Source organism: Erinaceus europaeus, chromosome 14, assembly GCF_950295315.1.
Source record: "Erinaceus europaeus chromosome 14, mEriEur2.1, whole genome shotgun sequence".
Taxonomy (NCBI): domain Eukaryota; kingdom Metazoa; phylum Chordata; class Mammalia; order Eulipotyphla; family Erinaceidae; genus Erinaceus; species Erinaceus europaeus.
The window spans coordinates 44,315,780-44,457,001 of record NC_080175.1 but is presented as its reverse complement, the minus strand read 5'-3'; the positions used below and the strand labels follow the sequence as shown (position 1 = coordinate 44,457,001).

At 47.8% G+C, this 141,222-nt stretch overlaps 6 protein-coding genes and 1 pseudogene across 13 annotated transcripts; 3 read left to right on the top strand and 4 right to left on the bottom strand.

Moving 5' to 3' along the window:
• Positions 1-33,744: 33,744 nt before the first annotated feature.
• LOC103114775 (testis-expressed protein 19.2-like) lies at positions 33,745-36,624 on the bottom strand. The gene is made up of 2 exons (XM_007524501.2): positions 36,490-36,624; positions 33,745-34,935 (listed from the first exon to the last, which is right to left on the bottom strand). The coding sequence occupies exon 2, from the start codon at positions 34,603-34,605 to the stop codon at positions 33,745-33,747; it is 861 nt and encodes a 286-aa protein (XP_007524563.2). The 5' UTR covers positions 34,606-34,935; positions 36,490-36,624.
• A 14,316-nt stretch (positions 36,625-50,940) lies between these two features.
• Positions 50,941-52,163, top strand: TEX19 (testis expressed 19). Its single transcript, XM_007524500.2, has one exon. The coding sequence runs from the start codon at positions 51,084-51,086 to the stop codon at positions 51,942-51,944; it is 861 nt and encodes a 286-aa protein (XP_007524562.2). The 5' UTR covers positions 50,941-51,083; the 3' UTR covers positions 51,945-52,163.
• Positions 52,164-56,803: 4,640 nt separating this feature from the next.
• UTS2R (urotensin 2 receptor) lies at positions 56,804-58,030 on the top strand. The gene has a single exon (XM_007524499.3). It carries the CDS (start codon positions 56,842-56,844, stop codon positions 57,955-57,957), a length of 1,116 nt encoding a protein of 371 aa, XP_007524561.1. The 5' UTR covers positions 56,804-56,841; the 3' UTR covers positions 57,958-58,030.
• A 3,483-nt stretch (positions 58,031-61,513) lies between these two features.
• Positions 61,514-90,798, bottom strand: OGFOD3 (2-oxoglutarate and iron dependent oxygenase domain containing 3). 3 transcript variants are annotated; one of them, XR_009544716.1, is made up of 11 exons: positions 90,665-90,798; positions 85,120-85,340; positions 84,690-84,765; positions 82,576-82,618; positions 79,918-79,982; positions 79,212-79,268; positions 71,078-71,231; positions 69,930-70,053; positions 63,982-64,119; positions 61,815-61,877; positions 61,514-61,584 (listed from the first exon to the last, which is right to left on the bottom strand). XR_009544716.1 is itself a non-coding variant. In XM_060171700.1 (10 exons), the coding sequence occupies exons 1-9, from the start codon at positions 90,736-90,738 to the stop codon at positions 64,007-64,009; spliced, it is 927 nt and encodes a 308-aa protein (XP_060027683.1). In that variant the 5' UTR covers positions 90,739-90,798; the 3' UTR covers positions 61,792-61,877; positions 63,982-64,006. The 3 variants fall into 3 exon arrangements, 2 of the variants coding, with proteins under 2 accessions (XP_060027683.1, XP_007524516.2); XM_060171700.1 differs by lacking the exon at positions 61,514-61,584 and having other exon boundaries at positions 61,792-61,877; XM_007524454.3 differs by lacking the exons at positions 61,514-61,584; positions 61,815-61,877; positions 63,982-64,119 and adding an exon at positions 69,414-69,781.
• LOC103114772 (N-alpha-acetyltransferase 10-like) lies at positions 61,814-63,957 on the bottom strand (annotated as a pseudogene).
• A 25-nt stretch (positions 90,799-90,823) lies between the features above and the next one.
• HEXD (hexosaminidase D) lies at positions 90,824-112,067 on the top strand. 5 transcript variants are annotated; one of them, XM_060171697.1, is made up of 14 exons: positions 90,824-91,640; positions 91,760-92,055; positions 93,798-93,937; positions 99,004-99,113; positions 100,518-100,605; positions 107,172-107,336; positions 107,465-107,648; positions 108,323-108,394; positions 108,655-108,850; positions 109,332-109,414; positions 110,446-110,524; positions 110,599-110,700; positions 111,194-111,283; positions 111,687-112,067. In XM_060171697.1, the coding sequence occupies exons 3-14, from the start codon at positions 93,830-93,832 to the stop codon at positions 111,868-111,870; spliced, it is 1,461 nt and encodes a 486-aa protein (XP_060027680.1). In that variant the 5' UTR covers positions 90,824-91,640; positions 91,760-92,055; positions 93,798-93,829; the 3' UTR covers positions 111,871-112,067. The 5 variants fall into 5 exon arrangements, with proteins under 5 accessions (XP_060027680.1, XP_016044241.1, XP_060027681.1 ...); XM_016188755.2 differs by lacking the exon at positions 91,760-92,055; XM_060171698.1 differs by lacking the exons at positions 91,760-92,055; positions 93,798-93,937.
• Positions 112,033-120,987, bottom strand: LOC103114726 (cytochrome b-245 chaperone 1). 2 transcript variants are annotated; one of them, XM_007524453.3, is made up of 7 exons: positions 120,857-120,987; positions 120,021-120,144; positions 118,089-118,130; positions 117,422-117,495; positions 115,042-115,138; positions 113,715-113,859; positions 112,034-113,393 (listed from the first exon to the last, which is right to left on the bottom strand). In XM_007524453.3, the coding sequence occupies exons 2-7, from the start codon at positions 120,103-120,105 to the stop codon at positions 113,273-113,275; spliced, it is 564 nt and encodes a 187-aa protein (XP_007524515.1). In that variant the 5' UTR covers positions 120,106-120,144; positions 120,857-120,987; the 3' UTR covers positions 112,034-113,272. The 2 variants fall into 2 exon arrangements, with proteins under 2 accessions (XP_016044243.1, XP_007524515.1); XM_016188757.2 differs by lacking the exons at positions 117,422-117,495; positions 118,089-118,130; positions 120,021-120,144; positions 120,857-120,987 and adding an exon at positions 115,627-116,156 and having other exon boundaries at positions 112,033-113,393.
• Positions 120,988-141,222: the final 20,235 nt, after the last annotated feature.

The following is a 141,222-nucleotide window of genomic DNA, read 5'->3' as shown; positions in this document are numbered from 1 at the left end:
TCTCACATGTCTGTGGGCACTCTGTGCCCTCAGCCCTCCTGCCTCCTGCTCAGGGTGGCCTCCAGGTGCAAGATGTCGGTAGGTGCACACACCTGAGTGTACTGAAACAGGCCTTCGGTGTCTCAGGTGATGTGGCCAGGTAGACAGTTCTGTAATTCTGGTTTCTTTTCTCCTTTTACCAGTGACCACCTGGACCAAGTCCTCGAGAAGAACGTGACAGTTCTTCGTTTATGGAAAGATTTGAATTTTATTTATCTTATTGACTTGTTTATTTATTTTTGCCACCAGGATTATTGCTGGGACTCTGTACTTGCACCACTACTTCATGCAGAGCCTGCCCCACTCCTATATCTGCCATAAGATAAATGAGAGACAGAGAGGGAAACAGACATCACAGCACTGCTCCACCACTCATGAAGTTTCTACCATACAAATGTTCCTGTGTGATAGCCGGGGTCTTGAATCCAGGTCCTCACACAAGTGTGCAGTCTACAAGGTCAGCCATCTCCAAACCTGAAGATAAGAGTTCAGATGTGTTCAGGTTTTATTATTTTTACAACTTTGCTTAAGGAAGAATCTTGAGAAGGAAGCAAAACTGAACTAAGCAAATGGGCTCAGACTGCAGAGCTGATGTTAACAAAGAAAGTTCAGAAGGCTGCAGGGGGCAGAGGGGTGTGTGATGAGTTTTGGTTGAGGAATACTGTTTTGGTGGGGGTGGCGTGACACATTTTCAGAAGGAGAGAGATTTTACTTCTAAAGCATTCATAGACTTGTAAACCATGGTCAGCTAAAAAACAAAGTGATTTTTTAATTTCTTTATTGAGGGATTGTTTCACAGTCGAGAGTAAATACAATAGTTTGTACAGGTATAGCATTTCTCATTTTTCCACACAATACAACCCTCACTAGCTCCTCTGCCATCCTGTTCCAGGACCTGAACTCCCTCCTCCCACCTACCCACCCCAGAGTCTTTTACTTTGGCACAGTATACCAATTCCAAAGTTCTGCTTAGTGTTTTCTCTTCTGATCTTGTTTTTCAACTTCTGCATCTGAATGAGATCATCCCATACTCATCCTTCTGTTTCTGACTTATTTCACTTAACATGATTTCTTCAAGCTCCATCCAAGATGGGCTGAAAATGGTGAAATAACCATTTTTATTCTGAAAATGTCTAAAAGTTCTAGTCTATCTATCTCTTTATTTAGCTCCCTCATTTCTTTATTGATTTTCTGCATGGGTGATCTGTCAAATTGAGAGTGGGGTGTTTAAGTTTCTCACTACTATTGTGTTGCTGTTAATATACTGCTGTAGCTCTTTCAGTAGTTGTTTGATGTATTTAGATGGTCTCTCATTGGGTGCAGAGATGTTGATAATCATTAAGTCCTCTTGACTGATTGATCCTCTGAGCACTAATATCCATCCCTATCTTTTTAAATTTTATTTATTATGGGGAGTCAGGTGGTAGGTAGCACAACAGGTTAAACACATGTGGCACAAAGCTCAAGGACAGGGGTAAGAATCACAGTTCGAGCCCCCAGCTCCCCACCTGCAAGGGAGTCGCTTCACAGGCAGTGAAGCAGATCTGCAGGTGTCTATATTTCTCTCTCCCTCTCTGTCTTCCCCTCCTGTCTCCATTTCTGTCTTATTCAACAATGATGACATCAATAACAACAACAATAATAACTACAACAATAAAACAAGGGCAACAAAAAGGAATAAATAAATATTTTTTAAAAATCTTTAAAATTTTTATTAATTTTAATATTTATCATGTCAGATGTGAGCATCGCTGTTCCTACCCTTTATTTGTGGTCTATTGGCTTGTATTGTAGTTTCCCATCCTTTCACTTTGAGTCTGTATTTGTCTTTTTGAGTTAGGTGGGATTCCTGCAGACAACATATGGTTGGGTTGTGTTTTCTGATCCATTTCCCTACTCTGTGCCTTTTAGTAGGTGAATTTAGGCCATTGACATTTATTGATATTACAGAATGAATATATTTTAATGCCATTATTGTAGTTTTTAGAGTGTTCTGATATATGGCATGTTTATGGTGATCTGATTGTTTATAGGAGACATCCATTTCAGAACTTCTTTCAGGGCAGGCTTGGTGATAGTTGATTCCTTCAACTGTTACTTGTCTAAGGTTTTTATGCCTCCATCTAGTCTGCGTGACAGTCTAGCAGGATACAGTAGTCTTGGTTGAAAGCCTTTCTCATTGAGCACTCAGTAGATATCTTCCCATTCTCTTCTGGCCTGTAGTGTTCGTGTAGAGAAATCTGCTGCTAATCCTATGGGTTTTCCTCTGTCAGCGACTTTGTTTTTCTCTTGCAGCCTTCAGGATTATTTCTTTCTTTATTATTATTTTTATCTTTATTTATTTTCTGTATAAAGACAGTCAGAAATTGAGAGTGAAGGGGGTGATAGAGAGGGAGACAAAGAGACACCTGCAGCACTGCTTCACCACTTGTGAAGCTTTCCCCCTACAGGTGTGGACTGGGGGCTCGAACCTGGGTCCTTGTGCACTGTAATATGTTTGCTCAACCCGTTTTAATAAATGAAGCAGAAAACAGAATTAGCAAGATTGAGGACGAATTGGAGAAATCTAAGAAAGAAGTAAGAGATCTCAAAAAGAGATTAAGAGATACTGAAAACAACAACAGAGACATATGGGATGACTTCAAAAGAAAAAAAAATGCATTATAAGCCTACCAGAGAAGGAAAGAGAGGGAGGGGAAGAAAGCCACCACCTGGCCCCCAGGATCCTTTCTTTATCCTTATTCCTTTTCATTCTAAATATGATGTGTCTTGGTGCCTTTAAGTCTGGGTTAATTCTTTTTGGGACCCTCTGAGCTTCTTGAACCTTTTTGTCTTTTATCTTGTCTAGAGTAGGGAAGTTCTAATCTATTATGTCCTGTAGAATGATTTCTTCCCTCTCTTTCTTCCTCTGGTAGGCCTATAATATGTATATTATTTCTTTTGAAATCATCCCATATGTCTCTGTCATTGTTCAGCATCTCTTAATCTCTTTTTGAGATCTCCTACTTCTTTCTTGTTTTCTCTAATTCATCCTCAATCTTGCTAATTCTGTTTTCTGCTTCATTTATTTGCTGTAGCTCAGCTATTTTGTACCTTGTTCTGATAACTGTATTAGATTGTTCAGCTCTTTGTGCTCTTAGCTCAGCTATTTCAGCTTTCAGTTCTTTAATTACCTCGAGATAGTGCTTTCTTTCAGAGTCTCATTTGTTGTTTCTGCATTTCTGATGACAATTCTTTCAAACTTTTTCCTCACTCCTGTGACTAATTCCTCAACTAGCGTTTGGATGTTGATCTCATTCTTCTGTGCTTCTACTTTTGGGGGGCTTTTAGATGGACTTTTTACCTGGTTCATTTCTCCAATGTTTCTCCGTGGCTTGACTATTATTATAGTGTGTTAAGAGGTCCTTTTCTCAATATTTTTCCACTGATCACTCTTGCCTGGATTGACTTGTGTCTAAGTAAGATGTGCCCATAATTAGCTTAGGAGCCTGTGTGACCTCTACATTCCTCTACATCTGAGCTCACATTTTGTGGTCATGAGTAGGTACATTCCATGCTGCCCCAGTATCGACCCATCTTCCTCAGGTGTAGCATAGAGTATGCTGTCCATCCTTCGGAGGATGGAACATTCTCTACCATTGTTGATCCAAGTTAAGGGCAAGCTCCTACGGGGGCCCACAAAGGGGTCTCTTTTGTTGTTCCTGATAAAAATCACTAGTAACAATGGAGAGAGGGATTTATTTGAGTTCTTGGCCGATCATGTCTGTTTGGGAATCTCAGAACTCACCGAATAGGGCCCCAGCTGATGATATTCCTTGTTCTTTACAGAAGTTTCTCAGCTGGGTAGAGCTGGAGGTCTGGCCAGAGTTGTGGTCTCTGAATGCTCTGGTGATTAGGTGGGTTCCCAAAGTAGTTCTAATCCTGTCTTGTCATGGTCCCAGGTGGTCTCCTTTGATATTCCTAGTAGACTGAAGAGAAGAGAGAAACACAGCTGCTGGTACTCTGTCGAAAGTGATTATTTTTTAAGAAGAACCATATTTTAGTATAAGCCTTTCCTAACAAGACCAAGATATGCTTCCCTATCTACATTTTCTTTTATTTTCTCCCAACTTACTACAAAATTTCACTTCTATGCTTGTCTCACACTTCTTATGCCATCATTTTCTATATCCTGATTTTATCTACTTATTTTTAATCATTAGTTTTTATTTTATTTGTTCATTTTTTTCCCAGAATATTGCTCAGCTCTGCTTTATGGTGGTGTGGGGGATTGAACCTGGGACTTTGGAGCCTCATGCATGACATCTTTTTGCATAGCCATTATGTTATCTACCTCTGCTCTGATGTTTTTAGAAGGAGGCTGAAAGTGAAAGAGATCATAGAACCAAAATTTCTGTGGATGGGGCATGGCTTGATTTTATTTACATTAAACTTTTATTACTATTGATTTGTAAAGCTATACAATTTTAGGAGTATAGTTTCACACACATACGTGTGTGTGTGTGTGTGTGTGTAAAACTAACCACAAAGTTCTTGTGCCCCCTTCCCTCTGATAACCACTATAGCTCTCATAAAATCCAAGAGGCAGAGGGGGAGCAGGCAGTGGCCCACCTGATAAAGTGCTCACATTACCATTCACAAGGATCTGGTTTTAAGGCCCTGTTTCCCCACCTGCGGGGGGAAAGCTTCACAAGTGGTGAAGCATAGCCGCAGGTGTCTATCTCACTCCCTCTCTATCTCTACCCCTCCCCTCTCAATTTCTCTCTGTCTCTATTGAATAATAACTAAATAAAAATGTTTTTTTAAATACAAGAGACAGTTTAGTTATTCTTTTTTTCTCTTTTAAATTCATTTGGTTTTATAATCTACATTTCACACATGCATGAACCCATCTGGTAGTTTCCTATACTGTTTCTGAAGTGTTTTTGTGGGTTCAGGCTACTGCCCAGAATCCCCATCCCTACCTGCTCCCACTCAAACCATTTTCAGGGAAGAGAGGACAGAAAGAGACCCCACTGTTTGAGGAGACCCCACTGGTAGCCATGAGTTCTGGACCAGCCAGTCCAGAGGGCTACATTCATAGCTGTCTCCAGGTTCAGAGGTCTACTTGCCACACTCAATCTAGGCCTACTTACAGCTGGGCCAGGTGAATTAGGACCAGGTGTCACCAGGCCACTGGGGATAGGACCACCGACAGGTTTTATCTATGCTCTATTCCCTTTGGGGAAGGGCCTGGCCAATGCCTTCAGGAAGGGACAACCTTCCTAAAGTGGCACCAGAAGTAGCTGCAATGGACAATAAGGCGGGTGGTTGCTGGAGGCTGTCTGGAGGCAAGCCTGATATGAGCAAAGGCCTCCTGCCCTCAGAGGGACAGGTTCCACATTAGAACGCTCTCTTCTGTGTTGTGGTCACATGCGTTATTCAGCATTTGCATATGACAGGTCAGCAAAAAACTGAAAACCACCCAAAGGGAACCTTCTAGAATGCATGGAGATGTTAGTTTATAAGAAAAGTGAACAATGGTGGGCAGACAGCCCCCTTCCCTTTGTACCCCAAGTATGCAAGGGGTCATTGCCCTAGACTCCTGACTCAGACTGAGTAAGATGAGCTTGGGGTTCATAACAGACAGACCATTTTCATCCCCCTGTCCACACCCTTACTATTACCCAGACACATAGATTAGGCCCCTGCCTGTCCTGCTCTATCTCTTGAAACTACTGTCCTTGTGCCCTGCAGTCCTACAGCCACAAATAGCTATATCTACACCCTCAACCCCTAAATCCCTCATTCCTGTTCATGTTCCAGTACCAAGCAGTTTTGATGACAATGGCCCTGTAATATAGTTTGAGATCTAGCAGTGTGATGCCTCCGGTTCTGTTCTTTTTTCTCAAGATTGTTTTGGCAATTCTAGGTCTTTTCTGGTTCCAGATAAACATTTGTAGCATTTGTTCTATTCTCCTAAAAAATGTGCTTGGGATCTTGATGGGGATAGCATTAAATTTGTAGATGGCTCTGGGTAATATATTCATTTTGATGATGTTAATTCTTCCAACCCATGAGCATGGAATATCTTTCCACTTCTTTGTGTCTTTTTCAATTTCTTTGAGTAGTGACTCATAATTTTCAGTATACAAGTCTTTCACTTCTTTGGTTAGGTTTATTCCTAGATATTTTATTGTTTTTGTTGCTATAGAAAAAGGAACTGATTTCTGGATTTCAATTTCTTCTAACTTAGTGTTTTAAATCCCTCATTCCTTCGTCTCTGCCCCCATTCCCCTACAGTCTCACACCCCCACACCCCTGCCTGTTGGCCAGGCCAGACTCTCTTTGGTCCCCAAGTGTCCCAGGTGTGCACAAGGTGTGCTGTTCACCTTCAATATGTCTTGAAATTGGTGTTGTCTCCTAGGTTGACAAACAGGTTGCCCCTCACCACCCCACCCCCCAATCTTCTCTGCAGTGACAGTAGTAAAAAAATCAATTTGATAGTATACATATTTGTGTACGTATGTACGTGTGTGTGTATGTGTGTGTATCATGTCATCAAGGCTTCACCACTCTAGGCTGACTTTTCCAGAGAGAGACAGAGATAGAAAAGGAAACATAAGTCTATCTCTCCCTCTCTGTCTTCCCCTCCTTTCTTGATTTCTCTCTGTCCTATCCAGCAAAAATGACAGAAATAACAATAACAATAATATTAACAATGATAAACAACAAGGGCAACAAAAGGGGATAAATGACCTCCAGGAGCAGTGGATTTGTAGTGCAGGCACTGAGCCCCAGCAATAATCCTGGAGACCAAAAAAAAAAAAAAAAAAGAAAAAAGAAAGAGAGAAAAAAAAAGGAAAGATAAAGCAAAAAAGTTTCCTCCAGTGCATAAGGGGCCAGATTCAAAGCTGAGTCATGTTTATAGTAAAGCAGGCACACTATCCAGGTGAGCTACCTTGCCAGTGCTATTTAGTGTTTTTGTTTCTATTTTTATTTTTATTTATTGCCAAAGCACTTCTGTACTCTGGTTTATGGTGCTGGGAATTGAACATGGGACCTTTGAACATGGTGCCCAGTTTGAGCCCTTGGCTCTTCACCTGCAGAGGAGTCACTTCACAGGTGGTGAAGCAGGTCTGCAGGTGTCTGTCTTTCTGTCCCCCTCTCTGTCTTCCCCTCCTCTCTCTGTTTCTCTCTGTCCTATAAAAATAATTAATTAATTAACCACAAACCAGTGTTGCTGAGGACTTATTCTGATGCAGTCTCCGCCCCCAGGTTTTTCTATGCTCCGCTAAATCCTAGAGTGCCCCCTTTCAACCAATACTGGCTCCGCCCCCAGGTTTTTCTATGCCCCGCTAAATCCTAGAGTGCCCCCTTTCAACCAATCCTGGCCCTACACGTCACCCCTGGTTGTCGCCCAATAAAAAGCCCCCTCACCCCTCCCCTCTCTCTCTCTGGGTTCTCGGCTCTCCCTCTCTGAGGTCTCGCTCCCTGCTCTCCCCCCGTGGTCAGCCATTGCTGGCTGGCTCCACGTGGTCTGAACCAAACCTCCCCCCCCATCCTATAATAAAGATCTGTGTACCCCTTTTCTCTGGACGTCCGCTCTCTTCTCCATGGTGCAGCCCGACACCAGATCACCTCAACAACATCTGGCGCCCATCGTGTTCTGTACCCACACCATGCCCGGCCTGAGGTCTCCGAAACCGCCCAGACACAGGTAAGTGGAATCCGCCCGCTTCTGTGGCCCCGCGTTTCCCTCCACCATGGGATTTTTTCCGTTTTATGAGGAGGTGTCCCAGACATTCTATCCTTCTCTCCTGGGACAGGCTTTCGATCTCAGAGACGCTTTAATTTTTGCTACACCATGGGTTCTCATGGCTATATTTACTATTTTCAGGATATGTACAAGGCCTCCTGCCAAAAGGTTAAGTGACCTTGAGGCTGAGATACAGGAGTTAAAGGATATTTGCTTAGGACTTAAACACCCTAAGCAATCTGCAGTCAGCCCCCAAACCACTGCCTCCGGGGACACGTGTTCGGTTTCTCCTGCGGCAGCTTCCGCTTCCACGACCCATCCCTCCACTGCCCCTGAAGACACATGTTTTGCCGCTCCTTTGACCCCTCCCCCAGCTGTCCCCACAGACACGTGTTCGGCTCCTTCTGCAGACAAGTGTTCGGTCCCTTCTGTGGCAGACACGTGTTCAGTTCCTTCTGCTTCTCTGGCCCCGCCCCCTGCTTCCCGTGAGGCTTCCGGTTCTCTAGCCCCTCCCCCTGCGGTTCCGGTTTCAGCTCCGCCCCCGGCCCCTGCCGCCGCGGTTTCAGCTTTGCCTGCAGCTTCCGTTTTCCTGACCCCGCCCCCGGCCCCTGCTGCCGCAGTTTCAGCTCCGCCTGAGGCTTCCTCGTCCCTGACCCCGCCCCCTGCTGATACGTCACCATTAAGGGACCTAGTGACTGAGATACGAGAGCTAAAGGATATTTTTTCAGCACTTAAGGATTTTAAACCATGTGCAGTCCACCCCGGGAGCTCCGTCCCCGTAGATATGCGTTTAGTCTCCCCTGCAGCCACTACAGCAGTTTCTACTGAACTTTCCACTTCTGTAGCTCCCTCTCCCGCGCCATCGGACCAAATCCACACATTCCCGGTAAACTTGGCCCCTTCTAAACAAAACCCTCAGCCGTGGCAGCCATATTCCTCGAAAGAACTTGGAACGCTCAGACAAGCAGTCAGGGAGGACGGTATGCACTCTCCATGGACCAAGTCCGTTTTGAGAAGCTTTTACCAGCATTTAAATATACCACAAGACTGGAAAGAACTGGCTCGTGCTGCACTCCCAGACCCACTCTATCTTCAGTGGCAGGCATGTTTCCGCGATGAGTGCTCTAGGCAATTGCAGGAAAATAGTAACAAACAGGTAGAATGGAATTTTGATGCTTTGTTTGGAGCAGGAGCTTATGAATCTGGAGCTCAGCAGGCAGAAGCCAGGTTTCCAACTGGTTATTTTGAACAGGTACGCATCTGTGCAACACAAGCATGGGAAAGGGTGACCACACCTGATGTAGATCCATCAGCTCCCATTAACTCTTTTCACCAAGGCTCTGATGAGTCATTGGCGAGCTTCATCTCAAGGGTGAAGAGAAGCTTAGAGAGAAAGGTTTATAATCCTGACGTCCGCACACTACTCCTGCGCTCTATTGTCTGGGAAGGCATGACACCACAATTCCGTCAGGTATGCCTTAATCTTAAACACCTACACCCAGATGATTGGATTCTAGCGACACAGGAACTTACATCAGGCAATTATGGGACACCCGCTACGACGCAGGTCTATGCAGTTGCCCCACGTAAGCAAAACGGGGCCTGCTTTCAGTGCGGTCGCCAAGGACATTGGCGTAACCAATGTCCTGATAAGTTGCGACCACGCCTCCAGTCAGGGAAACCACGCCTCCAGCCAGAGCAACCCCGCTTTCAGTCAGGGAGCCAGAGACCATGTACTGTTTGTCCAAAATGTCGTAAGGGGTTTCATTGGAAGAGAGATTGTTGGTCCCAATTTCATAAAGATGGTTCGCCCCTGAATAGTACAAATTCGGGGCCTGAGATTCTGTGGACCACTCCTGTTTTAGAACAAGGTCACCCTTCTATGACAGTAAAGATAGGCAACATTCCTTTTAAATTTTTGATTGACAAGGGGGCAGCAAAGACGATTTTAAGGCAAGAAGAGGTTCCCCAAGATTGGGAACTCATCCCTGGACCCAGTTTACATGGAATAGGAGGGATGACGAGAGCATTTTACACACGAGACTCGCTTATGTGGGAAGACCCAGAAGGTTCTACTGGACACTTCCACCCTTTGGTAGCTAATATTAGCACCAACTTACTGGGCAGGGATCTTCTGGAATGTCTTAATGTTAGGATATCCACAGACGCCTCTGCAGAGCGTAAAACTCATTCCCACGATACCAGGTCTATTCAGCACCCCCAATACTAAATGCCACTGTTCGTAGCCAAACACCCCGCTTAAGCTGGCTTTCTAATGAGCCTGTCTGGGTGGAACAGTGGCCTTTACCTAGGGATAAGCTAAAAATTTTAAAAGAGCTCGTCCGAGAGCAGTTGTCCTTGGGACACATTCGTCATTCTCGAAGCCCATGGAATACTCCTGTCTTTGTGATTAAAAAGCGCTCGGGAAAATGGCGCCTCCTTCAAGATCTCCGTGCAGTAAATAAAACCATGCAGGTCTGGGGCTCCCCCCAAAGGGGTTTGCCTCTTGCTTCTGCAATTCCCACGGGAATTCCAATCATAGCTATTGATATACAAGATTGTTTTTTCTCTATCCCCTTGCATCCGCGAGATTGTAAACGTTTTGCCTTCTCTGTTCCGTCTATTAATAATGCCAGCCCCGCTGATAGATTTGAATGGGTGGTGCTGCCCCAGGGTATGGCCAATAGTCCTACGATTTGTCAGGAGGGTGTTAAATCTGCCCTTGTCCCATATATTCATAAGGGCCTTAATATTTTTCATTATACAGATGATATTTTAATATGGGGAAAATCAGATACAGATCTCTATGCCTTACGTGATTTTCTCATTCCTGCATTAAAGAAAAGCGGCCTTAATGTAGCCCCTGAGAGGATACAGCTAATCCCTCCAATATCCTTCCTAGGTTCAGAGATTTCTCTAACGCAAATTCGTCCCTTAAAACCTAATGTTACCTTCCCTTCTAACCTTACTCTTGCTTCTTTACAAAGTTTTCTAGGAAATTTAAATTGGCTTAGGCAGTATCTCTATCTGCCCACAAGCTGCCTCCAACCACTGTTTGACCTGTTGAAAGGAAACAAACAGCCCTCTTCAAAACGTAAGTTAACTCCTGAGGCCTCCTTGGCACTGGAAAGGGTTAACCAGGCCCTCCAGGACATGCACCTTGTTCGATTCTCCCCCTCCTCACGGGAAACCTTCTAATCTTCAACTCCACCCCCACAGTAGTAGGGGCACTGTGGCAAGACCATGGGGTTCTTGAATGGCTTCACACGCCAGTAGGAGGAGCTCCAAGACTCCTCACTGAGATAGATGCGTTAGCATTCATGGTTCGCCAAGGGAGAAATAGGTCTGTGCAGGTCTTAGGGAAAGAACCGGATTTAATCATTCTGCCCTTTTCTCTCACAGATACAGAGTGGCTTATACGCCATCATTCCCGCTTTGCCATAAGCTTCCTGGGGTTTCCAGGACAAATAGATAACCATTTTCCTTCTAATAAATTGATAGCTTCTTTACCTCTTCTGCCTCTACTAGCACCTAAACTTTTCTCTCGGGATCCCATTCCCTCTGCTCCTACAATCTTTACTGATGGCGGAAAAAGGAGAGCTGCTGCCCTTATATATTACCCAGACAAACAATCTCCTAAACCTCTCTTTACTGAGCTTCCTGATAATTCCCCTCAGTACAAAGAACTTTATGCTGTTTTTCTTGCACTAAAAGCTGTACCAGAATCCTTCAACCTTTTTTCTGACAGTGTGTATACTGTTAACTTACTTCCATGGCTTGCTCGTTCGTATGTGAAAATTGATGACAACCCACTTTCCCCTCTCTTGATTCAAATCGCCTCTATGCTCTGTTCTCGAACCCAACCACTGTATATTCAACACCTTCGCTCCCACAGCCCTCTTCCTGGTTCCCTGTCCGAAGGGAATGCCGCAGTTGACCGCCTTGCCTCCACAGGAACTTTCCCAGTCTCTGTCTCTGATCCTGCTAATTTTCACTCTCTAACCCATGTTAATCTTAAAGGCCTTCAAGCTCGATTCCCTGATGTTCCTGTATCACAGTTAAAACATATCCTCGCTACATGCTCTTCTTGTGCAAGTCTCATAAAGACACCTGCTATCCAGACCCTTGGGGTTAATCCCCGAGGTTTAAAAGCTAATGCTATTTGGCAAATTGATGTCACCCACATACCAAACTTTGGCAAACAAAAATATGTGTTTGTCTCAATTGATACCTTTTCTAAATTTATGTGGGCTACAGCTCAGACAGGAGAAAGTGCTAAAAAGCTTGTAAGCCATATGCTCTCTTGTTTTGCCGTTATGGGGGTCCCATTATTTTTGAAAACAGACAATGCACCTATGTTTACAAGTAAACAATTTAAAGATTTTTGTTCCCTCTGGAATATTACTCATACCATGGGCATTCCCTACAATCCACAGGGACAAGGCATTGTCGAGAGGGCCTATCAAACTCTGAAGGCTCAACTAAATAAAGATAAAGGAGGAACATATCCCCCAAATATCCAGCTAGCAAAAGCCTTAACTACGTTAAATCTCTTTAATATTTACAATAACTCAGCCTTACCCCCTATTATTCTTCACTGGCAAACACCATCTACCCTCCCATCTATTAAGGTCAAATGGAGAGACCCACTCGATAAAGTTTGGAAAGGGCCTGACCCATTATTGACCATGGGAAGGGGTTTCGCATGCATTTTCCCTCAAAATTTCTCTAAACCTGTCTGGGTTCCTGCCCGCCATGTCCGACAATACCTGCAGGATGGCGCTGTTATTCCTGAAGAACAAGAAATAACACAAGAGGACCAGATGCAGGATACATCCCAGGATCCATAATATGGCATGGCAGAACCTACAAAAGTTGGCTCACAGAGCCCTCTCTCCTACCCCTTCCCTGAATGTCTTATGTTATGAATGGCCAGTTGTGTTTTGTGAGTGAGTGTGCTGAATGACCAAAAATTTTTTGTATGACCCATCTGCTCAGAAGTACTCTAAATGTTAAAACCATTGTTACTAACATGCATTAACTCTCTAAGTAACCTGAGTCTGCTTATAGTCCGAAGTCAATTATAGTAAACCTCTAACTTGTTACAAGTTTTATTGTTTTTCACAAGTAAGTGATTACAGCTATCAAGCCTTCATATGAGGAATCATCTGTTCATACGGTAAGGTATTAAACTGTAAGAAGTTCCTCCATATCCAACCTATGTGAATTATCAACATTCACATATTCTTGTAAACTTAACTGGTGTATCTTGTCTTGCCACCATAGGCCTGCCTTTGTCAGCCAACAATTTAAAGATGTTTCTCTTTATAACATCACCCATGCCACGGACATCCTTTACTACCCCCAAAGACAAATGACTGTTCCCCTGGACATCACATTCACTGACTGCTTCCCTTAGACTTGAGATATGCTCCTACCTCTTCATATCAATGGATACATTCCCCCTTCCTTACCTGTATACCCTTAGTTGTGAGACCCTAGCTTGTTTTACTTCTTCTGCTCACAATAGGTCCTATAATTCTTTTTTTTCAATATTTTAAATTTATTTATTAGTGAGAAAGAGAGAAAGAACCAGACTCACTCTGGTACATGTGCTGCCAGGGATCGAACTCAGGACCTCATGCTTAAGAGTCCAAGGCTTTAGTCACTGCATCACCTCCCGGACCACAGTCCTATAATTCTTAACAAGCTCATGGCCTTTTGCAGCAACAGATTGATGCCATAAAGATGCAACCTATACAAAGTCACTATCATAGGCTGGACATGGCAGAATATTGAGTTGCTGTGGAGGATTTGCCCCCCTCCATCAGAACGTCCACCATGTAGAGGGCTGGCTAGCCAATGACGGGTAAGAGGAAACTAGCGCTATCCAGTCAACCTAAGACAGGGCATCTGGTACTACTGGGCAAAAATGACCAAGTGTTCCAATGACGGGTAAGACGGAAGGCTGATCCCCAACCTAAGACAGGCACAGTCCACCCTGCTACAAAACAAAGTCCGCCAAACATCAAAACATTATATAAGACAGGGGGACATGTGGGGAGCCACATGTGCCCTTAAGGTTGCTATTGGCATGGCCATAGAGTTTATGTTAAAAGATAGTTCCTGGGAATCGGGTGGTGGCGCAGCGGGTTTAGCAAGAACTGGCTTGAGGATCCCAGTTTGAGCCCCCGGCTCCTCACCTGCAGGGGAATCACTTCACAGGCGGTGAAGCAGGTCTACAGGTATCTTTATCTCCCTCTGTCTTTCCCTCCTCTCTCCATTTCTCTCTGTTCTATCCAACAACCACAATATCAGCAATAACAACAATATAATTACAACAAGAACAACTAGGGCAACAAAAGACAAGATACAAAAAAAAAAAAAAAAAAAAGGGATAAGATAGTTCCCGCTTCCCTACACCTTAGAGTCTTTGTTAAAAGATAAGGTCTTTTTCCCCATGAATCACCCAGGACCTTCCAGATAAACGGCTGACTACCATGACAAATAATATAAAATGTAATCATAAATGAATAGGAAAGATACATCCCCCAATACTCAGTTGGTCAAGGCACCAAACCTCTTCTTCTATAAAGCATTCAAATCAGATGCCCTGCTAACCACAAGAAGCAGATTCTTTCACAGGAATCCCGGAAAAACCATCTGAACCCCTGCACACCCTGACGTCACTCACTAGATGGCACGACTACCGTGGCACACCCCCCGAAACCCTAGATGTCACTCAACGCGATCTGAAGAATCTGATTCGCAGACTCCAAGGACAGAACCTTTTTACTGCCTGTCTGCCTTTCCTGCTTTTGCTTTGACCTGTCACGTTTTGGCGGTTCCAGCTCACAATCTACAGAAAAGCAGAATTCCAGAGGCTGACCTTCCTCATGCAGCATTTCATCCCCTGCCATTTCTCCCCCAGTCACCTACTTTGGACTGAGACTTCTATCGGACTTGCTGGTATACCCTTCGGACACTTTAGACAATTTTACAGCAGCTTCCTTCCCTTCACGTTGCTGGTTTTTCATAGACTGATCCTGAGTAATTCATAGACTTTACAGACTGTTGCCTTGAGGACTATACAATGCCAAATAGCTCCTCTGTTTGGTGGGTCATGCCTCCCGCCTCCCCCTCATTATGTACCCTTGCCCCTTTCCCCACCCAAACAGGGAATGCTCCTTTACACACCAATCCTTCCCTTCACACCACACTGGCTTTTACTTCTCCCCTTCGTGTCCCTTCCTATTTTGTTATGTCATGTAGGCTTATGCCCAAAAGGTTTCTGCCCCATGATAGTCCTTTATAGACTTTGTACATCTTATGCTATTACTAGGTAGAAAGATAGAAAAGATGTAGAGATATTGTGAAGAGATGGTTGAGCAGGCTGCGCTTAAACCTATGAGATGAGTCTCTCCAGGTAAGTCTCTCTCTCTAAAGAGGGGTTGAGCACAGGAGGACGCATAAATCTCACAAGGTTGGCAGCCATTTAAGCCTTCCCTCCTCCACAGAAAGTCCTACATCTTCCCACCCGAGCATGGCATTCCTCTAAAACATTTAAGCCTGCTCCATTCCATTTTTCTTTACTGTGTCCATTTAGATATAAAGGGATAGGAGGAGATGTTGCTGAGGACTTATTCTGATGCAGTCTCCGCCCCCAGGTTTTTCTATGCTCCGCTAAATCCTAGAGTGCCCCCTTTCAACCAATCCTGGCTCTGCCCCCAGGTTTTTCTATGCTCCGCTAAATCCTAGAGTGCCCCCTTTCAACCAATCCTGGCTCCGCCCCCAGGTTTTTCTATGCCCCGCTAAATCCTAGAGTGCCCCCTTTCAACCAATCCTGGCCCTACACGTCACCCCTGGTTGTCGCCCAATAAAAAGCCCCCTCACCCCTCCCCTCTCTCTCTCTGGGCTCTCGGCTCTTCCTCTCTGAGGTCTCGCTCCCTGCTCTCCCCCTGTGGTCGGCCATTGCTGGCTGGCTCCACGTGGTCTGAACCAAACCTCCCCCCCCATCCTATAATAAAGATCTGTGTACCCCTTTTCTCTGGACGTCCGCTCTCTTCTCCATGGTGCAGCCCGACACCAGATCACCTTAACAACAAACCAGAGCTGAGCAGAGCTCTGGTTAAAAAAAAAATCTGTGGGGGCAAATAACAAAATGGTTATGCAAAGAGATTCTCATGTCTAAGGCTCCAAAGTCCCAGCTTCAATCCTCTGCACCACTATAAGCCAGTGCTTTCATTAAATAAATAAATAAATAAATAAATAAATAAATAAAATTTTAAAAAGAGAAGGGGGAGGGAGGAGGAAAAAATGTGCCCAGGTAAGATGTCCCCTTCACTATCCACAGAGCTACCTCCTCCTGGGGGAGGCAGCTCCACATCTGGACTCTTCCCCCTGCATGCACTCAACACCACACTCCCAACTCCTGTCCACACTCAAAGCCCCACCCCAGTTTGTCTCTACCCACTGCATCCTAGTGCACAGCAAGCCACCACTCCCAGGCCCAGGTTTGTGGGGTAAAGGTCATGGATATCCTGGCAGTAGCTTGAGCTTGAGAACAGGTTTGGGGAAGCTAGAAAGTGGGGAATCACTTGGGCTAGGAAGGGGAGGTGTCATGGGGCTGAGAGGTGTAGGGACCAGATGCTGCTGACTCAACCCTTCTGGACAGGCTCCTGCAGCTTCCGGGAAGCGACAATTCCTGGAAAAGGAGACTGAAATTTAGCACAGCCATTGCCCCAGCCCCAGCACTTAATCTATCATGTAGCCTCAAGTGGCCCAGCAAATGCAGGTAGGAGGGTTGGTCCTGCACGAACAGTCGTGCTGGACAAGGCCGAGGCCCCACAACTAGCTGGGCCTCCAGGACCCACCAAAGTGAGGAGAGAAACAGCAAAATTGCAAACAGATCCCAGTTCCAGTCCAGCTGCTCCTAGCAGCAGAATTCCCACATTCTTAATCTCTGACTCTCTCTTAGGCATAGTCTGGAAACCACTTGGAAAATCCAGGAACAGAAAGGGAACTGAGTCATGGTGCCGGGCTAGCTTTACGGGCAGGAGACAGAGGACCAGGGACTCATGGCTGAGCTGGGAACACAGTTTAATCTTTATTGATGAGTGGCAATGCAGTGCAATCAATCTAATCTCTATTCATTAGAAAATCCTGTCCTAAAGCTGAGATTAAAAATCTTCAGGGTCGCAAGACTTCCCCTGTGTAGAGGCTCTTGGGACCCAAGCTTAAGCTTGCTAATAAAAATCTCTTGCTATTGAAAAAAAAGGGAGTCGGGCGGTGGCGCAGTGGGTTAAGCGCACATGGGGCAAAGTGCAGGGACCGGCGTAAGGATCCCTCTTCGAGCCCCCGGCTCCCCACCTTCAGGGGAGTAGCTTCACGGGCAGTAAAGCAGGTCTGCAGGTGTCTATCTTTCTCTCCCCTTTCTCTCTGTCTTCCCCTCCTCTCTCCATTTCTCTCTGTCCTATCCAACAACAAAGCAACGTCAACAATGGCAATAATAACCGCAACGAGGCTGCAACAACTAGGGCAACAAAAAAAGGGGGAAAAATGGCTTCCAGGAGCGGTGGATTCATGGTGCAGGCACCGAGTCCAGCAATAACCCTGGAGGGAAAAACAAAATCCTGTCCTTTATATCTCCTGAGGCGGAAGTATCAGGAAGAGGAAGTATATAGGATAGGGGGTGGGGAGAAGGAAAAAGCACAAGAACCAGTGGGGATCAAACGGTGGAAAACAGGATGTGACTAGGAGAGGGGCAGAGTGGAAAAAGAGCTAGAACCAGTGGGGATGAAACCAATGCCCTGTAGTGTCTCAGGTAAAGCAGGTAAATAGACCACAGCATTAAGCAATGTAAAAGAAGGGGTCTTAGAAGCAGACTAACATTTCACATCTGGTGCCCAAAGAGGGACCAGCATATGGCGCACCAACGTGGGACCTAACCCACCCATCCCCCAGATAAGTAAACGCCGCTTGGTTACCCATCCACCATGGGTTGCCTTTCTACTTATGAAGAGGTTTCCTAAAGCCTCTACTCTTTCTTCATGAGACAGTTTTTCTGTCTCTGGAACATTTTGCTCCAGGCCACACTTTGGTTCCTTATAACTGTGATCATAGAGCTTGGAAGATACGCAGAGATTTCCCCTGGGACTTTCTGGACTCCCTCTTGCATGTTTCCCGTGGAGAAGGACTACTCTAACTTGAAGAGCATTCATTCTCCAGTACCCTGGAAGCCCCCAAGAATGGAGACATGTGGTTAGTTCTACCCTTTCTGATGCAATTCTTTCTTCGATGAGAAGACATTTTTTTAAAATGGGTGCCTGCAGCAATCCTGCAGGAATAGTCAGAACTACCATAGCTGGAATTTTGAGGACTATTTTGAAGTAGGACGCCCTCCGAAGACTCATGATGCGACATAGTGGGATCTAAATAATCTGGTTCAAGCTGTCAAGTCTTCACATGAAAAAGCATCTGCTCATATGGAATCCCTGGAAATCCATTTGGACCCCTGTCCTCTGACATCATCCGCAAGATGGCATGACTACAATGCACCCCCTGAAACCAATGATGTGACCTGACAAGACAAGATTTTCTAACGAATAGAGATTAGATTGATTGCACTGCATCGCCACTCATCAATAAAAATTGAACTGCATCCCCAGCTCAGCCATAAGCCCCTGGTCCTCTGTCTCCCACCAGTGATGCTAGCCCAGCATCTGGCTCCTGAACAGGGACAGGCATCATGGGCTCTCAGCATAGGAAAGGGGTGGAAAGGAGGAAATTCAAATGAAAATTGTTTTTCTATTTATTGATATATGTTTTTGCCACCAGTGTTCCTGATGGCACTGCATGATGACTCTACCATTCCTGGCAACCATTTTTTCCCATTTTCTTGTTATCCTTTCTTCCATTTTTTTTCTTGTAGCAGTCATAAACAGAGATGGAGAGAGGAAGAGTGAAAGATACCTGCAGCACTGCTCTAACACTTGTGATGTTTCATTCCTAGAGGTGGGCACCAGGAGTTTGAACCCATGTCCTTGAGTATGGAAATATGTGTGAATTATCGAGTATGCCACCACAGCCCCATGTTTAATTACATTTTTTGTTTGTTGTTAATAGTTTGTTACAAGATTGTAAGATTACAATGTATAGTTCCACACCACACCCATCACCAAAGTTCTACCTCCACCCTCCCACCTCCTGAAGGTTATCTTCTCACAAGTCTTATAAACAGTTTTCTTGCCTCTGTTTTGTTTGGATTTTTTGGGGGGAGGGGGCTTGTCCATGTAAATCAGGTCTCTAGATTCCACATATAAGTGAAACCATCTGGTGATTGTCTTTCTTCTCTTTACTTATCTTGCCAAGCATAATCACCTCCAGTTCCATTCAGTTTGTCCCAAAAGAAACATCTTTTTTGACTGAAGAGTAGTATTCCATGGAATATTACTAATACCCCATAACTTGTTTAGCTAGTCATCTGCTGATGGGCATGCAGGCTGATTCCACTCTTTGGCAATTGTGAGTAATGTGTTCAATGTAATGAACATAGGGGTGCATATGTCTCTCCTAATTAGTGTTTAAGTGCCCACTGGATAAATGTCTAAGAGCAGTATTTCTGGGTCATATGGTAATTCCATTTTTATTTTTATGTTTAAGGATTTTCCATACAGTCTTCCAAAGGGGCCGCACCAGTTTGCATTTCCACTAGCAGCGAAGCAGAGTTCCTTTTCTTCATAACGCTCCAGCACCTGTCCTTTCCTGGTTTGTTGATGTAAGCCATTCTCTCAGGGGTGAGATGGTATCTCATTGTAGTTTTAATTTGCATTTCTCTAATGGTAAGTGAAGTGAGGCACTTCATGTGTTTACAGGCCATGTGTATCTCTGCATTAGAAAACTGGTTCTTGGGAGTGGGGCGGTAGCGCGCAGCAGGTTAAGCGCACGTGGTTCAAAGTACAAGGACTGGCGTAGGACCCCAGTTCAAGCCCCCGGTTCCCCACCTGCAGGGGAGTCTCTTACAGGTGGTGAAGCAGGTCTGCAGGTGTCTATCTTTCTCCCCCCCCCTTTCCCCTCCTCTCTCCATTTCTCTCTGTCCTATCCAACAACGATGACATCAATAACGACAACAGTGATAACTACAACAATAAAACAACAAGGGAAACAAAAGGGAATAAATAAAATAATAAAAAAAGAAATAAAATAAAAAAGAAAACTGGTTCTTTGGCCCACTTTTTTATTGGGTTATTTTTGCTTCTTTTGTAGATCTGTACAAATTCTGCCTTTTATTATTTTTCTTTTCTTTTCTTTCTTTTTTTTTTGCCACCATGGTTATTGCTGGGGCTCAGGGCCTGTACCAGGCATGCACTGCACCTGGAGGCTACTTTTTCCCATTTTGTTGCCCTTCTTGCACCCTTGTTGTTGTTGTTATTATTGTTGTCATTACTGTTGTTGCTGGGCAGGACAGAGAGAAATCAAGAGAGGAAGGGAGACAGAGAGGGGGGTGAGAAACACCTGTAAACCTGCTTCACCACCATGAAGCTACTTCCTTGCAGGTAGGGAGCTGGGGGCTTGACCCAGGATCCTTATGCTGGTCTTTGCACTTCATGCCATGTGTGCTTAACCCACTACACTACCGCCAGGTCCCTATTATTATTTTTTAACAGAGCACTGCTCAGCTCTGGCTTATTGTGGTGTGAGGGATTGAGCCTGAGATTTCAAACCCTCAGGTATGAGAGTCTCTTTGCATAACCATATTCTATCTCCCCTGTCCCTATTTTTAACTTCTTAATTTTTTTTTTTAAAGAGAGAGAACACATAACACTGGCACATGAGATGTCAGGGATCAAACTCAGGACCTCATGTCTGAAAGTCCAGTGCTTGGGCTACTGTACCCCTTCCTGAGTCACAAAAGTTGTTTTTCCTTTTAAAGATTTATTTATTATTTAGTTAGTTAATGATAGAGCAGTGTACCACTCTGGTATATGCAGTGCCAAGAGTCAAATCCAGGGCCATACACGTGCAAGTCCTTAGCTCTTCATGCTAGTCTCCTCCTGGCTGCCTGTTTGAGCATTTTATTTCATATAAATAGAGACATAAACCTGGGTTCCACACAAAAATGTGTTTTATTTCTGGTGACTCAACATTGCAGAGACCCCAAATGTTCTACACAGCCCCTTGTTCCAACAGGCCAGGCTCTAGAAGTAATACTTGAAGACGCCAGGTTTGGAATATGCTCAAATGGAATATATTCTTTTTTGCCTCAAGGGTTATTGCTGGAGCTCAGTGCCTGCACTACAAATCCACTGCTCCTTCAGCCAGTTTTTCCCATTGTTATTGTTATTGTTGTTGCTGTTAGTGTTTCTGCTGCTGTCATTGAATAGGACAGACAGAAATTGAGAGAGGAGGGGAAGATAGAGGGAGAGAGAAAGATAAATAGCCTCAGATCTACTTCACTGCTTGCAAAGTGACACCCCTGCAGGTGAGATGCCAGGGGCTCAGACCAGGATCCTTGCACTGGTCCTTGCACTTTGCACTGTGTACACTTAACCCAGTACATTACTACTTAGCCCCCTAATTTTTCGTTTTATAAGTATTACTTTACTTAAAGTTTACACACGTGTGGCCTGGGAGGTGATGAAATAGATGAGGCATTGGGTTCTTTTTTTAAAGATTTTATTTATTTTTAATTATCTTTATTTATTTATTGGATAGAGACAGCCAGAAATTAAGAGGGGGAGGGGGTGACAAAAAGGGAGAGAGATAGAGAGACACCTACAGCACTGCTTCACCACTTGCCAAACTTTCCCTCTGCAGGTGGGGATCAGGAGCTTGAACCTGGGTCCTTGCGCATTGTAACGTGCACTCAACCAGGTGCACCACCACCTGGCCCCGAGTTTATTATTTTGTTAATGAGGAAGATAGGAGAAGAAAGAGAAAACCAGACATCAATCTGGTATATGTACTGCCAGGGATTGAACTCTAGACCTCATTCTTAAAAGTCCAATACTTTATCCATTGCACCACCTTCTCAACCACAGGCATTGTATTCTCAAGAATGGGGTCCTAAGTTTTGTTTCTGGCATTGCATCTGCCAGAGTGATGCTCTGATGTTCTCTCTCTCTCTTTCTCTCTGTCTGTCTCTGTTTCTTTCTCTTTCTCTCCCTCTCTCATTCCTTAATAAATAAATCTCTAAAACTATTTATGAACACCTGATAGACATGTAGAAATGGGATGTGTAAAAGTCAGGAAGGAAAAAAGGTCCATATAAGCACTAGAATGTCTTTTCTGGTGAGAAACAAAGAACAAGCACTTCATTTATAAGCATCTCAAACAGAAACACAAAGGCTAAAAGTACTAGGAGATGCCAGGAGAGCAGACCAGAGGCTAAAGACAGCAGAGTAGGGTTGAAGAGAAAGCTCACAGGGTAGAGAACCTGCCTATTTGAACTCCAGAACCCACGTGAGAGGTGCTATGGCAATGGAGGACACTCTGTGGTGTCTCTACCTGTCTAACTGAATGAAGTCAGTTTGCAGCAGTAAAATCTTACAAGTTTGTGTCCCTAGACAGCAACAGAAATGTGTGTGTGTGTGTGTGTGTGTGTGTGTGTTTGTGTGTGTGTGTGTGTGTGTGTGTGTGTGTGTGTGTGTGTGTGTGTGAGAGAGAGAGAGAGAGAGAGAGAGAGAGAGAGAAATAATGTGCCAGGAGCCAGGCCCGGCTAAAGTAATTCAGAGTCCCTGAAGGAAAGGGGGAGTCGGCGAGATGAATGAAGTGAGAGACACATCAGCTGTTTCAGGTGCAGGAGAGAGGCATCTCTGCCCTCTGTCTGCAGAGGTTTATTATTTAAACACTTTTTGTCCAGATAAAGTTGACTTTATGTAAGATTATTTTCATTAACATCAAGGATACAAATGACAGCATGTATAATTGTTTTCATTAACATCAGGAATAACCTTTAACAACATTATTATTATTATTATTATAGGTATGTTTTCCTTATAAAGTTTCCTAGGTCTGGGGCATCCTGATCTCCCCTTGAAAGTGTCTTGGGTCTGGGGTAGTCTATATCTACCCTTGAAAGTTTCCTTGGTCAGGAGTAGTCTAAATTTCCCCTTGAAAGTTCCCTTGAAGTGACCATCTGTGATTTGACCATCTCCCTGTTCTGACCTTCTGTATGAATAGACATTTTTCTCTGGAGCTAAATCTAATAGCTTTTCTTCTTAATCCATTTTTGGATAGGTCTAACTAGATCATAGTAGGCTGTCTACCTAAAGAAGTCTTCTGCTGTAAAGTAAGCACACACCATGGGGCCTCTCTTCTGGTTAATCTTTGCATATATGAAAGTTCACTAACTTTCAGCTAACTTTCTAAAAATTCACTAACTTTTAGAAAGTTTGCTTACTTTACCCATATATCCTAACATTAACTACACAACCTAATACTCATCACAAATGCATGTAAGTGGAAGCAGGGGGTTTGTGGGTGAGGATAAGCAATAGAACCTCTTTATATATTTATTTAGATGGAAACCATAGTCTGCCACTCATGCTACAAGCCACCCACAGTTCTGGCTTTTGGTCTGAGTCCAGCTGATTGAGAAGCTGTAGTGGTGATAAGTAGCTCCTTTTCTGAAAGCCTTTAAGTGGATACAGCAGCTTCTGCTCCTAGGCCATTTTTAGTCTTGTTACCCTCACTGCCATTAACTGTTGTCAGTATGTACTGGGGATCCCTTTCTATTATCCCCACATAATATTTGTGTATTTGCAATATAGCCAATAAGTCCTCAAATTAGCAATATAGTTAAAAGACAAATAGCTTTGGTTAGTCAAGAACTTCCCGCTTCTGCAGTAGGTTCCAGTCTGTTTGGACTTTGTCTGGCAACAGATGTGACGTCACCTCCACCATTATACAAAAAGGATGAATAGTTTCAGTTTGGTCCTGGCTTGCTCAGACTTTGTCTGACAGTAGCCATGATGTCACCTCCACTAATAGTAGAAGGAAAAGAAATGATAAGAAAGAAGGGGGGAGAATAGGGCTGTGGGATATGGGGGTCTATTCCTTAGATTTGGGGAGACTGAGGGCTAATCTGATCAGACCATTATAGCTGGTTCTGTTCCTAGGTTCTTCATAACATCTTTCTCTACTTTGTCTCAACCCAGCCAGGCTGCAGCACCCCCCACCAACCAACTCCCCAGTTTTTGGGGCCCCTTTGAGACTCCAGTAGACCCCAATCTAGATATCCAAGTGGCAGTTTAAGTGTGGTGGTGCCAAGGTTCCCAGACTTCACAGAGTTAGACTGTAAGGCGGTGAGGATCCATGGTCTTTTGGGGTCCCTTCCACCTACAACCAGCTGGGGGATGGGAATAGTCAGCTCTGAGGTACTCACTCCTCTCCCTTCTCCCTAGTCTCTCTCTCTCTCTCTCTCTCTCTCCCTCTCTCCAGTCTTATAAGGAGTGATGTTAGGATCAAGTCTCCTTGATGACTCCTTTTAAAATATTATATTTATTTATTGGACAGACAGGAAGTGAGAGGGAATTGAGGGACAGAAAGAGAAGAGGAGACACCTGTAGCACTGCTGCAATGCTCATGAAGCTTTGCCCTGTGGATGGGGATTGAGGGCTTGAACCTGCATCCTTATGCATAGTTACATGGTGTGCACTCAACCAGGTATGCCACTACCTAACCCCAATGACTGCTGCTTATTCTTAAAGAATATCATTTTCCTTGGTTATTTAAGTTTATGTTCGTGGTCAAATTTTAGTGAGAGTGAGGAGTAAGGACAAAAAGAAAAAATAGAAAACCCCTCCAAGCCCAGCTCTAACTGAATCTCAGGGAGGACATTTGAGCTGCCCAGCTTCCCTGCAAAGATGGGTGCTCTCTGTGTTGTGAATGAACTTGTGGCTATGCTGCAGCACAGTTTGAAGGGTGCCCTCCCTGAGCCCACTACCTGTGTCTGCCCCTAACACAGGCTCCCCCACTTAGTCCTGTAACCCATGTCTCGGTGGGGTCAGTCACCCCACCCCAGCCAGCTTTGTCTTAGCATCTTAATTGTCTACAAGCCAGCACCCCAGTTTCTCAGGGGCCTTGGTGAGAACCCAGGAGTCCCTGGTACTGTCTCTGCCTGGCTGTCAAGGTCCCTGGCTGTCCAGACCATCTCCCTTGAGAAGGACTTTCTCTAGTTCCATCTCTTGGAGGCACTGTTTCTACAGAACCTCCCCCAACCCCATCCAAGAGCCCCCTGTTCCTCCCAAGGGCTTAGCACATCTGTGGAGCAAAGAGGTCTGTGGCCCAGGCCCTGAAAGCAGGTTGCCAAGAGAGGTCCTTCTGCTGAGGCAAGAAGGGTTCACTTCTACAGAGGGAAGGAAGCAAGGGTTCACTTTTTAGTTGAAGAAAATGCAGTTGGCCATCTTCCCCTCCTTCCAATATAATCTAGGCTTTCTCCTGTGTAATCAAAGTGGCCTTGGTCAGAGGCCTTAGAGTCTGCTCCTTATGCCCCAGAGTCTGCTGTTAACTCAGACAAGGTGTACTCTCTGTACACACAAAAGAAAAAAATAACCTGTTGCTATGAGTGACTATAGGAAGGTTGAGGGTCTAGATGGTAGCGCAGCGGATTAAGCACACATGGCACGAAGCACACAAACTGGCATAAGGAAGGTTGATAACTATATAAAGGGCCAACACCATTGTGCTCTGGGTGTCTCTGCCGCATAATAACCACGGCTATCTGCATTCAAGCCTTGGGGTATCCCACCTCTCTGGTTCTATGTAGAACCAACATTTATATTGTATAGGTACCAGATAGAGAAAAAAAAGTAGAATTCTTTTTTTAAATATTTATTTATTTCCTTTTGTTGTCCTTGTTTTATTGTTGTAGTTATTAATGTCATTGTTGTTGGATAGGACAGAGAGAAATGGAGAGAGGAGGGGAAGACAGAGAGGGGGAGAGAAAGATAAGACACCTGCAGACCTGCTTCACTGCCTGTGAAGTGACTCCCCTGTAGGTGGGAAGCTGGGGGCTTGAACTGGGATCCTTATGCACTTTGTGCCGCATGTGCTTAACCTGCCGTGCTACTGTCTGACTCCCTTATTATTATTATTATTATTTTTAGATAGAAGAAGAAATAGAGAAAGAGAAAGGGGAGAGAGAGAGAGAGAGAGCGCACGCGAGAGAGAGACCACACACAGTACTGAGGGTTTCCTCAGTGCTGTGGGGACTAGGTTCAAGGCAGCACACTATCTAAGTGAGTGATTTCACCGGCCCTCAAATTCATATCTGAAGAAATAGTAGAAGTTGAAGAAGGTGGTAGACTTTCAAATTCAGCTATCTGTAAGAGCTCCAAATAAGGTACAAACCCACATTCACCAAGGCATATAATATTTAAAATAGCAAAGATGAAAGGCAAGGAGAAAAGTACTGAACACAGCAAGAGAAAGACAAGAAGGCAACCTAGTAAGGGCACTCCCATAAGACTGTCAGCTGATTCAAAAGAAACTCCACAGGCCAGAAAGGACTGGCAGGCTTTCCTCAAAGTTTGAATGAAAAGGTGCTCCACCCAAGGATTCAATATGCAGTTGGGTTGTCACTCAGGTTCAAAGGAGTGATAAAGCACTTTCCAGACAAACAACAGTTTACAAGAAACACTACAGGGACTTCAATAAAAGTAAAACATTTAATTCACTCTCATATGAAGTAAATAAAGAATCAAAGCAAGAGAAAACAAGCAAAGTCAAATAATGACAAATCTTTGTCCTCACAATGCAGAACTGAGTTTATGAAGAGGGCAGAGCTAGGGGGAGTGGGTTCCCAGCCTGACGGGGGCTGCAGTGGACCTTGGTAGAGGGTTACTAATCCTTTGATGAGTGGTGAGGTGGGTAGGAATGGCAACATGTTTTTGAAAAGGTGGAAAATCATACTCCTGAAACACTTATGGTCTTACAAATCAAGTTTACTTCAAAAAATCAATTAAAACTAAAAGGGAAAAAAAAGTATACACAAATGATGATGGCATTGCTCAGCCGTACAGGAAACAGCACTCAGCCTTAAGTGAGAATGATGCTCTGACCAAGGGACACAATGTACCAACTATGATGCCAGTGAGGGAAGCCAGTCATGGACATCACAGCACATGTGGCTCCACAGACACAGGGAGTCCAGAACAGGTAAAATCACAGGCAGAAGGTGGGAGTGGTCTCTCGGGGGTGGGGAGGGGTGGAGGACCTTAAGAAGTATAGACAGGGCTTCTACTTATTTTTAGTTTATTTTTCTTTATTTTCTTTATTTTTAATTTTTAATTATATTTATTTGTTGGATAGAGACTGCCAGAAATCGAGGGAGAAGGGGTGATAGAGAGGAAGAGAGGGGGACAGGTGGTGGAGCACCTGGTTGAGTGTGCATGTTACAGTGCACAAGGACTCAGGTTCAAGTCCCCAGTCCCCAACTGCAGGGGGAAAGCTTCACACTCAGTGAAGCAGGGCTGCAGGTGTCTCTCTGTCTCTCTCCCTCTCTATCAATCACCCCCTTCTCTCAATTTCTGGCTGTCACTATCCAATAAATAAATAAAGAGAACAAAAAGAAAGAGAGAAAGAGGAAGAGAGACAGAGAGACACCTGCAGCCCTGCTTCGCCACTTGCAAAGCTTTCTCCCTGTAGGTGGGGAGTGGAGGCTTTACCCAGGTCCTTGTGCACTGTGACATGAGTGATCAACCAGGTGCATCACCACCCAGATCCCTATTTTCTTTCTTTTGTTTGATAAAACAGCGAGAAATTGAGATGGAAGGGGTGGTAGAGAGGGGAGAGAGAGACTTGCAGCACTTCTTCACCACTCATGAAGCTATCCCCCCATATATGGGAACCGAGGACTTGAATCTGAGTCTTTGAGCACAGTAACATGTGCATTCAATCAGATACACTACCTTCCACCCTATGGTACAGGTTTTCTATTTGAGATGATGAGAGGTTCTGGAAGCAGTGAGGTGAGGGTGCTCTCACAATGCCATGGATGTTCTCAGAAGTTTCTGGTTTGTACAAGTGAGAACAGCCTGTTGGAGTAGAGGTTCAGCTGTCCAAGACCTTGAGCATGGCCTGGCTCTAATCCTTGGTATCTAGTTCCAAGTGGAGCTGAGAAATTATGGGTCCACGTCACCCAGGGTCTCCTATACCCTATTGTCTGTGAGTTTCTCATCCAGTCCTGGGACCAGGGTACCAGGTGACTGGGGATTTTTGCCTGTAGTGTGTGATATTCTCCCTACTGCTCTGGGGTGGCAGGAGAGTGGCAGAGGCCTGGACACCAATTCCCAGAAAAGTGCAAAGTTCACACAAACAAAGGGAGCAGCATACTAATCCGTTTCAATGACTGGCTTCTTCCTTCCTCCCGCCTTGCACTCCACCCTGCCCAGTGATCAGGAAGTAAGGTCAGGGCCCTGCGACTGAGGGTCAGTGGAACATTGCTGGTTGTAATTAGTGAGAGACTCCATGTTCTTCCCTTCACATCTATGCCCTCCCTGCCCACCCCGACTCTTGACAACACAACTTTGCAAAGTTAATTTCATGCAACTTAAGTTCATCGCTGATCTACCCCATTTCACAGTGTCTTTTTTAGGTTCTTCCTGTACTAGTCAGAACTGAGCTGACATCTCCCAGAAATATCAATGCTGGGGCTGGGCAGTGGCTCCAACTTGGTTAAGTGCTCACATTACTTTGCACAAGGACCCAGATTCAAGTCCCCACTCCCCACCTGCAAGGGGGAAAGCTTCATGATCTCTCTCCCTCTCTGTCTCCCCCTCTCCTCTCAATTTCTCTCCATCATATTCAATAAAAGAAGAAAGGAAGGAAAGAAGGAAGGTAGAGAGAGAAATATCAGTACTGCCCTCACACCCTGGATAGAAGGGACTTTATCTCCCCTCTCAATTTCTTTGTCTCTACCCAATAATAAATAAATAAATATTTATTTATTCCCTTTTGTTGCCCTTGTTTTATTGTTGTAGTTATTATTGTTGTTGTTACTGATGTTGTCGTTGTTGGATAGGACAGAGAGAAATGGAGATAGGAGGGGAAGACAGAGAGGGGGAGAGAAAGATAGACACCTGCACACCTGCTTCACCACCTGTGAAGTGACTCCCCTGCAGATGGGGAGCAGGGGGCTCAAACCAGGAACCTTATGCCGGTCCTTGCACCTTGTGCCACCTGCGCTTATCCCGCTGTGCTACAGCCCGACTCCCAATAAATATAACTTAAAAAAAGAAGGGGCTTGAACTTGGTAACAGTATCTGTTTCTAGAAAGCAGAGTTGCAATCAACACAGAATTTCAACTAAGATTGTCACATCTTTTCCTCCAATGTCTAGAGAACCACACAGCTCGAACCCACTTCTCAGACAGATTGATCAGGAGTCTGCTGGTCATGGGGCTGCCTCCTCTGAAGGGCAGCCACTCCCCACAATTCTTGGTGTTTACAGAGCATGGAGATTAAGGAGCTGGCATTTGAGTGAGTGAGTGAGTGAGTGAGTAAGTGAGTTTCCAGGCCAGCACCTTTGGGGGCCTCCTCCCATCTCCCAAACTGACAGTGTGACTCCCAGGTACAGGGGCCCAGGATGTATTAGAAGGACTCTGGCACAAGTATTTCTCCAGGTTTTGGGGGCTCATTCCTCATGGGGGCTCTGGGTCAGGCCAGCCTGAATGAGACCCCCAGAAGACACCTCTGTATGTGAGGGGGGATCAGAAAGAGAGGAGACACACCACAGCACCTGGGCTGTGCGCATGATTAGCAGCTACACTCTTCAGGTGAGCTATCTTGCTAGCCTGGTCTCAGGAAGTCTAAAGGACTAAAAGACCACTGTTCTGAGTCTTCTGGACTTGGCCCTGGCTATGCCAAACTCACTGCAGAATGGGAAGCTCCAGGGGCCAAGCAGCCTGCAACGATCACCAGAAGCCTTGCATCTGGTCTCCCCTACAGCTGGTCTCCCCAACAACCACTTCTTCCCAGCCTGACGGAGGTGGGAAGAGAAGAAGGTGTGGTGGGGAGGCTGTCTCAGGTCATGTGGGTAGCTCAGTTTGTCCAGAGCCTCCAGTCCTAAGTTGCCATGCTTTTCTCACCCACAGAGGAGCAGGCCTGAATTTACTTGCCTGGGTTCTCTCTAGTTGTGAGCCTTCTCAAGGGCTGCCCAACTTTTGTCCTGGGGTCTGCAGGGGAAAGATGAAAGGGTGTCCTGAGGCCATGCCACCTTTGTGTGGCATTTGTGTTTCTAGTAGAACAGTGACCCTGGCATATCCAGCAGTGTGGGCCAGTTCAGGGACTGATTTGAGGGCCCTTTCCCCAGGGACCCCTGGACAGGGCACATGTTGGAGAGTGTGGGCTTGGCCTGGGTTAGGTATCCACACCCCTTCTCCGGAGGGCCCAGAGAAGGGGCTTTGTTCACACCAGTTGGGCTCTAGACTGTAGAATTGGCAACCTCTGCTCCTGTGAGCTGTAGGTGGAAGAAACAGATGCTTGGGAATGATGGCTATACCCCCACATCATTGGGTTTGTGCCCACCCACATCCTGGACCCAAGGGACCTGATGAGAGAAGGACCAGGAAGGAGAGTCAGAGTGACTGTGAGCCCAGAGCATGGTATTGTCTCCCTTCCTGGAATCTTCCGGAAACTCAACTCCAGAGGCACCCAGACTGGAAGATGTTTCTGGAAACAATAAGTTCTGGAACCAGATGGAAGGTTGTGGACCCAATAAAGGGGAGAATGGTAGCTTAATACTTTTGGGGGGTGCTCTGACCTGTGGTCAGGTAACAGTCCCCTTTTTCTGCAGGACAGAGAAGCCAGGCTCAGCTTCTTTCACTCCTCACCTTCCCCCAACCCAAGCACACTGTTTTCTCTCAGAAACCTGCAGTGATTCCCCTGCATCTGCCATATAGAATATTCCAGGTACCTGAGTGAAGGAAGGAAGAACACACTGCTCTACATAAACAGGTGTCTAAACCTAGAATCTTTGGCAAAGAAGAGCATGCGGTAAGGATACTTTCCAAAATAATACAACTAATAATGATACATTCAGGAAAATGGACCAATCTGTCTGAGACATAGCTCTCATAAACCCAGGTGGTGGTGCCTGGAGGTGAAATACCAATACTGGATGAGGACCAGGAGGTGAGACACAGTCCTTTTACACAGCCCTGAAAACAAGCTGGTCACTGGTTTCAGATCTGAGCCAGGGCTTTAACCTCCTGGTGCCCTCTTGGGCCTCCCTCACTCCCACCCACCCATCAGGAGACATACATCCCCATCTCCACCCACTGTGTAGCAACTTCACAGAATTCTGCCTCAAATAGTGGGTGCCCTATTTCTGGGGTTCTTGATATCTCCCCCATGTTCTTTTCAGCTCCCCAGCTGACTAGAAACTACTGGAAAATGGAGTCAGTTACCTATATACTCAAGGATGTGTGTGTATGACATCAAGATACCCTCCCATCCTGGCAGGGGCTTTTCTGTGGTCCCAAGACTCCCTCACTATTCAGGGACAAATGTCTGTACCACATATTGGGGTCTGTGGGAAATCTGGACCCATCAGAAGATGCTGAGACCATGAGAGGAGGACTCCGTGAGCCCCAGAAATATTTTTATATTTATTTGATTGTTTTTTTCCCTTTTGTTGCCCTTGTTGTTTTATTGTTGTAGTTATTATTGTTGTTGTTGGATAGGACAGAGAGAAATGGAGAGAGGGAGGGGAAGACAGAGAGGAGGAGAGAAAGATAAACACCTGCAGACCTGCTTCACCGCCTGTGAAGCGACTCCCCTGCAGGTGGGGAGCCGGGGTTTGAACCGGGATACTTATGCCGGTCTTTGTGCTTTGCACCACCTGCGCTTAGCCCGCTGCACTACAGCCCGACTCCCTGATTGTTAACATGAGAAAGAGGAGAGAGTAATAACCAGAGCATCATTCTGGAACATGCGATACCAGGGATAGAACTTGGGACCTCATGCTTGAGAATTAATACTTAATCCACTGCACCACCTCCGAGGCCACAACAGTTTTTGTTTTAAGTCCAAAACTCTAAAGACCCACAGATACAAGTGAAATGAAAAATCTATAGGCTTCTAGTGGACACCCACTTCTACATTCCAGCATCTGAATGGCAAGCTCTGATGGTAGCCAACCTGCTCTCACTTTTATTGTCAGCACCTTGATGTTTCTAACTAATCAGCTTGTGCTGCGCCCAGTTTGAAGCTGATAAAAGCTGTGTGCTGTGAGACAATCAGGTGCAGGTCTGGTAGAAATCAGCCTGTAACCTGTTAACCTAATAAAGTATCTTCCTGCCCTCCACGCAGTCTTGGCCTCAGTCTCATCCTTCGGATCTGCAGCACCCTGGAGTTGTAACACTCAGAGCTGTTCTGCAGATATTCCCATAACACAAGAACAGGACAAGTCCTATAAGATGCAAAGCACCCACTCTCTCTGGGTGTCACCATCCTAGATGGTGATTTTATTCTTCTATGCTCAGCTGTTTCCTGTCAGTCAGTGGATCGGTGCTGCTCCAACATAAACAACACTAGACACTAGCTTTAAAAGGCCCAGGCAGTGTTGAAGTGGCCAGAGTGTTGGACTCAAAAACAAAAGCATCACCTCTAAGTGCACAACTCTGTGAGGAGGGTGGCTGAGGTCCCCTCTCATAGGGCTTGGCCAAGACCTGGCTGTGCCTGTGTATACATTGAACTTCATGGTCCCTGGGGAGGATGGGGGCCACCCACTGGTCAGAAATGAGGTGAGGAGGAGTGGACTGGAAGACAGGGTAGATTGGGCATGGTTCTGTGGGCAAAGTCCCTTTTAAAAAGGCCCCTTCTCTCTGGCATATCTGCCTTCTACATTTACATGCCACTTCCAACGCAGCTATTATCCTCTGCCCACCAACAATGAAAGCACCACCCAAACAACCATGCTAACATCAACATATTATGCCCAATATAAAGTGATCCCCAAAAGTGTAGCACCTACAATAGACTGTCACCATCATGACTCCTTGGCATTCTATATGCATCAAGGTCCACATACCAGTGCAGATCACATGGGACACTGACAAGTGTGGATGTATGTGTGTACAGGGAGGTTCCAGGCTTCATAAACTATGCCTAGAATTTTAATTGGACTCCTCTTCAATTCTAAGTATCCAGGGGTAAGAGGGAAACACAGACACTACCCACATTGCTTCCACATCATCTAGGAACGCATTCCCCACCCTACGCCCATCTGCTGTCCTTCCCAGGAATTAAAATAGAAAAAGCTTGAGGCTTCCAGAAGTGATTGGGAGAGTGATACTACCTGAACTGATCTGTCACAGACTAAGACAGACAAAACAAGGACTTTCTGACAAAGAGCTCCAGACAATAGCTAAGTGCAAAATTCTCATTACTTTACTTGGTGAACTACAATAAAGAAATAAGAATGAAGTGACCAAACTGCAAAACAAACAAATCAACATTAGAATGAGGTCATTATCACTGCAAATCTGAAGCAGGGTGCAGCGAGCCTGGACACTGAGTATCAAATCCTGTAGCCACAGAGTCAGGATTGCTCTGGGAAGGAATGTGTCCTAAGCCAGGTTGGGGTAGGGAGGGGTACAAAGCGCACCCAGCTCCCCATGTCACCACCAGCTGCCTAGCAGCCTTCAGTAGCACTGCCTGCTGAGAAGCATGACACAAAATCCACATTTATGATAGAGAAGATTCCGCTCCAATTATGGACAGGTCCCTTCCTGTCAGTACCCAGAGGATCTAGGGCTAAGTCCACAAAGGCTCCACCTTCTTCCCCATTCTTCACCAGATGCTCCCCTGCAGCCACACAGGGTCACTGCCAGTCCTTGCTGGGGCAGTCACACAACAGTACCCTTTTGAACCCCTGTCCCTCAGTGCTAGGGCCCTCTTCAAGGGGCTGGAAAGCAGGCAGTTCCCCCAGGCCAGGGTGCTCCCAAGCCCACTAGGCGCCCTGCCTCAGGACTCAGGGCTCCTGGGGTCCCATCCCGGGCTGGACGCTGGCCCAGCTGCCAGGTCCCTATCCTGCGCCTCCTCGCAGGCCCAGGGAGAGTAAGAGAGGATGGTGAAGCCCTTCTTGAGCAGGGCCGGGCCAGCAGGCACCAGCTCTGCACTGCGGCCCCCAGGGGGGCTCTCCAGGAGGCTGAGCTGCCAGTGCTGCAGGTCATGCTCCTGGGGGGAGTCCAGGGGCTGTATGATACACATCTCCGCGGGCTCCAGCAGCAGCCTCCAGCCCGGGCCTGGGGTGGCCAGGGCGCAGCAGGGCCTCATCTTGCGCAGGTACATGGCCTCACAGCAGCCCAGCAGGGAGAAGAACTGCAGGCCCAGCAGCCAGGCCTTGGCCTCTGCGGGATCCCCGGCCTGGCTGGCACCCAGCTCCAGCACCATGGGCTCCCCCGGAACCAGGTCTGACCTGATGAAACCCTGCCAGGGCAGAGGGGGGCTGGGCCAGTGCACACAGGAGCCAGACCCCCAGAGTCTCCAGGGCAGGCCCTGCATCCAGTCAGCGTCCTCAGGGCCCCGGCCCAGGGGCACCACCTCCTGTGGCTCCAGCTCAGTGGGCACAGACTCCTGCTCGGGGTCCTGCTGTTCTGCGTCCCCATCCTCAGCCACTCCCAGCTCAGAGGGCCCCGGCTCCGGGTCCCAGTCTTCATCCTCCCAGCCCTCTGACTCCAGCAAGTCCTGCAGGTCCAGGAAGGCGGCCTGGAAGCAGGCAAAGCACAGCCTCAGCTGGTCACCATGCTGCAGCTGGTACATCCAGGCCGCGTGTAGCTGGGACATGCCCTCCTGTGTGTGCCTCGGGCTCACCGGGGGACACATGGCACTGAATGGCTCTGGAGGGTGACAACACTTGGGCTGGAGCTGGAGCTGGAGCTGGAACTGGAGCTGGAGCTGGAGCTGGAGCTGGAGGGGTCTGACCTATGGGAGGGGGTGTCAGGAGCTGAAGTGGGGGGTGGGGATAGGAGAGAGGTGAGGGGGAGATGTTTCTGGTGCTGGGGTAGGAGGGGGCGGTTTGGGGAGGAGGAAGGGGTGGTAGAGAAGGAGGAAGAGGAAGAAGAGCAGGGCGGTTGGGCACAATTCTATGGAGCCCTTGTGAGGTTGGGAAGCTTCTGGAAAGGTCTGCAGCTCCTGCACTCACTCTCTGAGGTGCTGCAAGGGAAAGGAGATGAGGTTAGGCTGCCCCCTAGCAGGCAGGAGGGACCAGCCAGCTGCATGGAGGTGACTCACACCTGCACCCCCTGACCTCTGCCTATGATGGCTGAAGAACCAGGAGACAACACCCTCCCCTCCCCACCCGACCTCGGGGTCCTCCCACCCACCCTCAGGGACCCCAGCACCTAGTCAGTCTTGCTGGACAGAATCTGACAGCATGTGGAGAACCTGACAGAGACTGAGAGAACCCAATGGCCAGACGGAATCCAGTTAAACCTGCTGTTACCTGAGAGAAACTGACCCAACCTGACAGAAACAGTCCAAGTCTGAGAGAACTTGGGGGAGTCTAACAACCTGAGGGAATATTCCTGACAGAATATTTTAGAACCCAAGAAACCTGAGAGGACACAACAGAGCTTGACAGAGCCTGAGAGATTCTGACAAAACAGGACGGAACCTGAGAGAATCTGATGGGACAGGACAGAACCTGACCACATCTAGTAGAACATTAGAGGGTCTGACAAATCTGACAGAACCTAAAGGGATCTGACAGAACCTGACACAGCTTCATGTTACTTGATTACACCTGACGGAGGCAAACAAAACCTGAGGGAATCTGACAGAACCCAACCAAAACTGAGAAAACCTAATAGAACAGGTCCAAACCTGAGAGAAACTGGGAGAATCTGACAGAACATGAGAGAATCTGAAGGAAGCTGAGAGGGCCTGGTGCAACTTGAAAGAATCTGATAAAATACGACACAATCTAATCAAATCTGAGGGGACTTTAAAGAACGTGACAGAGAGAAATTTATAGTACCTGACAAAATAGGATGTGACTTGACAGAACCTGGTGGAGCCAAATAGAACCTGATGTTACCTGACCAAACCTGACAGGATCTGTCCAAACCTGAGAGAACTTGAGGGAGTCTAACAACCTGAGAAAATCTGACAGAATATCATGGGACCTGGCAGAGAACCTACAGGATGTAACAGAACTTGACAGAATCTGAAGAAGGAACCTGAAGGAATCTGACAAGACATGATGGAACCTGCCAGGACCTGACCAGGTCTGACAGAACATTAGAGAACCTGACAAACCTGGGAGAACCTTGGAGAACCTGATGGCACCTGACAGGCCTTCACAGAGCCTGATGTTACTTGATAGAACTTCACAGAACCCGAGAGAATTTAACAGATCCTGATGGAGACTAACAGAACCTCATAGGACCTGGGTAAACCTGCGATAGCCTGATCAAGACTGAGAGGACATGCCAAAATCTGACAGAACCTGTCTGAACCTGACCAAAACTGATAGAACCTGTCCGAGCCTGTCCAAGCCTGACAGAACCTGACCCAAACTGAAAGAACTTGACAGAATCTGTCTAAACCTGACAGAACCTGGGGAAATCTGACAGAACCCAAAAGAATCTGACAGCTTATGGACCCTGAGAAACTTGAGAGAACCCAAGGGAAGCTCAGTGAACAGAACAGAACAGAACAGAACAGAACTTGGCAGAAACTGCCCAGAACTGACAGGACCTGACAGACCTGGCAGACTCTCCTTGACCCAAGCTGAGCCCCAGGCCTGAGGCCATGTAGGGGGGACTCTGGCCCTCAGCTTCTTGATGCTCCTCTCCTCAGACCCAGGTCCCTCACAGGCCTGGCGCCTCCCTCCTGTGGGCACCGGGAAAGGATGGTACAGAGCCCACCTGGGAATATAAAGGGCCATTTCCCATGATGCCCTGTGTTCATCTGCATATTTCCCATGAGCCTCAGTCCACCAGGAAGAGGAAGTGCTGAGTCCTGCCTCCTCTAGGAGAGCTTCCAGCATCCAGGAGGGCAGGCTGGAGACTTGTAAAACTGGTCTGGGATCAGGGGAGGATGAGGGTGTTGGACAGGCCTCATCTGTTCTTTGTGGGTCCTGGGTGACCTACCTGGTGAGGTCCTGTACTGTGGTGTAAAGTGGATTTTTTTCCTGCTGTTTTCTGGTGAGGAATCCTTGAGGATCCAGAAATGCTAGGGGGTCAGGTTTTACCTTTCAACATACTCCCTCCTTTTGTGACTCATCTCTTCACTGTTTGCAGTGTAGATGTGATAAAAAAAAAATTCAGTTTCTCCTCAAGAAAAATTTACTTTTGGGTTTGGAAAAAACTTTAGGGCTGGGATGGTGGTGCATCTGATAGAGCACACAGAATATCATGTGCAATGATCTGGGTTTAAGCTTTTCCCAGTTGCAGGGGTGAAGCTTCACATGTTGTGGAATGGTGCTGCATATGTCTCTCTTTCTTCCCCTCTCTCCTCCTTTCTTTTGCTCTGTAGTTCTGCCAGGGTCCAGCCCCAGCAGGTAGTTAGGGTATCCTGGAGGAGGAGGGGCTTCAGCGAAGAATGAAGAATGAGAGATGCTGAATGAAGAATGAGTTGATGCTGAATCAAGCTCAAGCAGACTTCTCTGTCATACTTAAGCAGAACTTTATTTTTGTTGTCTCATAAGGCTTAGATTATTAAAACAAAAATCACCAAGGCTTTGGTCACTAATACAAAAATCACCCAGGCCTTGATTATTAATATAAAAATCACCAAGTAAGAATAGCACAGTAGGGATCACCTCCGGCTTTGTGGAACATTCACATTCCAGGGACACTTTTCTCCCTAGAGATCACATCATAGTTTCTATGTCTTTTGTTATTCCTGTACCTGTGTGCTAGGCAGATGTCCTATTGATTAAGATTATATTCTACCTGTATGTTTATGCAATTCTCTTGCCCCTATGCATCAGAAGTCAATGATTTATAGAAAGTTCAAGCTTGTTATATTTCTAGGGGCCTTAAACAAATTGAGCAGCCCATTTTTCATAAAATCTGTTCCATTGTTTGATCAAGGATTTAGTTTTGTTGCTTACTGAGAAGGTACCAAGGTGGTACTGACCTGGCTAGCCTCTCTATAAACTTAAGCTCTGTAGCTGGAATCCATCTTCTGTGTATGCTCACTATATGACCTAGGTTCTTGTGTACTATTCATGCATAAGGAAGTGGGAGCACAGTGGCCCATTGTATCTAGGCAGGTACCATAACTTTCCATTTATTAATTATGCTATGTAAGGTGGCCCCTCCACTGCAGGAACCACAAATCTTTCTCTATATTTTAGGGGGAATACTAAAGGAAGTGGTATAGATAAAGGAGGAAGCATTTTTTTCCTAATGGAGCCTCCTGAAAAATTCTGCATTGCTGATATTGCTTGTTCCATTATGATCAATCTTAGAGTGCAGTGCAGGTTTTGTCATTATTTTTGTCATTGGTCAGGCTCTGAACCTGGCCATGGGTAAATATTATTAAGGCCACACAGAGCTTAATCCCAAGCCCTATACATGGCAAAAGGCAAGATGGTTTCAGTTTGGCCTGGAGAGTCCAGCCGTGCTGAACTTCCTGCAAAGCTGGTACCATGTCAAGCAGCTAGCATGGCAGAGCCTGCGGCATAGTTCTTTCTGTCTCTACCAGAAAAGAAGGAAAATATATAGGAAAAACAATGGCCACGTATCATCTTATAGGCACCAAGTACCAGTGACAACATTGGTGGAGGGAAGAAATCACAGTTTTAGTTTCTTGGATTCTCATCTTATTCCTTCGCTCTTTTACTTTTATTTTTTGTTTCTGAATTTTTTTCTTTAAGCAGAAGTTGTTTTGTAAAAAAATATAATATCCCCCAGCTCCCCACCTGCAGGGAAGTTGCTTCACAGGCGGTGAAGCAGGAGATGTCTATCTTTCTCTCCCCCTCTGTCTTCCCCTCCTCTCTCCATTTCTCTCTGCCCAACTGCAACAACATCAATCATAATACAACAATGAAACAACAAGAACAACAAAAGGGAATAAATAATAAATAAATAGTAATATATATATATATAATGTAAGAGTAGGGATGGGGATTCAGGCGGTAGTGCAGTGGGTTATGTGCATGTGGCGCGAAGCGCAAGGACAGGCAGAAGGCTTCCCGTTCAAGCCCCCGGCTCCCCACCTGCAGGGGAGTCACTTCACAAGCAGTGAAGCAGGTCTATCTTTCTCTCCTCCTTCTGTCTTCCCCTCCTCTCTCCATTTCTCTCTGTCCTATCCAACAACGACATCAATAACAACAACAATAACTACGACAATAAAAAACAACAAAGGCAACAAAAGGGGGATAAATAAGTGAGTAAATAAATAAAACACAAAAACTAGAGTAGGGATAAATGGCTTTTAAAACACTGTCAAAATGATGTGGCCATTCTACCTTTTCCTCCAAACTGTTCTTCCCCAGCTTATTGACAAGCACCCCCAAATAGCATATCTGGATGCACATTTCTAGGCATAGTCCATGTGATGTCATCCACAGGGAGACACACATTCCTCTGAAGTCAGGAATAGCAAAAGTCCTGGGCTCAGAACTCCCCCACACCAAAAAATAAGTACTATTTATTAAAACGTTCTGGGAATTTGGAAAGTCCAAATGCCCATTTTACAGCACAGGACAGATGCTTTGCAGGGTCCCCCATGACTCTGGCCTCTTCACAATTCGGAGGACTATGAATTGCTTCTCAGCCTCCCACAGACCATCACATTATTTCACATCACGCCCATTATTACACATGGGACACTGACAAAGAGGTACTCCAAGGTTGGAAGATGGTGTCACTAAGGGTAAATGAGGATATCAGAGAGGCGGCAGATAGAACAGCCTAGATGGGAGCGCAGTGGAATTGACCAATTCTCTAAATGAGCTTGTACTTCTATAACACTGTGGAAGGTCTCAGAGAGCTGAAAGACTGTCGCTATCTCTTTAGAAGACCATGGACATTTGTGGTAGACTCAAATCATAATTCTTGGCAAACAGTGCCTGCATTGGAGAGTCTCTTGTTTGGCCTCTAGAACATTTGTCTAGCTGCTGGGAGTATTCTGCCAGCCTATGGAATTCTGGAACCCCAGGCTGCAGCTCTCAGCCTCAACCCCAAGTAAAAGGTGTTGTTTTCTTTTTCTTTTTTAAATTTTAATTAAATTAATTAATTTTTTACTAGAGCCCTGATCAGTTCTGACTTGTGGTGGTGCAAAAAGGTGTTATTTTCTCTGGATGTTCTGGAATGTTCTTTCAATGACAAATGTGTTATAGATGCCCTGTCTATGTAGACATGCCCACTAGTCTGCACTATCAGCTATCTTGTACATGAACACATCACACATGTGCACAGGTCCATATGACACACACGTACAGAACACAACACACAAGCGCAAGACCCCTTTTCCTCTCCCTGTGCCTCTCTGAGAAGTGTCAGTCTTGCTGTCAGCTGTGACTAGAGGTTAACATTTAGGGAACCTGGGCCCCCAGGCAGTGACAGGTAAGGGCAGGGCAGGTGGGTCCCATGACTAGCAGAGGTCCCATGTCCCCTTCTTCAGACACCCTCCCTAGCCTACTGGTCTTAGGAGCCTCACCTTCCAACCCAACTTCCATTCTCTCTTCACAACTTTGTTGTCTCCTCCCTTCTGGTATATCCTGGCCTGCTTTCTGGATGGATTCTCTCTCATACATGCACATGTTCCCCTACCTGACCCCAGCAGACAAGAGGTGCCCAGCCTGAGGCTGTGCCTACAAGCATCCCTCTGTGTCCCCACAGCCCCACTATAAGCATGTGGTGTTCAGACCTGACCCCTCACCTCATGAGTAGCACATACTGGGATGGAGTCATGGTAACCACCCCCCCAGCCCCAAATCCTCATGGCTCCATCATCCATAGTGACAACCTTGATTATAGTCTTCTAGCAGCAATGACTTCCTGGTCTGCTCCAGATACCAGGTGGTGTCTCTGATGTCTCTGAGAGTGAAGGCATTTAGATACTGGGAGGAGGCAGTCCCTCCAGCTTCTTCTCTTCTCCAGGAAATTCAGGTCTGTGTGGATCCACACTGGGATTGTGGTCCAGATGGCAAAGTTACTGCTTTCTCCTTCATCTCTCATGGATCTGTTCATCAGGAGGAGGCGTCCTCTGAAGTCACATCTCTAAGCAGTGGCAGTTGGAGATGGGGAGGATATTGGAGCAATGATAGAGGTGCCAGAGGCTGGGTATGAGACTTGGAACAGAAGGGAAAACAGCAAAAGCTGAAGGATTTGCTTTTGTAGCTTCAAATAGTGAGAGCAAAACACATGAAAACTGAGATGGAGAGGTTGTTCACCAAGCAGGGTACATGCTTTGCCACACACACAGCCCAGGTTCAACCCCCAGTTCCACACAGGAAACTGACGCTCTAGTGCTGGAGTGTCTCTCCCTCTCTCTGACTCTGTTTCTCTTTCTCTAAATGAAAAAAGCAGCCAGCCCAGGAGCAGTGAAATTGCCCATGCATAAGTCTTCTGGCTCTGAAAACAAACATGAGAAAAAAACACATAAAGACCAATAACCCACATTGGTCCATATAATGTAAAACATGGAAGCCTGGACGCTTGCTTTCACTTCAGCTTTATTGTGTCTTCAAAACACAGTGTTCTTCTGAGGGAGGGGTCAAGGGCCATGGTCACTCGTGCAGAAACTGGAAGCTTTGGGAATAATTTCACTGTAAGCTCACAAGCCTTATTTTCTGTGTATGGTTTCCCTGGGATCATATAAACAGCATATTGTCTGGTAATCATCTGTTCTTGTTTCTGGGCCTTTCTGCTCCTTACAGAAACACAACTTTGACTTCATGTGGGAGATCAGGAGCAAAAGGGAAGCTTGTCACAAGATGCCCCAAAGACTGTGTCTTCTGCAGACACAAGAGGTCATTTCCTGGTGGTCTGCCCAGGTCTGGTCCCTGGAAGAAAGGCCTTGCCATCTGTCAATGGGCAGCATCTCTCTGCAGAGCTCCCAATGGTAAATTTATGCAGGAAACATGCACTTCTACTCATGCCCATCTTTATTGCCTAAAAGGACTGAGAGGTGAAATGGGCTGGAGTGAGGACTAAGCTTCGCTTTGTGAGTTAAGAGCAACAATAAAAATATTTCTTTAAAACCCAGGGACTCAGCCCTCACTAGAATAGGCAGTGACCCTACCCTCATCTCTGTTTAACAGTAGTTTTCAGGAAGCTTCTACGTGATTAATCATACTTTCCCTGCTCCTTAGGGTTTTATTCCAACTGGGTCATGCTTTCATGGGCCCCAGCCTTTGTGGCATGAAGGCCATGGGGCTGTGTGCTATCTCTGGAGCGGCTGAGGTCCACAGATATGCCCACAGCCTGTGGTCAAGAAAGACCTAGTCAGTCTGGCTCTGGGCCCATTGGAATTCAGAGCTAGCACCCAGCAGCACAGTGGGTGGTGACGCCGAGATAGTGCGCCAGAAGGCCAGGTCAGCTGCCAGCGGGGGGGGGGGGGGGGGGGGGGAGGAGGGGGGAAGGAATGTAACTTTGGGAAACCAGCTCAGCCCACAGACATCTCTGGAATGTTCTTAAACTTCAGGAGCTGCTGAGTGACCTCATGGGCAACATAGAGAACCAGGCTGCAAGCTGGAAGGGGCTGTTGTTCTGAGCAGTACCAAGGTATGGCCTTGGGGCATTGGGGTCCTAAAGCATGCCCCAGGCAGTCATGCTGGTTCTCTACTGGCTGGCTGGTGCTTCCAGCTTCACTCTCTGCCATCTCCACTACCTCCACCTTCTCCACTGAGGAGGATGTTCTCTGGGCATGTGTGGAGCCCTACTAGCCTCCAGGTGGTAACATTGCTTACTCAATATCCTCTGCATCTGGGAACATTCTGGATCTTTCCTATAGAAATGCCAGGGCCCCATGAGAACCATATCCAGCTCCCCTGTAGTTGTCCTCTTGTGAGGTCTCTAAGCTATTCACCTAAATTGTCTGCCTCCTGTGCCCAGCTGTCCAGTAGGAGGCCTGCAAGAGCACTGGGGAAGCAAAGAGCAAGGCTCTGGCGGTTGGTACCTTCTGCACCTGACTTCCCTATGATCTCATCAATTCTCCTCAGCAGGGTCATTAGTGCTAAATCATTCTGGGTCCCAAGTGTGCTGACCATAGAGCAGGGCCACTGCAGCTAAGTATCACATAACTGGAAGAAGGGCCTGAAAATAAGTAGACACAGTGATCACTGCTGGGTCTGACATCCCTGGGCCCTGCAGGGAGGCCTAGATATGACTTGGGAGCCTGGAAGCCATGAATCTACTACTCAGCCTGATGGGCCCTGGGAATGAGGAGGTCTTGGTGGACTAGGTCAGGAGGCATTTGGTGGCCTTGACTGGTCAGGTGGTGAGGTCATGGAGCTCTCAATGACCTTCATTAACTCACCGATTGCCCTGCCGCTAAACCCTCCTCCCAGATCTAATGACATTTCCAGGATTGGGGTGTCATGCGCTTCCTTCTGGAAATGCCATCACTTGTCCTTTTCTTTCTTCTCCAGAATAATTCTCTCTAAGCAAGCTAGAAAACAGCCCAACTGTTTGTACCACTACTGCCACTTCCAGCTGGAGGGCTGTCTTCTACTTTTTCATAGATGTGTTTCTAGGCTCATAGTTTGTTTATTTATTTATTGCCACCAGGGTTATCTCTGAGGCTAGGTGCTAGCACTATGAATCTATAGCTCCCAAGACTATTTTTTCTTTTTCTTCTTCTTTCTATTTTTACTTGATAGGACAAAGAAAAATTGAGAGTGGAGAGGGAGATAGAGAGGGAAAGAGAAAGACACCTGCAGACCTACTTCACCACTTGTGAAGCATCCCTTTTGCAGGTGGGAATCAGGGGCTCAAACCTGGGTCCTCACTCATGGTAATATATGCACTCAACCAGGTGCATAAATTTTTTTTAATTAAAATTTATTTTATTTTTGCTACCTGAGTGATCACTGGGGATCAGTGACTGCACAGCGAATCTACTGCTCCCAGCAACATTTTTTAAATTATTATTTTGACAGGAGTAAAATGAATAGAAAGGGGAGAGGGAACTAAAGAGGAAGAGAGGGAAAGAGACACCCACAATACTGTTTGACTGCTCATGAAGCTTCCCCTCTGCAGATAGGAACCAGGGCCTTGAACCTGGATCTTTGAGCATGGGAATGTGTGTGATCTACTGGATGTACCATCACCCAGCTCCATGATTTAATTTTTTTAAATTTTTTTATATTTATTTATTTTCCTTTTTGTTGCCCTTGTTGTTTAACATTGTTGTGGTTATTGATGTTGTTGGTGGATAGGACAGAGAGAAATGGAGAGAGAAGGGGAAGACAGAGAGGGAGAGAGAAAGATAGACACCTGAAGACCTGCTTCACTGCTTGTGAAGCGACTCTCCTGCAGGTGGGGAGCTGGGGGCTCAAACTGGGATCTTTACACCGGTCCACGTGTGCTTAACCCGCTGCGCCACCGCCCGACTCCCCCAAGATTTAATTTTTAAAAGCAGTTTTAGATTCATCAAAATTCTGAGGGGAAGATACAGACCAAATACCTATCCCCCTCCCACACACTATCAACATCCCCCCAGAGAGTGGGCCATCTGCTATAGTGAATGACTCTACTTTGATACATCATTATTGCCCAAAGTCCATGAGGTTCATTCTCAGTGCTATTCATTCTATAGGTCCAGACAAATGTATGACATGCACTCGCCATTACAGGTCACAGAATAGCTTCTGTCTGTCCCTTTCCTTGACACCCCCAGCAGCCCCACATGTCTTTATAGCATTTTCCAGAATATCATGTAGTCAGAACTACATGCCATGCAGCCTCCTCAAATGGACCCCTTTCCTTCTGTTACCAAAGCATCCTCTAGGCCTGTCCATGGCTTCACAGCACATTTCTTTTTGGTGCTGCATGATATTACACTGACTAGATGGATCATGGTTTATATTTCTATCAGCCACTGAAGGTTCTGGCTGCTTCCGGTTTTGCTCATACCCCTGTACTGGGTTTATGTAGACAGAAGTTCTCACCATCTTGGTTTCTGTCACACAGAAGTGCTATTTCTCAGGCATGGTAGTTATCAAAATCTTCTATGGATTTATTTTCATTGCTTGGATGCTGGGAGGAGCTTTCCATCTCTACCCTGAGGGAAATGGTTCCTCACATGGTCTCTACTCATTTCCATATTGCATCCATGTGGTTTCAGTTTGGCCTACCCAACAGGTCATATGATCTCATCTTTTCTTTGTCAAGATCTATTTATTTTATGAGTGAAAGACAGACTGAGAGAAGCCAGAGTACCATCCAGGCATGTGTGGTGCTAGAGATTGAACCTGTGGCCTCACAACCCAAGTCCTATACTCCACTAGCTGAGCCAGCTCCTGGGCTCTTCATTGTTTCCACAGATAGAACAGTCATGTGAACCCTTAGCCACCACCAGCACTATTAATCGTGCTATTATGGAGGCTCTAATTTGTGCTCTCTATATCCCTGAGATGAAACTTTAGGGGCCTCAGGAAGTCTGCACAGTGCAGGATGAGAACCTGAACACTTTAACTCTTCTCTCACTCAAGGTGGTTCTGTTGCATTGACCCAGTACCCCCAGCTCTTCTATTGATCTTTCAACAACTGCTATGTGTCGTATATCTTCAAGTTTGGTCATCAAAGTGATATCGATATACCCTCCTTTATTAAAAGAGACACTGTTAAATTTTTCCTTTTTATTTCTGTTTTTAGCTCCTGAGACCCAGCCCAGGGCCTCATATGTGTGAGAAATGCTCTCTACCTCTGAGCTATATCCTTGGTCCCAAACCATCCCTTTTTCAAGTTTCTTAATTAACATTTTGATAAAATTTCTTCCAACCAAAGCATCTTAAAAATGTTTAATTATAGGGCACAGAAGACACTGCTTTAAGAAAATGTTGATTACTTGGTGTGGGAAAAGAAACAGTGGAACCTCACGTCACCAGGCTAATGGCACTGAAAATATGCTTCCTCCATGCACTGCCTCCCTAAAGACTGACCACAGTCTGTGATTGTGGTTGTGAGACCAAATCACAGTGAAGACACTCAGAAGTATAACTGCAGGGAGCTGGGCAGTAGCGCAGCGTGATAAGTGCACATGGCACAAAGCACAAGGACCAGCATAAGGATCCTGGTTCAACCCCCCCGGCTTCCTACCTTCAGGGGGTCACTTCACAAACAGTGAAGCAGGTCTGCAGGTGTCTTTCTCTCCCCCCTCGGTCTTCCCCTCCTCTCTTGATTTTTCTCTGTCCTATCTGGCAACAACAGCAGAAATAACAATAAAAATTACAGCAACAACAAGGGCAACAAAATGGAAAAATGACCTCCAGGAGCAGTGGATTCATAGTGCAGGCACTGAGCCCCAGCAATAACCTTGGAGGCAAAAAAAGAGTATAATTGCAGAAGTATAGAAGGCTGGGGGTGGGGACCTTGGTGGGGAGTCTTCCACACCTAACTCAAAGGAGGGGTTATCCTAAGAGGAACAGTCCCTTATAGTTAGAGCCTGGAGCCTGTTGGGTGATGAACATTGGCATCCACATTCAGCAAACACCTTCAAATCCCCCCTGCCCCCCCTCCACCCCCAGCTACAAGGACTGCCTGTAAAATTCTCCAAGAAGTCATATTCCTAAGAGGCCACCTGTTTGGAAAAAAGAATGGAGTTATCAGATTAATTGGGCAAGTCACTTCAAATGCCATCTAGGTACATTCTTGTATTAGAGAAGTAATAAAAGCACTTAAATGTAGACATTATTAATAAAACCCTTTAATAGTACTTAGCATAAAAGCAAAGTGAAGTGTTACATGGACTGTGTCTCTCCAGAATTCTTGTGTGGCAGCCCTAACCTGGGATAGAAATGTATCTGGAGATAGGTCTTTAGGGGCTAATTCAGGTCCAATGAGGTCATGACCCTCATTAGATAGACCTTCTAAGGAGAGTGAGGAGAAGAGAGGCCTTCACCTGTTTCTACACTGAGGAGCACCCAACAAGTGGCTTTACACAGTAAAGATGAGAACCCAGAAGTCACCATACTGACCCAGTCTTAAGACTAGATTGTGAGGGAAAATGTTTATGTTTATGAAGCTCCTGGTCTGGTATTTTCTATAGCAGCTAGAATGAACCTATATAGAAAGCTATCACAGATAGTTTAGAGTGAGAAGAATATATAGAAAACTGGCACTGTGGTCTTTGGAGTACCAAGAGATACTTGAAAAAAGTTTTAAGTAATTTATTTTTTGGGGATGGAGAGAGAGAAATTGAGAAGTGTAAGATAGAAATAGAGAGACACTAGCAGCACTTCTTCGCCTCTTGTGAGGCTTCCCTCCTACAGGTGGGGACTGGGGGGCATGAACCCACATCCTTGCACACCTTAAAAATGGTTTAAGATGAACACATTTAAGTTATTTTTTTATATTCATTTATTTACTTATTCCCTTTTGTTGCCATTGTTGTTTTATTATTGTAGTTATTATTGATGTCATTGTTGTTGGATAGAACAGAGAGAAATGGAGAGAGAAGGGGAAGACAGAGAGGGGGAGAGAGATAGATACCTGCAGACCTGCTTCACCGCTTGTGAAGCGACTCCCCTGCAGGTGGGGAGCCGGGGCTTGAACTGGGATCCTTATGCCAGTCCTTGTGCTTTGCGCCACCTGTGCTTAACCAGCTGCCACCCGACTCCCCAAAGTTAATTTTTTATTTGTTTATCAGTGAGAGAGAGCGAGAGCTGGCATATGCAAAGCTGTAGATTAAACTTCAGACCCCATCCTTGCAAGTTGGGTGATTTACCCACTTTCTGGGCTGCCCAGAGAGTGCATGAGGAAAAGATGGTTTCACAGCTACCCAATGCTGGAGTAGTAGACCTCCATGTGCAACATTATGAACCTTTTCACAGATCCCTCACACAGATTAAAAAGAAATGGATTGTAGAACTAAATCTAAAACATAAAACTCCTAGTAGACAAAAGGAAGAAATCTAAACGGCCTTGGATATGACTGATGCTTTAGAGAACATGAAAGGTTTGATTTATCAAAGGAATAAGTGATACTCTGGACTTAATTCAAAATAACAATCTTGAGGAACCAGGAGATAGTGCACAAGTAGAAGAAGCACATTAGCATCCATGACAGCACTGACAGAAGCTCCCTCTCTCTTGCTTCTGTAAATGAAAAAAGCTATGGGGTCAGGCAGTAGCACATAGTTCTATTAGGTCTATGTGGTGAAAGTGCACATAGAACTAAGTGCAAGGACCTGTGCAAGGACCCAGGTTTGAGCCCCCACTCTCCATCTGCAGGTGGATGCTTCACAAGCAGCAAAGTAGGTCTGTAAGTATCTGTCTTATTTTCTTTCTCCCCCTCTATCTCCTCCTCCTCTCTCAATTTCTCTGTCCTATCCAATAAAATGGAAAAAAATGGCTGATAGGTACAACAGATTTGTAGTGCCAGCACTGAATACTAGAAATAACCCTAGAGGCAGAGAAATAAAATAAAATAAAATAAAATAAAATAAAATAAAAGCTAACTCACAGCACAGAAATACACAAGGCCCAGGCAAAACTAAATTAAAAAAAAAAATCAACAATCAGTTTAAGTGCATGTTACAATGCTCAAGGACCATTGTTTAAGCCACTGGTGGCCACCTGCAAGGGAAAAGTAGTGCTGTAGGTGTCTCTCTCATTCTATCTCACCTTCGTTCTAATTACTCTGTCCCTATCCAATCAGTACCAAATAAATAATTTTTTTAAAAAAAAGAATGAACAAGCAAAAGGTGAAAAAAAGAGCCCAAAAGGAACAAGTGTGTTTAAAAGTAAATAGTGACATCCCAGCAGTTTCTGGCTCATGAGGAGACACCTGATCAGGCAGGTCTGTCAGGGCCTCCAGATGACAGATTCGCCCTGCAGATCTACAAAAGAAAGGAAGGAAGGAGGGAAGGATGAGTAGAAGGAAGAAGGAAGAAATGGAACAGCCCCATATACACACATTCCAGGCAAGTCCTGCAGACATCATCATGTGTGTGTGTTCTGGGGCAGGGGGAGGGGCAAAGGGACCAGCCTGCCCTCCTGGATGCTGGAAGCTCTCCTAGAGGAGGCAGGACTCAGCACTTCCTCTTCCTGGTGGACTGAGGCTCATGGGAAATATGCAGATGAACACAGGGCATCATGGGAAATGGCCCTTTATATTCCCAGGTGGGCTCTGTACCATCCTTTCCCGGTGCCCACAGGAGGGAGGCGCCAGGCCTGTGAGGGACCTGGGTCTGAGGAGAGGAGCATCAAGAAGCTGAGGGCCAGAGTCCCCCCTACATGGCCTCAGGCCTGGGGCTCAGCTTGGGTCAAGGAGAGTCTGCCAGGTCTGTCAGGTCCTGTCAGTTCTGGGCAGTTTCTGCCAAGTTCTGTTCTGTTCTGTTCTGTTCTGTTCTGTTCTGTTCTGTTCTGTTCTGTTCACTGAGCTTCCCTTGGGTTCTCTCAAGTTTCTCAGGGTCCATAAGCTGTCAGATTCTTTTGGGTTCTGTCAGATTTCCCCAGGTTCTGTCAGGTTTAGACAGATTCTGTCAAGTTCTTTCAGTTTGGGTCAGGTTCTGTCAGGCTTGGACAGGCTCGGACAGGTTCTATCAGTTTTGGTCAGGTTCAGACAGGTTCTGTCAGATTTTGGCATGTCCTCTCAGTCTTGATCAGGCTATCGCAGGTTTACCCAGGTCCTATGAGGTTCTGTTAGTCTCCATCAGGATCTGTTAAATTCTCTCGGGTTCTGTGAAGTTCTATCAAGTAACATCAGGCTCTGTGAAGGCCTGTCAGGTGCCATCAGGTTCTCCAAGGTTCTCCCAGGTTTGTCAGGTTCTCTAATGTTCTGTCAGACCTGGTCAGGTCCTGGCAGGTTCCATCATGTCTTGTCAGATTCCTTCAGGTTCCTTCTTCAGATTCTGTCAAGTTCTGTTACATCCTGTAGGTTCTCTGCCAGGTCCCATGATATTCTGTCAGATTTTCTCAGGTTGTTAGACTCCCTCAAGTTCTCTCAGGTTTGGACAGATCCTGTCAGGTTTGGTCAGGTAACATCAGGTTCTATTTGGCTCCACCAGGTTCTGTCAAGTCACATCCTATTTTGTCAGGTACTATAAATTTCTCTCTGTCACGTTCTTTAAAGTCCCCTCAGATTTGATTAGATTGTGTCGTATTTTATCAGATTCTTTCAAGTTGCACCAGGCCCTCTCAGCTTCCTTCAGATTCTCTCATGTTCTGTCAGATTCTCCCAGTTTCTCTCAGGTTTGGACCTGTTCTATTAGGTTTTCTCAGTTTTGGTTGGGTTCTGTCAGATTCCCTCAGGTTTTGTTTGCCTCCGTCAGGTGTAATCAAGTAACATGAAGCTGTGTCAGGTTCTGTCAGATCCCTTTAGGTTCTGTCAGATTTGTCAGACCCTCTAATGTTCTACTAGATGTGGTCAGGTTCTGTCCTGTCCCATCAGATTCTCTCAGGTTCCGTCCTGTTTTGTCAGAATCTCTCAGGCTCTGTCAAGCTCTGTTGTGTCCTCTCAGGTTTCTTGGGTTCTAAAATATTCTGTCAGGAATATTCCCTCAGGTTGTTAGACTCCCCCAAGTTCTCTCAGACTTGGACTGTTTCTGTCAGGTTGGGTCAGTTTCTCTCAGGTAACAGCAGGTTTAACTGGATTCCGTCTGGCCATTGGGTTCTCTCAGTCTCTGTCAGGTTCTCCACATGCTGTCAGATTCTGTCCAGCAAGACTGACTAGGTGCTGGGGTCCCTGAGGGTGGGTGGGAGGACCCCGAGGTCGGGTGGGGAGGGGAGGGTGTTGTCTCCTGGTTCTTCAGCCATCATAGGCAGAGGTCAGGGGGTGCAGGTGTGAGTCACCTCCATGCAGCTGGCTGGTCCCTCCTGCCTGCTAGGGGGCAGCCTAACCTCATCTCCTTTCCCTTGCAGCACCTCAGAGAGTGAGTGCAGGAGCTGCAGACCTTTCCAGAAGCTTCCCAACCTCACAAGGGCTCCATAGAATTGTGCCCAACCGCCCTGCTCTTCTTCCTCTTCCTCCTTCTCTACCACCCCAAACCGCCCCCTCCTACCCCAGCACCAGAAACATCTCCCCCTCACCTCTCTCCTATCCCCACCCCCCACTTCAGCTCCTGACACCCCCTCCCATAGGTCAGACCCCTCCAGCTCCAGCTCCAGCTCCAGCTCCAGTTCCAGCTCCAGCTCCAGCTCCAGCCCAAGTGTTGTCACCCTCCAGAGCCATTCAGTGCCATGTGTCCCCCGGTGAGCCCGAGGCACACACAGGAGGGCATGTCCCAGCTACACGCGGCCTGGATGTACCAGCTGCAGCATGGTGACCAGCTGAGGCTGTGCTTTGCCTGCTTCCAGGCCGCCTTCCTGGACCTGCAGGACTTGCTGGAGTCAGAGGGCTGGGAGGATGAAGACTGGGACCCGGAGCCGGGGCCCTCTGAGCTGGGAGTGGCTGAGGATGGGGACGCAGAACAGCAGGACCCCGAGCAGGAGTCTGTGCCCACTGAGCTGGAGCCACAGGAGGTGGTGCCCCTGGGCCGGGGCCCTGAGGACGCTGACTGGATGCAGGGCCTGCCCTGGAGACTCTGGGGGTCTGGCTCCTGTGTGCACTGGCCCAGCCCCCCTCTGCCCTGGCAGGGTTTCATCAGGTCAGACCTGGTTCCGGGGGAGCCCATGGTGCTGGAGCTGGGTGCCAGCCAGGCCAGGGATCCCGCAGAGGCCAAGACCTGGCTGCTGGGCCTGCAGTTCTTCTCCCTGCTGGGCTGCTGTGAGGCCATGTACCTGCGCAAGATGAGGCCCTGCTGCGCCCTGGCCACCCCAGGCCCGGGCTGGAGGCTGCTGCTGGAGCCCGCGGAGATGTGTATCATGCAGCCCCTAGACGCCCCCCAGGAGCATGACCTGCAGCACTGGCAGCTCAGCCTCCTGGAGAGCCCCCCTGGGGGCCGCAGTGCAGAGCTGGTGCCTGCTGGCCCGGCCCTGCTCAAGAAGGGCTTCACCATCCTCTCTTACTCTCCCTGGGCCTGCGAGGAGGCGCAGGATAGGGACCTGGCAGCTGGGCCAGCGTCCAGCCCGGAATGGGACCCCAGGAGCCCTGAGTCCTGAGGCAGGGTGCCTAGTGGGCTTGGGAGCACTCTGGCCTGGGGGAGCTGCCTGCTTTCCAGCCCCTTGAAGAGGGCCCTAGCACTGAGGGACAGGGGTTCAAAAGGGTACTGTTGTGTGACTGCCCCAGCAAGGACTGGCAGTGACCCTGTGTGGCTGCAGGGGAGCATCTGGTGAGCAAGAGGGCCTCTGACCTGTGTGGGAAGAAAGAGGAACCTGTATTGACTGAGAAATGGGACAAGAGTGTTTCAAATATTGTATTTTTTTGTGCAGTTTGGTCATTTCATTCCATTTTCCAATTGTTCTAGTTTTAAATAAAGTATGAATTTTGTATCAAATCTTCCTCCATAATCTGTCATTGGCTTAGCCTTCCCATCTCATCACAGTCTAAGTTACCTTTATGCTGGCGGCAGGGGTGGGACACAAGACAGATAAGAGATCTAGGAAGCTTTGTGCATGGTGGGTGGAGGGGTTGGTCACAGTTGTTCATCCCTTTACTTACAAACAATATGTCTGCCAATGAGGAGCAGTGCTCAGGAGGCCCTGTGCTCCCTAAAACAATGGGTCCTCTGGGAAAGATCTGAGGTGAGAAAGACTTGGAACTTTCATGTGAATCTTGAAACAGAAAGTCAACATATCACAGAACCAAAATGCTGAGCTATCCTCCGCCCTGGGGAGGGTAGGCAAGACCTGGGTGCAGCCCCATGTGGGGGCACCCCTCTGAGAGGAAGGAGGTTCCACCACCATTATGGGGAGTGAAAGGCCTGTGAGGTCCCTGAACATTCATGGTCACAAAGAGGACAGTGGCAGGTGCCAGGTGCTAGAGATGAGTGTCCCATGGAGACCCAGTTTCTTTGGAATAATGAAAAGGTTTTTGGAGTGAATGGGATGGTGTGATGGTTTCAAAACTGTAAGAGTTTAGTGTCCTGGGCAGGCGTTTCCAGAGCTTGGCTGGCAACCTAGCAAGGTGACAGACAGGGCACTGAAGCTGTGTGTCTCAGAGGGGGAGAGGGAGTGTAGTGGGGTAGGGGAGGCAGATCCCTCTAAGAGACCCTTCAGGAAGCACCCCCACCCCGCAGGCAGCCCAGTTCTGAGGTTGAACTAGACCCAGTCCTCACATGGGCCCCCAGCTCAGTGGGCCAGGCCTCTGCACCATCACCACCCCAACTGCCTGAGTTATTAACACCCTGGGCAGGCAGTAAGCAGCAGGAGGCAGCACATTCCCAGCTGGCTGCTTTGCAGGTGGCTGACTACCAGAGCTTGGGTAGGCACCAGGGGTGCCCCAGGAGCCCTCACGCCCCTCCCATGAGCAGGGAGGAGCCACTGAAAGTCCCTGCTGCTTTTGGACTTGCCCTTTGTGGTGACAGCCGGCCCAGGAGTGAGACTAGGGCTCAGGGAACAGACCTGAGGTGCAGCAAGACACAGGTGAGCCTTACCCCTGGCCCCACCTTCTTGCAGCAGAGCCTGCTATGCCCTGAAGACTCCCCGGCAGTGGTGGGGGTGGGGGAGAGGGGCCGACTGGACTCAACCCTCCACAGGCTGAAGCACTGGGGGCTCCAGAGTAGGAGGCTGGGAGAGTGGAAGCACATCAGGTGCTTGTGCCCCAGACCACAGCCTCAGTTCCCAGATGCTCTCAGTAACCTTTCTTCTGGGGTGTCCCTCAGCTCAGTTTTGCCACAGACCTCTGAGGAACTGGGTTCTGTACCCAGAACAGTGAGATCTGGGCAGAAGTGTGACCTGCCTGGGCCCAGGGTTGGAGGGGAAAGTGAAGCAGGCAGTCCTGACTTATCTGCACCATCAATGTTGCCCTTGCAGAGAGAAGTATTTGGCTAGTGTCACCCCTGGTTGTGGGGGAGAGGGGGACCCTAGGCTTCCTCTCACCTTCCTGCATGTGAGACCTATTTCATGAACTGGGCCTTTTTATATTGAACAGTTCTGAGGGATCCACTATGTACCCCACCCCCAAACCAGGACTAATAACACAATATTGTTCTCTGATACCCACCCCCACCCTAGGTAATCACTCTTCTGACCTCCTAAGGGAATCACAGTGTCTGCTCTATGGAGTTTTTTGCCCTCAGACACTGTGAATGAGGGTCTATCCAAAATGTTGACTGACTGACAATTTTATATTCATTTTTTCTTATGAGTTTTTAACTTTTTTTTTTTCTCAGAGCACTGTTCAGTTCCGGCTTCTATTGGTACAGGGGATTGAGCCTAGGACCTGGGAATCTCAGGCATGAAAGTCTGTTTGCATAACCATCATGCTTATCTACCATCATGCTATCTACCCCACCCCCTAACCACACTTCTGTGGGCATTTGGGGGTGCTCACAATGCCTGTCTAAGTATCCAGCTTATCTTTTTATAAATTATTTATTTATTAGCATGAGAGAGAAAGAAGGAGAGAGTCAGAGCATCACTCTGGTACATGCATTGCAGCAATCAAACAGGGGACCTCATGCTTACTTTAAGTCCAACACTCTAGCCACTGTACCACTTCCTGGGCCACAGCTTTTAAGTTTCTTTCTTTCTTTCTTTCTTTCTTTCTTTCTTTCTTTCTTTCTTTCTTTCTTTCTTTCTTTCTTTACTTATTTATTTTACCAGAGCACTGTTCAGCTCTGGCTTATGGTGGTGGGGGGATTGAACCTGGGACTTCAAAGCTGCAGGCATGAGAGTCTGTTTGCATAACCATTGTGCTATCTACCCTCTGCCCAACTTTTAAGTTTCTAAGAGCTTTCACTTCCTCCCTTTTGTAGACATTTGCATCTGTTGCTCTCAGACCTGAAGGAATTCGCTAGGTGAGAAAAGTTCAGCTTTTCCTTGAAACAGCACATTACCCTCTATTTACGCCCCTGAGGCAGTGAGCCTGTCAGCCCCTATCAGTGCTGTTAATGGTGCTGTAGTGTGTGGCTGTCACTCCCACTTGCCATGACAGTACAGTTAAGCATTGATGCACGTGCTTCTGAGCCACTCGAGTGCTTGTCTTCAAGGCGTTCCTGTTTAAATCTGGCCTTTGCTTGTAACAAGGAGTTTGTGCTGTACTTCCTTCATGGCCTGGGCAACTCTTTATTGCCATCTATATCTGACCATCTCTCCCATGGGTTATACCTCTGCTCTCCCAGCCACAGCCTTAATTTTCAGGAAGCTGATGTGATTGGTCTTTATATATTTGACTTTTTATGCCTTAATGTTTATTTATTTATTGACCAGAGCACTGTTCAGCTATAGCTTATGGTGGTGGCTGGGCTGTGGAGCCCTGAGAATGAAAGTCTTCTGCAGAACCATTATGCTGTTTTCCTGGCCCCTGGCTGGTCATTTACTGCAAGTGTTGTTGGTCCTTTAGGAAAGGACACTGCCCACCCAAGGCCATGCAGACAGTTTCCCAATTCTTCCAGAATGGTTAACCTGATTTTTAAATATATATATATATATATCTTGTTTGTACCAAGCGGTGGTGGCACACCTGGCAGAGAACACATGTTACAATGCTCAGGGACCCAGGTTCAAGACCCTAGTACAAACTATTGTATTTTACCATTAATCCTCCAATAAAGAAAAAAAAAAACTCTAGTTCCCACCTGCAGAGGGTAAACTGATGTCTCTCTCTCCCTAACTCCCCATCCCCATTGATTTCTCTGCCTCTATCCAATTAATAAAATATAAAAATAAAATAAATAGGGGGTCGGGAAGTAGCGCAGTGGGTTAAGCACAGGCAGTGCAAAGTGCAAGGACTGGCTGAAGGATCCCAGTTCGAGCCCCTGGCTCCTCACTTGTAGGGGAGTCACTTCACAGGTGGTGAAGCAAGTCTGCAGGTATCTATCTTTCTCTCCCCCTCTCTGTCTTCCCCTCCTCTCTCCATTTCTCTGTCCTATCCAATGACAATGACATCAATAACAATGATAATAATAACCACAACAATGGTAAAGCAACCAGGGTAACAAAAGAGAAAAAATGACCTCCAGGAGCAGTGGATTCATGGTGCAGGCACCGAGCCCCGGCAATAACCCTAGAGGCAAATAATAATAATATATACATATTTTGTTTATTTTGGATAGAGATAGAGAGAAGTTGGAAGAGAAGGGGGAGAGAGAGACATGCAACACATCTGTCTCCCTGCAGGTAGGGACTGGGGGCTTAAACCCAGGTCCTTGTGCACTGCAATTCATGCACTCTACCAGATGCACCACCACCCAGCCCCTCAACCCGATCTGGTATAAGCAGTCCCCCCTGGAGTTGCTTGTATGTGGGCATGGTGGAGGGGAGAATACAGAGAGGACACAAGACTTGTATCCCCACTGGATAAACTGGGACAACAGGGCTCAATACCATTTTCCCAACATAAACTTTCAAATCAGAACTGAGCAAGACTTTTCTTTTTTCGCTGTCAAGAAGAAAAAACAAACTGGGAGGAAGAGGGTAACATGGTTTCTTCACAAATGAAAAAAGTGAGACCTAGGTGAGCAGGCCAATAGCCCTGTGGAAAAGTGAGACCTAGAGAGCACTCTGCCCATGTGCTGCCAACCTCTCAGGACTTCCCTGCTGTGCTCTAGCTTTCAGAGAAGATTAGAAACCCTCAGAGACCTTTGGACTAGCTCCACAGCTGGAGGGAGGGGACCCCTCCAGGGCACACACAGGGACAGCTGGGCCTGGTGGTTCTATATCCTCCAGATCTCTGGAAAGTGAAATCCTGGATGGTTCTAAACTGTCAGGCTCTCAGAATGTGGAGGGACTGGTGAACCCCATTCTCCAGTAGCCCCCTGAGCACTGAACTCATCATAGCCTCCTGGCAAAGGCAGGAGTGCCTGGCCCACATATTTACTGGGTGTCTTGTCCACAGGACCAGCTGGTGCCCACAGATGCCCTGGCTCATCTACATGCCTAGGACCTGGCAGCAGAGATGGCACTGAATCCAGAGCCGGTGGGTAGCATCCCCGAGGAGCTAGGCCTCATGGACAGCCCCAGTACACCCCCCAACAGCTCGTGGGCCAGCCCGACACAGCCCAGCACCCTGGAGGACCTGGTGGCTGTGGGCACCCTTGGGGCACTGCTCTCAGCCATGGGCCTAGTGGGTATGGTTGGCAACGTGTACACACTGGTGGCCACCTGCCGCTGCCCCCATGCTGCTGCCTCCTTGCGTGTCTATGTGGTCAGCCTGGCGCTGGCTGACCTGCTCTACCTGCTGGGCATCCCCTTCATTGTGGCCACCTATGTCACCAGGCAGTGGCACTTCGGCACGGCGGGCTGCCGTGTGCTCTTCAGCCTAGACTTCTTAACCATGCACGCCAGCATCTTTACACTGACCGTCATGAGTGGCGAGCGCTGTGCTGCCGTGCTGCGGCCACTGGACACCCTGCGCCGCTCCAAGAGCCACCAGAAGCGGCTGGCACTGGGCAGCTGGGTGCTGGCACTGCTGCTGGCATTGCCCATGATGTTGGCCATCCGGCTGGTGCGCCAGGGTCCCAAGCACCTCTGCCTGCCGTCGTGGGGCCCACATGCCCACCGCGCCTACCTCACACTGCTCTTCAGCACCAGCATCGTGGGGCCTGGTCTGGTCATTGCGCTGCTCTATGGCCGCCTAGCGTGGGCCTACTGGCACTCCCAGCAGGCATCCCTGGCCCGGCCACAGCGGCTGCCCAATCCACGGGTGCCGCGCCTCCTCTTGGGCATCGTGCTGCTCTTCTGGGCCTGCTTCCTGCCCTTCTGGCTGTGGCAGCTCCTGGCCCAATACAGGGGGGTCCTGCCGCTGGCCCCCCGATCCGCACGCATCGTGAACTACCTGACCACCTGTCTCACCTATGCTAACAGCTGCGTGAATCCCTTCCTCTACACACTGCTCACCCAGAATTTCCGGCAGCGCCGGCAGCATATCCCAGGGATCGGGGCCCCACGCCCCTGCCCATCCAGCCTGGGCCACTTGGTGTGCAGCTCCGGTCACTCCCAGTCCTCCAGCAGCCTGCTGGCCTTGAAGACCATCACACTGTCCCAGGCTGCCCCTGCTGGGGGCTGGGCCTGAGTAGGCACCTAGCCAGTGAGCTGGGGTGAGTAAAGTCCTCCAGGGAAGGTCTGTCTCTCTGGAGCCCACCCAGCCCTCCACAGCCCCGTGGACACTGCACTTCCTTAGTTACCTTCCAAAAAGTCCCCTGCTCGCATTACTCATTTCAGCCTCATCAACTGCCTTTTGTAATATACCCACAGGGCCTCCCCCATCTCCCCCTGTGACAGGACACAGCTGCCTGGATGAGCCCTCCCTCCTGGCAGGTCCTTGGTTCCTGAGACTTCTTGCAGCTCCCATAGGTCCCAACCAGTGACTTCTGCACTTGAAACAAACCCTGGGTTTTGTGGCCCACCCATCCCCATCCTGTGCTGGCAGTGGGCGGGCCCTCAGGAGGAGGAGGGGGGTCCACATCCAACAGGACCCTAGGGTGGAAGAAGAGGAGGCAACCCAGGGAGGCTGTGCCAGGCAGCTGCAGAGCCATGAACATAGGAGGACCAAAGGGGCACATTCTCAGTGGTGTGACTGAGCCAGAGGGAGGCTCAGGTGGGGACACCCTGCTGTGGGGGTGGGAGGCAGAACAAGGACAGAGCACCCAGCAGCCATGGCCACCCTGAATCAGAGCAGGGGAGACGTGGGAGGTGGGAGTGGGGTGGTTGGCAGGAGTCAGGGCACAGAGCTTGTTGGAGGGAAAGTCCTGGGCCGACCCACTGCACTGGGCTTATGGTACTGTGCTCCCCAAAGCCCCTTCAAGAGCTGGTCAGGAGGGAGAGTAAGAGGGGATGGGAGTCACTGCCCACAGAAGGCTGAATTTCAAGCACAAATACAGGAGGCAGGGGCCGGGTGGTGGCACACCTTGTTGAGTACACATGTTACAATGCACAAGGACCCAGGTTCAAGCCCCTAGTCCCCACCTGCAAGGGGAAGGCTTCACAAGTGGTGAAGCAGAGATACAGGAATCTTTCTGTCTCTCTCCCCCTCTCTTTTTATTATTAATTGGGTAGGGATAGCCAGAAATCAAGAGGGAAGGGGGTAATAGAGAGGGAGACAGACACTTGCAACACTGCTTCACTACTCACAAAGCTTTCCCACTGCAGGTGGAGACGAGGGGTTCAAACCCAGGTCCTTGCACATTGTAACATGGGCACTCAACCAGGTACACCACCACCTGGCACCTCTCTCCCTCTCTACTACTCCCTTCCCTCTCGATTTCTGGCTGTCTCTAGCCAATGAATAAATAAAGATAATAAAAATGTTTTTTTAAAAAAACAAATATAGGAGGCTAAGGGTTGGAGAGATAGCTCACTGGGTAGGGAACCTGTCTTGCCATCTACTCAGCCCAAGTTCAAGCTCCAGAACCAAATGGAGATGCCATGGCCCCAGAGGAAGCTCCAGTGTTGTCATATAGCTATCTATCTGAATGGGGGAAAAGGGGTTCCACTGAAATAATGTGAGAGACCCTAGCTATACACAGCAGGAGATGGAGACCTCACTTTCACCCCACAGCCACAGGCTCAGGTCTACTCAGAAATGGAATCCAGGCCTCCAACTGCCTCCACCACAGCAGCACCCCCGCAACCATGGTCCTCTCATGCTGATAATTCCCTCTAGCCCCCATTCCAGCATGGCCCCCCTGGCTGGTCCCCCTATATCCTTCACTCCAGTCCAACCCCCATCCAACCTGAGGCCACAGAGACACACTCAGTGTCTCTGAGCATCTGGAAAGTTAGGCAGGCACTCACACTCAAACACACACAGACATGTGCACATATGCTCTCACATGTTGGCACACTTACACATTGTGTGTACACATTGACACAGGTATTCATACCGCAGAACCACGGGAGACTCTAGCTCGCTCTACTGTGCTCAGCAGGCTTCCCTGGACCCCCCTTCCCCCAGCCCCTACCCCATACATTGCCCTGGACCCTGGCACTAGGGGCAGCTTGGTTACAGTCACAGGATGGGGACCACAAAGGCCATTCCTGGTTCAGGTTCCACAGCCTTCTGCCCACACACCCACCACAGTGCCCACTTCTGGCCTCACCAGGCCTCCCTCCTTACTCCAAAGCCAGGCTGGGTTGTCTGAAAGACACTCCCTGCTTTCTAGGGTCCCGACAGAACTTCAGACCTACCCCACCCCCAATACCCACACCCCACACTCTGAAACTGCTGAGGACCTGGGCAAATGTGGTGTGGTCTGGTCAGGGCGAGGGAATATCAGATGAGCAGGTGCTAGGAGGGAGAAGGACCTGGTAGAGGAGGGCCTGGCCTGGGGTAGGGGTAGGGAGAAGGAACTGGGCTTGGTGAGTGGACACTAGGGGTCTGGGGGAGGGCGGGAGGGCTGGATTAAGCAGTGACACATTCATGGAAGACAGTCTTTACTGGTGGTAACCAGCAACTGCAGACATCCTTCCACTACAAGGTGGTCCCAAAATAGAGGGGTGGAGGTGGGCAGGGATTGTTGGTATCTTCTAATTCTGCTTTTAAAAACCCCTTCTGTTTCATTTGGTTTAAATCCCCCCTGCTTAACACTGCATTCTATTTACATAACCACTGTATTCTATTTACATAACCACTGCTGTCTATTTACATAAATCACTTTTACGTTTACATAAAACACCACCTTCCCTCCAGGGCATTGGTGGTTTAGTGGTAGAATTCTCACCTGCTCCACCCCCTCTCCTTGTCACACCCTGATCCTCTCCTTGTCACACCCTGATCCTCTCCTTGTCACACCCTGATTTTCACCAGTCACTTTTCTCTCCACCCTCTCTGCGTCACATCCTGTTCACACCCTACTTGGGAAGTATATATAAAGACAACATTGTTCGTTTTAGTTAGTTGTTAGTTTAGTCTAGCTTGGTATAGATTGTGCTGCGTCCTGCATTAATAAAGAGATACTGCGTACAGCTCAACCATGAGTCCCTGGTTGTCTGTCTCCCGTCAGTGAAGCTCAGCCCAACAAGGGATAGTCATCTATACTTCAGGACAGAGAAATCTGTCCATCTACAATGCACCCTCCCCAGAGGTGGGGAGCGTGACCCTTGTCACTCTGAAGACTCCATTGTGACCATGTGTGTCCATGCTGGAGCCTGTTAGTGGCCCCTCTGCCAAGCTGGGAACAGGGTCTACTGAGAACACAAATGTGCATGTGACTGTCACTTTCTGGGCAGTGGTGCCCTGGGACCATACGGCAGGTGCGACTGTCCCATGATGTCACCTCGCAAGCCCTACTCCATGCCCCTGCCCACACAGGGTACTCACAGTCTTCTAAGAAGAGCAGCTGCCTAAAGCATGTGGGTTGACATCAGTGCTGGGACCCCTCAGAGTCACACATGGGATGGGACCAGCCAAAGTTGGGGCCAGGACCTCGCTGCCCACACTTGACCACTGGCACTGCAGTGTCCCACCCTCAGAGCTAGGTACATGCGTGGCTTCTCCAGAGGCCAGCCCAACCTTCTAACGTCTACATTGATGCCTTCCATGAGCAAGAGTGGCCGGGGTGTCATCACAGCCAGGCCTATCATCACTGTGGGTCTTGGCAGGTGGCCTTGAATTTGGCTCATCTCAATTCCTTTTGTCCAGGTCACTCTTCCTAGGGAAGAAGACTAGATAGATCCTCCCCACAGATGCTAGGTCAGTGCCCTGTTCAGAGAGTGGAGGCAGTGGTCAACAGAGTCAGTCCAGAGGGCAAGAGCTCCCCAGGCCTGGTCTCAGGACCATTCAGGGGTACCCCAGAGAGTAGCCAGGAACAAGAGCAACCTCCCCAGGCCATGCAGAACCTGGGGGCTGGTCTGCCTGGGTCTGAACACTGTCCAGGATACATCTATGTGAGCAAGCAGGTGAATAATGGTTCTGCAAAGAGACTCTCAAACCTGAGGTTCCAATGTCTGAGGTTCAATCCTCCACACCACCGTAAGCCAGAATGGAGCAGTACTCTGGGAAAAATAAATAAATGAATAATTAAACAAAGTGTGTGTGTGTGTGTGTGTGTGTGTGTCTATGAATCTGTGTGGTGGGTCTGGTGTGTACATTTGACTAGACCATTTCTATCTCCCAAACACCATGTCTGACTTTTAATAAGAAAAAAACAGGGCTGGGGATATAGTATAATGGTTATGCAAATGCCTTTCATGCCTGAGGCTCTGAGGTCCTAGTTCAATCCCCAGTACTACCATAAACCAGAGCTGAGCAGTGCTCTGGTCTCTCTCTGTGTACATTCCTCTCTGTACCTGTCTCTCAATAAAATAAATATATTTTTAAAAGAAGGAACAGAAGAAGGAGGAGGAAAATGTTAAGTTGCTCAGGGCTGAGAAGATGGTATAATGGTGGTTCTGCAAAACACCTTTGTGCCTGCGTTTCTGAAGTTCCAGGTTCAATCCCCAGCACCACCATAAACCAGAGCTGTGCAGTACTGGTTAAAATAAAGTGTGTGTGTGGGGGGCGGCAGTAGCACAGTGGGTTAAGTGCACATGGCACAAAGTGCACTGACTGGCATATGGATCCTGGTTCAAGCCCCAGCTCACCACCTGCAGGGGAGTCGCTTCACAGGCAGTGAAGCAGGTCTGCAGGTGTCTATCTTTCTCTCCCCCTCCTTGTCTTCTCTTCCTCTCTCCATTTCTCTCTGTCCTATCCAACAACAATGACAGCAATAACAATAATAATAACAACAACAATAAACAAGGGCAATAGGGAAAAAGAAGGAGGAGAAGTAGTAGTAGAAGAGAAGAGAAAGGAAGGAAGGATGGATTTTTTTGGGGGGAGCAGGTGGTGGCACACCTGGTTAAGTGCACACGTTACAGTGCACAAGGTCCCAGGTTCAAGCCCCTGGTCCCCACTTGCAGGCAGGAAGTTTCATGAGTGGTGAAGCAGGGCAGCAGGTGTCTCCCTGTCTTTCTTGCTATCTCCCCTTCCCTCTCTATTTCTGGCTGTCTCTATCCAATAAATAGATAAATATAACTTAAAAAAAAATTTTTTTTTGACAGGCCAACACTTCAGTTTACTAGAAAGCTGAGGCAAGCCACGGCAGGCAGAGGGTCTTTAGGAGGCCAAGTCGGAGGCTTCTAAGCTGTCCTTGACATCAGTGCTATCTGTGGCTTCACTGACCTCACTAAGGTCTTTGCTGTCCCCACCACTATCCTCAGTGGCCAGAGCCTTCTCGCGGCAGGCGTCTCCCAAGCCTGGGAGCATATTGCCCTTGCTCTCCACCTTGTTCTTGATGGAGCTCAGCACCCTTTTCCTTCAGCTCCAAGTGCTGCCAGCCATCTGGGTGAGGTTCCCGGTTCATGGCATAGGTGTCCTCTTCATCTGCATAGTACTTGGGCTCAACCTCGCTGATCTGGAAGTTGAGGGTATTGGAGTAGAGGTGTAGGGCAGCCTGGTTGCTCTTCCGGACGTGCAAGGACACGTATTTAGTGTTGGAAGTTTTCGAACATGGCACAAGAGGCCTGGTCCATCAGCTTCTGAGCCAAGCCAAGGCGCCTGTAGGAACGCTTCACAGCCAGGGAGGTGATGTATCCGTGCAGCACGTCCTCTGGGTCCTCTTCCATTTTGGCCAGGACGTACCCACGATCTTCCTGTTCTCATCCTCAGTGATGTAGGAGAGCTGAGGCCATGAGAAGCCGTGGTAGAAATAGTACTTCGTCTGGCAGTTCTCGGGCAGGCACAGCAGGTTGCAGTGCTGCATGTTCATCAGGTCCTCAGGCCTCGAGTTGCAGATGTTCAGGGCGGCGGCTGGACAGCAGAGCGACTAGGCGTTGTGTGGGGCAAGAATTTTTTTAAGCTGTTCAAACATCTGAGACCTCCATTGCTGCCCCAAATGAGCCAGACCAGGCTGGTGTGTACTGTGCTCCCAAGTCCTCATTGCCTGAGTGCATGCCAGGTGGCACCATCTGCCTGACCTTCCCTTTCTGCCTGATCTTTCTATGGGAGTTGAGCACCTACATCCAGTAGGCACCACCTGGCCCACACGTGTGCCAAGGACACCCCTGGCTTGCTGTCCTGACCCGACTCCTTCATTTCCCAAGAAAGCTCCCAGCTTACCCTGGCTCCTGGAGTTCCCTCACCACTATGCTGAAGAGGGAGCGTGTATGCTCACAAACCACCAAGTTGGGCATCCATAAGCCTCAGGGAGACGCGCCAGGATGGCTTTTTCCACTGAGTTCCAGATGATGATGATGTCTGTGCAGGACGGAGGCTGCTCACAGCCAATAGCCAAGGCTCCTGGCCAGTGGGGAGGGGGTTGCTCTGGGTCAGCCCAGGTGTGGGGGAGCTTCCAGGGTGGGCCGGCAGGCTGGATGGCTACATCCTGCCACTTCTGCCCACCTGGAACCGCAGAACCCAGGCCATGGGGCTAGGGACTGTGTCCCCCTCAGGTGGGTATTTCTAGTCCCCACAGCTCCTGTGAACCCACTAAGGACCATCAGTAAATTCTGAGGCCACTGCATAGACTATATGTGGGGGCTGTACCCTGAGAACCTGCCCCCCAACCTTCTCCTTCTTGGCCTCCAGCCATCTACCACATGATTGAAAACCCAGACCTGTGTCTCACCCCAAAACTATGTATCAGCAGGAAGTGACTCAGGGCCTTATCCAGTGCTCTGGCTGGTAGGGTTGCCATGCACCAAGGCTTCTGCCAGACCACCAGGAGCTGGACAGGGCCAGGAGGAGGGTGTTGTTAAAATTTGGAGGCTCTAGCTGGCCGGGCTAGCTTCACGGGCGGGTAACAGAGACTCAAGGACACATGGCTGGGCAGGGAAGCTGTATTTCTTTATTCAGGAACAACGATTTATAAACTAAAGCAAACTAATCACCAAACAAAACTCTCCTGCCTCCTTCTCACATGGTGGCGCCAAGAACTCTGTTGCCTCTTTCCCCGTGGTGGTGCCAAGCACTCTCGAACTCTGGAACTCTGGAACTCTCTCGGGGTTCCTTGGGGTGGGGACAAGCGGGCCCGCAAAAACTAGCAGCACTGAACCAATTTTCTTGGCAGGGGGAGAGCATACAACAATTCTCCCTTTTCTTTTTAACTAAATGACCACAGTATCAGGGGTGTGGGGTGAACAGAAACCTATATCATACAGGCATTTTTTTAAAAAGAAACTGGCACAAACATGGAGAAACATGTAAGCAAGTAACAAGAACCAGTGTGCTGCCAAGGGAAGGCCTGAGGGGGCCATTTTTTTTGCCTCTGTGGGCAAAACTTTATCAGCTTAAAAAAATTTCTTGCCTCTGGGGGGCATACTTGCCTCAACAGGCATTTGTATGGGGGTGGGGAATGGCCTAGAGTCCCAAAGGCAGCTGGCTGCAATTTACTTACTATGAAACAAAACTTGTTATTAGCATAACCACAGCACAATCTAAAATTTCTAATAGAGAAGGAATTTGAGACTTTTACATATCAACAATGTCTTTTTAACCTTTTGTTACACCCATTCAAGATGGAGACACACCCTAGGTGTGCGCAGGAAAGAAACCTCAGGCATGAGAATAACTAGCATAGCCATTGTGTAATCTACCATTTCTAATAGAGAAGGTAATGGAGAGTTTTACATATCAACAAGTCTATTTAACCTTTTGCTATACCCATTCAAGATGGAGACACACCCTAGGTGTGCGCAGGTCTTGTTTAGACCAACTTAGTTAAAATATATTGATTGTTAACTAATTTTTACCTCAGACCTTAAATGTAAGTTAATTTTATCTTTATGAGAATTACGTTGAAAACCTTTTTCATTTAACTTTGCCTAGTAAGAATTTAGCCTTAAAGTTATATTTTTAACCTTAAAGTTACTGTTTACCAAACTTTAAACACACACATAAACATGGTCATTAATACACAAGGAGAGAAACCTTTGTTACGAAGACACGTTATTTTTTTTTTTTCCTCCAGGGTTATTGCTGGGCTCGGTGCCTGCACCATGAATCCACTGCTCCTGGAGGCCATTTTTCCCCCTTTTTGTTGCCCTAGTTGTTGCAGCCTCGTTGCGGTTATTATTGCCATTGTTGACGTTGCTTTGTTGTTGGATAGGACAGAGAGAAATGGAGAGAGAAGGGGAAGACAGAGAGAGAGGGGAGAGAAAGATAGACACCTGCAGACCTGCTTCACCGCCCGTGAAGCGACTCCCCTGCAGGTGGGGAGCCGGGGGCTTGAACCGGGATCCTTACGCCGGTCCCTGCGCTTTGAGCCACGTGCGCTTAACCCACTGCACCACCGCCCGACTCCCGACATGTCATTTTAAACACGAATTTAGGTGTGTACTGTCTTAGTTGTTGGGGGGGTCAACATCTGGAGGTGGCCTCCCGCACAGCTCCACTTCTAGGAATTGCAGGTTGCGATCTCTGCATGAATCTCTGCGTACTCCAGCTTGTCTGCCTTCAGACCAGAGCTGAGGATCTCGGCCAGGGTGCCCAGTTTCAGCAGGGGGCCCGGGGGTCCGGGAGGTCCAGGATCTGTATAGAATTCATAGCCTGAGGGAGGGCGGGCCAGCCTTGTAGAAGGCGCGGGCCGAGGTGCCCAGGGGTGGCGGCCATGATAGGCCACCGCGGCCCTGCCCCATGGCCCTGCCATGTCTGCTGTCTTGTTCCATGGCCCTGCCATGTCTGCTGCCCTGCTCGCAGTGACCAAGCAGCGTGGAGGGATCCTGCGCTCAGTGCCCTGCGCCACGCGGTGGAGAGCCGGCTCCTGTGGGCTGGCCTGCGTGCTGGCATTGAGCTCATGCATGTTGGCATCGGGCTCCTTTGTGCTGGCATCGGGCTCCTGCGGGCTGCGGGGGTGCGGGGCTGCGGGCGCGGTGTGTGGGGTTGTTAGTGCAGCCGGCTGGCTGGCTGCTCCACCAGGTGGAAACGGCAACTTCGAGCCTCGCCTCCCACCCGCTGGCTCCTCCCGACTCCTCTGGCTGTTCTGAGTGTGCCCTAGCGAGTGGAAACCACAGAGTGGTCCAGAGATAAATGTTCCAGAAACAGCAAAACAGTCTCGTGAAGAAAGGGCAGAGGCCTTTGGAGATCTCTTCACAAGCAGAAGAGAAGGCCATAGTACATAGGTAGCCAAATTGCCTTCACTTATCTGAGAGATGCGCAGGTCAGGTCCATGTGGGCACCATTTGTTGTTTAAATTCGGAGCTTCAGCAGGCCGGGCTAGCTTCACGGGCGGGTAACAGAGACTCAAGGACACATGGCTGGGCAGGGAAGCTGTGTCCCCCTCAGGTGGGTATTTCTAGTCCCCACAGCTCCTGTGAACCCACTAAGGACCATCAGTAAATTCTGAGGCCACTGCACAGACTATATGTGGGGGCTGTACCCTGAGAACCTGCCCCCCAACCTTCTCCTTCTTGGCCTCCAGCCATCTACCACATGATTGAAAACCCAGACCTGTGTCTCACCCCAAAACTATGTATCAGCAGGAAGTGACTCAGGGCCTTATCCAGTGCTCTGGCTGGTAGGGTTGCCATGCACCAAGGCTTCTGCCAGACCACCAGGAGCTGTACAGGGCCAGGAGGAGGGGGCACCTCTCGTGCTGCTTTCTGTCCTCAGCTTCCCCCCACCCTATCCTTACCACCCTTTCCCCCACTTGCCCTGTCCCATCCATGCAGCCAGGCCACAGTGCACACAGCTAGGACAGGGTTTGGGGTGGGTGACTGAAGAAGTTGGCAGTGATGGCTGGCTATCCTTGTCCAGCTGGCGGGGCTGGCATCTGTGGGCCCCATTGCTATCTCCTGGGGTCTCCTGACATGCACTCAGGGGCCTGGGCTCCCCTCTGAGGGGTTGGTGCCCCAAAGCCCCTGAACAAAGTAGCTGTGCCTCGCTGAACAAAGCAAACCCCCCCACACACACACACCAGCACAAGCCTCTGTGAGAGGGTAGTAGAGTCCCCCCACACACACTGCACTGGCCTCAGGCAGACATGGGCATAGGAGAGAGCCCTGTGTTGACCCCATCTTTCAGTCCTCACAGCTAAAGAGGTGGGGGGTCTTGGCTGTATGGGGATGGAGGGCAGGGACCAAGAAGTGGTCTGCTTTCTCCTAGGAAGGAAATCTGGGTCCAGGAGTCCTTCCCACTAGGGGTTGTCCAGAAAACTAGAGCTGCCCTCATCCTCCTTGCTCCCCTCCTTCCTACTCACTAGAATTCCCCAGGAGGAGTCATTCCTGAGAACCTTCCCAGAGATGTTAATTCTTGATGGGGGGCATGGCACATGTGCAGCCCCTGGCCTGGCGCATGATGGTCCCCACACTATAGGCTGGGAGAGGCACCACAGGTTTCTCAGTACCCTAGAGATGTGCACCCCAGCCCTGTAGGGGTCCTTTCTCCTTTGCCTTCCTCCTACAAACCCCTGTCTAAAGGTCCCTCAGGACATGCTTTGGATCCATCCTGAGTCTGTGCTTCCCTATATTTGGGACTTTATTTTCTCATCAGTTGCATTCTTTCCCCACAGAGTGGCCTCCTTTCTCTCCAGGATGTTCCTTTTGCTGCTTCACACTGTCTACACCAGGCTAAGCACATGGTCTGGGAGACACGTACTGCTGGGATAAGGCTACTGTGGGACTGCAGGAAGGGCGCTGCTCAGGTTCCCCATGCTACGCTATCCCCACTCGGGTCCCAGTTCCCCCACACACATAGGTCATCACTCAAGGTGTAGAGGGGACACTGACAAATGGAAGGGGAGCTCAGGGCCCACAGACCCTCATGATGGCTCATCTAGGGCCCAGGAATGCCTGCTCTTCTGTACATCTCAGAGGGGCAGTGCATGGGACTTTAGTGGCTGGGGGTGACCGCTCCTTCAGTGCTGGGGGCACATGCCTGTGTGGGTGAAGGGTTGATAAGGCTTTTCCATGGGACAGGATGGCCAGAGAGGTTCTTCTAGCCTTGCTTTTTCTCACACAGAGACCAGAAGGGAGGTGGCCCAAGCTAGTCACCCTCAGCCCCACAGCCCTCTGGCAGCAGCTGAGGACACACATCCCCACTCACCACTAGTCTATATTAGCCCTGCTGATGGTGCCATGGATGTTTAAACAGGGAGAGAACTCTACCAATCAGCAGCCCTTCAGCTGGACGGGAACTCTAAGGGTGCTGGGGACAGTCCACTGTGGGGACACAACGGGTGCTAGGTCAGAGCCCCTGGTGGTGATGGGGAAGGTGGCCATGGCACCCAGGATGATCTAAAGAACAGCAGCACTAGGTGCTCTTTCCAGAGCTATTGGGGAAAGGGTGTCTACCCCCACCTCAAGTCTGGCAGCACTGCTCCAGCTGGCCTATGTCCCCAGCACCTCTTATAGGAGTGTCCTGAGTCCTAAGTGGCCTCTGAGGGTGTGTGTGTGGCGTTGGCCACATTCAGCAGTCAGGCTCTGGCAAGTGGTAGCGCCTGGACTTGGGTGAAGCGGGCATATAAGTGTTGTGTTTGACTACAAGTGAGGAGTTCCAGCCATTCTGAAGAAGGGGCTCCACATTAACAGCACAAGCCAATCACAGACACCAGAAGCCACGCCGGTACCCTTAATTTACTCACAGGTGAAAACCAACTGAAACATCAGCAAATCAAAATTCAGATTATCCATAAGGCACCTTGTTCAACACAAGGGGGCTGAAATGGAAGAAACGGGAGGAATGTTCATTGTAGTGGTCCTGACAGAAGGGGTGAGGTCAGTCTGTGCCCCTAGCTCTGAGCCAGAGCCCCAGGTCCTAGATGCCAAGGCCAGGCCTCACTGGTCCAGCTACGTGAGCACTGGGTCCAAGATGCCATGGTCAGGGTTGCAGGTGAAGGCTATGGTGATGGCGTACCGGGTGCCCCAGTGCACCTTCTCCACTCGATGCAGGTTCTCAGAGCCCGAGGTGAAGAAGGAGACCCGGCCTGGGAGAAGAGAGGCAGGAGTGACAGATGAGCATGACAGCTCTGTGACCAGGGTTCTTTTCGAGAGGGTGGGGGTGGGGCAGGGAAGTAGGTCCTGCCCGCTGACAGCACAGCAGATGTCAAATAGATGTGTTCTCGCCTCCCTTACCAGCTCTGGGCTCCACCGTCCTATTGGCCCCCTCCTCCACGAACACAAACCGGCCACCACCAAAGTCATCCAGGAAGTCGGAAAGATACAGCAGTGACGTATAGTCGAAGGAGCCGTAAGTCACCTGCAGAGAAAGTGGGGGTCAGGGTCTGGGCATGCTGGGACACAGGATGCTGGTTTAGCCCTCAGATCAGGAAGAGATGTTACTCATGCAACTGAACCCATCTCAGGTGAGACTACCCAGGGTGCCTGCCCGGTCTATCATGGGTGCCATGTCCAGAGGGAGCAGGGGTTCCGTGGAGACAGCCCTGAGGTGGGTCCCAGAGGTGGCTGTCTCTTGCACTGATAAACAGAGAAGAAACACCTATAACACCGAGGACTTCAACTTGGGTTCTTGAACATGACAACATGTGAGCCACCACCCATATTAACTCTTCTTACCACATCCCAAGAAATAAATTATATGTCTTTAATTGCCTCAACCAGATGTCAGAGAGAAAGCCTCCAAAGCCCTGAACATGCCTGGCATGATGGCTCTCTTGGATAGTACACTTGCCCTGTCATGGGCACAACCCAGGTTCAAGTCCTGTCCCCACCACATTGAGGGAAGCTTTAGTGCTGCAGTTCCCCTGCCCCCACCCCTCACCCTGTGTCCTGTGTCCTTTTTTTTTTTTTTTTTTTTTTTTCAAAATCTGAAAAAGTCCTCCTGGAGCAGTAAGTAAAGCCTCAGTGATAAACTGAAAAAAAGGAAGGGGCCAGATGGTGCCATCCATACCCATTGTATGTGTGTTCAGTGTATACATGGTGCACACACACTCCAGTGTACAAGAACACAAGTTCAAGCCCTGGGCCCTCATCTGCAGGGGGGGATGCTTCAAAAATGGTGAAGCAGGACTGCAGGTCTCTCTCTCTCTCCTTCCTTCCCTCTCAGTCTCTCGTCTCTATCCAAACTAAATAAAATTCTTTAGAAAAAAGGAAAGAAAAGGAAGGAAGGAAGGAAGGAAGGAAGGAAGGAAGGAAAGAAGGAAAGAAGGAAAGAAGGAAGAAAGGAAGGAAGGAAGGAAGAAAGGAAGAAGTCTTGAACATATGAGCACTGGCAGAGAGTCAGGAGAGCCCTGGTCAGGCCCACATTCTCCTGCAGGGCTCACCTTGTCCACGTGTGTGTGCCAGTACTCATCGTGGGCCGTCTGGGCAGCCGTGCTGTTGATGCGAGAGAAGAACGTAGGCTTCGTCAGGTGCAGTGAGGACACATTAATGTCAAAGGCCTGGGCAATGGCCTGCTGGACCTTCCACCGCACATCCCTGCAGAAAAATGGAAAGGACACAGGAGGGACCCAGGGAGTTAGTCACAGTGCTGTGGGGCCACACCTGGCAATGTGAGGGCAAGAAATGCACAGACACATAACTGAATGCCAAGCTGTGTACAGATATCCTATGCATGACAGGACCGTGGTCAGCTCTCTGCATACAAGTCACCAGACTAAGAGCACCTCCATCTAGACAAGGGCTCTATCCAGGGTACAGCAAACTCCTCCAGTGATGCCACCTTAAGACTTCTCACAGTAGGGAGTCAGGCGGTAGTGAGCAGGTTAAGTGCACATGGCACAAAGCGCAAGGACCGGCATAAGGATCCCGGTTCAAGCCCCCAGCTTCCCACCTGCATGGGAGTTGCTTCACAGGTGGTGAAGCAGGTCTGTAGGTATCTTTCTCTCCCTCTCACTGTCTTCCCCTCCTCACTCCATTTCTCCCTGTCCTATCTAACAACGACAACAATAACTACAACAACAATAAAAAAAAAGACTTCCTTTTAAATGTTTGATTGATACAGGGACAGAAAAGACAATTTTAAGGCAAGCAGAGGTTCCCCAAAATTGGGAACTCCTCCCAGGACCCCGTTTACATGGAGTTAGAGGGTTGACCCAAGCCTTTCTCACAAGAGATTCGCGCATGTGGGAAGACGCTGAAGGGACTACCGGACACTTCTGCCCTTTGGTAGCTGATATTAGCACCAACCTACTGGGTAGGGATCTTCTGGAATGTCTTGATGTTAGGATATCCACAGATGCTTCTGCAGAGTGTAACACCCGCTCCTGCGAGACTAGATCTAACCAGCACCCCCAATACTAACTGCCACTGTTCGTAACCAAACTCCCTGCTTAGACTGGCTTTCTAATGAGCCTGTCTGGGTGGAACAGTGGCCTTTGCCTAGGGATAAGCTAGAAATTTTAAAAGAGCTCGTCCGAGAGCAGTTGTCCTTGGGACACATTCGTCATTCCCAAAGCCCATGGAATACTCCTGTCTTTGTGATTAAAAAGCGCTCGGGAAAATAGCGCCTCCTCCAAGATCTCCATGCGGTAAATAAAACCATGCAGATTTGGGGCTCCCCCCAAAGGGGGTTTGCCTCTCGCTTCTGCAATTCCCACGGGAATTCCAATCATAGCTATTGATATACAAGATTGTTTTTTCTCTATTCCCTTGCATCCACAAGATTGTAAGTGTTTTGCCTTCTCTGTTCCTTCTATTAATAACGCCAGCCCTGCTGATAGATTTGAATGGGTGGTACTGCCCCAGGGCATGGCCAATAGTCCTACAATTTGTCAAGAGGCTGTTAAATCTTCCCTTTTCCCATATATTCATAAAGGCCTTAAGGTTTTTCATTACATGGATGATGTCTTATTATGGGGAGAATTAGATACAGATCTCTGTGCCCTACATGATTTCATTCCTGCCTTAAAGAAAAGTGGCCTTAATGTAGCTCCTGAAAAGATACAGCTAATTCCTCCAATATCTTTCTTAGGTTCACACATTTCTCTAACGCAAATTCGTCCCTTAAAACCTAGTGTTACTTTTCCTTCTAACCTTACTCTTGTTTCTTTACAAAATTTTCTTGGAAATTTAAATTGGCTTAGGCAGTATTTTTATCTGCCTAATAGCTGCCTCCAACCACTGTTTGACCTGTTAAAAGGAGACAAACAGCCCTCCTCAAAACATATGTTAACTGTCAAGGCCTCCTTGGCACTGGAAAGGGTTAACCAGGGACCCTCCAGGACATGCACCTTGTTCGATTCTCCCCCTCCTCTTCGGTAAACCTTCTAATCTTTAACTCCACCCCCACAGTAGTGGGGGCACTGTGGCAGAACCATGGGGTTCTCGAGTGGCTTCACACGCCAGTAGGCGGAGCTCCAAGACTCCTCACTGAGATAGACGCGTTAGCATTCATGGTTCGCCAAGGAAGAAACAGGTCTGTGCAGGTCTTAGGGAAAGAACCAGATTTAATTATTCTGCCCTTTTTTCTCACAGATACAGAGTGGCTCATATGCCATCATTCCCACTTTGCCATAAGCTTCGTGGGGTTTCCAGGACAAATAGATAACCATTTTCCTTCCAATAAATTGATAGCTTCTTTACCTCTTTTGCCTCTACTAGTCCCCTAAACTTTTCTCTCAAGATCCCATCCTTTCTGCTCCTACAGTCTTCACTGATGGTGGAAAAAAGGGAGCTGCTGCCCTTATATATTACCCAGACAAATAATCCCCTAAACCTCTCTTTACTGAGCTTCCTGATAATTCCCCTCAGTACAAAGAACTTTATGCTGTTTTTCTTGCACTAAAAGCTGTACCAGAATCCTTCAACCTTTTTTCTGACAGTGTGTATACTGTTAACTTACTTCCATGGCTAGCTTGTTCTTATGTGAGAATTGATGACAACCCACTTTCCCCTCTCTTGATTCAAATCGCCTCTATGCTCTGTTCTCGAACCCAACCACTGTATATTCAACACCTTCGTTCCTACAGCCCTCTTCCTGGTTCCCTGTCCGAAGGGAATGCTGTAGCTGACCGCCTTGCCTCCACAGGAACTCTCCTAGCCTCTGTCTCTAATCCTGCTGACTTTCATTCCCTAACCCATGTTAATCTTAAAGGCCTTCGAGCTCGATTTCCTGATGTTCCTTTACCACAGTTGAAACATATCCTTGCTACATGTTCTTCCTGTGCAAGTCTCATAAAAACATATGCTATTCAAACTCTTGGGGTTAACCCCCGAGGCTTAAAAGCCAATGCTCTTTGGCAAATCGATGTCACCCACATACCAAACTTTGGCAAACAAAAATATGTGTTTGTCTCAATTTATACCTTTTCTAAATTTATGTGGGCGACAGCCCAGACGGGAGAAAGCTCTAAAAAGCTTATAAGCCATATGCTCTCCTGTTTTGTTGTAATGGGTTTACCTCTTCAACTGAAAACTGACAATGGGACTACATTTACCAGCAAACAATTTAAAGATTTTTGTTCCCTCTGGAACATTACTCATACCACAGGCATTCCCTATAATCCACAGGGACAAGGCATTGTCGAGAGGGCCCATCAAACCTTAAGGCTCAATTAAACAAAGATAAAGGAGAAATGTACCCCCCAATATCCAGCTAGCAAAAGCCTTAACTACATTAAATCTCTTTAATATTTACAATAACTCGGACCTACCTCCTATTATTCTTCACTGGCAAACACCATCTACCCTCCCAGCTATTAAGGTCAAATGGAAAGACCCACTCGATAAAATTTGGAAAGGGCCTGACCCCCTATTGACCATGGGGAGAGGTTTCTCATGCGTTTTTCCACAGAATTACTCCAAACCTGTCTGGGTTCCTGCCCACCATGTCCAATAATACCCGCATAATGGCACTGCTATCCCTGAAGAACAAGAAATACTACAAGAGGACTAGATGCAGGATGCTTCCCAGGATATGACATGGTGGAATCTGGAAAATCTGGCTCACAGAGCCCTCTCTCCTACCCCTTCTCTGGATGTCTTATGTTATGACTGGCCAGTTGTGTTTTGTGAGTCAGTGTGTTAAATGACCAAAAATTTTTGTATGACCCATCTTCTCAGAGTACTCTAAAACTTAATTGACTTTATATAAAAATGCTGGATGCAGCCAAGGTTTCTGGAGACGTCCAGAAACATTCCAAAAAAAAATTTTTTTTCTCTTTTGATTTTTTTATATATAAGTCTTGGTATATATGTAAAGTGCTTAGTCTTAAACTGTGTGAGTAAAGACAGATCTAAATTTGTTTTTTAAATGATATGTTTTCATAACAAAAGTTTTTCTCCTGTGTGTCATAACTAAATGTCTATAGGTATGTCTCACGTTTGGTAAACACTAATTTAACGGTTAAAAGTGTAACCTTGAAGCTACATTACTACCAGACAAGGTAAAATTAATTTGCTAAACGTAACTAACTATTTAAGGTAAACTCTAAATATTTAACGTGACAATACATCCACAAAACTAAAATACAAATTCTCTATACAGGGCACTTTTGGAGGGCCCCCAAAAGTGCCCTGTAAACTATCTTGTGGAAATTAATCCACAACAAATCTGGCATCAATCTGACACTGTAAATGTTAAAACCATTGTCACTAACATGTGTTAACTCTCTAAGTAACCTGAGTCTGTTTATAGTCCAAAGTAAAATGGTTAAAAAATAAATATATATTTTAACTAAAATTGGTCTGAAGATCCTGCTGTAGAGACTGCCACAAGAGGTCACGTTAGATGACCTTTAAACAAAATCATAAAGATACTTAAACCAATTATAATTATCCAGCTATCAATTATAATAAACCTCTAACTTGTTACAAGTTTTTATTTTTTTCACAAGTAAGAGATTACAGCTATCAAGCCTTCACATGAAAAATCATCTGTTCATATGGTAAGGTATTAAACTATAAAAAGTTCTTCTAGGGAGTCGGGCTGTAGTACAGCGGGCTAAGTGCAGGTGGTGCAAAGCACAAAGACCAGCATAAGGATCCCAGTTAGAACCCCGGCTCCCCACCTGCAGGGGAGTCGCTTCACAGGCGGTGAAGCAGGTCTGCAGGTGTCTATCTTTCTCTCCTCCTCTCTGTCTTCCCCTCCCTCTCTCCATTTCTCTCTGTCCTATCCAACAACAACAATAATAAATACAATAATAAAACAACAAGGGCAACAAAAGGGAAAAAATAAAATAAAATAAATATAAAAGTATAAAAAAATAAAAAACTTTAAAAAAAAGTTCTTCTATACACAAATTATGTGAATTAACAACATTCACATATTCTTCTACACTTAACTGGTGTATCTTGTCTTGCCACTATAGGCCCGCCAAACGCCTAGGCTCAATTAAGTAAAATAAATAAATAAATAAATAAGGGAAGATATACCCCCCAATATTCAGTTGGCTAAGGCAACAAACTTCTTTTTCTATAAAAAAAATTCAAATCAGATGCCCTGCTAACCACGGGAAGCAGATTGTTTGTGTTTCTTTCACAGGAATCCTGGGAAAAACCATCCCTGCACACTCTGACATCACCCACTAGATGGCACAACTACAGTGGCACACCCCCCGAAACCCTAGATGTCACCTGACATCTGAAGAGCCTGATTCACAGACTCCAAGGACAGAACTTTTTTACTGCCTGTCTGCCCTTCCTGCTTCTGCTTTGTCTGTCACCTTCTGGCGGTTCCAGCTCACTCTCTACAGAAAAGCAGAATTTCAGCAGCTGACCTTCCTCATGCAGCGTTTCATCCCCTGGCATTTCTCCCCCTAGTCACCTACTTTGGACTGACACTTCTATTGGACTTGCTGGTTTACCCTTTGGACACTTTACACAATTTTTACAGCAGCATCCTTCCCTTCACGCTGCTGGCTTTTCAAAGACTGGCCCTGAGTAGTACATAGACTTTACAGACTGTTGCCTTGAGGACTATACAATGCCAAATAGCCCCTCTGCTTGGTGGGCCATGCCCTCCCGCCTACAGGTCCTGCCCTTTGAAGCAGGAAACGCCCCCTCATTATGAAGCCTTGCCCCCCACCCCCGAGACAGGGAACATTCCTTTGCGCACCAAGCCTTCCCTTGACATTACACTGGCTCTTACTGCTCCCCTACTTATCCCTTCCTGTTTTGTTATATCATTCAGGTTTATGCCCAAAAGGTTTCTGCTCACCCCTACTCTATCTGTCACAGATAGTCTTTTACAGACATTGAACCATCATAATGCGATGACTAGATAAAAAGATAAAGTAAGATGTAGAAATATTGTGAGGAGATGGTTGAGCCTGGCAGAGCTTAACCTATGAGATGAGTCCCTCTAGGTAAGTCTCTTTCTCTAAAGAGGGGTTGAGCACAGGGCGGACACATGAATCTCACAAGGTTGGCGGCCATTTAAGCCTTCCCTCCCCCCACAAAAACGTTCTACATCTTCCCTCCTGAGCACGGCATTCCTTAAAAACATTTAAGCCTGCTCCACTCTATACATTTCCTTACTGTGTCCATTAGATATAAAAGAAAAGGGGAAGATGCTGTGCAGATGTCTCCCCAAGGCCCTGCCACCCTACACAGAGTATTATGGTACTTTCAAGGCTTTCCCCAACCAATGATGTTCCGACACATCACTCCGGGGTGTTGACCTAAAAAGTCCGCCTACTTTCCCTCCCCTCGCATGCTCTCTCTTGCCCGGTGGTGAGGTAGCAGGACACAGCCATTTTTCTGGCTGGCTCCACGTGGCCTGAACCACCTATCTGACCCAACAATAAAGATTTGTGTTCCCTCTGCGCTTGGATTCTCTCTCCTTCGCATCCTGCTGCCGCGTTAAGCAACAAGTTTCTGTTCAGGCAGAACCTTTCCCAGCAAGGATGGCATCTAGCTTCTTTAATTAGAGAAGTGTATGTGTTTGATATTCTTAATGTATAATCAGTTTACATCATCATGTATAGTGAAAGTGTATTTTCAGTACTACCTGCTAGCTACTCTGAACTTTGGGAATAAAATTTGATTTTTTTTTCTAATTTTTAAAAAATATTTATTTATTTATTCCCTTTTGTTGCCCGTTTTTTTATTGCTATAGTTATTGTTGTTGTTATTGATGTTGTTGTTGTTGGATAGGACAGAGAGAAATGGAGAGAGGAGGGGAAGACAGAGAGGGGGACAGAAAGATAGACACATGCAGACCTGCTTCACCACTTATAAAGCGAATCCCCTGCAGGTGGGGAGCTGGGGGTTCGAACCGGGATCCTTACGCCAGTCTTTGCGCTTTACGGTATGTGTGCTTAACCCACTGCACTACCGCCCAACTCCCTAAAATTTGATTTTTAAATGCTCTGAAAAAATTAAAATAAAAAGGGTTGGGTGGTGGCACATCTGGTGAAGTGCACACACCACAGTGCACAAGGACCCAGGTTTAAGCCCTCAGGGATTGCAGGGGCAACCTTCATGAGCAATGAGGCGGTGCTGCAGGTATCCCTTTCCCTCTCTATCTCCTCTTCCCCTCCCAATTTCACTCTCTCCTATCAAATAGAGAAAAAAAAAAAAGGCGGGGGGGGGGGGGCTGGGAGGAACAGCTGCTGGGAGTATTGGATCTGTAATTGGAAGTTGTAATAGTTTTATTTTATTAATGAGTTATTACTTCCTAGTTATTTTTTACCCTGGTAATTATGTTTATCGTGTGTAACTGACAAGCACTGTTCCTCCAATTTTCCTTGCTATTTCAGATCTTCTTATGAAGCCCTGACCCCTGGTGGTTAAAGCTGGGACACCAGACCCTGCTGAAGGAAACGTGTGGAGTCTTGTACCTCCCACTCAGGACTCCTTCAGCAGGGAAGGAGACATGTACATGTTCAGTACCTTTCACCCATCAAGTCATAAAATCTTTTTATAGGAGTATTGTTAATATATATAAATATAAACTCCTATAAATGTATTTATAGGAGTATTGCCATAAAATCTATTTATAGGAGTATTGTTTATTGTTTATTAGTTAATTCAATCTTTCTACAGCTTCAAGCCTTAAAGCTTTCCAGTCTTTAGCCATGGGTTTCCCTGAGCGGTTGGGACACTATATTAATGACATGGCAGGATGTTCTGTGGCTTTGCCCTGCCAAGGAGTCTCATTTTCTTACTGATCTGTCACAAGAGGTCAAAAAATAGCCTTGGACAGGTGAGGCTGGGCTGGTGCCTCAGGTGTGAAGTCACTACTTCCTGGCCCAAGTGGTGTCCATAGGTTAGTATAAGTTGGGCCCATAGTGGGGACTATTCTTTGTACCACTAGTAATAACCACACAGGAATATTTCAGTTTAGCTGGGGCTGGGTGGTGAGGCGGCTGGGTGAGTGTATGCAAATGAGCACCTGGTGAGTGTTCACAAACGAGTGAGGGTGCATGATGCCTGTGGCCAGAGCTCCGTTGGCTCTGGAACACCCTCACACTCTGCACACTCTGACTTTGGCCTGGGTCCCATGTATATTCTTACCGGTATAGCTGGAAGTCGTCCTCTGAAAAGACATTTTGTATTTTATCCCCAAAGTATCTGTGGGAAAATAATGGGTGTTAACCAGTGTTATATTTTATTAATCTCATGCTTTAGATTAGCCTTTCATCAAGATACCCAGAAAGTCCCTGAAAACCTGCTTGTCTTTATTGTCTCAGAGCTGCTGCTTCTACAGAGACTGGAAAAAGGGGGAGAGGGTCACACATAACAGGGAGACAGATACCCAGGCATTTACCAAGGCTCGGAAGCTCTGCTTCCCTTGGCCCTGGGGGACCAGCCTGAGCCACATTCTTGGATCCATTCTGTCCCACCCTCAAGAGCTTCAGCCTGCTACCTCCCACCCAGGCCACTTCCCTCCTCCCTAGATCTTTTCCCCCAATGTCTGCACCTACTGCCCCCACCCCCAGCCCACCCCCAGCCTACTATCTCCCACCCTAGTTGGCTTCTCAGAAAGACCATGAGGTGGTTGGCTGGCTGTCCCCTGAGCTTGGTGGCAGGATCCTGCCCCTCAGACAGGCCTGGTAAGAAGGCCCACACCTCTGTCCTTCCTTAACCATGTCCTTGGTGGCAAATATGGTGAACACTGAAGTCTGTGCATGAAACACCTGTGACCTGGACACGGCAGGTTAACCAGCTGAGACACGCGGAGACGCTGCAGCCAGCCAGCAGGGCTGCTCTGAGCTCTCACCTGTACAGGTTCACAAAGTGCTTCCCGACAGACAGGGCCCCTGAGTGCAGGTCCAGGATGGACGCCTACAAAAGATATTTCAGAGTCAGGTGAATAGGCATAGAGGGGCAGCAGCATGAGGGCCACTCCTATCCCCAGGGCAGACTGTCCTAGCCCTTAGATCAGGGTGATTGTGTGCAGCTGCATTTGAGAAAGCAGGACATTAGGGGATGAGTGGTGGCACCTGGTTAAGTGCATGCATTACCATGCCTAAGGACCTGGGTTCAAGCCCCCGGTGCCCAACTGCAGGAAAGAAGCTTCATGAGCAGTGAATCAGGACTGCTGCTGTCTGTCTCTCCCTCTCCATTTCTCTCTACTTTCTCAATTCCTGTGTCTATCCAGTTAAAAGAGGGGGGGAAGGTAAAGGAAAAAGGAAGGAGGGGAGGAAGGAGTATACTATGTGCAGTTCAGCCTTGTCCTCTGTGCCTATGAACAAAGCAAGTTCTCATCTGCGGTTCTGGAAATATCCAGACACAGTTCCATCAGTTATCACCCTGCAGCTGACCACAAACCCATCCTTTTTCCTTCCTCCCTCCCAACACTGTTACTGGACCTATCCACCGCAGGACCATCACCCTCCTCACTCTACTCCCAGCCCTCCTCCTCAGCTCCTCCTGTCATGCTGCCTGCATCCTAGGTGTCTGGAACACAGGTGTGGCCTGAAGCAGCGGTGGCAGCACACTGTGATGACTTGCCCACTGGCCCAAAGTGTAGGAAAATTGTGAGACATGGTTGAGCATGGTGTGGGACATCCTATTGAAAAGTGGGAGTCTAGATGAAATGACCTTTCTATCAGTCTCTCTCTACTTGAGATCGAGCATGGAGGAAAACGACCACCAGAAAATGTCTCCTCTGTAAGCCTCCCTGCTTCACAAGACTCTACATGCAGCCCATTTCCTTGTTCTCAAACCAGTTGGTTCGTTTACTCAGAAGTTAATAGAAGTCCTTCTTCTCTGATCATATATGGCTTATACATCATTATTCTACTCTGTCAAACTATAACCAGGGACATTCTCCTTACTCCTCCACCCCTCCAGACCTTCTAATTTTACATGATCTATCTTCTCTCTTAAGGCTCCGCTCTGTCTGCTGGTTATTGATAACCCTACTTCCTTCATTCCTTTGACCAACTAAACCCCTTGTTCAATATTAACCAGGAATGCTCTGACCTTTTCCCAACCCCCTATTTCTCTTTGAACCTCTTCTCCCAAACCATATATGGAATGGATAACTTACTTCCTCCTACAACCCCTTATAAACCCTACTTTGCTGTTCAATAAATGGATTGTTCATGAAACATTCCCCTGGTGATCTCTAGTTGCGTCTCTAGCTATGAACACAGGGAGAGATCCAGTCGGCTCACTCCTACTGCCCCGAAACATTCTTTCTGGGCCCCCACATCTGGTGCACAACAGAGCGGGTAAGCCAGAAGTTTGTGTACGGGAAGAGGCCTCTCCACATGAAAAATCTGACACCAAAGGAGGGAGCTCTCCTTCCCTCTGGGTGTGCTATGAGCAGGTGATGGAGGACAAGGACACAGGCCTGTCTGGTCTGTCCAGCCCGCAGAGACCAAGGGGAACCCAGGGAGTCTGCACATCCAGTATGCTCTCTCTCTCTCCACCTCTGGGCAATGACTTTAAAAGGAAATGTATCGAGGAGCAGGAATATAGTTCACCTGGTAGGAGACGTGCCTTGCCATGTGCTTAGACCTAGGTTGGAGCCCTGGTATCACATACAAGTACCATGACAATGGAGGAAGCTCCAATGCTATAGTGTCTCTGTCTTCCTATTTGAAAAAGCTGGCCTGGGGTTGGTGAAATTCTGTTGGGCTAGTGACACAAGAGAGATGACCCAGGACCGAAACTCGTGGCAGTGAGGCAATTCAAATCTTTATTAATCCGAATGCCCCAGAGTCGGGCAGTAGCACACCTGGTTATGCCATGTGGTGCAAACCACAATGGCCAGCGTCTGCCTCCCGGTCTGTCTGCGCGCTTCTCCAGGCCAGAAGACAGAAGAGGCAAGTCAGAAACGGAAGTGGCTTGACAATACCATACATGGTTAGGAAAGGGGAAGAGAAAGGTGAAAGGGGCTGGGAATGGTAGGGACTTCCTTAGCAACTGTTGCTAGGGGCTTAACTGGTAGGATTAATAATACCCTGTAGTCTTGAGGGTAGAAAAAGAAGATATTAAATGAGCAGAATGGGTGGGAGAATAGGGTGGAGGCCTTAAGTCATTTGTTAGACAAAGCAGAAGATTGATATGAGATAATAAAAGGGTAGGCCATAGTATCAAGGAAAGCAGGGTGGCGTAGGGGGAGCTAGCTTAATGTTTTAAGGAATGCCAGGCTCCTGGAGGCAGAAAAATGCAGTGTGCTTTGTGAGGCAGAGAGTCTGATAAGATGAGGAAAACCTTAGGGGTGTGGGGGGGGGGTCTCGTGTCCCTCCTCGCTCAACCTCTCAGTAGAGAGAGACTGACAGGATGGATGCCTAACCCTCAGGTCAAGCCCTGCCAAGCTCTACCATATCCTCACAATTTCTCTACAAAATTCCACATGTATGAAACCCAGCACCACAAAGAAAAGAGAGAAGGAAAGAAAAGGCATCAAGGAGCACACACTCACCCCTCCGTCAGATCCTCCCAGGGATAGCCCCTTCTCGGCGATGCTGTGGGGAAAGTCACGGTATCAGAAAGCAGTCCCAGTGCCATCCGGGAGATGCCTCACAGACATGGGCCAGCACCATCCCTGCAAAGCTAACAGCTGCTTATGGTCTGTGACATGAACACGCTACAACTGGACTCTCAAAGCGGACTGAGCACACAGGATTCCCTTGTTGCTAACAGGAAACACAGGTGAGGAGAAGCTGGTGCCATGTCTGTTGGCTCAGTAACTCACAGGGGCCTCACCTGGGAGCAGTGGAGTGATGACCACCAGCTCTAGACCCAAAGGTTCTATGTAGGCCATGCTGGTCATACAGGTGCCAAGTCGGCCAGAGCCCCTGATGGATGTTTAGCTACTGGGCAGCTGACAGGGAGTGGGTCAGTCTCTCACACCTGAGACCCCCACCCACTGGAACCCCACAGTGTCACCTAGACAGAAGTCTCTTCCTGGCACACCGGCCAATCTAATTCTCTCTTCTAAGTGTTCAAATATGCCAAGTGTGAAAAATCCTGGAAACCAAAGCTTTAACATCGTGTTTTGAGGGGGCCAGGTGGTGGGGCACCCAGTTGAGCACACATGCTACCATGCACAAGGACCCAGGTTCAAGCTCCTGCACCCCACCACAGGTGGGGAGGAGGAGGGGACATTTCATAAGCAGTGAAGCAAGTCTGCAGCTGTCTCTCTTTCTCTGTCCCTCTGTGTCTCCCCCTTCCCTTCTCAATTTCTCTGTGCTATCAAATACAATTTAAAAGGGCTACCAGGAGTGGTAGATCTGCAATGCAGGCACTGAGCACTGATAATCCTGTTGGCAATATAACAAATAATAATAGATTTAAAAAAAATATTTAAAAGACCTTGCCTTGAGTGGGGAGTCGGGCGGTGGCGCAGCGGGTTAAGCGCACGTGGCGCGAAGCGCAAGGACCGGCAAAAGGATCCTGGTTTGAGCCTCTGGCTCCCCACCTGCAGGAGAGTCGCTTCACAGGCGGTGAAGCAGGTCTGCAGGTGTCTGTCTTTCTTTACCCCTCTCTGTCTACCCCTCCTCTCTCCATTTCTCTCTGTCCTATCCAACAACGACGACATCAGTAACAACAATAGAAACTACAACAATAAAACAAGGGCAACAAAAGGGAATAAATAAATAAAGTTAAAAAAAAAAAAGACCTTGCTTTGAAAATCTCAATAAGGTAGGGGCTGGGTGGTGGCACACCTGGTTGAGCACACATGCTACAGTGCACAAGGACCCGGGTCCAAGCCCCCAGTCCCCACCTGAGGGGAAAGCTTTACAAGTGGTAAAGCAGGTCTGCAGGTGTCTCTCTGTCTTTGTCTCCCTTTCTAGCTTTCCTCTTCCTCTCAATTTCTGGCTGTCTCTAGCCAATCAATAAATAAAGATAATAATAAAAAAAAATCTCAATAAGGTAGAAGGAAAGGGAGCTCAGCAAGCACGGTATGTGTCTGCCCATGAGCACAGCCCAAGTTCAAGAACTAGTACCACATGGAAGGTGATGTGACAACAAGGAGAAGCTCCGTGTGTGTGTGTGTGTGTGTGTGTGTGTGTGTGTGTGTGTGTGTCTATCTGAATGGGGAAAAAAACAAACAACTCAGACCCATAAAATCATGCATATGAGGTCTTTGTTCTGCAAAAGTAAATAAAGCTGTGTCTGAATGAGACTTCCTGCTGTCTGCTCTAGGGGTCTATGGGGGGCTGACCCTGACCGTAGGCATGGACACACAGCCCCCACCCCAGATGCAGGGTGAGCACACTGTCCCTGCCACAGGCCTCCATGGTGCAGTGGCATTACCTCTGACCTCCTGAATGAGTAGAGCCCTTCTGCTGCAGAGGGAGGGGCCTGGCCTCCAGAAGCTTCTCCCCAAGGAGGAATGCCCACCTCTGCCCTGGAACACACACACACACACACACACACACACACACACACACACACGAACACTCGATGGCAGCCTGAAGGGATCCCTCTCCACCATCTCTTCTTCCAGGCTCCCAGCCCCACATTCCTCTCACTCAGTGACCCCTGACCCTTGGAGGCCCTAGGACAGAGCTCAGAGAAGTGAAGACATACCTGCGAATCAGCTGGGCTTCCTCCCTAGTGATGATGGTGTCACTGACACCACGGCCGCACTTTCTAGGGGAGCAGCCTAGAAGGGAAGAGCCAGGATGAGATGCTGGAGCCCACTAGCTCCTTCCCCCTTTCCACCCAACAGGAGTCAAGATGAGGGAAGGGGGTGATTGCCACAGGATCCATGGGCAGATTTGACAAATAAAATGCAGTCAACCAGCTGGATCCCAGGTTCAGAGAAGTATGAAGGAATCGGGTGAGAGCAAACCAGCCTAAGGAAACAATACTATCTGTCTGCCCCCCCCCACACACACACACAGTTAGGTCACACTCCACTCCCAGCCCAATTTCCACCAGTGCTTGGTAGCAAATGGCCAGTGCACTGTGTTTCTGCTGACCCTGCACCCTTCCCAGGCCCCATGTCATCATGTACCTTCAAACCTCCGGTGACTATTGTAGTCCTCAGAACAGGGCACCTCAATGAACCTGCCAGATAGGAGTTCATCATGACGAGCCAGAACCTCAGTCACACCGTCGTCATCACCCCCCTTGCTGTCCCAGAGCAGGAACCCAGCGAGCGCAGCGCAGGCCCCCAGCACAGTGGCCCACAGCCACTTTCTCCGAGACTCATTGGACACCCAGCCAGCCTTGATGCTGAGGACGGAAAACACAACAGTGTCACCTCTGGCACCAACGAGAACAGAAAGACAGACTGCAGATGGGGCCTATATTAGACACAGTTGCTAGGAGTCACCTACACTGATCCCGTCTGGGGAAGAGATGGCAGCAGGTGCCACTCAGTGAGGCTCTTAGTGGCCTGGTCAGCAACAAAAGAGCACCCTGGTGGTCTCTGAGAAGTCTAAGTAGAGGTTCTCACTAACACACACACACACACACACACACACACACACACACACACACACACAGGAACTAAGCTAAAGTGAGTCAAACCCCTTTAACTAAAGCCGTAAGTCAGCTGGGAAGAAAACAGAAGGCAGGAGACATGGCTCCCAGGTAAGATGCTTTCTGTGCATTTCCAGCTTAGCTTCAGACTGCCCGTGCTGAAGCAGAGTGTGTGTGTGTGTGTGTGTGTGTGTGTGTGTGTGTGTGTGTGTGTGTGTGTGATGAGCAAAGACGGGCATCTCTTCATAGAAACGTGTCTTCTAAGTATAGAACTACTTCCTGCTTTCCTTTTTTTTTCCAGAGCATGGCTCAGCTCTGGCTTATGGTGGGGCAGGGAACTGAGCCTGGGACTCTGGAGCCTCAGGCAAGAGAGTCTGTTTGCATAACCATTATGCTATCTACCACCACCCCTTCCTACCACATGCCCCTCAACATTTCCCAAGTGCTGTGTAAATAACACAAATTCCCATTAACCAAGTCCCCAGGAGGGAAAGACAGTAGACTGTTGAGCAGATCAACATTTTGGGTTTTTGTCCACAGGGAACTCATGCCTGAGCAATTATACTGCTCTTTGTATAATAATTATTTTCCCTTTCAACTTCACACAGAGATAAGGAGGGAGAAGAGACATCACTGCTCATGCACAGTGAGTGTTCCTATGTGTTGTTGGAGACTGGAACCTGAGTCCTAGAGCATAGCAAGATGTGTGTCAGGCCCTACGCCTTGACTAGCATTTTGTTTGGTCTTTGTCTTGTTTTGTTTTGTTTGAATGAAGTGCTAGGGATCCAATCCTGAGCCTCTAAGATGTCTTCCTGGACCAGTTTTTTTTTTTTTTTTTTTTTACTATTGATTTAGCATTGGTTTACAACATTGTAAGGTTTTAGGATTATATTTTCGCGTGTGTGTGTGTGTGTGTGTGTGTGTGTGTGTGTGTGTGTGTGTGTGTGTGTGACTGCAGTTACCATTAAAATTCCTGTGTCCCTATTTTCTTCATATGGTGTTGGGAAATGAACCCAGGATCTCAGACTTGCAGGACACCACTGTGCAGCCTCCTCAACACAATTTTCAATTCTTTATTTTATAGAGAAATAAGGAAATCACTTCACTCCTGTGAGAATGTCATACATCAGAAAAGGTAACAGCAGCAAATGCTGGACAGGGTGTGGGGTCAAAGGAACCCTCCTACTCTGCTGGTGGGAATGTCAATTGGTCCAACCTCTGTGGAGAACAATCTGGAGAACTCTCTGAAGGCTAGAAATGGACCTACCCTATGATCCTGGAATTCCTCTCCTGGGGATATATCCTAAGGAACCCAACATATCCATCCAAAAAGACCTGTGTACACATATGTTCTTGGCAGCACAATTTGTAATAGCCAAAACCTGGAAGCAACCCAGGTGTCCAACAATAGATGAGTGGCTGAGCAAGTTGTGGTATATATACACAATGGAATACTACTCAGCTATTAAAAATGGTGACTTCACCGTTTTCAGCCGACCTTGGATGGACCTTGAAAAACTCATGTTGAGTGAAATAAGTCAGAAACAGAAGGATGAATATCCTTCTGTTGATCTCACTCTCTCAAGGGTTGATCTCACTCTCAGGCCAAAGTTGAAAAACAAGATCAGAAAAGAAAACACAAGCAGAACCTGAAATGGAATTGGCGTATCGCACCAAAGTAAAAGACTCTGGAGTGGGTGGGTGGGTGGGGAGAATACAGGTCCAAGAAGGATTCAGAGGACCTAGTGGGGGTTGTATTGTTATATGGGAAATGGGAGAATGTTATGCATGTACAAACTATTGTACTTACTGTTGAATGTAAAACATTAATTCTCCAATAAAAAAAAGTTGACCAAAAAAAAAAAAAAAGCATACACAATGCACAAGGATGCATGTTCAAGCCCCTGGTGCCTACAGGGAGAAAGCTTCATAAGTGGTGAAGTAGAACTACAGGTGTCTCTCTGTCTCCCTCCCTCTCAGTCTCCCCCTCCCACCCAATTTTCTGTCTCTATCCAATAATAAATTGGGGCACCAATATGCTGGTCCCTGTTCGGGCACCAGATGGAAGTACATTGGTCAACATTTCTCCTTTGGCTAGTTCTGCTTCTGTTTCTATCCGTGTCACTCCAGGTTCCCCTGCATTGCTTAACACTGTGGTCTATTTACATAATCATTGTTTTGTTTGAGACCCACCCTGGTTTAATTCCCATTGGTTTAATCCCCACTGGTTCAAGCTCTTTTTCCACTCCGCCCCCTTATCCTACATACTTCCTTTTACACCCTACCATTTCCTTCCTGGAAAGTATAAATGCAGATGAATAAAGCCAGCATGTCACTGCGTTCCCACTCAGCCACGAAGAGTTCCTGGTTCCTCTCCCGCGTCGCTGAGTAGGCAGCAGCCTAGGTTGGCTCCGGCAGAGTTCCCTCCAACCCAGAGAGCACTTGCCCAGGAAGAAACACCCTCAGGCTAGCCCGGCAATAAATAAAAATGTTTTAAAAAGAGAAAGCGATAAAGAGATGGGGCAGGAGGTGATGCAGTGGATAACATCTGGGATTATTACACATACAGTCCCAAATTCAATATCTGGTGTCTCATGTGCCACAGTGAGTTCTGGTTCTCTCTCTCTCTCTCTCTCTCTTCCTATCTTTCTTGTGAATAAATAAAATACTGGGTGGGGGAGATAACTTAAAGATTGTGCAAAAAGACTCTCATGTCTGAGGATCCAAAGTCCTAGCTAGGTTCAATCCCCCACACCACCATAAGCCAGAGCTGAGTGGTACTCTGGTCTGTCTTTCTGTGTCTCTCTTATTAAAATAAAAACAAATAAAATATTTTAAATAAATAAAATCTTTAAAAAAATTCAAAAAAGAGAATTGGAGAGAAAGGAGAGGAAACAGAAAAGAGACACCACAGTGTCATTCCACCATCCATGGAGCTCCTCTAGTGCCATTCACGGTGCTCCCATGTGGTGTTACAGCTCAAATCCAGGGCCACAAGCACAGCAGGTTATGCATTCTACTGGATAAACTATATCCCACACCACTGAGACTTTTTTTTTTTGGGGGGGGGGGGCAAGAGCACCACTTACCTCTGGATTTTGGCTGTGCTTGGGACTGAAAGTGAGGTCTCTTTTATGCAAGCCTTGTGCACAACACTGCACATCTCCCCACCTCCTCAGACATTTCACTACATAACTTGTTAACAGAATAAAATTAAGCAACCCTCCTATTAAGCAAACAATAATCACCATCAGCAAGCAAACTGGTTTTTTATATGCTAAAGGAAATTGCAAAACTAGTAATTTACAATCTGAAGATTCGAAAGCAGTCATTCCTGCCTTGAAAGCCTTTCTTATTGCATAGAAAAGTAGGGTTTGCAGCTCATTTCTTCTTTATTTGTTTCAATGCAATACTGGGTAAGTGAACTCAGGGCCTCATGCATGTGCAATATTTGCATCACAGGTCCATTTTTTTTTCATTATTTAGAGAGGGAGAGACAGACACAAGAGAGGCCTGAGCACTGCTCCACCATCCGTAGGGCTCCCATGTTGTGCTGGGACTCAAACCCAGGTCCTCAAGCACAAAAAGGCACATGTTCTATTGAGTATGCCATTCCCCTGGTCCCAGTTTTTTTCAGTTTAAAAGTGAAATTGCTGGGAGTCTGGTGGTAACACAGTGGGTTAAGCGCAGGTGGCGCTAAGCCCAAGGACCCATAAGAATGGGTTCAAGACCCCAGCTCCCCACCTGCAGGGGAGTCGCTTCACAGGTGGTGAAGCAGGTCTGCAGGTGTCTATCTTTCTCTCCTGATCTCTGTCTTCCCCTCCTCTCTCCATTTCTCTCTGTCTTATCCAACGATGATATCAACAATAATAACTACAACAATGAAACAAGGGCAACAAAAGGGAATGAATAAATAAATAAATATACTTTTTAAAAAAGTGAAGTTGCACGTCTGTTCCTGGCTCAGAGGCAGGTTTCTGAGTGTGCTGTTCTAATTTTAGGTACCTGTCTAGCTGGATACAATACACTCAGTGAACTAGGAAAGCCCCATTCATTTTCCTTGGGGAGTTCATGTGAGCATATGATCGGCTCCCTCCTCCTCTGGAAGGGCTCCCCTCATCTGTCTTTACTCCCTTGCTGCCCTCCTGGGCTCCTCAGTCACCTCCCCAGATCACCTCCCCAGATGTTCACAGACCACCCGCAGGTGCGGGCTTTGCTGAGGGGCTGGCAATCCTTGGAGCTCATACCCCTCAGAGAGACTGAGAAGGAAACCCAGCCAAAAGAAGGAGCTGGAGGGATAGTGCCAAGTCAAGGGCCAAAACATCAGGACTCCACCAGCCTCCACCATCCAATGTCACTGCCACCAATGAGATGTGGCAACTAAATGGCTGAGACTGGAGTCTCCTGGGCAGCAATTGGCGTGTTAGAAGGGCAAGTGAGGACCACATGACCATTCCCTGGGAAGGAGAAGCCAGGACAGCAACCTAGAGATGTGTGTGTGTGTGTGGTGTGTGCGCAGCAACGTGTGTGTGTGTGTGTGTGTGTGTGTGTGTGTGTGTGTGTGTGTCTCGTGGCTAAGCCCCCAGACTCTGGGCAGATGGTCTCACAGCCTCCTAGGGATACCTGGATTGAGGGCTGGCAGTGATTCCAAGCACTGTGGCTCCCTGGGAGGCGGGGCTGGGAGAACGCTAGTTGCCCTGACATATCTAATGGGCCTGTGCTCGCCTTCCCGCGGGGGGGAGGTCATTAGTGCCCCACTGGAGAGAGCAGCTGGTGCCCCTCCATCAAGCGGCCGCGCACAGGCTGGAGAGCAGGCAGATAATGGGATTCCCGGATGCGGACTCTGCGCTGCACCGCAAAATCTGTCTCCCCACCTTGGCCATGCAGACCCAGGGTTCTACTAAATGTATATAGGCCCCGCCCCTTTGCGACGACCACACCCTCCCTTACGTCACTACGCGATCACGCCCCCTTGTAAAAACACGCCCCCTCTAAGCGCCGGAAACACCCAGAAAATCGCATACCAGGCCGTGCCGCAGCAATTTCGCAACCCTGCACCCCCCAGTTCCAGCTACCTGCTCGGCCTTTTGCGCTCGGCCGCCCCGCTGCCCTGGGGCGCCTTGGGCACTGCCCTCCGCTGAGGCGCCATAGGCCGGGCCGCACGCGTAGCTGTCCCAGACGGGGACCTGCAGAGAGAAGTGGCGCGAGGCCGGCGCGGCGCCTGGACGTGAGCGACGCTCTTGACCCTCGACCCCGGGGCTGGCGGCCAGACCCGAGCAATCGGCGGCCGAGCTCCAAGCGGGGTGGTGGCCAGGGCGCAGGCGGATCTCCTCCGACCCGAGATCTCTGTGCTTGGGTCCACTCTCCATGCGGTCTGCCACTGCCTAGCGTGCACGCACGACCCCTTCCCCCGGGGCCTCCAGCCTTTGTCAGGGGCGCTAATTCTTTCTTCGCCAGGGATGTCTCCAGGCCTTTCTTCCGGGCTCTCCAATTCCTTGTTCCCCAAGGGTCTCCCAGTACCCTGAGGTGTTGAAACTATTTGGTACTCATTGTACTTGTGCCTCCTGAAAAGCCCTGCAGTGCTAACCCTCCATTTCCCTGCCCAGCCTCCGCCTAGGAAAGGAAGGAGAGCTTTACTTTAACCTGCTAGATCAAGGTGCCTGTGATTTCACTCATGGGGAGTAAGTTGAAGAGAGAGGCATTCACTCCCTGGGCAAAGAAGCCCTTCTGAAGATTCATCGGACGAAAACCAGTGGTGTGCAGCATCCAGCAGAGAGGAGAGAAAGTAACTGGTCAGCTCCTTCTGGGACTCCTGCCCACTTCCATAGAAGTGGGAAGGAATCACATCTGCAGACTTTCCATCTAGTCTGATAAAAAGCAGGGACTGCTGACCCAGTCTTGGAAATTATCTCGTCTCCGTAGACTTCATGGTACAGGGAGTCAAAGCTAAGAAACCAGCACACAAGTCACGCTGACTTCTTTCTGGGTCTTTTCTTTGCATTTTGTAGGTGCTTGCACTGGTTGAAGACTCACTCAGCCTGTCTGGTGCAGGTAAGAATCTCCTTCATCCCCCACCTCAGCCTTGCAGAAGTATCTCTGCACAGGACTGGGGGCAGGTGGCCAATGCAGATTTCTCAGCTGGAAATCTTTTATTTATTTACACATTTCAGATACAGTCAGACAGAAAGAAAGTGAAAGAAGCACATCACCGAGGAAGTTTCAACCTGGAGGGCACATGGCAAAACAGAGAAAGACGACGCTATTTGACCAGCCGTAGAAATGTTTTATTTTTAAATCTTTTCCCTTGGAAAAAGACATTTGGTTTTCTTGTTTTTTACTTTTTTCCCTTATATTTGATAGGAGAGAGGGAGATAGAGAGGGAGAGAAACAGATACACACCTGCAGACCTGCTTCACCATTCATGAAGATTCCCCCCTGCAGGTGGGGAGCAAAGGCTCTGAACCAGGTACTTAAGCACGGTGTGCTTAGCCAAGTGTGCCACCACCTCATCCCCAGTGGATTTGGTTTTTAAATTTTAATTCAGCTGTAGAAGCAGTGCAGTTTTTCAGAATGAGTTAAAAAAAAAAATACAGCTCATCCACCCTTCGACTGGTAATTTAGAAAATTGCTTTGAGTGTTTTGTCATTGAGAATTTTAAATGTAGTTTTTATTTTTTGCCTCCAGGGTTATTGCTGAGGCTCAGTGCCTGCACTGCAAATTCACTGCTCCTGAAGGCCATTTTTCCCATTTTATTGTCCTTGTTGTCATTGTTGTTTTGTTATTGTTGTTATTGCTGTTGTTGTTAGATAGGACAGAGAGAAATTGAAAGAGGAAGGGAAGACAGAGAGGAGAAGAGAAAGATACCTGCAGACCTGCTTCACCACTTATGAAGCGACTCCATGCAGATGGAGAGCCAGGAGCTTCAACCAGGATCATTACACCGGTCCTTGTGCTTGGCACTATGTGCTCTTAACCCACTGCGCTACCACTTGGCTCCCTTAAATGTAATTTTTAAATCAAACTACTTGCTTTCTGGGTGGATCTCCTTTATTTTTTCTGAAGTATTATGGATTCCCTAAAGCTTCAGGTTGATGAATTCTTGCACAGAATGAGTAATTGGAATTGTTGAACAGACTTTAAAAATTTTATTAATGGGGGCTGGGTGGTAACACACCAGGTTAAGCACATATGGCAGGAAGCACAAGGACCGGCCTAAGGGCCTAAGGATCCCAGTTGGAGCCCTCAGTTCCCCATGTGCAGGGAGGTCGCTTCACAAGCAGTGAAGCAGGTCTGCAGGTGTCTGTCTTTCTCTCCCCCTTTCTGTCTCCCCTCCTCTCTGGATTTCTCTCTGTCCTATCCAACAACAGCAGCAGCAATGACAATAATAATAATAACGATAACAAGGGCAACAAAATGTGAAGAATGGCCTCCAGGAGCAGTGGAGTCATAGTGCAGGCACTGAGCTCCAGCAATAACCCTGGAGGGAAAAAAAAATTAATGATAAAGACAGTAGGAAAGAGAGAAGAACCATAACATCACTCTGTCGAGTATTGAACTCAGGACCTCATGCTTTACAGTCCCCTGCTGCACCTCCTGGACCACTAGTCTAATCCTTTGTGCTTTTATTGTAACTACAATAGAATTTTTTAAAAAATGGAATGCACTATGTCCAGCTGTTTCATTATACATTTCTTTTACCTTACCCTAGTCTAATTAATTCTGATGGATATTTATTTTTCAAATTATCCTTGGTTGAGTTTAGATCCTAAAAGTTTTCACTGCCTAGAGTTATTTTATTTTTCTTCTGCAGTGTTTTTCCCCACTAACCAAACTGACTTTAACTCTAGTTTTAATGCTACCCCAAAGAAAATTAAGACAGGGTAAATTTCCCACAGAAACATCTTATCATAGAGCACAGAAAATGTTTAGAGGCATCTGTCAGTTTTCATTTGCAAGTACACAGTTCACATAAGAGTGTCTTTAAAATGTTTTGAAATAAATTGTATTTAATAGAGTATTGAAACTAGCACTGTTTTACTGTGGCAGGAAATCATAATGAAATGACAGAAGTTCCACTGTCCAAACATGGAGGGGAACTTCCTACTTCACGCTCATGCTGGTGTCATGTCAGAGCTGGGACAGTTGGTAGCGGGCAAAGGGCATAGAGTAGCCAGTGCACGTGTTTGTGACTATGAGTTTCTCCACCAGGAAGAAGTGCCTGAACAGGAGGTGTTTTGTATATGAGTTCAACAAAAAATAGTGAAATGTCCAGTTCCTCGCTCTTTAAGAAGCGATTTGTTCATTTAGACCTGAAAGGAGCCCCACCAAAGGTCTCATACCTTTCAGAGGTAAGTACCCCACTACCTCTAGTCAATTTCCTTTTCCTTGGGTCTAGTTTTCAAATTGAGAGCAATGTTCTGTGGAAATGTGTGCTTAGAACCCTGCCTCCAGTGCCCAGGATGGGATTCTGTAGTGGCAACAGGATAGACTCTAAATTTCCCTCTCAAAAAGAGCAGCAGAATTGAAGGGAAAAAAATTGGGGCGAGGGTAGATAGCATAATGGTAGTGCAAAAGAGACTGTCATGCCTGAGGCTCTGAAGTCCCAGGTTCAGTCCTCTGTACCACCATCAGCTAGAGCTAAGCAGTGCTCTGGAAAAGGAAGGAAGGAAGGAAGGAAGGAAGGAAGGAAGGAAGGAAGGAAGGAAGGAAGGAAGGAAGGAAAAAAAGAAAGTTAAAAAAAATAAAATTGATTTCCAATAGGCGTGGCCATGGGATATCAGGTATCGAATCATCTCTCCTCCCAAAACATTAAATAAATAAAAGAGAGCCAACTGAAGTAATAATGTACAATGTACAGCTGAAAGTTCTGCAGCCTCAGGTGGGTGCTTACATGCATGCTGTTGGGGCAAAAGAGGGCGCTGACTGAAGACAGCAAAGAGCTCCCGGGCAGCATAGAGCTGAGCTACACCATTTTAGCGATTTCACTTTAAGCTCAGCAAGCATTGAAGGTTGTTTTTAGTGCTGGAAGCAAAAAGAAAGGGACTTAGAACCTCTCAATCTTTGAACTGGGATATTTAGCTTTCTAAATTTAATGCAAGGCCACAACATAAAATGGGGAATTTGTGACCACAAGACAACCCAAAGCAAACACCACCCCACAAATCCCTCCTGCAGGGGATCATACATACAAGAGAAACCTAGAGATCACAGTAGCACCACCTGTTGGCCATCAATAACCAGCATAGAGTAGCAGCAACTGTGTCTCCCGGATCAGACACAAATCAATCCAGGTAAGGACTGAATGGTACTGAGAGAGGAGCCTCATAACATACCATATATAAAGGTTAAACCAAGAAGAAATATTGGAGAGATAAACCAGGACAAAAGTCCAGATAACTCCCCACAAGGGATTTAGAGGACAAGATCCATGGGGGGAGGGTAGATAGAATAATGGTAATGCAAACAGACACTGATGCCTGAGGATCCAAAGTCTCAAGTTCAAGCCCCCATACCACCATAAGCCAGAGCTGAACAGTGCTCTGGTTAATAATAATTAATAATAATAATAATAAATTAAAAAAGAAAGACAAGATCCAAACACTAATTGAGCTATTAGTCACAGGAGTGAGGGAAGTGTTTGAAAATAGTATCATCAGAAATGGGGAAACAGGGAGTTGGGCGGTAGCGTAGCAGGTTAAGCGCACATGGCACGAAGCGCAAGGACCAGCATAAGGATCCTAGTTCGAGCCCCCGGTGCTCCCCCCTGCAGAGGGGTCACTTCACAGGCGGTGAAGCAGGTCTGCAGGTTGTCTGTCTTTCTCTCCCCCTCTCTGTCTTCTCCTCTCTCCATTTCTGTGTGTCCTATCTAAGAACAATGACATCAATAACAATAATAACTACAACAACAACAAAAAAGGCAACAAAAGGGAAAATAAATATTTTTAAAATTTTTAAAAAGAAGTGGGGAAACAGAAAATTAAACTCTGAAAGAAAAAACTATCTGGAAATAATTGGAGAGCTGAAAGCTGAAATAGCTGAGCTAATAATACAACTAGTTGAACAAGCTAAGACTATAGCTGAGCTACAGAAAACAACAGAGGGGAGAGAGAATAGAATGAGGCAGAAAACAGTATTAGCAAGATTGAGGTCGAATTAGAGAAAACTAAGAAAGAAGTAAGAGATCTCAAAAAGAGATTAAGAGATACTAAAAACAACTACAGAGATATATGGGAGAACTTCAAAAGAAATAATATATGCATTATAGGCCTACCAGAGGAAGAAAGAGAGGGGAAGAAAGCATTCTACAGGACATAATAGATGAGAACTTCCCTAGTCTAGACAACATCAAAGACATAAAGGTTTAAGAAGCCCAGGGGGTCCCAAACAGAATAGACCCAGACTTAAAGACACCAAGACACATCATATTTAGAATGAAAAGGAATAAGGATAAAGAAAGGATCTTGAACACTGCAAAAGGAAAAAAAAAAAAAAAAAACAGTCACCTACAGAGGAAAACCCATAGGATTAGCAGCAGATTTCTCCACACAAACATTAATGGCCAGAATAGAATGGCAAGATATATATCAAGCTCTCAATGAGAAAGACTTTTTTTTTTTTGCCTCCAGGGTTATTGCTGGGGCTCAGTGCCTGCACCATGAATCCACTGCCCCTGGAGGCCATTTTCCCCCCTTTTGTTGCCCTTATTGTTGTAGCCTTGTTGTGGTTATTATTGTTATTGTTGATGTCGTTCGTTGTTGGATAGGACATAGAGAAATGGAGAGAGGGGGGAAAGACAGAGGGGGAGAGAAAGAGAGACACCTGCAGACCTGCTTCACTGCCTGTGAAGCGACTCCCCTACAGGTGGGGTGCCGGGGGCTCGAACCAGGATCCTTATGCTGGTCCTTGAGCTTTGCGCTACATGAGCTTAACCCAATGTGCCACCGCCTGACCCCTGTGAGAGACTTTCAACCAAGACTACTGTATCCTGATAGACTGTCATTCAATCTGGATGGAGGCATAAAAACCTCAGACAAGCAACAGTTGAAGGAATCAACTATCACCAAACATACCCTACAAGAAGTTATGAAAGGTCTCATAAGCAATCACATCATAAACATACCATATATGAGAACACACTAAGATTTTAGAATAATGGCATTAAAATATCTTCATTCTATAATATCAAATGTCAGTGGCCTAAATTCACCTATTAAAAGGCACAGAGTACAAAGATGCATCAGATGTGGCGCGAAGCACAAGGACCAGCCTAAGGATCCTGGTTCATGCCCCTGGCTCCCCAGCTACAGGAGGTTTACTTCACAGGCGGTGAACCAGGTGTGCAGGTGTCTATCTTTCTCTCTTCCTCTCTGTCTTCCCCTCCTCTCTCCATTTCTCTTTGTCCTACCCAACAATGACGACATCAATAACAACAACAATAATAACTACAACAATAAAAAACAAGGGCAACAAAAGGGGAAATAAGTAAATAAGTATAAAAAAAAGAAAGTCTTGAAAAAAAAAAAGATGGATCAGAAAACACAACCCAGCCATATTTTGTCTGCAGGTATCCCACCTAACTCAACAAGACAAACACAGACTCAAAGTGAAAAGATAGAAAACTACCATACAAGCCAATGGGCCACAGAAAAGGGCAGGAATAACTAGCTATTCTCAATCTAACACGATAGATCTTAAACAAGTAAAAATTTTAAAAGATGGGGATGGACATTACATAATACTAAGAGGATCAGTTAATCAAGAGGTCTTAATGATTATTATAATACATCTATGCACCCAATGAGAGGCCATCTAAATAGATCAAACATCTACTGAAAGGGCTATAGCAATATATTAACAGCAACACAGTCATAGTAGGGGATTTCAACACCCCTTGGGTGTTAGACCAGAAACTATCAAATACTTAGAGGAAAATGTTGGCATAACTATTTTCCATCTAAATTTTAAAGGTGCATTCAATGAAACAAACCCAATTACAAAAAAAAAAGTTCAACAATAGACACAAAGCAGAACTTGGACTGGGTCTGGTGTATTGCACCAAAGTAAAGGATTGTGGGGTAGTAGGTAGGGGGAGGGTTCAGGTCCTGGAACATGATGGCAGAGGAGGGCCTAGAGGGGCACTGAATTGTTATGTGGAAAACTGAGAAATGTGAACAGGGGTAGATGGCATAATGGTTATGCAAAGAGACTTATTCCTGAGGCTCCCAAACCTCAGGTTCATGGTAACTTCACCTTCTTAACCCCATCTTGGATGGAGCTCAAAGATATCATGTTAAGTGAGATAAATCAGAAACAAAAGGATGAATATGGTATGATCTCACTCATAGGCAGAAGTTGAAAAACAAGATCAGAAGGGAAAACTCTAAGCAGAACTTGGACTGGAGCTGGTGTATTGCACCAAAGTAAAAGACTCTGGGGTAGGGGGAGAGTTCAGGTCCTGAAACATGATGGCAGAGGAGGACCTAGTGGGGGTTGTATTGTTATATGGAAATATTATACATGCACAGACTATTTTACTATTGACTGTAAACCATTAATCCACCAATAAAAAATTAAAATAAGTAAATAAATAAAATTACCTTTTAAAGGGCGAGGGTTGGTTTTATAGTGTTAAGATTTTACACATGCACAATTCCACTGCTCCTAGGTAATTTTTTTCATTCTCTTTTGGTTTCCAATAGAAGAAAGGGAAAGAGGGAGGGCCAGAGAGAGAGGGAAAGATACCTTTGCACTTCTATAGACTTGGGATTTTGCAAGATGCATACTCTACTGAGTGCGCTAGCTCCTTCTCTCCTTCCTCCTGCTCCTCCTCCACCATCTTTCTGTGGAACCAGGGCATCACACATGTGTGATTTTGGGATATTTTTTCATGGGTGGGGGGTGGAGATTGGACACCACAGCACCAGAGCTACCTCCATTGCCTGAGTATCTCCCATGTGGTGCCAGGCTTGAACCTGGGTTGTGCACATGACAGGCAGGTGTCCTATCATGAGCTGAGCGATCTCTCTGACTTCCCTCAAAAAATTTTTTTAAGTAAACATAGTATTTAGACAAAGGTCATTAAATTGTCTGTTCCTTTTTAGTTCTTTTAGTTCTATGTCAAAAGTCTTTATCTCTTGATTTCTTAGTATATGTTAAGCCTAGTTTTTCTGTTAATTCTGTAATTTCTTGTCCCACTGTTCTCTAGCATGGGGACTCCGTATGCCCCTATTCCTATGACCATGTGGCTGCGTTAGAGTCACAGGGTGCAACACAGAGCTCCTATTCAGGCTAAGTGTTCCTAGGAAAGCATGAATACTTATTACATTCTATGTCCACAGCCGAGAAGTTTCCCCATTCTGCATGTATGTCACTTTATGCTCTATCATATCCTCCTAACATCCTTGTTTACCTCCAGGTTTTTCCTCTGTTCCATGCACTGGGTGCAAATGGCCTCCTCGTTGAGTATGAAGATATGTTTCCCTATGAGGGCCAACTTCAGCTTCTGAGGGCCAAGCACGCATACAGGTAGCATTCAGTGCCAAGAGCCCACCCGCCTCTGGAAGCTCACAGCAGCTTCTTCATTGACACATGGGGGCAAAGTAATACCATGGGCCTCTCCAAGCACCTCTTTTTTGCAGAGGAAATAGCATAATTATTATGCAAAAAGACTTTCATGCCTGAAGCTCCAAGGTCCTAGGTTCAATCCCCAGTATCACCATCAGCCAGATCTGAGCAGTGCTCTGGAAATAAATAAATAAATAAATAAATAAATAAATACCTCTTTCTTTCATATATGAGAGAAGTTTTCTTCTAGCTTTCTCTTTTAAGGGCCAAGCAGTAACATTTAACACATGCAGCCATTTGGTCTCTGTTATAGTTTTATTTGATTCTGCCGTGAATGGCAAAAGCAGCCACAGATGAGATGTGAGTGAGTGACTAAATCAATAAAACCTTACTTACAGACACTGAGATAAGATTGCATATTGTTGGGAGTCGGGCAGTAGCGTATGCAGCGGGTTAAGCACACATGGTGGAAAGTGAAAGGACCAGAGTAATGATCCTGGTTCAAGCCCCCAGCTCCCCACCTGCAGGGAAGTCGCTTCACAGGCAGTGAAGCAGGTATGCAGGTGTCTTTCTCTCCCCCTCTCTGTCTTCACTTCCTGTCTCCATTTCTCTCTGTCCTATCCAACAACAACAATAACTACAACAATAAAACAACAAGGGCAACAAAAGGGAATAAATAAATTTTTTTAAAAAAGAAAAGATTGCATATAGTTTACATGTCACAAAACAGTATTTCTCGTTGGAGTTTTCTAAACCATCCTTAAACATGGAAATGGTTCTTAGGCCATAGACAGTTTAAAGTCAGGCAGCAGCTATGCCTGTGGGCCATCAGCCAGTTCTTCCTCTAAAATCTTGTTCCCCAGTAGCCCAGAAACTGGTAAAACACAGGTGCTGAAGAACATAGGTAAAGACAACTGGAAATAAATAAATAAATAAATAAATAAATAAATAAATAAATGGCAGGGGTAGATAGCATAACGGTTATGCAAATAGACTCTGATGCCTGAGGCTACAAAGCCCCAGGTTCAGTCCCTGCACCACCATAAGCCAGAGATGAACAGTGCGCTGGTAAAAAAAAATAATTAATTAAATAAAAAATAAAAACTATGTCAACTGTAGAAGATTAATCCCACAATAAAGAAATAAAAATAAAATAAATTTTTTAAAGCCCTTACTTGAGGGTGGAATAGAGAGAGCATCATCTCCCACATTCTTAAATCCTCTGAAACCTTAAAAATATCCCAAGATCTGTTTATCATTAGAAACTACACTAGTTTCCCTAGGTTTGTGCCCCAGAAACATGGCAAGGAGGGGGTGGGGGTTTGTTCCAGTATCTGCCATAATCTTCTCGGTGTCTGTCTCTAGCCCCTCAGAAATCAACGAGATCCTGCATCTGGCTGCACAGCACGGGCTGGAGGTCGTGCCCTTGGTGCAGACATTCGGACACATGGAAGTGAGTATAAAAAGTAGAAGTTGGGGGGTCAGGCGGTGGCGCAGTGGGTTAAGCGCATGTGGCGCAAAGCGCAGGAACCGGCGTAAGGATCCCGGTTCGAGCCCCCGGCTCCCCACCAGCAGGGGAGTCGCTTCACAGGCGGTGAAGCAGGTCTGCAGGTGTCTGTCTATCTCTCCCATTCTCTGTCTTCCCCTCCTCTCTCCATTTCTCTCTGTCCTATCCAACAACGAATTGCATCGACAAGGGCAATAATAATAACCACAACGACAACGAAGCTGCAACAAGGGCAACAAAAGGGGGGGGGGTGGAAAGATGGCCTCTAGGAGCGGTGGATTCATGGTGCGGGCACCGAGCCCAGCAGTAACCCTGGAGGAGGAAAAAAAAAAAAAAAGTGTAAGTTGCCTGATACCAAGTGGGGCTTGGGGTGCACTGGGTAGAAGCAGTTTGGCTGCTGAGAAGCTTCAGGAAACCTACCCATTGAACAGCCAGACTGTGGTATCAAGGGCCAGAGCACCAATACCCAAGGAATGAAGGGAAAAAGACAGAAGGGGAGCTGGGGACTAACGAAGCACAGTGGCCAGGTTGCTGTATTTTTTTCTTTAAAGATGTGTTTTATTGGGTAGGGGAGACAGCGTAATGATTATGCCAAAAGGCTCTTATGGCTGAGGCTCCAAAGTCTCAGGTTCAATCTCCCACACCACCAAAAACCAGAACTGAGCAGTGCTCTGGTGATAATAATAATATAAAACAATTTAAAAAATAAAGATGTGTTTTATTTATTTCACATGAGAGAGAAAGAAGCCAGAGCACCATTCTGACACATGCGGCCCCAGGTGTCAAAGCAGGAACCTCTGGCATGGAAGTCCCTCACTCTACCAGTGGGACCATTTCCCTGGTTGCCCAGATTGCTTTCTGTTCATCAAAGTATGAGTATGTGGGGCTACTGAAGAATTGTGCAACTGAAAGAGCAAGACTTGCATGCTTGGGGCTGCTGGTTCAATGCCCAGTGTTGTGTTTGTTGGCATGGTGCTTTGGCTTCTTTCACTATCTCTCATAGGAGATATATACATACACGTGCACACACACAATATATTTCCTTATATGGTTACATGCAATAGTTAGCTTTGTGTCCCATTTCATTTTTTTAATATTAAAAATATTTTCCCAGGCTCCTGTATGATCTTTGAACATTTGCTTGTCTGTGGATCAGGCAGTTGCAAACCAGGTCAAGCATGCGTATTTATTATTTTTTTAACTTTTTTATTATCTTCATTTATTTATTGGATAGAGACAGTCAGAAATCGAACAGAAGGGGAAAGAGACAGTGTCTACATGCAACCCTGCATCACCACTCTCAAAGCTTTCCCCCTGCAGGTGGGGACCTGGGGCTCGAACCTGGGTCCTTGAGTATTGCAACATGTGCACTCAACCAGGTGCGCCACCACCCAGCCCCAAGCACACACGTATTTCCATCCACAAGAACTTGGGTTCAACCCCCTGCTTCTCACTTGCAGAAGGCACTTCATGAGTGGTGAAGCAGGTCTGCAGGTGTCTCTCTCCCTCCCTCTGTCCCACCCCACTCCCAATTTCTCTCTGTCCTACCAAGCATAATAGAAAAAGGAAAAAAAAAAGAAAGAAAAAAAATGGCTGCCAGGAGCAATAGATTCCTAGTGCCAGCACCGTGCTCCAGAGATAACCCTGATGGCATAAATAAATAAATAAATAAATAAATAAATAAATAAATAAAATGTTCTTGTCTGCAACACCATGGGAAGTAGATTAAATCAAACCTGCTGTGATGACCCCCTGAGTACTTGTGTTCCACAGATGAGCACCACAGGTCTGTCCTTTATCATTTACTCCAAGAGTTTTCACCTGAGTCCAGCTTTTTATTTTCCCTTTTGTTGCCCTTTTTTGTTGTTGTTGTTGTTATTGATGTTGTCGTTGTTGGATAGGACAGAGAGAAATGGAGAGGGGGAGGGGAAGACGGGGGAGAGAAAGACACCTGCAGACCTGCTTTACCGCCTGTGAAGTGACTCCCCTGCAGGTGGGGAGCAGGGGGCTCGAACCAAGATCCTTACGCTGGTCCTTGCCCCTTGCACTACCTGTGCTTAACCTGCTGTGCTACCGCCCAACTCCTGAGTCCAGCTTCTTATCCATATTCCCAAGCCTTTGTTATTTACCTCATCATCAGTCCTCTAGCTGTCCAGGCAGATTCCTCCCTTCTGATATGCTGTTAACACTTTGCACCTCATGAACCAATCCCCCCTCACATCCCCCAGTAAATCACCTCTCCCAACACTATTAGGGTCCTCTGTATTTAATCAGCATGAGTAAATCCTCTTTGGGGAAGCAACTATTCAACTACATAACTCATTTCATTTTCTGAGTTTTTAAATGTTCTTTGTATATTCTAGATACAAGTATTTTGTTAGGTAGGTGACTTGCAAATTTTTCCTCCCACTTTCTAGTTTGCCTTTTCATTCTCTTAACAGTGTATTTAAAATAAAAAAAAAACTAAGCTTTAATTTTGATATAGTTTTTTCCCCTTTGATGGGCTATATGTTAAAAATTGTTTATCTTTATTTATTTATTGGATAGAGACAGCCAGAAATCGAGAGGGAAGGGGTGACAGCACTGCTTCACCACTTGCAAAGCTCTCCCCTTGCAGGTAGGGACCAGGAGCTCGAACCCAGGTCCTTGTGCATTGCAACATGTGCGCTCAATCAAGTGTGCCACCACCCAGCCCCCAAGTGCTCTCTTTTAAAAGCACATTTTCATGGCAGACTTCTGATTCATTTTGAGTTCCTTTTTGCATATAGTTTTTAACCACTCAAGAGTAACACTTGTGCCAATACCATCTATTGAGGAAAAAAAATTCTCTCTTGAAAATTTGGGATTTTGATTTTTTTTTTCCTCCAGGGTTATTACTGGGGTTCAGTGCCTGCATCATGCATCCACTGCTCCTGGAGGCCATTTTTCCCCCTTTTGTTGCCCTTGTTGTTATAGCCTGGCTGTGGTTACTGTTGTTGTTATTGATGTCCTGCGTTGTTGGATAGGACAGAGAGAAATGGAGAGAGGAGGGGAAGACAGATAGGGGTAGAGAAAGAGACACCTTTAGACCTGCTTCACCACCTATGAAGTGATTCCCCTGCAGGTGGAGAGCCGAGCTGGGGGCTCGAACTGGAATCCTTATGCTGGTCCTTGCGCTTTGCACCACGTGCACTTAACCCGCTAAGGTACTGCCCGACCCCCCAAAATTTGGGATTTTGAACTGCCTTTGCACCTTTGTCAGAAACCAACTGATAATATCTGTCTGCTTTTAGACCCTCTACTCTGTTCCATTTATCTGCACATTTGTCAGTAACATTATTTTCAGTGTTATGGTTTTACTGTAAATCTTCAAATCAGTGAGATTCCTCCAACTTTATTTATGTTTACTTATATTTTTATTTATTATGAGAGACCAAAGCACTACTCAGCTTTGGCATATGCAGTGTGAGCCTCACACATGCAAGTCCTGTGCTATGTACCCTGGCCCCTTTTAGCCTTACTCTTTCAGAATTGATTTGGATATACTGTTCCTTTGCCTCTTGATATGTTGGGTTGTTGGAAAAATCATGATGCATTTTTGCATAGAGATAAATATAGCATGTGGTCAGGTGGCGGCATACCCGATTCAGTGTACTACCATGCAGAAAGACCCAGGTTCAAGCCTCTGCTCCCCACCTGCAGGAGGGAGCACTTCACAAGTGGTGATGCAGGTCTGCAGTTGTCTATCTTTTTCTCTCCCTCTCCGTCTCCCCTTCTCTCTCAGTTTCTCTCTGTCCTGCCCTGTAAAACAAGAAAGAGGATATGTTATTTTTCTTTTTCTTTTTTTGAATGTTATTTTTCTTACATCATTTATGTCTTTTAGAAGATTTTTTTTTTTTTTACTTATTTTATGAAAAAAAAAAAGCACCTCTCCAGCACATGCAGTGCTGGGAATTAACCCAGGGCCTCAGATATGCAAGCCCTGTTCTCCGCCTGCCAGACATCTCTCTATTTGGACCATTTCTTCAATGACTTTCTATCCTCTGCTCTCCTTCTCCTAGAACACCTTGCATATAAATTAGTGCTCCTGACACTGCCCCACAGTCTCAGGCTCTGTTCATTCTCTTCCACCTTTTCTTGCTGTTACTCAGATTGGAGACTTTCTGTTGACTAGTAATCTCAGTCACTGAGTCTTCTGGACTATCTTTGTAACAGCTCTTTGAAATAACTGCCTGAAAGCCCCAACATCTGGGCCCACTCAGCATCACTTTCTGTTGAGTCTGGGTTTCACTTCCAGCTTGTTTGCATTTGTCTCACAATTTTTGGTTGAGAACTGGACATTTCAGATTGCCTGGTAAAGCAGGCCAAGGAGGGGCCTCAGCATGCTTATTGAGTGCATGTCTTACCTATGAGAGGTGCTGGGTTTGATATATAGTATCTTGTTTAAAAGGCAGAAAGATAAAAATACCATATGCTATAACTTCTTTTTTTTTTTTTTTTTTCCAGACATCCAGATTCCACAGAGGAAATGCTATAACTTCTGACATCTTCCCCCTCTAGGAGCTATAAATTGCCTGGATTATTTTTGTTCTCTCTCTCTCTCCCTCTCTCTCTCAATATTTGTATTTATTATTGGACAGAGACAGAGAGAAACAGGGAAGGAGGAGTGGAGAGAGATACAGAGAGACACCTGTAGCCCTGCTTCACCACTTGTGAAGCTTTCCCCATGCAGGTGGGGACCAGGGCCTTGAACCCAGGTTCTTGCGCACTGTAATGTGTGCATTTAACCAGGTGTGCCACTGCCTGGCCCCACTCTCTCTCTAACTTTTTTTTTTTACCAGAGCACTGCTCAGCTCTGGCTTATGGTGGTGCAGGGAATTGAACTTGGGACTTGACGATGCCCCAGGCTTGAGAGTCTGTTTGCATAACCATTATGCTATCTACCCCCACCCTCTTTTAACATTTTTAAAAGATTTTATTTACTTTTTTTTTTGTGAATCTTTTTTTTAATATTTATTTTATTTATTTATTCCCTTTTGTTGCCCTTGTTGTTTTATTGTTGTAGTTATTATTGTTGTTGTCGTTGTTGGATAGGACAGAGAGAAATGGAGAGAGGAGGGGAAGACAGAGGGGGAGAGAAAGACACCTGCAGACCTGCTTCACCGCCTGTGAAGCGACTCCCCTGTAGGTGGGGAGCCGGGGTTCAAACTGGGATCCTTATGCCGGTCCTTGTGCTTTGCGCCACCTGCGCTTAACCCGCTGCGCTACAGCCCGACTCCCTTTTATTTACTTTTTAATGAAAGGGCTAGGAGGGGAGAGAAAGAGAAAGATAACCAGAATATCATTCTGGTACATGTGCTGCTGGGGACTGAACTCAGAACATCATGCTTGAGAGCCTAATACTTTATTCACTGTGCCACCTCCCAGACCACTGGAGTTTTTTTCCACCAGGGTTACTGCTGAGGTTCAGTACCTACATGACAAATCCACCACTTCTGGCAGCCATTTTTTCTTTTTTCTTTTTTTTTTTTTTAATTTCCTTTTACTTGATAGGACAGAGAAATTGAGAGGGGAGGAGAAAGAGAGAGGGAGAGAGAGACCTGCAACACTGCTTCACCACTCATGAGGCTTCCTTCCCCTGCAGGTGGACTAAGGGCTCAAACCCAGGTGCTTGTGTATGGTTAAAACATAGACTCAAACAGGTGCACCAATGTTCAGCCCCTTACCTGAATTTTAGCTACAGGGTTTGATTTCCCATCTCTGTGACTTTTATTTTTACCAGAGCACTGCTCAGCTCTGGGTTGTGGCAGTGCTGGGGACTGAACCTGAGACCTCAGAGCTTCCAGCATGCAAGTCTTTTCCACAGCCACTATGCTGTATCTCCAACTCGTTTTCCGTTCTTATCTTTATTTTTAATCTGGGTTACTAGAGGCATAACCCCTCTGTCTTTACAGCTGGTGGTCCTCCAGAGTTGGGCACAGTTAGCACTTGAACTCATAAGGCTCCTTGTACTTCAGAGGCCAGAGGCACTAGGAGCTCAACCAACTTTTAGTCTTCTGATTCCCCTTCCCACCTCTCCACTCAGGCTTCCAGATATAGCAACTCACCCCTGAAATTTCAGGGGGGTTTGCTGTTTTTACCAACACGTAGCTCTGAGGGAAGGACAGGGCAGTTGCCCAGAGCCAATCCCAAGACAGCCCAGGGAGCACTGTAGGCAAGAAGCTACAGAAAGCCTGTTCTTGGCAAAGTTCTAACTAGCTCTCAGGAGTAGCCCACACCAGCTTGTAGTTCACTTTTGATGAGTGGTTTTTGGCAAATGGTTCAGCTAGGTTTACTTGAAGATCTACTGTTCTCTTCACACTACTGTAGCAAGGAGCCTCCTGAGCCTGACGCTGAGTGTGAACCAGCCTCAGTGGAGACACAGGCCTGGAGAACCAGCTGGAAACTCACAGCCAGATCCCACAGGTGTCCATACCCCAGTCCTCCCACACTGTGGGGCCTGATTCCACCTACGCTTTGTCCTGTCTCTGCAGTTCGTGCTGAAGCACCAGGCTCTCGCTCACCTACGGGAAGTGGCAGTGTTCCCCAACACTCTGAACCCTCATGAGGCCGAGTCCTTGGCTCTGGTGGGCACCATGGTGGACCAGGTCCTGAAACTGCATCCAGGCTCCCGGTGGTTCCACATGGGCTGTGATGAGGTGTGTGCCCCAACTCCCAGCCTGCCCCAGTTGCCAGGCCGCCCCACCCCAAGCCCTTTTCTGCCAGCACAGAGAAGGGCAGCAGCAGGTGTCCAGGTTAGGACACTAGACCCTGCTCTCTCCTCCAGGTCTATTACCTTGGGGAGGGGGAGGCCTCGAGACAGTGGCTGCAGCAGGAACACAACACCAAAGCCAAGCTGTGCCTGTCCCACATGAAGGCGGTGGCCAGCTATGTGCGGGGCCGGTACCCCACCACGACACCCTTGGTGTGGGATGACATGCTGCGGGACATCCCTGAGGACCAGCTCTCGGGTAGGTGGGGTGACCCAATGAGGCAGGGTGGGCTCAGGTGCCAAGAGGGAAGGAAGAGACCTCCAAAATGCCAGGAAGCAGCCATAAAGCTGCCAGGTGCCCTCACTTTAGACTATCCCCTTAAAGCCGACGTCTTCACCAGGGGCTTCACAGGGGTACAGATGGGAATTAGAGAGAGAAAGCCCTCAGGATGGGAGGGGAATCAGCCTCAGGGAGTGGTGTTGAGAGAACTTGCTATGTGTTTTCAGCAGACTCCAAGGCTGGAGTCACACTGACTGCTAGACACACTAGCTGGTTGGGGGACACTTACCCTGCCTGTGGCTTTGAAGTGAGGGTCAGGCGCACCCTCAGCCAATGCATCCCAGCCTCTCCAGGCAGGAGCCCCAGTGCCCATGTTTCTGTGAGGCTTAGTGTCCTCATGGCTCCTACTACCCACTCGTAACCACTGGGCTTGATAACACTGGGTTGGAATTCAGTTCAGTCAGCAGTGTATCCCCGTGGCAGGATGCAGCCCTAGACTTGCTACCACAGAGACTGATAGATGTGTGTCCATTTCTAAAGCAGATTGTGTCAGATCTGCAGCAGGATCCCTGTGTGCTGAAAAGGCTGCCCTTGATCTGTGTGGGCTGTTGGGGTATCTTGGGCAGCCTAGCACTCATTCACTCTGTCTCCAGTGTCAGGGGTGCCACAGCTGGTGGAGCCCGTGCTCTGGGACTACAGGGCCAATCTGGACGTCCAGGCCAAGGGTCAGTATTGCATTGCCTCTGTACATCCCCAAGACCCTACATCCCTGACTGCCCAACTGTCCACAGACTCATTTAAGCTTTTGTTCTGGTATAGCTTGGTCCCATCGGGTAGTCTATCCCCAAGGAACCTGAACTCCTCAGGAAGGCGTACACCAGCCAGAACTAAGCCCAGTGCCATGGGCTCTTGCTGGTGTCATGCTGGACATGAATGCCACACCTCTCACGGAGTCAGACCAGAACCCTTCTCCTTTCTTGCTCAGCCCTCCTCATGGAAAAGTACCGCAAGTGTGGGTTTCCTCAACTCTGGGCTGCCAGTGCCTTCAAGGGCTCCACAGGAGTAAGCCAGGCACTGACGCCCATCGAGCATCACCTCAGAAACCACCTGCAGTGGCTCCAGGTGGCGGCCAGCACCCCAGCAGACAGCCTGCAGGGCATTGTCCTGACTGGCTGGCAGAGGTGAGCACCCCCTCCTTGGCCTGTCCACCCTTAGCCTGTCCTTCCCATGCTTGGAAAAGAAAATGACCAACACTCTGAGGGGCCCTGCATAGAGGATACTGCCCCACACCCCCCACTAGCACCAAACACCTGTGTGTCCTCCGCCCACAGCCTTGCTTCCCCAAGGTATGAGCAGGGGTTGGGCTCCTACAGAGTTTACACCACTTGAGAAATGGATCCACAAAGAAGCCCCTGGTCCTTCATGAAGACAAGGGCAGGGAAGTCATGTGCCTTCGCCCTGCTGAACCTTGACCTCACAAAGTCAAGGATTTCAGGGTGGTGACCCCAAGCCCTAAACTTTATTAGGGAAGTTAGGGAATCCTGTAGGGCTGAGGGCATGATTTCCACCCACACATCCAGGGAGCCCAAACTATTTCCAGCAGCTGATGATCTGGGTGCAGCTGGCACTGGGCACTCAGCACCACCCCTCCCCTGGACACAGATACGACCACCTCTCCGTCTTGTGTGAGCTGCTACCAGTGGGAATCCCATCTCTGGCCGTCTGCCTACAGTCACTCCTGTACGGTATGGTTCCCTGCTCTTTCCAGGAAGTCAGAGGCCCAGTGTCTAAGTCCCCTGCCCACACGGGTCTTCAAACCTAAACAAGACGGGCCAGGAAGTTAGCAGGGGAAGCATGTGCCCCAGAAACAGTGAACCCACAAGAGAAATTCATCACAGATGGGGTGCAGAAAAGTCCCATCTCTGTAGCAAACACCCTGAATGCCAGGGCTTGAGGAAGTGGAGATAGGCCTCCACCAGCTCCCTATGGAGTGTTTGGGCACAGGCATCGGTGGACAAGGACCCGTCCACACAACAGCCATGTCAGGTGCAGCTACTAAGTGGCCCAAGCCACATGGGCTGGGCAGTACTGCAGGACCTGAGTTCTAGCTCCTTTCTAGGCCACTCTTAGCCTTGCTGGCTGGTCCCCATCACTTGATAAGAGTATCCCACAAAGAGACCTGCTGCCTAAGCTCTGGAGGTCTGTGTGGGCTCCAGGGGAACAGGGAGGCCCAGACCACATCTCAGCAGCCATTGCTGTGGACTGCTCTGCCAACAGTGCTGCTCTTAGTCCTGTTCTCATTTGTTTCTGTTTTAAGATTTATTTTTGTATGTGAGAGACAGCACTGCTCAGTTCTAGCACCCATGGGGACTGAACCTGGGACATCATACATGCAAGCCCTGTGCTCTCCTGCTGAGCCAGATTTCCAGCCCCTCTTCTCTTGCCTTGAGCAAAACACATTTTGTAGCTGTATAGGCAGTGGTGGGCTGGCCCGTCCCTGAGGTCCTGGGGTTGGCATGATCATGGTTTGGCTTGCTTAGAGCTCTGGCCAACACTGCTTCCCACTTTAAGAGGCCTCTCCCTCCAAGTGGCTGGGAGGTAAATCAATGGATAAAATATTGGACTCTCAAGCATAGGGTCAGGAGTTCAATCCCCAGCATCACATGTGCCAGAGCTATGCTCTTTCTATTTCCCTCTCAGATTAATAACTAAATATTAAAAACAAAAAACAAACCAAAAAAGGCCCCTCCAAATGGCTCTGTCTGGTTGGTTTCAGGAGGTTTTGCCGAAGACATTAAAGCCAGAGTGGAGAACTTTCTTGGGATTCCGAGCCTAGATGTGACAAATTTTACAAGGTATGTCCCTGTCCACCAGCTCCCTCCCCCGGCCCCTGTCACGTACAGACCCCCTCACAGGCTGCCTCTTGCAGCGAGGGAGCTGCCTCATTCCCTGGAAGTGACATCCTGGCCCTCATCACGCAAGTCAGCTTTCATCTGCGCAGCTCTGTGGACGCACTGCTGGAGAGGGACAGGTGAGCAGGCAGAGAGCCAGGCCCCAGAACCCCTGGTTGCTCCCCCACTGCCCACACACAGGGAAGATACCCCATCCTAAACTGATTTACTAGGGGGAAACAACCTTTATTTTTATTTTATGTTATTTGGTATATTGGGGCTTTGTGCCCATGTATCCCAGCATTCATTCCATGCAGCATTACCCACATTTTAAGACAAAGACATAGCACCTGCCATGCATGGTGATCCTATGTGGTGCCAGGGCTTGAACCCAAGTCCTTACATATAGTAAAGTACGTGCTCTTCCAGGTGTTGTTTTATTTTTTAAATGTCTGAATCAAAGCATCACTCTGGTAAATGCAATGCCAGGGATCAAACTTGGGACCTCATGCTTGTGGGTCCAGTGTTTTATCCATTGTGCTGCCTCCCAGTAGAAGTGTTTTAAAACTAGTAGGAGGCTGTCCTCGAGGACCACCCCAGGGACCTCACCTGTGCATATTCATTTGTCCTCAGATACGTGACGGGCTGGTTCAGCCCCTACCATCGTAGGCGGAAGCTTGTCCACCCGGTCATGCTCCAGCACATCCAGCCCCAGGCACTCAGGTAGCCACCCCGTGACACCACCGCCCGCCCTTTCCCACCCCAGTCTCTCTGTGCTGGGATCTGCTGATCCGAGACCAGCTTGCCATGGACTCCCAGATAAAGGGACTTGGGCTGAGCCAGCTGTACTGTCCTCAACATTAGAAGCTAGGACATTCCAAAAAAAGAGAAGGTACCTGAATGCCTCATAGAGGATCCAGGCTCATCCAGAGTCAACCCTTCCCTACCTTATGGTCCTGGGGACAGAGTCCTGCCAGCCAGTTTTCACAGCCCTGAGCTGTCTGTCACCTATACTGGTGTCTCTGACCACAGGCTTTCCACTTGAAGCCTGTCCTCCAGGCCTGCTGGGTGGGCTGTACTGCAGGTCTGAGGTGCAGAGCAGCACACAGCTCCATCTTGTCTGCAGCCTGCTGGCCAGGTGGGACACACTGGTGAGGGAGCTGGAGGCTGCACTGCAGCGTGTCTTCTACCCAGATGCCGTGGAGGAGTGGCTGGAAGAGAACGTGCAGCCTAGCTTGCGTCGGCTACAGGACCTGCTGCAAGACCTCCATGAGGCCACCAGCCCCACAGATGGGGCCCAGGGGCCCTGAGAGGATTCAGTGGGGCTGGGCTGCAGTAGGCCTTCTCCCCAGCTTGGCACCATGCCTGCACAAGCACTGCAAATGTTACTTGCAGGGAAAAAAGCAGAACATATCAAAGGAAAAAGGCATATCAGGACCTATTTAGCAGTCTGCATGTAGAACTGTAATTGAATCTGTGCAAATAAAAAAAGAGAAAGAAAACAGGAGCTGGGACTCCTAACAGAAAATTCTACCATAAGTGCCCACTAGCCCAAGCAAGGGCTCAGTTGAGGGGCTCTGGCATAGAGGCAGCCCAGAAGACTCCCCCTCCCTCACTTCAGAGAGTCTTACAACCCTTGGTAAACACAACAGAGACCAATTGCAGCATTTGCCTTTATTTTAGTATAAAGAAAAAAAAAACCTTCTGATCTAACCATTAAAAACCTAATGCTGACATTTTTTTAACAAGCGTGTCACAAACTAAGAGTAGATAGTCAGCCATTCTATAGAAAAGGGAACTACTCGTTTCTCTTAGTTCTGACCCTGCCCTCAACTTCCCCTCCTCACCCTGCATCCTGACCTGCCAAGGGCAGGCACATCAGCCTCCCCAGTTCCAGCTGGCTTTCTCAGGTGCAGCCTTCTGGGGCCACCAGGGACCAGAAGTCCCCTGTGGAGGCAGTCTGAAGTATACCTTGGAGGCACTCTGCTTCTAGAGGAAGAGCGGCCCTAGCCCCTCAAAGGGGTGGTGAGGACCCCCTGCCAAGCACAATGGACCCAGTGCCAGGTCTTCTCAGGTCAGGGAAGTCTGACTTCCGAGGGAGAGGTCCTGGTTTGTAAACACTGCAACAGAGACCCTGCTGTTGTCAAGTGTCCTTTGTCTGGGTGGAGGGTGGAGTGGAACACTGACCCCATGAGGCCCTGTAGCACCACTGTTGGGTCCCAGACAGGCCATCAGCAAGGGGGAAGGGGGCTTGAGGCAGCTGCAGCACAGTCACTTCACATCTGCCCACTGAGGACATCCAGCCAGGGAAAGTGACAAGACTCCTGGGGATAGTGTGGCAGTGTCTGTGTCTAGCATTGCCTCCTTCCTAACAGGTGCAGCCAAAGCTGATAAGCACCTCCACCTACTCAATGCTCAGATGCACCCCAATAGCCCCATTTAGTAGCTTGAGCCCCCCAACCCCCACCCACACTGAAGGCAGGTCTGTCCAGCCATCACCATATGCCCCGCTTGGCTCCAGGAGGCACATCCACTGCCTTGTCCTCCCTCAATGCCTTGGAGACTGCAGGTGGGTCCAGTGGGTTTAGCTCAGGGGCAGAAGCAAGGCGCAGGGTCCCGTCCTGGGGCTGCCCAGGGATCCAGCAGGTGCAGAGAACAAAGTGACAGTACCTGTCAGGCCTGCTGAGGCCCATTAGGACTGCAGCTGTGGCGTCAGCTCTGGCTGTCAGGACCCTCAGCCCCACTGTCACTGCTCTGAGACAGCTCCAGGGGACTCTCTAGCCGGTGCAGCTCCAGGAAGCTGATGATGAGTTTAGCGATGGCTTCCACGTCACTGGACCGGGGCATCAAGAAGGTGGGTCACCACAGTGGAGACACAGCCACCCTCAGTAAACCTAGGACCATTCACCTCCAGCTGCCCCGGGGCTCTCCACCAGGACCTGGCACCTTCTGTCCTCATCCCCACACTCATACAACCCCAGACTAGTCCTTGGTCCCCACATGGGTAGGAACCCCTGCAATCCCCACCTCTAATGGGAGTTTGACATCCCCAGGCTGGTCCTCTTAACCTGCACTCTGCCCTTATATGCCTACCCACCCACCTCTATACTGGGCAGTCCCTTGGGTGCCTGGCAGGCAGGGGCATGGGCCTCACCTGCGGTGGCCCATGACAGCACTCTGGGTGAGGGGGTGGGAGAAGCCCGTTGCAAACCGTAGCACCACCACGTAGCCCTTCCCAAAGTACCGGACCTTCTCCTCTTCCACATTCACGTCTCGGATGTCGTTCAGCATCACCACCACTGTGGGCAGAGCAGTCAGCAGCAGCTCCAGCCCTTCCCTCACCCTCCTGCGTGCTGGACTTGGTGGCTCCAGGACCACTCTGTATAGAGGGTTGTACCTGCCATGTGCCACTCAGTGTCAGAGGCTAGGCAGCACCTTAAGATTGTATGGGGTTGGGAGTCGGGCGGTAGTGCAGTGGATTAAGCGCACATGGCGCAAAGCACAAGGACTGGAGTGAGGATCCTGGTTCGAACCCCCAGCTCCCCACCTGCACAGGGGAGTCGCTTCACAAGCAGTGAAGCAGGTCTGCAGGTGTCTATCTTTCTCTCCCCCTTCTGTCTTCCCTTCCTCTCTCCATTTCTCTCTGTCCTATCCAACACTGACAACATCAACAACTGCAACAAAAAGGAAATAAGTAAATATTTAAAAAATCTTTTAAAAAATATAAAAGGGGGCCAAGTGGTGGCGTACCTGGTTGAGCGCGTGTATTACAATGCGCAAGGACTGGTTCAAGTCCCCGGCCCCCACCTGCAGGGGGAAAGTTTTACAAGTGGTGAAGCAGGGCTGCAGGTGTCTCTCTCCCTCTCTATCACCCCTCCCTTTTGATTTCTGTCTGTCTATCCAATAAAGATAATTGTAAATTTAAAAAGCAAAAATAGTGTGGTCTGGGAGGTGGCAAAGTGATAAAGCTTTGGCCTCTCAAGCATGAGTTCCCGAGTTTGATCCCTGGCAGCATATGTGCCAGAGTGATGTCTGATGTCTTTCTCTCTCCTCCTATCTTTCTCATAAATAAATAAATAAAATCTTTAAAAAAAAAAAAAAGCAAATATATATATGTGTGCGTGTATATATATATATACATACACACACATATATATAAAGATGTCATGGGACAGACCCTGAGGGTCACGTGACTGCTGGTTAATACCCATTCCATCGAGAAGGCCCCTCTAGCCTGCTAGTTCCCAGGAGCCAGGAAAGCTGAGCATGGCCCCACCCCTCTCTGCCTCATTTTCACCAATGCTGGAAATGCTTTCCTGGGCTCTGGGGGGTCAGCACCTGCGCAAGGGGTTGCCCAACCACTTCCTGCACTGGGAGTCTCTGGGGGCGCCCCACTTCCATGAGGAAGGACACCCCCAGCAGCAAGCCTGAACCCAGCCTGGGCTTTGGGCCAACACAGATGGCTGCTCCCCATGCCCCACCTTGTTCATGGCCTGCTCTGGAGAGGGTCAGCAGCTTCCGGTACAGGCTGGAAGTCTTCAAAATGACCTTCCCAGTGCTCTTGTTGAAGATGGCTTCCTGCAAACCAGTCAGAGAGTGGTCTGGCTGCTGCCTTCATGCCAGCTGGCTGCATGTAAACCTCCAAGGAGGAGGGGGTGCAGGCTCACCCACTACACCCCTACCCCTCCAGGTAGACATTCAAAAAGGGAATTTTTAGTTCTTTGCCAAAGACCCCCAACACCCTAAGTGCTGCTCTGCCAGAGGCAAACACCTGTGGCCTGATCCTCTCAGACTAGCTGTGGGGTGGGGAAGGGGGCTGCAGGTATAAAGAGAAGCAGGTGTCAAAGATCAAAGCACATGCTCTGTTCTCGTTCTCTCTCTCTCTCTCTCTCTCTCTCTGTCTCTGGTACATATGATGCCAAGGATCAAAGCTGGGACCTCAAACTTGAAAGTCCAATGCTTTTTCCACTGTGCCACTTCCTAGACCATTACTCAGTTCTCACTGCAAGCCAAAGAAAAGCATGTATGGTCAGGGCATAGCTTGGCTGGAAGCATGCATGCTTTACCATAACAAGTCTGGATACACAGGGGAACCTCCATGGACAATGAAGCAGTACTATGATGTCTTCTCTGATATAACGGGAGTAAAGAGATTGACCTAGGAACAGTGGCATCGCATCTTGCCACCACATTAAAAAAGAGCAGCCAAGTACAACAGCTGGGGTCCTCAAACAAGGGAAATGGGGTTGGAATTCAGTGTAGCACTGGTGTCAAGAGGTTCAGTCGATTCCTTAAGAGGGTCATAGTCAAGGGCAGGTGTGTATGGGGGGGGGGACAGGGAGGGCTCCTCCTATTCTGTGCTATAGCAATATTCAAGAATAAGGAACTTTGGTGCCGTAATAACTCAGTTGGGAGAGAGTTAAACTGAAGGATGAAGCACTTAGCTAAATATAGTCAAAAAGACGGGGCCAGGAGACAAATCCAGCAGAGCACATGCTTTGTCCAAGGCCCTGGACTTGAACTCCAGCACTACATGAGACACCCATGAGCAATGCTATGGTGTCCCTCACTCCTCTCCTTAAAAGTCACAAGGGGGAGGGTCAGGCAGTACAGTACAGCAGTACAACAGGTTAAGTGCACATGGCACGAAGCACAAGGACTGGCATAAGGATCCCGGTTCAAGCCCCTTGCTCCCCACCTGCAGGAGAGTGGCTTCACAGGCGGTAAAGCAGGTCTGCAGGTGTCTATCTTTCTCTCCCCCTCTGTCTTCCCCTCCTCTCTCCATTTCTCACTGTCATACCCAACAACAACATTAATAACAACAATAACCACAACAACAATTAAAAAAAAAAGTTACAAGGGGCTTGCAGAAGAACTTTTTTTTTTTTTTGCCTCCAGAGTTATTGCTGCGACTCGGTGCCTGCACCACAAATCCAGTGGTCCTGCAGGCTTTTTTTTTTTTTTTTTTTTAATTTTTTAACCAGAGCACTGTTCAGCTCTGGCTTATGGTGGTGCAGGGGATTGAACCTGGGACCTTGGAGCCTCAGGCATGAGAGTCTGTTTGCATAACCATTATGCTATCTACCCTCCACCCTGGGGCTGCTTTTTTTTCCCTCTTGTTGCCCTTGTTTATTATTGTTGTTATTGTTGTTGTTATTGCTGTCATTGTTGGATAGGACAGAGAAATGGAGAGAGGAGAGGAGAGGAGAGGAAGAGAAAGATAGACACCTGCAGACCTGCTTCACCGCCTGTGAAGCGACCCCCCTGCAGGTGGGGAGCCAGGGACTTGAACCGGGATCCTTATGCTGGTCCGTGCACTTGGCGCCATGTGTGCTTAACCCACTGCACTACTGCCCAGCCCCCACAGAAGAATATTTTTTTAATTAATTTATTTATTTTCCCTTTTGTTGCCTTTGTTTTTTTATTGTTGTTATTGTTGTTATTGATGTTGTTGTTGGATAGGACAGAGAGAAATGGAGAGAGGAGGGGAAAACAGAGAGGGGAAGAGAAAGACAGACAACTGCAGACCTGCTTCACCGCCTGTGAAGTGACTCCCCTGCAGGTGGGGAGCCGGGGACTCGAACCGGCATCCTTAACACCGGTTCTTGTGCTTCGTGCCACATGCGCTTAACCCACTGAGCTACCGCCCAACTCCCAGAAGAATAATATTAAGGGGTCAAATCTAGCTTCACAGAAACCCAAGTCAAGTTTTGGAGTGAGGAGTCTCTAAGCCTGGGTACCATGCTTCCCCCCTTGATTCCCACTACAGAGGAGCTCAGGAGCCAGCAGGCCTGGCCTGGCCAGCCCAGCTGACTGCACATAAACCAGGCCACCCCAGCAGTCCTCCAGCATCAGCCTCACCTCCCAGTCCTCCAGGTTCTGCACAGCCACAAACAGGCAGCCAGTGACGTAGAAGAGCTTCCAGCCCAGGCTGTCTGGGGAACAAGCATAGGACAGGCAGGTGAGGGACAGCAGCAGGAGCCAGAGGCCAGCATGTCCACAGACTGCTCTGGACAGAAGTGGTGCTTAGTCACCCAGCTAGCTGGCAAAGGACACCCTGATCTATCACTCAAGACCACTGTGATAGGCTAGGCCAACTCTGCCCTCAGCTGTCCCCCCAGGGCCTGACCAGCCTCTACTGCTAACTGAACAGTGTATGACTGATGGGGACAGGTAGGGATGCTGTTGGGGAATGGCAGAGAAAGGGTGGTTCATCCCTCACAACCACACCTTGGTCAATTCTAGTGAATGACTTTCAGGAAGAGTTTTTTTTTTTTGGGGGGGGGACAAGAAAATGCTCAAGGCATTAACAAGTGAAGAGTACAGACTGCAAGAAGCTATGGTGTTTGAAGGCAGGTCCACACTCCAGAGATGGGCAGGGGCACTAGCCTTCCCAGAGGTCAAGAAAGAGGCCTTTCCAGATCACAAATAATGGTTGTCTTTTTCCCCCACTTTCTCAAACTGCTGAGGAAGTTATTATAAGTGTGTGTGTGTGTGTGTGTGTGTGTGTGTGTGTAATATTCCTCACCTCCGCTGTAGTAGGCAGCAGCCAGGCCAATAGACAGGATTCCTATAATGGAAAAAGCGGCATCTTCCTATCAGATCACCACCAGCCTAGCGCACAGGCTCCACCATTCCCACCTTTGCTGGGTGCACCTGCTTCCTTGAGGCTCTGTAGTTGACTGGGCACCAGACAAAGGACCCATCCTTGTGGTTTTACCCCAAGGGAACATGGTGTAGAATGACAGTGAGATGGCAGTTAAATCACAGCATGGCAGGGGCTGGGTGGTGAGTCACCTGGTGAAGGGCACATGTTACCATGTGCAAGGACCCAGGTTCAAGCCCTCAGTCCTCACCTGAAGGAGGGAAGCTTCACAAGCAGTGAAGCAGTACTGCAGATGTCTCTCTCCCTTTTTTTTTTTTTTTGCTTTCAGTCACTGGGACTCAGAGCCAGTACTATAAATCCACTGCTCCTGGCAGCTGTTCCCCCCTTTTTTTTCTTTTTTCATTTTATTCAATAAGACAGAGAAATTGAGGGGGCCTGGTAGTGGCACACTTGGTTGAGCATACACATTACAGTACACAAGGACCAGGGTTCAAGCCCCTGATCCCCACCTGTAGGAGGAGAGCAGGGCTGTAGGTCTCTGTCTCTTTCCCTCTCTAACTCCCCCTTCCCTTCTCAGTTTCTCTGTCTCTAGCTAATAAATTAATAATAATAATTTTGTTTTGTTTTGTTTTTGCCCTTATTTTTACCTCCAGGGTTATTGATGGGGCTCAGTGCCTCACTACAAATCCACTGCTCCTGGAGACTAATATTTCCCCCTTTTGTTGCCCTTGTTGTTTTATTGTTGTGGTTATTATTATTGTTGTTGGTTAGGACAGAGAGAGGAGGGGAAGACGAGGGGGGAGAGAAAGACAGACACCTGCAGACCTGCTTCACAGCTTGTGAAGCGCAGGTGGCGCAAAGCGCAACTGGCACAAGAATCCCGGTTCGAGCCCCCGGTTCCCCACCTGCAGGGGGGTCGCTTCATAAGCAGTGAAACAGGTCTGCAGGTGTCTATCTTTCTCTCTCCCTCTGTCTTCCCCTCCTCTCTCCATTTCTCTCTGCCCTATCCAACAATGATGACATCAATAACAACAACAATAAAAAAACAAGGGCAACAAAAGGGGATATTTTTTAAGTTTTACAAAAAAAAAAAAAAAGAAAAGAAATTGGGGGCCAGGCAATGGTGCAGCTGGTTAAGCACACACACTACAGTGCAAGGACCAGGTTCAAGCCCCTGATCCCCACCTGCAGGGGGAAAGCTTCACTAGTGGTGAAGCAGGTCTGCAGGTGTCTCTGTCTCTGTCCAGCTCTATTTCCCCTTTCCTTCACAATTTCTCTCTGTCTCTATTAAAAATAAATAAATAAAGTTTAGAAAATTAAAAAAAAAAAGTTGAGATAGGAAGGGGAGACAGAGGGACAGTGAAAGATAGATCTGCTTTACCTGGAGGGTGGGGAGTGGGAGCTTGAATCCAGTTCCTTGCACTTGGTACTATGGGCACTTAACAGTATGGGAAAAACAGTATGGAGGCCACAGGAAGAGTCTCAAAAAATAGCCCAAACACCTCTCCTCATAAGTTCACAATGCATTTCCTCCACAGTGCATGGGCAGTGACCCTCTTGATGGTGACTTATCCTCACTGAGGGACAAAACCAAATCACTACTTGCCCATCAGGTGGTCTGAAGCACAATTCACAGACACCTAGGATGGGAAGCACAAGAACCTCAGAAGAGTACTCTGTAATGACAGATTATGAGGGGAAAAGACATCAACTGCAAAAGCATGCAGATGGTAGGGTACACAGAAATTAAACAGTTGCTAGGACTTGTACAGCAAAGGAAGCAAAACTTAGTTTCTTTTCTATCGCTTTACAAAGGTAGCTCTTTAATTTGGAGGAAAATCTGGAGTTCCTTACCAACCAGCAGAGACCAGGACCTGATGCCCGGAGACCTCTTTAGATGGAGCTGGGAGCTGGAGCGAGTCTCCACCTGCATGTACATGCCTGGAAGGTGCTGGCAACTCTCAACAGAAGACAGGGGCTGGGAAAGGACAGACAGCTGTAGTCCTCAATCTCCGATTAAACATGCTCACACCCAGCTCCTCAGCAGGACTGAAAGTTGGAGCTGACAAGCCAGCAAAGTACAGGTGGAAGGGACGATGACAAGGGTCACCCCAAGTGCTTGAGTACTTTCACTCCGACTGACAGCACTTGATCGCCACAGGCCCCATCTTAGCTGGAGACCGTTAGACCCCAGCAGCCGTGAGCTTCCGGAGACACCCTCCCAGGACCTCCTCCCAGAACCCCGCGTTTGCCTGTGCTGGCCTCCACAAAACGGAACTGAAAGTTTCACGGCGGTGAGTCTGCTCTGGTAGTGGGTCTGCTGACACAACAGGCCCACAAGGCAGGCTGCTCTATTGGGTCCCCTCCACTGTAGGCCACTCACAGTAGTGGTTCTGAAGCCTAGTTCTGACCACAGTGGCTTTAACCCGCATAAGGGACTGGGCCTCAGCACCCTGCTGGGCTCGCTCTCCTGCCTGACCCGCCTGGACCCAGCCCCCCCAGGTCTGGTCACCCAGTCCCTCCTGCCTGCTGTCCCCCCACGAGCAGGGCTCAGGTGCCTGATGGCCTCGGCTCTCGCCCTCCGCTCATCCTGAGGGCCCAGTGGTTCCGACCAGGAGTCGCCTTTCCGAGGGAGTGAGCAGGAAGCACAGGCCCCCAGCCCAACCCTGTAGCCCACGGGCGGGACCCACCCAGCAAAAATGAGCCGAGCAGAGCAAAGCAGGTGCCTTACTGCGGCTGCTGCACTCGCATGGCCTGACCGCTGACTTCCGCGTTGGGGAGGAGTCTCCGCAACTTCCGGTCTAGGCAGGGCCTCTCTGACTTTCTGGTTGGGCGAGGCTCGGTGAGTTTAGGGTCCAGGTTTCTCTGTCTTCCGGTAGAGGCGGGACATCGGCCACTTGTGCAAGCCACGCCCCCAAGCCCACCCAAGAAACTAGCGCTGCTGGCAGAGTGACATTGCAGGGAACTGGGTGCGAGTTTGTATCCTCACCCGAAGGACACGCGAGCGACCGAAGCCTGCAACTTCCAGAAAGCATCTTGCAACTGAAGAAGAAAATAGGAATTAGCGGGGCCAGGAAGTGGTACACCTGGTTGAGTATGTTACAGTACACAAGGAGCCCCTAGTCCCACCCGCAGGGGGAAAACTTTGCAAGTGGTGAAGCAGTGCTGCGGATGTCTCTCTCTCTCTCCGTCTCTACCTCTCCCTTCCTCTCGATTTTTGGCTGTCTTTATCCAATAAATAATATAATAAAGTAAAAATTTTAATTATCTGTTTATTTGCATGTTGTAACATGTGCACTCAACCATGTGTACCACCACCTGGCCCTCAAGTAAAAATTTTTTAAAGAAAATAGGAATTATTTAAATGATTCTTACAACATCCCTTCACCAACTTTGAATCATTCATGAGAAACATGAAAGCGAACCAAAGTCGTTGTTCAGGGGTCAGAAAGTTACTGCAAACACCAGAGGTTTCCATCGATCTGTGGGGGTCAGTGCTAGCAGGTTAGGGAGCCAAGAGACAGCACACACAGTAGATACTGCACATACTTTATCCTGCAGTAGGACCCAGGTGTGAGCGACTTGAACCACATGGTAGTAGTGCCATTCACAAGGAAGGCTTCATATACGGTTAAGTAGTGCTATGGTGTCTCTCTGTTTCTTTCTCTTTGTCTCTCGCCTTCTATCTAGATAAGTGGGAGAAGATATGAATAGTTTGAACAATTCCAAGGGATCTAGGAGAAACACCACATCACCCCCATACCACAAGTTTCCCCTTGTGCAGAAATTACCAAGTGTTGTGTTAAATTAACTAACCCGCTCACCCTGTGAGAGATGGTTGGATCTTCTCTTCAAGGAACATAAATAGAACAACTAGTTAATACAAAAATTCTTTTTATAAATTGTTATGTATGACCGATCACCTGTGGCCAGTAGTTTTGTATTGTTTAGGCCAGATAATAGTTCCTAGCAGTGCTTGCTAATCCTCCAGCAGAGACCCTCAGACTCTCTTTCCTTATTTAGACAATGGGGAGATTGTGAGCTCTGAAGCCCAGCCCAGGGTGGAGGAGACAGTTCTGCATCAGGTATAAAAGATGGGAGAAGGGTGAGGGGGGTGTGCTGCTGCCTGACTACCACTGTTGGTGGCACACCCTTTTGTAAAATAATAAATGCCTTGCTTCAACTCCTTATTTTTTGCCTTGACAAGTAATTTTAATTGGACATTATTTATAACAACCCCACGAATGGACTGGGGAAACTTGAAGAAAAGCAGAAAGGGAGACATTTAGTGAATTCTGCAGAACTGGGCATTAGCCCAAATTGGGTCTTGATAGTACCATGTTTGCATGTGTGGGTTGAAGATAAGTATTTGTTCTTATTGTGAGCAAGGTATAAGAGTAAGGACTCATTTGGAGAGCGTGTTGGGGTTAGCAATAATTCTTATTTAGATGTCAGAGAAGGGTCACACAATTCACACAACACACAGTCAACCCGACACCTCTGCTTACTCAGTAGCTGTTCGCAGGTAAGGCTCATGACATGGTCACCAGCCGCTGTGTTGCTGAACTGGAGGTCCTTCATCTGCTGGCACGACCAGATGAGCAAGGGTCTCTGGAAGCTGGGGAAGCAGCTACTTAGCCTAGCCGCGTGTGCTTAAGTTTCTTTCCTTTTTTTTTTTTTTCCTCCTCCAGGGTTATTGCTGGGCTCGGTGCCTGCACCATGAATCCACCGCTCCTGGAGGCCATTTTCCCCCCTTTTGTTGCCCTTGTTGCAACTTCGTTGTGGTTATTATTATTGCCCTTGTTGACGCAATTCATTGTTGGATAGGACAGAGAGAAATGGAGAGAGGAGGGGAAAACAGAGAAGGGGAGAGAAAGATAGACACCTGCAGACCTGCTTCACCGCCTGTGAAGCGACTCCCCTGCAGGTGGGGAGCCGGAGGCTCGAACCGGGATCCTTACGCCGGTCCCTGCGCTTTGTGCCACATGCGCTTAACCCACTGCACCACCACCCGACCCCCTGTGCTTAAGTTTCTTTAGCAGCACCGGCAGCATCCTAGTTAGTAGAGGTGATGGCGCTTCATTCAGCTGGTTTCTGAGCTTTTTATATTAACTTTGCCTTCTGGTGTTCAAGTTACATCACCATTGGCCAATCAGGTTCGGGTTGACATCTTTATTACTTATCCTACTTATACATATGTTTCTGTCTTATCACACTATGCAGACTTGCTGTCGTTGCTATAGTTACATGTTCACTACACTTCTGTAACCCAAAATCCTTTCTCCAATTTCTACATTGGCTGGATAATTTGGGGGTTCACAATCTCATCCAGCATCTAGCAACAGAAAAACTATTTTAAACACATTCTTCCTCATTCTTTTATTATTTAGTTACTGACAGAGAGCATCTCTTAGCAGTAACATCTCAGAGTTTAATAGTTAACAGTAACATATCTTAGAGTTTAGAGTTAACATCTCTTAGAGTTTAAGATAAGAGATGTTAACTCTAAACTCTAAGATATGTTACTATAGACCAATTTCTCTAAGATATGTTACTATCTCTAAGATATGTTACCAATTTCTCTAAGATATGTTACTATAGACCAATTTCTCTCCTCTCCGTGTGTTACAAACTCCTTGAGAGGCTGCTTCTGTCACGTATTTCTCATCTTACAGAGAAATTCCTATCACCCACCCAAGCTGGTTTCCGCCCAGGAAGATCTACCTGCGAACAAGCCCTGGCCCTCTCAACTTACATTGAAAATGGATTCCAGAAGAATTTAAAGATGGGTGCTGTCTTTGTTGATCTCACAGCAGCCTATGACACGGTCTGGCACCGTGGTCTCCTAGTCAAGATCCCAAGAAGCCTGCCTCCATGGGTGGCCAACACTATATCGTTTCTTCTCCAAAACAGAAGATTCTGGGTGCATCTGGGTGACAAGTCTAGCAGATGGAGACTTGTCTCAAGTGGCCTCCCCCAGGGCTCTGTTCTGGCTCCTAGGCTATTTAATATTTACATCAATGACCTCCCAGAAACTTCTTCAAGGAAGTTCATCTACGCCAATGACATCTGCTGTGCAACTCAGGCATCAAAGTTCGACATCCTTGAGAAAACACTCACGAAAGACATGTCTCTTCTTCTTCTTCTAGCGTTTGCCCTTCTTCCGTAGCCAGTCAACAGCGTCAGGTTGAGCCTGATGTAAAGTTTCGAGGCCTCCTTTGAATCTGGAGAGGTGGCAGTCGTTGACTATGTGGGTCATAGTCTGTCTGTAGCCACAGGGGCAGTTCGGGTCATCTCTGGCTCCTGATATCTGATTACTGTAAAAAATGGCGACTAATCCCTAGCACTGCAAAAACGGTATCATCTGTTTTCCACCTACACCATGCCTCGGCCTCCTGTGAGCTTAATGTGCAGCTTGGCGATACGAGAATCCGGCATGAAGCCCAGCCAGTCTATCTTGGCGTTAATCTCGATCGCACGCTGTCATTTCATGAACATCTCATAAAAACTGCAGCAAAGGTGGGCGAGAGGAATAACATCATTGCAAGACTGGCCAGCTCCTCATGGGGCGCGAGCGCTTCCACACTACGATCATCATCTCTGGCATTATTGTTGTATGCTTTACATTGGGTTGTTCTAGTTCTCCCCCGCCAAGAGAATTGGATCAGTCCAGTTAGTTTCGCGGGCCGCTTGGCCCCGCCCCAAAGAACCCCGCCAGAGTTCCAGAGTTCCAGAGTTGGAGAGGGACAGAGTAAGGGAGAGTGCTTGCGCTGCCGCAAAGAGACAGCAGAGTTCTGTTTGGTGATTAGTTTGGTTTAGTTTATGAATCGTTGTTCCTGAATAAAGAATTACAGCTTCCCTGCCCAGCCGTATATCTCTGGTCGTCTCTGTTACCCGCCCGTGAAGCTAGCCCGCCCAGCTGGAGCCTCCGAATTTTAACAACAAATGGCGCCCACGTGGACCTGACCTGCGCATCTCTCAGATAAGTAAAGACAATTTGGCTACCTATGCACTATGGCCTTCTCTTCTGCTTGTGAAGAGATCTCCAAAGGCCTCTGCTCTTTCTTCACGAGACTGTTTTGCTGTTTCTGGAACATTTATCTCTGGACCACTCTGTGGTTTCCACTCGCTCGGGCAAACTCAGAACAGCCAGCGGGAATAGCCAGCAGGTGGGAGGTGAGGCGGGAGGCGAGGCGCGGAGCTGCTGTTTCCACCTGGTTAAACAGCCAGCCAGCCGGCTGCGCCCAGACAACCCTGTGCACCACGCCCACAGCCCCGCAGCCCAGCAGCCTGCAGGAGGCTGACGCCAGCACGCAGGAGCCTGATGCCTCCACACAGGAGCCTGACACCAACACGCAGGAGCCCGATGCCAACACGCAGGAGCACGATGCCACCACGCAGGAGCCCGATGCCACCACGCAGGGGCCCAATGCCAGCACGCAGGCCAGCCCACAGGAGCCGGCTCTCCACCGCGTGGCGCAGGGCACTGGACGTGTGATCCCTCCACACTGCTCGGCCACTGCGAGCAGGGAAGCAGACATGGCAGGGCCATGGGGCAGGGCCGCGGCGGCCTATCATGGCCGCCACCCCTGGGCACCTAGGCCCACGCCTTCTACAAAGCTGGCCCGCCGCCCTCTTGCTATAAATTCTGGAACGATCCTGGACGTCACAGACCCCAGGGCTCCCTGCTGAAACTGGGCACATGAGATCTCCAGCTGCCGGTCCGGTCTGAAGGCAGACAAGCTAGAGTACGCAGAGATTTGTGCAGAGATCGCAACCTGCAATTCCTAGAAGTGAAGCTGCCCAAGAGACCACCACTGGACAACGCACCCCCCCCCCAACAACTAAGACAGTACACATCTAAATTCGTGTTTAAAATGACATGTCTTTGTAACAAAGGTTTCTTTCCTTGTGTATTAATGACCATGTTTATGTGTATGTTTAAAGTTTGGTAAACATTAAGAATGTAACTTTAAGGCTAAATTCTTACTAGGCAAAGTTAAATGAAAAAGGTTTTCAACGTAATGCTCATAAAGATAAAATTAACTTACATTTAAAGTCTGAGGTAAAAATTAGTTAACAATCAATATATTTTAACTAAGTTGGTCTAAACAAAAGGTTAAATAGACTTGTTGATATGTACAACTCTCCATTACCTTCTCTATTAGAAATGGTAGATTGCACAATGGCTATGCTAATTATTCTCATGCCTGAGGTTTCCTTTCCTGCGCAGCACAAAAGATGGGTGTAACAAAAGGTTAAAAGACGTTGTTGATATGTAAAAGTCTCAAATTCCTTATCTTTTAGAAATATGCTAATAACAAGTTTTGTTTCATAGTAAGTAAATTACAGCCAGCTGCCTTTGGGACTCTAGGCCATTCCCCACTCCCATGCAAATGCCCGTCGAGGCAAGTACACCCCCCAGAGGCAAGAAAGTACACCCCCCAGAGGCAAGAAATGTTTTTTTAAGCTGATAAAGTTTAGCCCACAGAAGCAAATATGGCCCCCTCAGGCCTTCCCTTGGCAGCACACTGGTTCTTGTTACTTGCTTACATGTTTCTCCATGTTTGTGCCAGTTTCCTTTTTAAAAAATGCCTGTATGATATATGTTTCCGTTCACCCCACACCCTTGATACTGTAGTCATTTAGTTAAAAAGAAAAGGGGGAATTGTTGTATGCTTTACATTGGGTTGTTCTAGTTCTCCCCCGCCAAGAGAATTGGATCAGTCCAGTTAGTTTCGCGGGCCCACTTGGCCCCGCCCCAAAGAACCCCGCCAGAGTTCCAGAGTTCCAGAGTTGGAGAGGGACAGAGTAAAGGAGAGTGCTTGCGCCGCCGCAAAGAGACAGCAGAGTTCTGTTTGGTGATTAGTTTGGTTTAGTTTATGAATTGTTGTTCCTGAATAAAGAAATACAGCTTCCCTGCCCAGCCATATGTCTCTGGTCATCTCTGTTACCCGCCTGTGAAGCTAGCCCGGCCAGCAAGAGCCACTGAATTTTAACAACACATTATTCTATTCCACTGCAGAATACTGTGCCCCAGTATGGTTCCGTAGCCCCCATGTCCACTTGGTCGATTCCAAATTATATTCCTCCATGAGGATAATTTCTGGAACCATCCGTTCCACCCCGGTTCCATGGCTGCCAGTTCTTAGCAACATCGCCCCGCCAGATATTCGTCGGGATGCGGCATCATCTAAGTTCATTTCCCACGTCTATGCTCGACTGGACCTGCCAATATACACGGATATCTTCGCCCACCCTGTCCAACGCTTGACGTCTCGTCACCCAATCTGGTCCCCTATGCCTACACTGAACTTCTCTGTTCCAGTCTCTTGGAAACAGAGTTGGCAGTCAGCTGAGGTAAAGAACAAACACTTCATCACAGACCCCTGCAAGCGTCAACCTGGCTTTGACCTAGCACATTATGATGGGGCCCTCCTCAATCGCTATGGAACAGGCCATGGCCGGTGCGCCGCTATGTTCCATCGCTGGAGAGCCAGAGACGACCCGAACTGCCCCTGCGGCTACAGACAGACTATGACCCACATAGTCAACGACTGCCACCTCTCCAGATTCAAAGGAGGTCTCGAAACTTTACATCAGGCTCAACCTGATGGTGTTGACTGGCTACGGAAGAAGGGCAAATGCTAGAAGAAGAAGAAGAGTTTAAGATGGGTGAAGGAGACTGGCTTTTCTTGTAAGATAAGGCTCTTGTGTAAGTTTGTTGAATTGAGTTCCTGGAAGGTCCCTAGGGAGAGATAAAACACTAAGATTACACATGTCCTATTCTGATCCTTTATATGCTGAAAATTGTGAAAATTAAACAATTTTCACTTTTTAAATATTTATTTATCTATTGCCATAGGGTTATTACTACGGCTCAGTGCCATACTACAAATCTACCACTCCCGGTGACCATTTTTACCTTTTTCTTCTTTTCTTACTTTTTATTTTATTTTTTCTTACTTTTTTATTTTATTTCTTTTCAAACTGGATCCTTACACCGGTCCTTGCACTTTGCGCCACCTGCGCTTAACTGGCTACGCTACCGCCTGACTCCCTTTCCTACTATTATAATAAAGGCATGACAGGGGGTCAGGCGGTAGCGCAGCAGGTTAAGCGCACATGGCCAGAAGCTCAAGGACCCAGCTGGAGCCCTGGCTCCCCACCTGCAGGGGAGTCGCTTCACAGGCGGTGAAGCAGGTCTGCAGGTGTCTCTCTTTCTCTCCCCCTCTCTGTCTTCCCCTCCTCTCTCCATTTCTCTTTGTCCTCTCCAACAATGAGGACATCAACAATAACAATAACTACAACATCAATAAAACAACAAGAGCAACAAAAGGGAAAAAATAATAAAAAAATTTAAAAAATAATAAAGGCATGACAGTGTCTGAGAGATTCTTCCTCTGACCTCATGTCAGAATTTGGAAACAAAGAACACCATCTGTTACAGATTACACCAGTGGTGAGTGTTTTAGTGGAGTCACCTAAGTAGCCATTGCAAGACTTCCTCTGTCAGCCTCTTCCCAAATTCCAGGCCAGGTTTCTCAGCAGCAAAAAAATTATCACCTTATGAGGGCTTCACCTCTCTTGTACTTGAGGCTTACATCTAATTAATTGTTCAGCCTGGACCAGGAGATAACTTAGTGGTGTACAAACTTCACCAGTGAGGACCCGGGTGCAGCCTCTGATACCTACTCGTAAGAAGTAAAAATTGTGGGGGCCGGGCAGTGGCACACCAAGGTTTGAGCCCCCACTCCCCACCTGTAGGAGGGGAGCTTAACACATGGTCTGCAGGTCTCTATCTATCTCTTCTTTCCCAATTTTGCTCTGTTAAACGCATGTGGCACAAAGTGGGTTAAACGCACATGGCACAAAGTTCAAGGACTGGTGTAAGGATCCCGGTTCCATCCCCTGGCTCCCCACCTTCAGGAGGGTCGCTTCACAGGCAGTGTAACAGGTCTGCAGGTGTCTGTCTTTCCTTCCCCCTCTCTGTCTTCCCCTCCTCTCTCAATTTTTCTGTCCTACCCAACAATAACGATAGCAATAACAACAATAATAATAACAGTGATAAACAACAAGGGAAACAAAAGGGAAAAATAGCCTCCAGGAACAGTGGATTCATAGTGTAGGCACCAAGTCCCGGTGATAAGCCTGGAGGCAAAAAAAAAAAAAAAAAGATATGTGTGTGTGTATGTTAGCGAGCGAAATCAAACCACCATCCACTGCAAGGAAGCAAAAGATGTTTATTCACGAATTGCAATCCGGGCCGAGATGGTGACTGGTGTTAATCTACCAAACTCGACCCTGAACAAAGCTCAAACCATACAATTTATAGGAATTCAGACTACACTCAGGGAGGGGGAACACATCACCTTATCTGCCTATATCCAATCATTTCAAACTTAGCAAAAGCCTGATCCATTCAGAGCAAAGCATGGGCTAGTTCTAAACATCACACCAGACCAATAGGTCATTGCCAAAGTGGGGGTCACCACATTCTTTAGTTCTTTGTTGGGACCACCGACCATCTGTTTGCAATCTATCGGGCCATCATTTGTCAGGCCATTTTTAACTGTCTGGTAACAGTATTCTGTTGCAGAGGTCATGAGGAGTCCTGCTTGCTGCAGGGTCTGTCAAAATAATTGATGGCCTCTCAGGTTCTGTCGAGGGGAAAAGGGCAAGGAATTTTCCACCTCACTGGTCAGGAAGGCAAAAAGCAACTATATTTAAACTATTCTTAAAACTCAAACTTAAAAAAGCAACTATAACTATTTTAGAGTTACTGCCTCTAACATTCCCCACTAGTCTTAGCTGGGAATCAAATCCTTGATTCATCTTCTTCTTCTTCTTCTGAGCTATATTGCTCCTCGACATACCGAGACTCCAGGAGCATAACCTTCTCAGTTCTCCTTTTAATCAAGGAGATCAAAGACCTCCATAGACAAGGCCCCAGGGTAAGAAGTAGAAGTAGGGTGATCAGAGGCCCCGCCAGGGAACTAATTAGTGTTTTTAACCAAGAGGGCCAAGAAAATAGGTTTGCGAACCAGCTGTCCTCGCTCAGGTCCCTTAGATGGTTATCCCTATCTTCTATTCTTTTCTTGACCTCACTTAAAGTTTTCTTCACCATTCCAGAGTGGTTGGCATAAAAGCAACAGGCCTCATTCAGGGCCACACATAACCCACCCTGTTTCATGAATAACAAATCAAGTCCCCTACGATTTTGCAGGACCACCTCGGCCAACGAAGATAGGGACCCTTCGAGAGATTCAATAGTGCCCTCTAGTATGGCCATATCTTGATTGATCTGCTGATCTAATTGTACTAGAGTAGTCTCCTTAGCTAGGGCCGCAGCTCCCATTGCCGCTGTCCCTGCTATGGCTGTCCCCACGAGTATAGGAACTACTATCGGGATGCGTTTCCGTCTTATTGGTCCGAGGTAGTCTGTTCCTTGCCGTTCAAGGTGAGCCCACCCTTCTTCGCCATGGGAATAGTATACATGGGGCAGGATATGGGCCAAAACACAGAGGTCCTCTTTGTTCATTCCGTAGGGGGTGATGCAGGGGGTCATGCCCGAAGTACAGGCCCACCAAGTCCCCTCAGGGGCTTTGAGGAGGGTCGCCCACTCTTGAGTCTTACTAACTTTAATGGTTAGGTTGCAATTTCCCCTGTACGGGGAGGATTCCAATTTATAGTTGGCTGTGATAATACAAGTTCCTGTTCCCTGGATATCTCCCAGTGTCATGTGGGGCTATACTCCCCACTTACATTCTGGGCCCTTAGAGTTGCTAGAGGATAGAGCCAGCTTCCTTATGTCTCCCTTCTGGCTACCTATTCCTGCAGAGGCAGCCACACCTATGTAATAAGGAGGCTCAGGGTGTAAACACAGCCAGCAGTTTCTGGTTATGTTAGGGTCAGACTCATTCAAAAGGTAATACATTAATTCTATAGTTCTCACTAGTGGCTTTACCCTGGGATGCAAAGGTTCTGCGTCAGTCAGTTTAGTGCCACTTGGTGCAATGTCAGTCTGATCCCCATTAGCCTCATTCTCTCCCCCCATCCGTAGAGAGGGGGAGAGAGTAGGTTGGGGGTCTTCTCCTAAAATGATGGGTCTCAAGGGCCCAATAGGATTCTGAGTCCATGGCAGCATCCGCAGTTGAATAGTGAATAATGTCCCAAAGTCCTTTTCAGAAAAAGGAATCTTAATACCCCACATTCTCCCTCTCATCCATGAATCAGTCTCATTCCAAGTTTTGACCATCACCTCCACAGGGTTACAGTCTCCAATATAGCAAGTACCTGGTTCGGTCGGGCCGCCTGGTCGAATCACTCTTGTGACTTTCAGGTGCTTATCACCATCCCTCCCTGGAGATGCTGTCAGACATTCCCCCCACAACCCACAGAAAAAATATGGTTCTCCTCTGCAGTTGGTGGGGCTGTCTTCTTTGGGACATACATAATAGGGTCTGTCCCAAAGGCGAGCCTCCAGGTCAATGGAGCCACACCCCCATCTATAGTAGTCCCTCCGGTTGCAGTCTGGCCGGCATAGATTACCCTGGTCCAGTTGGCATCAAATAGATCACACAGATCAAGAGTGAATATAGGCTGCCCAGCAGTTAGTTGGTTGGCGACCATCTTTCCCTCTTTGTTTTTCAGCTCCCATACATAGAGAGGACACTTGGGGGCGGGAGGCATGTGAACTTGGGCAGTGGCAGAGGTAAAACAGAAGTGCACCAGGCAAAACACACACACAAGTTAGCAGGAGACCAAGCGGACCTTCATTGGGTCTGGGGTGGGTACGGCACACCATTTCCTCAGATTCTCTATTTCTGGGGGGTCCGCCACAAATTTCTTCAGGCGAGTATGATGAATCCAGTGTCGTTTCCCGGCAACCTTAGCAGCAGTTGGCGTACTCAGGATCACGGTGTATGGTCCTTCCCACCGGGCTTCGAGATGGTCAGGATGCAGCTTCTTCACCAGTACGGAATCACCAGGCTCGAACAAGGGGACTTGGCCTCGGCTTTCCTCCCTCCGGGTCCCAGGCTTTTCGTCCCAGACGGCGGCTCTGGCTTTTCCTCGCACCACCTGCAAGGCCTGTAGGGACTTGAGGAGTCTGCCCCGTGACACTTCGGCCAATTTTTCAGTCTCAACCCGGGGCACCAAGGTTGGCAGTTTACCATACACAATCTCAAATGGAGTAAATCCAGACACGTATGGGGTATTCCTGCTTTTAAGCAAAGCAAAGGGTAAAAGGGAAATCCAGTCCCCGCCAGTCTCTATTTTTAACTTGGTTAAGCTTTCCTTAATAGTCCTATTCATTCTTTCTACTTGCCCCGAACTCTGGGGGTGGTAAATGCAATGTAATTTCCATTTAATTTTTAAAATTTCTGCCAACTGTTGGGTGACCTTGGCAATGAATGCCGGGCCATTATCCGACCCCAGTGAATAAGGGAGCCCGAACCTGGGGATAATTTCAAAGACCAGTTGTTTCACTACTACCTGGGAAGTCTCTTTCTTAGTGGGGAAGGCTTCGGCCCACCCTGAAAAGGTATCTACCATGACTAAGAGATACTTATATCCTCCTTGAGCCACAGGCATCTCAGTGAAGTCCAATACCCAGTGTTCTCCAGGTCCCCCCCCCCCCCGCCACCTGGTTCCTGGTCCTTTCACTTGTACTGGGTTAGCGTTGACTCTGGCACACGTTGCACAGCGACCTGCCACACTCTGGGAGATCCTGTGCAAACCAATTATCAAATAAAATTTACTGATCAGTTCAGCCAATTTGTTTCCCCCAAAATGGGTACCTTGGTGCGTTTGAGAGACCACCTGTCTTCCCAGTGGCTGGGGTAATAGAATCCTATCATCCGGGAGGACGATCCATCCTTCCTCATTTAATCTCCCCCCCAGTCTCCAGCTCATCTCCTCTTCCTGTTTCGAGTACACTGGTTTCTGTCCTTTTGTCACTTCTCCTGGTATAGGGGTAGCCACCACCAGTTGGGCCGGGGTCCCCACTAGTCTTTGGGCCGCTTCCCTAGCTGTCTGGTCTGCCAACCGATTGCCTCGCGAGACTTCTGAGTCATCCTTCTGGTGTCCCTTACAGTGGATGACAGCAACCCTCTCTGGCCCCCAAACAGCTGCTAGCAGGGCCAATATCTCCTGAGCATGCTTGATAGCTTTTCCCCCAGCCGTCAGCAGTCCTCTCTCTTGATATAGTGCCCCATGGACATGGACGGTGGCAAAAGCATACCTGCTGTCGGTGTACACATTTATCTTTTTCCCTGCTCCCCACTTGAGTGCTTGAATGAGTGCTATCAGCTCCGCCTTTTGGGCTGATGTCCCTTGTGGCAAGGATGCAGCCCACAAGACCTCCCGGCTGGTGACCACCGCGGCACCTGCATACCGTACGCCATCTTCCACAAAGCTGCTCCCATCCGTGTAGAGGGTTTCCTGTGCGTCCGGTAGCGGGACATCCGTCAGGTCAGCTCTCAACGAGGTCAGGGCTTCCAAGATTTCTCCACAGTCATGGGTGGTGTCTTCCTCTGGGTTGGGGAGCAAGGTAGCTGGATTTAAGGCTGCAGTCTGTTTGAAAGTAATGTGGGGTGGGTCCAACAGCAGTACCTGATAATGGGTGACCCGAGAATTGGTCATCCATCGGTCCGGAGGGGAGCGAAGTAAGCTGGCAAGATTGTGGGCTGTGGTGATTTCTAGGGTCTGCCCAAAAGTTAGTTTGGTAGTCTCTTTCACCAGTAGGGCGGCTGCTGCCACTGTCCTCAGACATCCAGGCCATCCGGCCGCTACTGGATCCAGTCGTTTAGACAGGTAGGTGACAGGCTTCTTCCAGGGCCCCAGGGTTTGAGTGAGTACTCCCTTAGCCACACCAGCACTTTCTGCTACAAACAGCTGGAACGGTTTGTTCAGGTCTGGGAGACCTAGAGCTGGGGCACTTACCAGGGACTCCTTCAGTGCCTGAAAAGCCCTTTCCTCCATCTCAGTCCATTTCAAAGGAGTGTCGCCCCCTCCAGTGGTGGTGTAGAGGGGCTTTGCTAGTTCAGCGAACCCTGGGATCCATAGCCTACAGTAGCCTACCACTCCCAGGAATTCCCGGACCTGTCTCTTGGTAGTGGGGGTCGGGATCTTTAGGATAGCCTGGATTCTTCCCTCAGACAGGGCCCTTCGTCCTTCTTTAATTTGGTAGCCCAGGTAGGTTACTTCTTGGGTACACAGCTGAGCCTTTTTGGCTGATACCCGGTACCCCAAGTTCCCCAGTACCTCGAGTAGGTCTCTGGTTGCCATTTCGCAATCCTCTCGAGATAAGGCAGCGATCAGCAGATCGTCCACATATTGTAGGAGGCTGCACTCAGGGTGCTCACTTCGGAAGGTCAGTAGGTCCTTGCTTAGGGCTTCATCAAACAAGGTCGGAGAGTTTTTAAAACCTTGGGGAAGTCGGGTCCAAGTTAGTTGTCCTGACTCACCTTCCTCGGGGTCTGTCCATTCAAAGGCAAAGATAGGTTGGCACTGTGGGGCCAAGGGGAGGCTGAAAAAGGCATCTTTCAAATCTAGGATTCTATACCAGGTTCGATCAGGCGACAGTAGACTGAGGAGAGTATAAGGGTTGGGAACTGTGGGATGAATGGTCTCTACCCTCTTATTTACCTCTCGCAGATCTTGCACTGGTCTGAAGTCGTTCGTTCCAGGCTTTCGGACCGGGAGAAGGGGTGTATTCTAGGCTTACTTGCAGGGCACCAAGATACCAGCCTCTTTTAGGCATCTAATATGGTTCCTGATACCATGCTGGGCTTCCCAACTCATGGGATACTGCCGGACTCGGACTGGGGTGGCAGTGCTGACCAATTGGACTATTATGGGGGTCACATGTTTAGCCAACCCTGGGGGGTTGGTCTCGGCCCAAACTCTTGGGATCTCCCACTTCCACCTTGTTAATAAGTCCGGGTTGCCTACATTCTGTGGTGCTTCATAGAGACGATATTCCTCCCTTACCGGCATGGTGAGCAAAATTCGGCCACCTGCTTGTACTATTGGTCCTTCATTTGTCTCAAAGGAAATGGTGGCCTGTCGCTTATGAAGGAGATCCCTACCTAACAGTGGCTCAGGGCACTCGGGGATCACCAGGAAAGAGTGAGTAATAGTCTTCAGGCCAGGGCCAGCGACTCTTCCTATGGACTTTGGGTAACTCCTTGCTTCCCCAGTGGCTCCTATAATCTTAACCTTATCTCTTCCGGTGGGTCCAATTGGTTGTTGAAGTACTGAGTGGGTGGCCCCGGTATCCACCAAAGAATTAATTACTTTCCCCCCTACCGCAAGTTTTACCCTAGGCTCCCGGGGGCTGGAGGAGCCCTGACTTCCTCAATCTAAAACTAAGAGGGGGGCTTCCTTCCCCATTCTCTTTCCTTCCTCTTCTTTTCTTTTTGGACATTCTTTCCTCCAGTGCCCTTCTTCCTTGCATAGGGCACATTGAGTCTTTCTCAGTCCTCTCAGGGGTTTATCTTTTCCCTTCATCTGCCCTTTTTCTCTCACATACCTCCCTCTTTCCTCTCTATTTCCTATTTCCCTAGCCAAAAGGACCTGTGCCATCTTCTTATTCAGTTCCAGAGTGGCTTTCGCGGGGTCCTCTCTATTATCAAAAACCTTCTGTGCTACAGCCAACAGCTCCGAGAGAGACTTCCCCTCAAAACCCTCTAACTTCTGCAACTTCTTCCTAATATCTGGGGCGGATTGGGCCACAAACTGGAGGGCGACTGCCTGCACATTCTCAGGGGCTTTGGGATCTATGGGTGTCCAGGTTCGATATACCTGGTACAACCTCTCCAAGAAGGCAGTCGGACTCTCGTCTGCACCCTGCTTACACTCGGTCACCTTAGACAGATTGGTGGGTTTCCGACCTGCAGCCCGGATACCCCTTAATAGCGTCTGGCGGTACCTGGTGAGGGCCTCATACCCGGTGCTTGTGTTGGGGTCCCACTTAGGTCGGGATTGGGGGAACACCTCCTCCACCACGTCATGGTCAGTGGGAGGCTCTCCCTTTTTATCCCGGACCTGCTTCTTTCCCTCGATTTTAATTCTCTCCCTTTCTTCTAGAGTGAATAGGGTACTCAGCAGCTGCTGACAATCATCCCAAGTAGGTTGATGAGTGTAAAAAACTGACTCAAGTAGAGTTGCCACCCCTTCTGGGTCTACAGAGAAAGGAGGGTTTTGATTCTTCCAATTATACAAGTCAGAAGTGCTAAACGGGACATAAGTTCGGAGGGCCGTCCTGACGTATCTAATTCCCCCACCTCCCGTAAAGGAAAAGTCCCGACTGGTGTAGACTCTGACCCAAACATAGTTCCCGTTCTGGTATGAGGTGGGCTCAGGACCCCTGATGGCAACCCAGAAGTGGAATCGGGTTCAGGAGCGGTAGCCCCTGAAGTGCCAGCATACGGTGGAGGGTTCTCATCCCTCCTCTTTTTCAGTCGTATGGGGGATTCGGGCTTAGTGGGGAAGACAGGAGGAGCTGTAGGCCTCCTAGGGAATCTATCCCCCCTCGTGCCCTTGATCACCAACACTCTCGACCTGCTTTTGACCTTCTTTTTTCCTTTGGAGTCGCCCTGACACTCCCGCAGATACCTTGGTTTATCATTAGCAATACTCATCCAGATCTCAATATATGGCATTTGGTCAGGGTGCCCGGGATTCCCAAAGATCACATCGTGCACTGCCGTGCACTTTCCCAGGTTGAGACTTCCCATCTCAGGCCAGCCAACCTCAAAGGCTGGCCATTCCCTTTCATAGAACTTCCTCAGTGTGAAGGCGTCCACCTGGGCTCCAAACCCAGCGGCTCTCCTGGAAAAATCTGAAAAATTTTTAGTCAAGCATTCAAGGGGGGTGAGCAAGCTGGTTTTGGACTGACTCTGTCCCATCTCCTCGTCAAAGTGGAACAGAAGGGAGACAAACACTGCAACAAGAATCACAGCGATTAGACCAAAGATTCCTCTCACTCTTCCTTGTACTTGCTGGCCAGCACACCATACACTCTCACACGTTCTCTCACTCTCAACCGTTTTTCCTGCTAACCCAAAGGGTGTCCACCTGGGACTTTCTCCCTTAACTAGACTGCGTGGAGCTTCTATAAATGAGGACTCCAGTTTTCCTACCCAAGAGTTCCTTTTTTGAAGCCTGTTGGTGTCTGGACACAGAAAGACAGCTGACACAGAAAGAGACAAACAGTGAGTGTTGGAAAAAGAACTGACATCCGATGGATGCCAGACAATCAACTATGCTCGCCTGGCCGGGCCCCTCGCGGGACCTTAAGGAGTCTTAGCTTAGGAGTAGCCGTATAAACCCCGGCCTCAGTCTCAGCAGGCTGAGAATCTCCACTGAGCTGAAACAACTCCACGGACACGCAGGTTGGAGCCCAATCAAGCCCCGTAGTCTTTCGACCGTGAGGCATGCAACAGGCACACTAGCATTCACATCAAACCATTCACTCAGTCAAGGGAGGGCGATTACCTTTCCGGCCACCGCTACTAAGGCATCACAGGTTAGGCCTTCAGGAGTCACCGGAGAGTAGCTCCGGCCAGACCCGTCAGTTGCACTAACAAGGTCAACCTTTCCGCGAATCGCCAAAGAGGAGAGAAGACAGACACAACAAATGGCCACAAAAGACAGAACTAATATCCTGGGCTGTCGGACCCTATTTCAGATCCTTAGGGTGCGGACCCTGTTTCAGATCCAGTTATCACCCAACCCAAGCAGCCTGGAAGTCGTCACTTCCCAGCGCTGCAGTCTGGGATTTCAATGCGGTGTCCCGCAATCCACAGACCCAGGCCCCGCGGGGACACACAAGCACACAAATGAAACGGTACCGTACCGTGCACAAAAATCAGGCCTGACTTACCGGCGCCGGGCAAAAGCTTCCAAGGTTTTTCCTAGGATCCGGACCCAGGATGGGGTGTCCTCAGGAGCCTCCATCTGAGGATATCTCGCTGGGGCCTCCAAATGTTAGCGAGCGAAATCAAACCACCATCCACTGCAAGGAAGCAAAAGATGTTTATTCACGAATTGCAATCCGGGCCGAGATGGTGACTGGTGTTAGTCTACCAAGCTCGACCCTGAACAAAGCTCAAACCATACAATTTATAGGAATTCAGACTACACTCAGGGAGGGGGAACACATCACCTTATCTGCCTATATCCAATCATTTCAAACTTAGCAAAAGCCTGATCCATTCAGAGCAAAGCATGGGCTAGTTCTAAACATCACACCAGACCAATAGGTCATTGCCAAAGTGGGGGTCACCACATTCTTTAGTTCTTTGTTGGGACCACCGACCATCTGTTTGCAATCTATCGGGCCATCATTTGTCAGGCCATTTTTAACTGTCTGGTAACAGTATTCTGTTGCAGAGGTCATGAGGAGTCCTGCTTGCTGCAGGGTCTGTCAAAATAATTGATGGCCTCTCAGGTTCTGTCGAGGGGAAAAGGGCAAGGAATTTTCCACCTCACTGGTCAGGAAGGCAAAAAGCAACTATATTTAAACTATTCTTAAAACTCAAACTTAAAAAAGCAACTATAACTATTTTAGAGTTACTGCCTCTAACAGTATAGACACATGTAGGCCCTCAGAGGATGAGTAACTGAGAGGTCTCAAAGAGAGTCCTTTTTCTTTCCTACCCCATCCCCTCCTCACCAGAGCACTCTTCAGCTGTAGCCATGGTACTGTGTATAGAACTCAGGACCTCAAAGCCCCAGGCATTTTAGTCTGTCTTTCTTAACCATTATGCTATCTTCCCCACCTGAGTTTTTTTTTTATCTTATTTACTTACTTATTGTTTTTTTAAGATTTTATTTATTTATTCATAAGGAATGATAGGAGAGAAAGAACCAGACATCACTCTGGTACATGTGCTGCCGGGAATTGAACTTGGGACCTCATGCTTGAGAATCTGAAGCCCTATCTGCTGTGCCACCTCCTGGACCACATACCTGAGGTCTTTTTTAAATTTACTTTTTATTTTTTATTTGGTGGAGATGGAGACATAGAAATTGAAAGGGTGGGGGTCAGGCGGTGGCGCAGTGGGTTAAGCGCATGTGGCGCAAAGCGCAGGGACCGGCGTAAGGAGCCCGGTTCAAGCCCCCGGCTCGCCACCTGCAGGGGAGTCGCTTCACAGGCGGTGAAGCAGGTCTGCAGGTGTCTATCTTTCTCTCCCCTTCTCTGTCTTCCCCTCCTCTCTCCATTTCTCTCTGTCCTATCCAACAACGAATTGCGTCAACAAGGGCAATAATAACCACAACGAAGCTACAACAAGGGCAACAAAAGGGGGAAAAAATGGCCTCCAGGAGCGGTGGATTCATGGTGCAGGCACCGAGCCCAGCAATAACCCTGGAGGAGGAAAAAAAAAACTGAAAGGGTAGGAGGCAGGTGAGGGTAGATAGCATAATGGTTGTGCAAAGAGACCATCATGCCTGAGGCTCTGAAGTCCCAGGTTCAATCCACGACACCACCATAAACCAGAGTTGATCAGTGCTCTGGTTTAAAAATAAAGGGGGGGGGAGAAAGGGGGAGCAAAAGAGGGGCCTGCTTCAACACTTCTGAAGCTCCTCCCCTCCCCTGCAGGTAGGAACTGGGGCTTCAGCCCAGGTTCGTGCACATGGTAAGGTGTACACTCAACCGAGTGATCACCACTCAGAGGCCCCCTCAGGAGCAGGTCTTCCTGCAGAAGACTGCTGGCTGTCCCCAGGAAGGAGCCATGACCCTGAGCAAAGTGAGTCATTACTAAAATGTGCATTATTAAGGTATGACTAATAAGTGTATGTTTGTTTGTCACCAGCATTTTGGCTAGGGCTCGGTACCTGCACAGTCCCACTGTTGCTGGCAGCCACTTTTTTCTTTTCTTTTTTTGAAGGTGAGAGGCAGAGCAATAGGGAGGGAGAGAGAGACAAAAAAGAGAGACCAGAAGAGTCCTTTTATTTTTTTAAACATTTTATTTATTTTTTATTTCCCCTTTTGTGGCCTTTGTTTTTCATTGTTGTTATAGTTATTATTGTTGTTGTTATTGTACAGGACAGAGAGAAATGTAGAGAGGAGGGGAAGAGGGGGGGAGAAAGATAGACACCTGCAGACCTGCTTCACCGCCTGTGAAAGGACTACCTTACAGGTGGGGAGCCAGGGGCTCGAACCAGGATCCTTACACCAGTCCTTGCGCTTTGTGCCATGTGTGTTTAACCCGCTGCGCTACTGCCCAACTCCCAAAACATTTTACTTTTTAAGATTTTACTGATTGATTGATGAGGAAGATAGGAGAGAGAAAGAACCAGACATCTCTCTGGTACATGTGCTGCCGGGGATTGAACTCAAGACCTCATGCTTGAGAGTCTAATGTTTTACCCACTGTGCCTCCTCCCAGACCACCTTTATAGCCTTTTATAGGGCTTTTAGACTCCTTTTATAACGCTCTTTTATAGAGCAAAGAGACTTTGGATTGTTAAGGTGATTAATGACACTTTGGATAACACAGCATAGTTAATTTTTCTGACCCTTTGCTGTTTGTTCTGGGTTCACAAGATTCACAATAATCATCACATCACTCTTAGAGGCAGTTATCACCTGCATGTGTTTGAATTTCAGTTCATCAGCCAGCTATCTGGTCATTTTGTTTATTTACTTATTTATTTATTATATAAATATATAAGGGGTCCCTTGCCCTACCTGTCCCTAACATTGGTGAGGACACAAGCAGGAAGGCACAAATTAGATTTAATCAGATGGCTAGATAAGGAATATAGCATGTCTTAAAAAAATATTTTATTTATTAATGAGAAAGACTGGAGAGAGAGAAAGAACCAAACATCACTCTGTTACATGTGCTGCCAGCAACTGAGCTCAGGACTTAATGCTCAAGAGTCCAGTGCTTTATACATTGTGCCACCTCACAGACCACATTTTTATTATATTATATTATATTATTATTATTATTTTGCCTCCAGGGTTATCTCGGGCTCCTGCCTGCACTATGAATCCACTGCTCCTGAGGCCATTTTTTCCCCTTTTGTTGCCCTTGTT

Bases quoted from the DNA above. Each gene is read 5' to 3' on its own strand.
- LOC103114726 (XM_007524453.3), bottom strand. From the start codon at position 120,105: ATGTACATGCAGGTGGAGACTCGCTCCAGCTCCCAGCTCCATCTAAAG. The intron at 115,139-117,421 runs GTGAGGCTGATG...ACTGGTTTGCAG, and splicing joins AGAACCTGGAGGACTGGGAG to GAAGCCATCTTCAACAAGAG. The intron at 113,394-113,714 runs GTGAGGCCCATG...GCCCCGGTCCAG, and splicing joins GCTGTCATGGGCCACCGCAG to TGACGTGGAAGCCATCGCTA.
- TEX19 (XM_007524500.2), top strand. From the start codon at position 51,084: ATGTGTCCCCCGGTGAGCCCGAGGCACACACAGGAGGGCATGTCCCAG.
- HEXD (XM_016188755.2), top strand. From the start codon at position 93,830: ATGAGTTCAACAAAAAATAGTGAAATGTCCAGTTCCTCGCTCTTTAAG. The intron at 99,114-100,517 runs GTAGCATTCAGT...GTCTGTCTCTAG, and splicing joins AGGGCCAAGCACGCATACAG to CCCCTCAGAAATCAACGAGA. The intron at 107,649-108,322 runs GTAGGTGGGGTG...CTCTGTCTCCAG, and splicing joins CCCTGAGGACCAGCTCTCGG to TGTCAGGGGTGCCACAGCTG.
- UTS2R (XM_007524499.3), top strand. From the start codon at position 56,842: ATGGCACTGAATCCAGAGCCGGTGGGTAGCATCCCCGAGGAGCTAGGC.
- OGFOD3 (XM_007524454.3), bottom strand. From the start codon at position 90,738: ATGGCGCCTCAGCGGAGGGCAGTGCCCAAGGCGCCCCAGGGCAGCGGG. The intron at 79,269-79,917 runs GTGAGAGCTCAG...ATTTTCCCACAG, and splicing joins CACTTTGTGAACCTGTACAG to ATACTTTGGGGATAAAATAC. The intron at 71,232-79,211 runs GTAAGAATATAC...ATTTTTCTGCAG, and splicing joins GACGACTTCCAGCTATACCG to GGATGTGCGGTGGAAGGTCC.
- LOC103114775 (XM_007524501.2), bottom strand. From the start codon at position 34,605: ATGTGTCCCCCGGTGAGCCCGAGGCACACACAGGAGGGCATGTCCCAG.